Source organism: Mirounga leonina, unplaced genomic scaffold, assembly GCF_011800145.1.
Source record: "Mirounga leonina isolate KUSES-001 unplaced genomic scaffold, KU_Mleo_1.0 Mir_125, whole genome shotgun sequence".
NCBI lineage: Eukaryota > Metazoa > Chordata > Mammalia > Carnivora > Phocidae > Mirounga > Mirounga leonina.
In genome coordinates this window covers 13494107-13619420 of record NW_023270305.1, presented here as the reverse complement: position 1 = coordinate 13619420, position 125314 = coordinate 13494107, and the positions used below count along the sequence as shown (strand labels likewise).

Sequence of the window (125314 nt, the reverse complement as noted above, 5' to 3'; positions counted from 1 at the left end):
GGGCAGAAAATAATCAAACAGATGAGCAGAATAGAGCAATACACTAGATTCTGTGTATCTAGAAAACTAGATCCCAAAATTGTAAAGAAAGAAAAACTTGTATATGTACTAAAACAGAATTAAATACAATGAAGGGATAGAACGTAAATGTAAAAATGGAAATCAAAAGACAAGAAAACAAGAAAAGAGAAAGAAAACAAGACCAGCAACAACAAAAGGAAGGGATATAAACAGGTGAACAGAACTGAGCAATACACTCTCTCCTGAGTGTATTTTGGTCAGTTTGTTAGAGGAACCTATATCTCAAAATTGTAAAGAAAGAAAAACATATATACTATTGAAAGGATATAATGTAACTGTAAAGATGAAAATTTAAAAAAGACTTTAACAAAACAAAAAAAACCCAAAAACAAACAAAAAAAGGAAGAAGAAAAAAAAAAGAGAATATGATCAGGCGGGTGAATAGAACAGAGCCATACAGTAGATTTTTGGGTGTATTTGGTCTTTAGAAGAAACTGCATCCCAAAATTTTAAGGAAAGAAAAACACATATATATGCAAAAATAAGATTAAATACAATGGAAGGATGGAATGTTTCTGTAAAAATGAAAATTGAAATAGATTTTTTAAATCTATTTCAGCTGGTTGAAAAAGGAGAGAAGAAAAAATTTTTTAAAAAATAAAGAAAATTTTAAAAATTTAAGTTGAATAAAGAATCGTAGGGAAAAAGCCATGAATTCTATGTGCAGTGTTCCCCTAGTGCTGGAGTTCTGCCGTTCTCATTGATCGGTAAACTTGGTCTTGGCTGGCTGTTCTCGCTGATCTTCTGGGGGAGGGGCCTGTTGCCGTGGTTCCCAAATGTCTTTGCAGGAGGCGGAATTGCCCCGCCCTTGCCCCCTCCCGGCTAAGTAATCTGCTCAGGTTTGCTCTCCGGAGCTTTTGTTCCCTGCGAGCTTTCCGTACAGCTTTGGAGGCGGAGAGTGAAAATGGCGGCCTCCCAATCTCCGCCCCAGAGGAGCTGAGAACTCGGGGCTCCGCTCCTCAGTGAGCCCCCAGAGAAATGCCATCAGTCACTCCCGGCTCCCCGGTCTCCAGCCGCACTCTGTGCTCACCCGGCCTGTGACCAAGCGTTTCTATCTCTGGCACCCGACCCCAGGTGGTCTCCAAACCCAGCAGATCCCTGCGGTGCACTCCCACGCGGCTCCTCCCGGGGGAGGAAGGTGAGTCTCCCCGGATCTGCCGCTTGTTGGGTCCCTGCTGGAGGAGCAGGGGCCCGACTGTGCCGCGGATCACGGTTTATGGCAACCCCGAGCTGAGAGCCCGCGCCTGGGCTCCGCCTCTGCAGCCCACTTCCCCGCTCCGATACCTGGGAGCTCTGCCGCACTCAGGCACCCTCGGTCTTTCTGTGACCCCGAGGGTCCTGAGACCACACTGTCCCGCAAGAGTTCCACCCCCCGCTTAGCCACCGGAGTGACGTCCCTCAGGGGAGCCGACTTCTCAAAGTTCCGATTTTGTGCTCCGCAGCTCTATCACTTGCCAGAAGCCGCCAACGGAGGCCCCTGCCCCGCCGCCTATCCTCCCGAATATCACCTCGGATTCACTTCTCCGCACGTCCTACCTTCCAGAAAGTGGTCGCTTTTCTGTTCAGAGAGTTGTTGCTATTCTTTTCTTCGATCTCCTGTTGAGTTCATAGGTGTTCAGAATGGTTTGATCCCTATGCAGCTGAATTCCTGGGACCAGATGAAATCCAGGTCTCCTACTCCTCCACCATCTTGGACTCCTCCCTACCCTGTAAAATTTTTCTTACAACCTCTCAAATGGGAGAGTGTGGAGGGGAGGAAATCTACTGATTTATAAGTATTTATTTTTTACAATATAACCAATATGTCAATTTTTAACAGCCACCAGAAATAGAAATGTACCTTAACATCAACTAAAATCTAAATTTTTCTTATTTTGTAATTATAGGATAAAAGGACAAAAGAAAAAGGAAAAAACAAACCCTACTATCTCCAGATCTTACCAGCTTTCCACTAATGTCCCTTTTTTGTTTCAGAGTCCAATCCAGGACACTGTATTACATTTAGTTGTCATAGCTCCTTAGCTTCCTCTGGTCTGAGTTTCTCATGACCTTGATCGTTTTTCATGACCTTGATAGTTTTGAACACGGTCAAGTAGTTATTAGAATGTCCCTGGATTTGTGTTTGTCTTATGTTTTCTCATGATCCAACTGGCTTATGGGCATCTGGAAAGAATACCACTGAAGTGAAGGGCCCCTGTCGTTACATCGTGCCAGGAAGTTATGTGTTATCCATACCACAGGACTGATGGAGTTAACCTGGGTCACTTGGTCAAACTAGTGTTTTGCCAGGTTTCTCCACTGGAAGGTCGCCTTGTTTTCCCTTTTCATAGTCTATTTGCCGGAGCTGAGACACTAAGTCCAGCCCACACTCAAGTGAGGAGGGACATGCTCCACTTCCTGGGTCATGCAGTCTACATATATTATTTGGAATTCTTCTGTATGAAAGACTGCCGTTTTCTCTTCCCTTAAGTGTTTTAGAAAATATTTTTATCTCATATGTAGGCATCCTACAAATATACTTAGTTTTGCTTGTTTCTGAACCTTTCCTGTCAATGAACATTTGTTATCACAATATTTCGCTATTAAAGAGCAATGGTGGGGCACCTGGGTGGCGCAGTCAGCTAAGCGGCCGATTCTTGGTCTCGGCTCAGGTTGTGATCTCAGGGTCATGAGATCAAGCCCTGTGTCTGGCTCACACTCAGCGCAGAGTCCGCTTGAGTTTCTCTCTCTCTCTCTCAAATAGATAAATAAATCTAAAAAAAAAAAAAAAAAGAGCCACAGTGAAATGAACACTCTCGTACATGTCTCCCCAGTACTTGTGTGCTGGGTCACAGACCGTGTCATTTTCAAATGTACCAGATAATGCCAGACTGTTTTCCAAAGTGGTTGTATCAATCTGTATTCTCGCCAGCAGTGTATAATAGTTCCTATTGGTCCACATCCTTAGCAACACCTGGTATTTTGAGTCTCGTTCATTTCTCCTGGTGGGTATAAAATATTATCTCATTATGATCCTAATTTTTCTTTACTAATCAGCATCTTTTCATGTTTATTCTCCATTTCTACATTATTTTCTAAAAAATGCTTAATATCTTTTGCCCCCCCCTTTTTTTATTATCTTCCTATTGATGTATAAATTCTTTATATATCCTGGATCCTTTGAAAGATACATCTACATCATATAGAAAGACAGATATATCTTTATGAGAGAGATACAGATCTCCTTTATAAGATGTATCTTTATTTTTGCCCCTTTTGTGGCTTGTCTTTCAACTCTATCAAAAGTTCTTATTTCAACATAAACAAATCTATAGATCAGTTCCTTTGATTAGAACTTTAAATATCTTAAGAAAGCTCCCTCTCTCCCCAACCTAAGGTCATAGTGGTATTTTTCTTAAAGTATTTTTTCTAAAACTTTTATTTTTTTCTAAAATTTTAAGAAAGTTTTTTACCTTTCATATTTATCTAGAGTTGAATTTTGTGATATCTATGTAAATATGTTGGTTTTGAGTATTAAAAGCTCCCATTATGTTGAAATTACCAATGAAATCATGGGGAAATGATGCTGGGAGTCTCAAATACCCTGTTAAGTGCTTAGTACTACTTCCTCATTTGCCCAATCTGTCCTGATTGCCAGTGACCTTCATAGATGTAAGCAACATCCACAGAAATAACCACAACTGAGAGGCCTGAGCTTCTTCAAAGCATTAGCATATATTTAGTGCATAATAAAAAGTTTTTATTATGTTGATCAAAATTTTAAAATTTCTCAGGGTGCCTGGGTGGCTCAGTCGTTAAGCATCTGCCTTCAGCTCAGGTCATGATCCCAGGGTCCTGGGATCGAGCCCTGCATCAGGCTCCCTGCTCCACGGGAATCCTCCTTCTCCCTCCCCCACTCCCCCTGCTTGTGTCCCTCTCTAGCTGTGTCTCTGTCAAATAAATAAAAAATAAGATCTTTAAAAAAATTTTTTTTCAAATTTCTTTTCACTTCACTTAAATCCTGGCAAACAGAGACATCTCCAAACAGTGAAATAAATTTATTTCCATGGAGCAATGAGGGGAAAAGGTGTTATTCTAAAGTAGGACCCTCTTTATATTCCTAGCAGCCTCACAGTTGACTAGGATGGTGAGAAGTTACAAATGAGTAAAGGCAAATCTCCCCCCATGCCAAGAGAACGACCCTTTACCTCCAGTAAAAAAACAAGGCAAACCGTTCAATACTTTCTCACTTTATTAAGGTTAATGGGGTACTTATACATCTAAACATTTACTGTAAGTTGTCAGGAACATTTAAACTCTGAATTATCTTTCCATAATTAAGTTTCTTTAGGCACATCGGTTTGTATTTTATAGAAAACACTTGGTCTTTAGGTCACAAACAGGAAAAGAGCGTAATCTGCAAATGTTATAAAGATGACTCCAAATCTCAGCTAACCTCTTTCCCAAATTGCAACTCTTAGTATTTAATGAAAACAGAAACCAAAAACAATTGCTTAAACATTGTAACTGTGTGATTCTGGTGACTAAGAAATCCCTGAAAAAGCAGTAAGCCACGATTTCTGGAAAGCTCAGAGCACTAGCAAGGTTTCATTGCAAAGTATTTGACAGAAGGCCACGGGTCGTGTTTTCCTAAGAGGAGCTAGGAACTAAGGATGTCATTTAGTAATGCATTGGAATGGCATTGCCTAGTGCGAGTGTTGCACAGAAACTCCAGGTCACCTCTTCATTATTATTTTGGATAAGCTTCCACAATCATAGCATGGCCCTGTAAGGGGGGAAAAATGCATTCAATTAGAGCAATGGAAGGTGAAGAATCCAGCCAGTCCCAAGGCAAAAGAGAACAATGGGAAAATTACAGGCTACAGAGTTTGATCCCGGCTTCCCCTTTCAAACACCGTGCGATCTTATGCATGTATGGGAAAGTGTTGCTCCTAGCATCTCCTGGATAGAGATCACGCTAAATATCCTACAACAGAGGGCGCCTGGCTGGCTCAGTCGGCTGAGTGTCCGACCCTTGATTTCAGCTCAGGTCATGATCTCAGGGTGGAGAGATGGAGCCCCATGTCGGGCTCCACACTTGGTAGGGTCTCTGCTTCTCTCTCTCTCTCTCTGCCCCTCTCCCTGCTTGCGCTGGCTCTCTAAAAATAAACCAGTAAATTTAAAAACAACAACAAAAAATACCATCCTACAACACAGACTACAACCGCCTCACCATAAAGAATTATCTGGCCCAAAATGTTAACAGAGCCAAAGCTGAGAAACCCTAGTCTAGATCCAAAACGCCGGGTTCCTTCTTTAATCTCCTAGTCGTGTTTGTATCAGGCATTTGGCTCTTGATGAAACAATGCCAAGTTCAATCTACTTTCTAAGGTACATTTCTTCTAGAACAAAGGTACTGGGTGGTATTCTTCACAAAAGCATCCAGGGTTGTGTTATACTTTGTGTCCTAGATGAACTATCAGGGAACACGCACTCAAAACCACAGGACACTAACCCTCATGGACCACCACTTAACTCCCTCAGTTAAGCCTGGCACAGAAAGATGGGAGGGAGGGCTCCAGTCCTGACTATGGTCTTCTGTGGCTGAAGTTACAGACTGAAAAATGCTTTTCATCATGAAGTCCGAAATGCTCCAACCCACAAATAACTGATCTCTTTATTTCTTCAAAGCTTCTGAGGCAAGCCATAAATAAAGGTTTTAAAGTGTAAGATGTTTAAACTTTTACATATCTTATTTATTCATCTTGACTAGCAACAGAAAGTTTCTATAATCTGGAAGAAAACCAAATCTGTTTCCATCAGGGTTAGGGGAAAAAAAAAAAAAAAGATTATAATTAGCCCTCCTTCTGGATTTTATCCCCAGAGTGAAATGGCCGAGGCTGGTAGTACGCTCTGTCTGTAGGGCAAGCAAGGCCAACAAAAAAAATCCACAGAATACAAATTTCCCCCAAATAAATAGCATTACGTCATCCAGAAGTAAATAAATTCTCCAATTAACGTATAGTTCAGTTTTCAAGAAAGATAATTTACTTCTTGGAGAGATTTTATAGATAAGGTCTCACGGTGACTAGATAAATGAGTAAATTTTATTATTAAAGAGGAAAATATCTCAAAATGTTAATAATGATAGTGTCTGCTGAGGGGATTATAGGTGACTCTAATTCTTCTCTATATACTTTTTATACTTTCTATGACGATGTATTCCTTTTAAAAATAAAAAATATAGGGGCACCTAGGTGGCTCAGTTGGTTAAGCAGCTGCCTTCGGCTCAGGTCATGATCCCAGGGTCCTGGGATCGAGCCCCACATCGGGCTCCCTGCTCAGCAGGGAGCCTGTTTCTCCCTCTCCCTCTGCCTGCCTCTCTGCCTACTTGTTCTCTCTCTCTCGGTCAAATAAATAAAATCTTTAAAAAAAATAAAAAATATAGGGGCACCTGGGTGGCTTAGTCGGTTAAGCACCCAACTCGTGATTTTGGCTCAGGGCATGATCTCACGGTCATGAGATCAAGCCCCATGTCAGGCTCGGCTCCACACTGGGCGCAGAGTCTGCTTCCGATTCTCTCTCCCTCTGCTCCTCCACCCCCCCCTCCCGCTCTCTCTCTCTCAAATAAATAAAATCTTAAATAAATAAACATTATTTTAGGAATAGAAGTAGCTTGGGTTTAAAAACCATCTTCTTTCCAAAATATTACCAGAATTAAGTTGTACTCTCTTCCCCTCAAAATAGGCTGTTTTTCTAGTTGTCTGTCATCAGAAATATCGCTCTAAGGATGTTGCAAAGTTAACTAAATGAAACATGCTCGGATGAGCTTGTTTTGTTTCCAAGAAAATGACCTTCCAGAAGCACCTATGAAGCGGCTGCACCGTACCTGCCCACCGGCGGCACAGGCAGCCACTAAGCCGTACTGGCCTCCCTCCTTCCGCAATCTGTTGGCAGCCGCCATGACCAACCGGCAGCCAGTAGCTCCAAACGGGTGTCCCAGGGACAGCGATCCACCCCAGTTGTTGAACTTCTCCAGAGGAGGTGACCCAACCTGGCTCCCACAAAACAGACACAAATATAATTATGAGTTAACTTCACAATCAGGCCAGGCTCTTACCAACAGGAAGGTAACAGAGACTAAGAACATGACTAACTTAAGACCCATCACATATTAATAAGGAAAAAAATTCTAGGTCAATTCTGAAAGCTATGGACCATTTATTTTTCCTCTAACACCAGAACTGGAAGAACAAAAGACAGCCTAGAATTTTACTTTCATTTTTTCTAAAGATTTCCAAGAACTATTTTTCAACTAAGAAATAAGTATATTTAATGAAATAGAAAATTCTTCATAAAGAGCAGCAGCTTTCCCCTTCATATTTTTATTAGCAGCCAACTAAACAAATACTGTAGTGCTTTGGAAATTCAAACATACTTTTAATCAAACACTTACCTTGGTTTTTCTACCCATGTAGTTTTGTGCAAACCAATCAGAATCCATGGCTTTAAAATTAGCCAAAATCTGACCCTACAAGGGAAAGGACCTTGTTATTAATGTCCCCTGCCATTAAAGTTGAGCAAACTTTAAATCAGTTTTTAGTAAAATTTTCCTAAAGAAACATTTTGCTACTTTTCAAGGGCCTCTAAGAGATCGCCTCAAACCGTACCACTGGATTCCTTCCCCTTACGCCTCTTCCAACAGTGTAGGTCAGTACTTCAAATATAAAGCTCTCCTCCTGTTTTGCTCACATCATGAGCCACACCTGGATCTCCCACACAAACACAGACTACACTTTTTATGGTTACAATCCTTTGATATGTATCTTTCAAGTGACTTACTGAGAATGCTTCATGAAATTCAAAAGCATCAATATCACTCATTGTTATTCCTGCCTTTTCCAGAACTTTTGGAGTAGCATATGTTGGTCTAAAAAGAAAAAATAAGTAATATGTTAAGGATTTAATTTTTAATGTAAGAACTCCTTATTCCCCAAGCTGAGTTTTATGTAAGGTATTATAATGTCCTCCACTCATTCACTGGTTCTACTGTACAAATAGTAAGTGGGGGGGGATATAACTGTGAACTAAACAGACAGAGCCTCGGCCCTTACAAAGTCTATGTTCTAGAGTCAGAGATAGAGTTAATAAACAAACTATGGAAGAGAAGGATAAACAATGTGAAGAACCAGAAAAACACAGTGCAAAGGGCAGAGCATAGGGAAGAGCATGGCTAGTTGGAAGGACATGATGGAGGCCAGTGCGGGGAGAGCCACTAAGCCGTACTGGCCTCCCTCCAGTAGGAGGGGGAGGGGGGTACAATCTAAGTATTAGGAGGCTTTTATAAAAGGCTATTACAAAGACTGTGTAGCAACAGGAAGAAATGCTTATGACATCTTAATGAAAAAAAGAATATAAGACTATATATATGTAAGTAGAACTGTAAAAGAAAAAATAAAGAATCCAAAACTAAAATGATACACCAACATAAAGGATTATTTTTAAGAATCCAACACACACACACACCAAAAAAAGAAGGAAAAAAAAAAAAAAGAACCCAACATACAAAACAATTATGAACTCAGAACTCAATGTACTTTATTTTCTTTTATTTAAATTTTGTTAGTTAACATAGAGTGCAATATTGGTTTCTGGAGTAGAATTCAGTGTTTCATCACTTACATACAACCCCTGGTGCTCATCACAACAAGCGCCCTCATTAACCCCCATCGCCCGTCTAGCCCATCCCCTACCCACCTCCCTCCAGCAACCCTCAGTTTGTTCTCTATCAGAACTTAAGGGGCGCCTGGGTGGCTCAGTCGTTAGCGTCTGCCAGGGTCGAGCCCCTGGGATCCTGGGATCGAGCCCCACATCAGGCTCCCTGCTCAGTGGGAAGCCTGCTTCTCCCTCTCCCACTCCCCCTGCTTGTGTTCCCTCTCTCGCTGTCTCTCTCTCTGCCAAATAAATAAATAAAATCTTTAAAAAAAACAAAACAAAACTTAATGTACTTTAAAATCTATATAATAAAGGTGGGTAATCAAGTACTTTTGACTATAGCCCAAGGATATACACTGCTACCTACCCAAGTAAAAGTTGATCTTTTGGATCCTGAGACACATAGACAAAATCCCTAGGTGAAAAACAGAGGGGTTAGCTCTAGTAATAAAACAAAGAAACTGAGGCAATTTATTTGAACATATACCTTACCGCAAATATGCCTTCGGCTTATAACCCATGGCCAGAGCCTTCTCCTCTGCCATAATCAGCATTGCAGATGCACCATCAGTCTGAAATGTTAAGCAGAACAATAATGGTAAATTCTTCAGCTTTTCTGGAAGTCTCTGTACAACCATCTTCTATGTAGTGTTCCTGAATTTCCCAACTAATTACACTTATACAGAGACTTTATAAATGTTTTTTCATTTTATCCATCATTAATTCACAATTCAAACACACACTGACCCATCTTTCAAGAAGAGGGTAGAAGAACCTGTTCAAAAGAACCACAATTATCAAAATGGACAAAGAGAATAGGTAACTTTAGCTAAATATGTATTCATAATACACTTAAGCCAAAAGATTTTTGCTTTTGGAACGGAATATAAGAAACTTTATGAATTAAAACAATCATTTACTTACTTATTTTTACATTTTTATGGACTGTTTCTGAGCTGCCTCCTGCCTGTGGAAGGAAACACAGGCTTCGAGGTGATATGGAAGAAGAAAGAGGTAGGCAGCTGAGAACATCAGAACCATGGTCTTCCCTCCTTGGACACACCCCATATGGTTTTTCCCAACTGACGATCAAGAAGTTCAGAGATAAAGAGCTACCACTGAAAAAAAGCCCTACCATGACTTCAAAAGAAATAGCTCAAAAAAAAAAAAAATCCAAAATTCACTACGTGAGAGTTTGTAATATCAAAACAATTTCTACCACATTCTATAATATTTTTGTAACTTAGTAACCCTGAAGAGACTAAGGAGCTACCACCAACAGAGGGGCCATTAAGCTTGGAAACAGAGAGAACTACACACAATAAATGGTGTAGGGACATTACGTTAATATGATGCGCCACTGTGCCAAAGCTGCAATGAATGTGGTGCGTGAACATATGTCCCGAAACCCATGTATCTGTGATGTGCTGCCTCTGATGATTTGTTTCTGACTTTCAGTGAATAAACCCGCACCTTTAGCACACCCCAGAAGTAGTCAAGGGCACTGAGATCCGGCAAGAGTAGAGCTCACCCCATATGGCCCTATCATGCAGTCTGGTTTTGGAAATGATTATCTAACAAGCCCTTCAGCACTCAGGCTTACTGGGGTGGTGCACCATCCTGCTGGAACCACCCCAGGCACCCTTCCCCTAGCCCAAGAGTGGGCATTAAGTAGTCATTTAACAAAGTCAAATATGTCAACATGTGCCCATGTTTCCAGACTTCGTGTCCAGGTAGGGAAGATATACTGTAAAAGAAACACTGGGCAGCTGGATTACATCTAAAGACTGTATGTACCCCAAGGCGGTAGGAGAAGAGAAACCACATCCTATGAGCAGAAACAGAATCCACAGGGATGTTTAAGGAGGAGCCAAAACAAACAAGAAAGGATATGAAGCTATATGCCGGTAAGCAAAACAACAACGACGACAAAGAATGAGGGTAGATATATGTATTCCATATGTTTATAGGAAAATGCTTATAGAAACTGCTTACAGGAAAATAACTTGGGAGCCAGTAGAAAGCATCATTTTCTTTCTTTTTTTTTTAAAAGATTTAGTTGAGAGTGAGCACACACATGTGTATGAGCACAGGGGAGAGGGGGTAGAGGGAGAGGAAGAGAGAGAATCTCAAGCAGACTCTGTGATGAGCACAGAGCCTGACGCAGGACTCGATCCCATGACCAAGATCAGGACCTGAGCTGAAACCAAGAGTCAGGTGCTTAACCAACTGAGCCACCTAGGCGCCCCGAGAGCATCACTTTCTAACAATCAGAGCTAGAAGAGGTACCTCATCCCTCTCTCTGCCTACTTCGCAGGTCTTATACAACTCCTCAAATTCATATCCTATGTTCTAGCCAAGCTTTTCCCAAAAGAAACCCTTGCTCTCACACCTCCTTGCCATTCCCTTTGCCTAGAATGCATTTAATGAATTCTGGAATTGGCTTGTACCCTCCCTTCAAGATTTGCTGCTCAAATGCCACCTCCTCTGAGGAGCCCCTCGGGCCCCTCCCGTGTGTGTGTCTGCTGTCAGCCTGCTCACAGCCACCACTGTACCTTCTCGCTGCCTTCCGATCACTGGCCTTTCTAACCCTACCGCCTGGCTAACCAGAGTCTTCTGGCTGGTTTAATGCCTGAATGGTGGCTGGATCAGGGGACTGCAAGGGCCTAAAAACTAGGATTCTAGTTTTTTTTAATGATTCCATTTTAATATTTTTTATAACGAGTAACTGTATTTTTATGCCTCCATTCATGACACATGCAAACAGATCAACTTCAGGTTTTTCTACTGAGAGTCCAGAACTGTGAAAGGCACGAGTAAACACACAGAGCACACGCGGTTACCAGGAAAGAAGAATTTGCAGCTGTCACCGTGCCATAGGGCTTGATGAATGCAGGTCTTAGCTTGGCCATCTGCTCCAGAGAGGAAGGACGAATGCCATTATCTTTGGTAACTGTATCTTTTCCTATAAAAACATGAGTTTTTAACTCTAAGGAACTCTGAGTTTTATGTATCTTCGCTACAGAAGTATGTTCTAAAAACTGTGACAAGTGAAATGTAAGCCACACCTATTTACTAAAAGGAAAGTCTGTTATAGTCATCAAGATATTATCAAATTTAAAACTATACTTTTTTTTTCTTTTAGATTTTATTCTTTTTAAGTAATCTCTACGCCCAACAGGGGGCTCGAACCTACAGCCCCGAGATTAAGAGTCGCATGCTCTCCCAACTGAGCCAGCCAGGCGCCCCTACACTCTACTCTTAAGACATCTGGGAAATAATCTAAATGGTCTAAAAAAAGGACACCCTACTTCCTTAAGATATTCATTCACATTTGGCTATTCTACACAGAAATCATATGAATGAAGAGTTTTTAAAACAGGCATATACATAAGAACTAAAATACAGCAGGGAGACCTAAAAGCAGACTCAGAAAAACTTCTTTTTGAAATGTTGACCTACTGTTACAACATAAATTGAAACTTGAGTCCACGTTTAAGAGTGACTATTCTGGAAACAGAACCAACGTACTTATTGAAAAGTCATTTGGGGCTTTTGGAGTTTTAGAAGCAACTCAGAACTCCCTAACAAGTGGCATGAAGCATTCTCCTTTACAATGTTGAGCAAACCATTTTACCTGGTACTTTGAAGGGTACAACATCAGAAAGGAGGCCTTCATCCTGTGCCTTCTTGGCCAGGCTATGCGAACGCAGCGCATACTCATCCTGGTCCAGTCGAGAAACAGCGAAGGCAGCGGCCAGCCGGTCTGCAGAGTGGCCCATGGTCTCACTGGTGGAGAACTCAGCCACTGCAGGGAGCTGGGAAAGGAGCCATGTAGGATTAGGTATGCTGTCAACAGGTGTTATACCACACCTTGGGTTATCTGGGAAAGTTAATCAACACCAAGATGGGAGAAGCTTTCTGTGAGCAGGGCATCTTCAAGGAGGGCTCACAATTTCAAATTTTCTAGCCACAATCTTTTTTTTTTTTTTCATCTTGAGCAGAAAATTACCCCTTCCTTGTAATTAACAGAATCTACAACTGCTAGAGCGAACTCACCCCATGCTGTCTTAACTAATTCTAAATCTCTGCAGTGGGATGCTTTGGAAAAACACAGGTCTTTAATATAAGAGTTCACAATCTTACCTCAGGTGATAGGAAATTCAATCTGAATTTCGAGATTAAAGAAAGTCGCTGACCCAGAGTCTTGGCCTTATTGAGCTCAAGCATCATTTTCCTCATTTTCCTTGAATGACGAATAGGGACGTCAGACATTAACTCTACACCACCTGCCACGACCACATCACACTGCCCAGAAGCGATCAAGCCAATACCTACGGGACACAGGTGACACGGACACGAACATCTTCTGCAGAAATTAACAGACCACTGGTAATTTAAGCTTCTTCATTAAAAAACTGTATCACAGTTATCAGCATTATATAACATCTGTAATTAAGCTTTTCATCTTTTCTCTTTTTTTAAAAAGATTTTATTCATTTTAGAGAGAGAGAGCAAGCACAAGCAGGGGGAGAAGGGGCGGGAGAGAGAGAGAATCTCCAGCAGACTCCCCACTGAGCACAGAGCCTGTCGTGGGGCTCGATCCCACAACCCGAAGATCAGGACCTGAGCCCTGCTTCTCATCTTTTCAAAGGGATTAAGATAATTTTTTTGAATGAGTAAAACTATATTCAATGCACTAGAGAAACACAAGTTTCATTCAGGTCATATGGACACGAGCTTCTGGAAATATCCATTGGACCAACTCTCAAAACAAATCATATTCAAAAAAAAAAAACAACAAATCATATTCTATACTAGAACATTCTGAAGATTTTATAAACTCCCAGCTTCAGTTTTCAGAAAAAAACGTTTCCCCTACAATGGGAATTTCTGCTATAAGCTTGAGAAAGTCTGCCTTTTGAAGATGGAAGGCAGCCCCCCCTTCATCTTTACGGCCATTGGCAAGTACTCTGTTGCTCTATCTAGAAGTCGTCACATGCTTCATAGAATAGTGAATGCCCCCAATCACTGCTTTTAGCATCATTCTCTGCCACTCATGAGGTAGGCTGCCCAAGCTGGCCTTCATGTTATTAAGAGAGCACACGATCATGACCTCTTTCAGGTTTCCTGAATTTTCACAATAAGGACCGATGCTACAAAATGTCCCACAGTTTTGCTAAGGTCTGTTAGGGACATTTGTAACTAATTATAAAAATGCTACAGGTGTGGGGAGAAAGTAGAAGAAAGAGTTGTATTACAGCAGTGATTTATCACTAGGGCCACAATCTTCATGGGGCAGTATCACATTAGAATCACCTAACTTTAAAACCTAGGAGGTTATAAATTATTCATGCCTCAAATTCAGAAGCACCCTCCTAGAGACAAACTTTTCTAGCGGATAATCCCCGCCGTGGCCAGCCACATTACTGATGGAGAAACTATATGAATGGCTGTGTCCCTCAGGTACGGAGAGAAACAAAAAGGTTGAGAACTACTGTCAAAAATGTTAAATGTGACCTTATTTTTTAAAAGAGACACAAATTTAGAGATCTTTGCCAATCATTTACTTCCATTAAGAGTACTTTTTTATGGGACACCTGGGTGGTGCAGTCACTTAGGTGTCCGATTCTTGGGTTTCGGCTCAGGTCATGATCTCCGGCTCTTGGGATCAGGCCCGGCGTCAGGCTCTGTGCTCAGCGTGCAGTCTGCTTGAGACTCACCCTCTCACTCTGCCCCTACCCACCACGTGCTCTCTAAAATAAATCAATCTTAAAAAACAATCGAGAATTAACATGTACCTTCTGTTGTCAAGTAAACATACCTGTGGTCATGGCTTGGTTGGCAGAGATGCAGGCCATGGTGACAGTATGAGCAGGAGTCCTGTCAGAGAAGCCAGCTCCGAGGGCAGCCTTCAGGAAGTACATGAAACGAAACGGTCACTTGTGAAGGAAGTACTACCTGGAAATGATGCTTTGAGCACCACTTCTCTGTGGTGAATCAGGAAACCGTATGAAGTTAATATTCTAGAGTAATATTTAGAATAAAATTAAGTCCATCACAGAAACGGCTTACTCATTTTTCATCTAGCCATTAACTGACAGAACACTCTGCAAAATTCTTGACAGCCAGTGTCTAGTATGGTAAACAGGCTACAACACCCTTCTATGTCACCTAATTTCTTAGCCAAGCTTCGCTCCAAGCCTTCAAGGATATCAATATATAATTTGATTTTAAGTTTTCAAATAAAGTAAATCGGTTAAATACAGTTGATGGAGGAATGATGAAACATATCGTGGAGTAGGATCCTCATGATCTCTGTTCCTACAGTCGAAAGGCTTAGTGGCAAAGCACAGGTCATCAAACCAGAGAGTGATTTCTTTTTTTTTTTTTTAAGATTTATTTATTTATTTGAGAGAGCGAGAATGAGAGAGAGAGAGAGAGAGTACATGAGAGGGGGGAAGGTTAGAGGGAGAAGCAGGCTCCTCGCCGAGCAGGGAGCCCGATGCGGGACTCGATCCAGGGACTCCAGGATCATGACCTGAGCTGAAGGCAGTCGCTTAACTGACTGAGCCACCCAGGCGCCCAGAGAGTGATTTCTAAAGAACTGGCCACTCATAAGCAGAATTCCCAAGCAGGTCCCTCCCTGCTCTCCGCTCATTCCTCTCACTGCCGGCTGGTCTCTCTTCATGATTGCCTCATACTTTACCCCGCACACGGCAGAGCCAACACAAAGGCAAACTGGCAAACTCGCCAATACACAGGAGTTGATGAAGAAACTGTGCAGAAGTGCCTAGGCCCCAAGCGAGCCTCTGACAAGTAAGGGTGAGATCAGGTGAACAACTGGAAAAAGAGAAAACTGTCCAGGATAATGACCTAACAGGTGCTTCAGAAGAGAGTGATTTGATGGGTCTTGACAAGAACTGAGGGGCTCCATTAACCTTGCAAAATGGCCTCCAGCATAATGGCACAGTAAGAGTCATACATAAAATGAAGACATCAATTACTTCATTGTACTATATTTTTTTTAAGATATTTATTTATTTGAGAGAGAGAGAGCACAAGTAGGCAGGGTGGCAGGCAGATGGAGAGGGAAAAGCAGGCTTCCCACTGAGCAGGGAGCCGGATGCGGGGCTCGATCCCAGGACCTTGGGATCATGACCTGAGCCGAAGGCAGCTGCTTAACTGACTGAGCCACCCAGGCGCCCCTTCATTGTACTATTAATTAGGGAAATTATGCTGCTAAAAAAAAAAAAAAATCAATGTCTGATTCCATTTTTGCATATGTAAAGAATTAATGCATAGATACGATAATAAAATATTTTTATAATATTAAAGTTACACTTTAAAAATAATGCTCTCACTGTTCCCCCCACCAACCACCACCACCACTATTTACCATGAGATTCGGGTTCCCATTAGAGGAATTCTTTTTTAGTGACCCTTTTCTGAAATTATTTAACTATCCTCAGAATACAAGATCTCCTGTAATTTGATAAAATAAACATGTTTTTAAAGTCTAGATTAAGGAGGCTCCGTATTTCTTTTTTTTAAAAAAAGATTTTTTATTTATTTGAGAGAGAGATGGAGAGAGTACACGCAGGGGAAGGGGCAGAGGGAGAGGGAGAAGCAGGCTTCCCGAAGAGCAGGGGGTCTGATATAGGCTCGAACCCAGGACCCTGAGATCATGACCTGGGCCGAAGTCAAACGCTTAACCAACTGAGGCACCCAGGCGCCCTAGGCTCCTTGTTTCTTCACTGGTTTTTACTATTATACTTACACGCCCTCTATACCATCATCTGTAGAAAGAAAAGTGTGTCATAGTAGTGTATACGCAACATAACCTTATTCTGGTCTCTCTAGGTAGGCTCGATACTAAGTGCTCCACCTACTTTGCCGGAAACTACACCCTGGCAATGGCATGTCAGCCGCTCAATGTAGACCAAATTCAAAAGGGAACAAAGCAGCAAATCTCCAGAGGGCAGAGGAGGAGAATGCACCAGTGGGGCAAGTGGAAAAGGCACTGAGGTCGTTATGGCCTAATCCTCACAAGGTCCTTTCTAGCATGTGTTACACCCTTGGCCCCAGCTGGCTCTAAGGACTGAAAGAGCCTTAAATAGAAGTGGTTTCTGGTGAATCTTGTCCACCTGCTTCTATTTAAAGCTTGAACAGTTCTCAAGGTCAGCCTAGGCTCTGGATAGTACACTAAGGAAAAAGGAGGGAGATGCCTCTTCGTTAAGTAGGAGAGCAGGGAAATAAACAGAGGTCTTTCAGTAAAGTTAGGTTCATGGGAACTCGGCATCAGAACCTTTAGGATTTCCTTGAACATTATTAATACAGGCAACAGGTCCTTAAAAAGTTCTCTAGCAGGGGCGCCTGGGTTGCTCAGTCGTTAAGCACCGGCCTTTGGCTCGGGTCATGATCCCAGGGTCCTGGGATTGAGCCCCGCATCGGGCTCCCTGCTCGGCGGGAAGCCTGCTTCTCCCACTCCCACTGCTTGTGTTCCCTCTCTTGCTGTGTCTGTCAAATAAATAAATAAAATCTTAAAAAAAAAAAAATTTCTCTAGCTGGTAGTCACATTAGCTTTTAGGTTACAATACAACTATAGAGAGACCTCTTCATAACATCGCCTTTCCCTACAAAGATCATCCAGACCGCAATGCAACTGGTATTAGTATAGGGCAGGGAGAGGGAAGCTACCTACCACTGGTCAATTAATAGCTGAGATATGCATACAGATATAACATTTCCAGACAAAATTTAGGGAAAAACATTATGGCTTTAAGTATTAGGATAGAATAGAAATACTGAGAAAATTGAAACACTCGGTATTTTTTTTTTTTTAAGATTTATTTATTTATTTATTTACTTGTTTCAGAGAGAGAGTGAGCACAAGCAGGGGGAGCAGGAGCGGGAAAAGCAGGCTCCCCGCTAAGCAGGGAGCCCGATGTGGGACTCGATCCCGGGACTCCAGGATCATGACCTGAGCCAAAGGCAGATGCTTAACAGACTGAGCCACCCAGGCACCCCTCGGTATTTACTTTTTAAGTGCTCTTATAAAAGCCTTTTTTTTCTTTCAAAATATAAAATTTGAAAATGTATTGTGAATAGCTTGGTGCAGTCATAAAATTGTCATATTCAACACAGTTAGAAATGTGAAAGCCCAAGAAAAACCAAAAAAATCAGGACGGGGAGAAAAAAACCCTTTCTGTTCTTAATTCTTTCCCGCCTCCCTAACATTATACAGTTGATTCTGTGGGCTTAAGGAATGCCAGGCCTTCAGAAATGTTAACATTTACTGGCAGGTAAAAATGTGGGGCAGAACCACTACTTTCAATCCTGCTCATTTTCCCTCCTCCTGACAGTGATGGAAATCGTTGCCCCTACAACTATATTGAACACGGTAATATGGCAGGCACAAAACTAGCAATAAAGAAAATGCTTAGCACACTGAAATGTGCGTTGGAGTCAACTTTATCCAAATAATCACTTTCAAATTGAAACAAAGCCCAGAAGATGTGTTTGGACTATTCACTATGAAATGCCTGTATGATACGTCACGGAAATTTCAAGGTCTATTATTATCTTGGTTGCCACCAATAAACAGTACCGGGAGCTATGCCAACTAGGGTGAAAGTAAACTCCTGTGAAATCCTTTAAAAAAAACACCACTCGATGTGTCATCTAGTCAATGAGAATAAATGAATAAGCAAGGCTACCTCCAACAAAAACCATGTTAGGAAATCAGTAAAAAAACACCACTCGATGTGTCATCTAGTCAATGAGAATAAATATAAGCAAGGCTCCCTCCAACAAAAACCACGTTAGGAAATCAGTTCTTTGCACAATGTTGAAATTTTAAGTTAATTAGTAGCCACGATAACATTACTGAAAGTCACATTAGCCGTACTTTGCCATAATCTCTATTATCCTAAGAGAGAGAACAAATGAACATATATCCCAAAGCAGCTCAAATAATCGACTTGATTTATAGTATAAATATATACTAGTGTATGTCATTTGATTTGTAACTTTAAATATTAAATAACATTCATTATTCAAATTGTAAAATCACATCTGAAGTCAAATATAGCTTTAATGAGGGGCGCCTGGGTGGCTCAGTCAGTTAAGGGTCTGCCTTCGGCTCAGGCCATGATCCCAGGGTCCTGGGATCGAGCCCCACATCGGGCTCCCTGCTCAGCAAAGAGTCTGCTTCTTCCTCTCCCTCCCCCCCCCAATAAATCAATCAATCAAATATTTAAAATATATAATATATAGCTTTAATGAATTTTACTAATTTTATAGAGCAATTCTGTTAATTGAAATGCAAGTTGATTCTCTTGTCAATCTCTTTGAACAACAACAACAAACTTTGAAAGAGTTTGTTTTACTCACCTCTCTAGCCACATTGCTAGTCTTCACTTCCTGTATCACCGTGCCAAAGATGATATAATCAACAACATCCTTCGGGACACTGGTCCGATGCAGCAAACCCCTGAGAGCAGAAGTCCAAAGCAAAAACACATTGCACACACCAAGACATGCCATAGGTCACCAGATAAAACACTGTACTCCTTTTAAAAGGTTAACTTTGAATTTAAAAGAGCAGAGACTGTATCTTTTCCTTAATCCAACAAGCATGTGGCACCTTATCAAAGAAGAAATGAATAATAAGTGATTTAAAAAGTCAACGTTTAGGGGCACCACGGTGGCTCAGTCGGTTGCAAGTCCACTCTTCATTCTGGCTCAGGTCCTGATCTCAGGGTCGTGAAATCGAGCTTCAGGCTCTGTGATCACCATGGAGTCGAGTCTGCCTAGATTCTTTCTCTCCCTCTGCTTCTGCCCCTACCCTTGCTCATGCACACGTGCACTCTCGTTCTCAAAATAAATAAAATCTTTTTAAAAATAAATAAATAAAAAGTCGACATCTGATGTTCAACTGGTAATGAGAAGTTAAACAGGAAGAATCAAAAATAATTTGGAAAAAGATACATAAACAAAGTAATGTTAGTAGGAACCTAAGTTTCAATCCAAAGAGAAAAGAGAGAGATAAAATCAAAGAGTTGAAGTAAAATACCAGGTATATTAAATTTAAATTTGGAATATCAATATAAACACGATTTATGCGTGTGTGCGTGTGTGTGTGGCGTACACACTTGTCTAGCTCTGCCCACCAACAGAAACTAGAAGCAATAACACTCCAGTCTCCAGTAAGAATAGAATGAGCACATCTTGAACTCAGACCTGGTGGGTTGTTTTTTTTTTGGTGCAAAATGGTTTTATTAAAGCATGGGGACAGTGCCCGTGGGCAGAAAGTAGCGGCTGCCCCAGCAGGATGGCTGATTATTTACGTGGGAGTTGGGGGAGGTAAGGAAAAAGGGAGGTTTCAAAAGAACTTTCATATGCTAAAGAGGACCTAACAAGGTATCAGAGGCCTTGCCCTTGTCAAAAGTTGTTTCCTCTCTAGCAAGGCATTAACATTAAGCTAGTTGGGAGATTCCTGGAAGAAGGTCACACATGTCCCACCCAGGACTGGGGCGGGTAGGGGGAGTTTGCAGGGTGTCAGCTTATGCTTTGTCTTCAGCAAGCCTTCTGCTCCCTCATCATTTCCCCCCTGAACAATTTGGACTCTTAAATCGTTAAGGTTGTTGAAGGTGCGAGGTCTCATCTTCTGTAACTTCTTCCTCCTGAATAGGGGCATAGAGATGTTCCTACCTATGGGTCAATATTGGTCAGCTGGGGAACATACAGGGGAGTTATGGAAGGGGAGGCAGCTGAATCCAACGCGGGCAACATACATGAACCTCCTTGAGTAGGAGGTATCATCTGTCAGCTAGAAGTTCAGGCAGCGAAAGAGCGTTGGCACTAGGCAGGGAGACACCGGAAAAAGACAACAAAGGTTAATAATGAGAAAAAGAAGCCTGATAAAAAGGCCCACTGATAGTTGACCATAATTTTCCTCCAGTGCAGGAGTTTAAAGCAATCACTAAAGGAAAGGGAGATCATTTAAAACACCAATTTGAGTATTCATTTTAGTTAGAAACCCAGAAATATTTGTGGTAATCTGGAATGTATACACAGCATTCTGTTTTTATGATAGCACAAGTTCTAACTTGTGCAACAGTTAAAACATCTAATGCTATTCTATTTTGTAAAACTGCTTCACACATTTGTATTACTTTAGTATTTAATAGAGAAATGCTATTTTCAGTTCAGACTTGGTTTCTAAATGCTATTTCCCATTAAAGGAATCACCTATTTATTTATTTAGATTTTATTTTTAAGTAATCTCTCCACCCAACATGGGTCTCAAACTAACAACCTCAAGATCAGGAGTCACATCTTCTACCAACTGAGCCAGCCAGGCACCCCAGGAAACAGTTTTTTTTTTAAAAATGACTGAGGCCAGATCTAAGGCAAGGCAAGTACAAAGTGAACCTCACTGGTTTTTTTTGTCCCAAAAATAAGACAAGACTCAAAGACTAATGGGATAGATATCAAAAACAGGAACATACACATTTGTCAAACTCATCAAACTACACACTTAAATCTGTGCATTTTATTATATGCAAGTTATACCTCAGAAAATAATATTATACTAAAAAACAAAAGGGACATAACAACTTGGGGGTGCCTGGTTGGCTCAGTTGGCAGATAATGTGACTCTTGATATCAGGGTCCTGAGTTTGAACCCCACAATGGGTGCAGAGCTCACTTAAAAAAAAGAAAACTTGAAGTAGCTCCCACAGATAAAATGTGTGAGCTTCAAAAACAATAATGACTAAGCTTAGCTATAATACAATAAGTAAAATGGGGCACTTGATTGGCTGTTGGTGGAGCATGCAACTCTTGATCTCGGGGTTATGAGTTTGAGACCCATGCTTGTAGAGATTACTTAAAAATAAAATCTTAAAAAACACACAAAAATTCACGTCTTCATCACTAAGAAAGAAAAGAAAAGAGAAAAAAGAAAAGGCTGCTCTTTATAGAAAAATGCCAGCCAGGGGTACCTGGTTGGCTCAGTTGGTTGAGCATCTGCCTTTGGCTCAGGTCATGATCTCAGGATCCTGGGATTGAGACCCATGTCAGGTTCCCTGCTCAGCGGGGAGTCTGCTTCCCCCTTTCCCTCTGTCCCTCCCCCTGCTCGCTCACTCTCTCTCTCTCAAATAAATAAATAAAATCTTTAAAAAAAATACTAGCCAACAAATATAGGAGTTAACGGAGTTAACAGGAGGAGTTAACAGAATTAGAAAAATCACAAAGTTGTAACTTCTAATGTAATAACTGACCCAGGCAAAAACATCAATGAATGCTAAAACCACTTGGAGAAAGACTGTTGGGGAACATGGTGCTACCATATCACTTTACAGATTATTTATTAATTGCAAAAGAAAAAAAATGTACCTTTATAACCAAAAGACCTGGCAGTCTGACCACCATAACTGAGTGGTTAGATTTAGCATCATATATCATGTGCCTCCTGACATGACAGAATACCATGTGCTTTACCCATAAAGCATTCTTACCAAAATATGTTTAACCTGAATCTAATCAAGCCTCTAGAACTAATTTCCAGTTTACAGGAAATTCAAAAGGGAAGTTAAATATCACCAAGAAGAAATATCCAGAATACGGGACATTCTATGGGACAGGTGGCCTAGAGTTTTCAAAAAGTCATTGTCAGGTGGGGTGGGGAAGAGTGGGGGGGGGGGAGAAAGAAAACATTCTAAATCAAAGAGACTCAAGAGTCGTATCCATTTGTAATGTGAACCTCGACTGGGTCCTGATGGGGGGGAAAAACTACTGAAAGAAAAGACACTCTTGGAACAATTATGGGGGATTTGACTATGAACTGAACATCAGAAGTAATGGAATCATCATTATTGTCTTAGCCACAGTAATGACATCCCAGAGAGCAGAGAAGATCCTTATTCTTTTTTTTTTTTTTTTTTTTGAGATTTATTTATTTATTTGACAGAGACACAGCAAGAGAGGGAACACAAGCAGGGGGAGTGGGAGAGGGAGAAGCAGGCTTCCCGCCGAGCAGGAAGCCCGATGCGGGGCTCGATCCCAGGACCCTGGGACCATGACCTGAGCTGAAGGCAGACACTTAATGACTGAGCCCCCAGGTGCCCCAAGAAGATCCTTATTCTTAGGAAATAAACCACTGAAATATTTCAGGCTGAAGTTTCAAGATGTCTGCAACTTACTGTCAAATGCTTCAAACCACACAGATACAACAAATACGGCAAAATGGTTAACGATTAAATCTCAGTAGGAGGTATTTAGGTTTTCACTGTATTATTCTTTCAATTTTATTGTACATTTGACAAGTTTTTAAAACAAAAAGTTGTGGGAAAACTTGCAAAGCACCAGTCTGGGATCATAATCAGAAATGGCGCCAATATCAGAAATAGGAAAACAAGCTGGCTTCAGGGAAAAGATAATTTTTATTTATTTTTTTGAATAAGCTCCACACCCAATATGGGGCTTGAACTCACAACCCTGATATCAAAAGTTGCATGTTCCAGCCAGGAGCCCTGATAATTTTTATTTTTGATATGCTATACTTGAAATGTCTAAGAAAAGAGGTCAAATGCAGAGATTTGGGAGTCCTCCACATAAAAAATTAAATATTAAGTAGATGAGATTTTTTTTTAAGGAAAAGCATGCGTACAAAGAAATGCAATGCTGTAAGAATTAAAATTTGCCAAATACTTTTGAGAAAGAGGAAGAGATTCAATTTTTTAAAAAGTAGAGAAGAGTCATTCAGAAAAGGGAAGGAAAATCATAAAGGCATAATATGAAGAAATCAAAGGAAGACAGGGTCAAGTACAGCTGACAGGTCAATGCTAGAGAACACAAAGAGACCCATGCCAGGTAAAAGATTCGTGCATTTAGTGACCACAAAGCCGTTTTGAAGAGAAGTTTCCAAAGTACGGTTACCGAAGAAATGCAGGTATGGAAGTAATTATTATGAGATTAAGGAGATGGTTAGTAAGAAAAGAGAAGCAATTGCTGCTTTCATTCATTCTTAAAGTCTGGCAGGAAGAGAAGAAAAAGAACCAGATGAGCAGAAAGGTCAAATGAAAGGTTTTTTTCAAACTAAAAAAGACCTGTGGCTGGCTGAAGAGACAGAGGCAAGGCATCAATAAAAAATGAGATAATGCTTTACATGCTATTCCCACCGCAGAAACAGCCACATATTGTATGACTCTCCTCAAATTACTCATCCATCTCAATCTCATGTAACCACATGTAATTTTATATTCTTACTTGCTTTACACATGAATCTTCAGGTCTCATTCAAGGCTTCTTTCTAGATAAATATTAACTGTCTAAAAGAATCATCAGATATATATATTGTATTTACTCTGATCATACTGGCTAGCTAGGTACAGCATTCCTTTTTTTTTTTTAAACATTTATGTATTTGACAGAGAGAGAGAGACACACAGTGAGAGAGGGAACACAGCAGGGGGAGCGGGAGAGGGAGAAGCAGGCTTCCCGCCGAGCAGGGAGCCCGATGTGGGGCTCGATCCCAGGACCCTGGGACCATGACCTGAGCCGAAGGCAGACGCTTAACGACTGAGCCACCCAGGTGCCCCAAGTACAGCATTCCTTAAAGAACACTGTCATGCCAAAAGAACATGTCAAGCCCGCAAAATAAACATTTCTGACACCTACCAGCTGCTTGAATTTGTACTGCACATATGGCCGAAAGGAAGCATAAATAAATCTTGAAAAGGCCAGTAAGTATTTGTTTCTCACCACACAAAAGTTAATATATCCTAGATATGGAAATTCTATGAAACACGTTGTTTCACATGTAAAAAGTAGAGAAAGTGCTTTTAATGAACTAAGAACTAAAATAAAACCGCATTTACTTACGAAAGTGCTGCTCTAGCCAAATCATGTGGCATCAGGTCCTTATACCTGAGGAAAGAAAATAAACAACTTGAACTAAAAGCCTAGAAGTTTAATAAAAACTGTTTTCGTTCTATTTGAAATCCGTAGAGATAACATCTAACACACGCTGCTGCAAAATGCACTTCAATTTTGCTATCAAAGGCAGTCCGTCATTTCAAATGAATCAACGGTGTGATTACTATTTGTCATCCTTAACAATCTGGCAAGCCTTAACTCCTACTGAGCTGGCTAAGAATCTAAGAAAGATGTGGCCCAGTATCTCACTGTTCAGCACGATATATGTTACATACTCTTTAAAACTAAACTCCACCTTTTAGGTTCTCTTTAATTTTTAAAATATATTATTTATTTTGTAATGCCCAAAGGGACATACAGGATGTATTAGGACTTTTTAAGGAACTTTCTGAAGTAATTTGAGATTTACGACAGAATTGGAAAGATGGAACCAGACCTCCTGAATACCCTCTGCCTGGCTTCCCCTAATGCTAATATCTTATGGCACTATGATGTACCAGTCAACACTAAGAAATCAGCACTGGCACAATTCTATTCACTAAGCTGCTAACTTTATCTGGGTCTCACCAGTTTTTCTACAAATTCCCTCTTAGTGGTCTGTTCCAAGACCAAATCCATGCATTTAGTGGCCATGCCTCTGCTTCCTCCAATCTGTGACAGTTTCTTAGCCTTTTCTTGTCTTCTGTGACCTTGACACTTGAAGACTAACGTCATGGATTTGGGGGAAGAATACCACAGAGGTAAAGTGCCCTTCTCATTGCTTCATATCAGAATGTACATGATAGCAACATGACTTATTACTAGTGATGTTACATTGAGCACTTGGTTAAAGCTGTCTGCCAGTTTTCTCCACTATCTTTCCCTTTCTGTACTCAAGTAGTCACTAGTCCTGCCCTCACTCAAGGGGAGGAGAATTAAGCTCCACTTCTTAGTGGAAGGAATAACAAAGGATTTGTGGACATATGTTAAAAGCATCACAGTAATTAATAAATATTTGGGGGGAGAGAGTTTTGAGGCTACACAAATATCTTGTTTCTCAACATTTCTCAACCACTCATTTTAGCATTCATTCGTAGATCTTGCTTGCAGCAATTACTACCATGGTGTTCTAACGGTGATTTATTTATTTTCCTCATTTCTTCTACATTTATTAGCTGAAATTCTTTGGCAAAGACGATGTGTCCGTTCTCTCTCGTATCTATTCAATCATTTATTTATATCAGATTGGACTCATACAAATATTTATTCTTTGGGTTATGATGTAACCCTCTGTAACCACCACTTACAGCATTACTTCTATAAGAAAATGCTCTCTAGATTCTACACCAGATGTTTAAAAAAGAACATTTACTGTTTGTGTGTGTGTGTGTACATGTGTATGCATGTCTCTTCCACAATGGCATTATACACTGCTCTGCACCATGCTCTTTACACTTAACACATCTTCAAGATCTTTCTATATTGGTACATAATGACAGGCCTCACTATTTTTAGCAGATGCCTAACATTCCCCAGTGCATTTTTAAGTTAGTGACTGCTTGTTAAAAATGCAAACATCAAAACAACCTGAACGGAACAGAACTATTGTTTCATTTAGTTTGAACCTAGTTACCAAAGTCCATTATCAGCTTTTGGACAGACTGGGCCTCACTTGGGAACAGAAAAGGAGAAGAGAAGTCTAAGGAGAACAGCAGTTTGGTTCTGGGAAATTTTTGTATGCATCTAGGATCATCTGGTTGCATTTACTTGGGGTTGTGCCATGCTGGGATTTGGGCCAGCCTATCAACCACAATTCTGATCATTTCCAGGAAGCCAAAGCAATGAATTAAAGGCCCTGGTAAATACCGAGGGACCCATAGACTCAGGATTCAAACTTCTGAAGAAGCACAGAAACAATGTCCGTATCTCCAGACACGGAAAGCATATCTCTGCTGGAACCAAGGTATCTAGACGCACACTAGGTTTTCAAAATAGGGCTGGTTCAATCTGAAACTACACTAGGCTTGTTCATGAGAAAGGATGAAAAACAAATTTTGCCATATTATTTTACCACCGGCTTGACTTATTCTATATTAATTTCATAAAAATGCTATCCATACATTAGTCCACTAACAATAGTATTACCTACTGGGTTACATTTACAAAGACCACCTTTCTTTTTTTTGAGACACACAGAGAGAGAAAGAGAGAGAGAGAGAGAGAGAGGGAGCGAGCATGCACGCACGCCCAAGCGGGGAGGAGGGTCAGAGACAGGGAGAAGCAGACTCTCTGCCGAGCAGGGAGCCCAATGCGGGGCTCGATCCCAGGACCCTGAGATCATGAACTGAGCCAAAGGCAGACGCTTAACCACCTGAGCCACCCAAGCGCCCCTACAAAGACCACTTTTGAAAGTGTCTTAAAAGAAGAAGTAAATAAAGTACGTGGGGTGATAGATGTGTTAATTAATCCAATTGTAGTAATTATTTCACAATGTATATGTATATTAAATCATCATGGTTATAAAAACTAAAAAATCATGTTGTACAACCTAAATATATACAATTTTTATTTGCCAATCATACCTGAATAAAGCCGGGGAAAAAAGGAAAAAAACAAGAGCCAATCATTTCATACTTACGAAGTGCCTGACTGCAAAAACGGAATGCGAACACCATCCACCACCACGATATTCCTTATGTTGGGTTTCGCTAAGGTTTTCTTTGATTTGGTCTGGGCGGCTTTAAGATAAAGTTCAAAGAACTGTTAATTCAAATATATGAAGTCAGATGACTTTTTACATTTTTAAAGACAGACATTCTAAGCAGAATTACCTCATTCAACGCCAAGAAGCATTTGCCATTTACCAAACCACTTCAATTAAAAAACAAACAAAAATGCTAAGAAATGGACTAGCATTTACAAGTTTCCAAACAATATTTAAGGTAAATACAGAGATTATACTTAATGATGAGGGTGTTCATGCTATCAAGAAAACGGTTTCTTTTTATCAAATGTTTGACAATCTATCACATTGAAAACAAACAATATGATACACGTCTGTCCTTAGTATTAGAAGTCAAAGGGCACCTGGCTGGCTCGGTCAGCAGAGCATGCGAATCTTGATCTCTGGGTTGTAACTTCGAGCCCCAGGTTGGGTGTAGAGAATACTTAAAAAAATAAAAATCTGGGGCACCTGGGTGGCTCCGTCAATTAAGCGTCTGCCTTCAGCTCAGGTCATGATCCCAGGAGCCCCACATCCTGCTCCCTGCTCAGCGGGGAGCCTGCTTCTCCCTCTCCCTCTGCTGCTCCCCCTGCTTGTGCACGTGCGCTCGCTCTCTCTCAAGCACACGCTCTCTCTCACTCTAAGAGATAAAATCTTTAAAATATAAATTAAAATCTCAAAAAAAGAAGAAATCCCAATAGCTGGTATATGCTCTTCACAAAGCTTAGTATTCTTGCCTTTTTATGTAGAAACAAAGGCCATCTGGTTGGTGACTCTTGCTATTCTGCAAAAACCTAGAATGCTTCCTGATTCTGTTTGGCTCAATTTGCCTACTTTCTAACATGAAAAGAGCAACCTTTGTGCCAGTATAGGACTGGCACAAAAATAGACTCAGATCAATGGAACAGAATAGAGAGCTCAGAAATAAACCCACGCTTATATGGTCAATTAATCTATGACAACAGAGGCAAGAATATACAACGGGGAAAAACAGTCTCTTCAACAAATGGTGCTGGGAAAACTGGACAGTTACATGTAAAAGAATGAAACTGGACCACTTTCTTCCAGCATACACAAAAATAAACTCAAAATGGGTTGTAAGATCTAAATGTGAGACCTGAAACCATAAAGCTCCTAGAAGATAGCACAGGCAGTCACTTCTCTAACATTAGCTATACCAGTATCTTTCTAGATATGCCTCCCGAGGCAAGGGAAACAAAAGCAAAAAGATATGCCTCCCGAGGCAAGGGAAACAAAAGCAAAAATAAACTAATGGGGCTACATCAAAATAAAAAGCTTTTACACAGCAAAGGAAACCATCAACAAAACAACAAGGCAGAGGCTTGGCTTTAGCTCAGGTCATGATCTTGGGGTCGTGAGATTGAGCCCAACGTCAGGCTCCTCCCGTTCAGTGTGGAGTCTGCTTCAGATTCTCTCTCCCTCTCCCTTTGCCCCTTCCCTCTATTTGCACTCTCTCTCAAAAAAAAAAAAAAAAAAAATGCAAAATATATAAAGAACTTATACAACTCAACACCAAAAAAACCCCCAAATAATCTGATTAAAAATGGGCAGAGAACCTGAACAGACATTTTTCCAAAGAAGACATACAAATGGCCAACAGACACATGAAGAGATGCTTAACACCACTAATCAACAGGCAAATGCAAATCAAAACTACAATGTGATTTCACCTTATACCTATAATGGCTAAAATAAAAAAGATAAGAAATAGTAAGTATTGACAAGGATGTGGAGAAAAAGGAGCCTTTATGCACTGTTGGGGGAAATGCAAATTGGTGCAGCCACTGTGGAAGACAGTATGGAGGTTCCTCAAAAAATTAAAAACAGAAAATACCATAACCAGGGTGCCTGGGTGGCTCAGTCGTTAAGCGTCTGCCTTTGGCTCAGGTCATGATCCCAGGGTCCTGGGATCAAGTCCCACATCGGGCTCCCAGCTCGCCAGGAGGCCTGCTTCTCCCTCTCCCACTCCCCCTGCTTGTGTTCCTGCTCTCGCGATCTCTCTGTCAAATAAATAAATAAAATCTTAAAAAAAAAAAGAAAATACCATAACGATCTAGTAATTCCACTACTGGATATTTACCCAAAGAATATGAAAACACTAATTCAAATAGATAACATGCACCCCTATGTTTATTGTAGCAGTATTTACAATAGCCAAGATATGGAAGCAACCCAAGTGCCCACCCATAGATGACTGGAGAAGATGTGTATACACACACATACACACACGCATGCACACATACACACAATGGAGTATAAAAAAAAAATGAGATCTTGGCATCTGCAACATGGATGAACCTAGACGGTATAATGCTAAGTGAAATAAGTCAGAGAAAGACAAATACCATGTGATTTCACTCATATGTGGAATTTAAGAAACAAAACAAATGAACAACGAAAAAAAGACAAGAAAACCCAGACTCTTAAATAAAGAGAACAAACTAGTGGTTGCCAGAGAGATGTGGGGCGGGGTGAAACAGATGAAGTGTTAATTAAGCGCACCCGTATCTTGATGAGCACTCAGTAATGTACAGAACTGTTGAATCATTACATTGTACATCTGAAACTAATAACACTGTGTGTTAATTATACTTCAATAAAAAGAGAGCAACCTTTCTCTGATTTTTTAATAAAAAAAACATGAATATATGCTTGTGGCAAAAAAAATACTAAAATATGGAGAGTAAAAACTAAAGTTCTCTCTTGATGTCCTCCCCTGCCATATTATTTCCTTTGGGTTAGACACTGTTAATTTGGTGTATATTACTTTCAAACTTTTTTTCTTTTAATGGATGTACACGCATATACTTACGTATACTTTTCTGACCTTACCACGCTTACTAATATCATAAAGAATTATTTATGATAAATATCCCCAATCGACTTGAAGAAAGTAATAGTCAAAGGTAGGAGTCATGATAAAATGGGGTACAAAGATTTCCCTGGCAGCTGTAATGGAGATGTTCTGGTGAAGGACATAAAGGCACAGGGGGATAAGCAAGGAGGCTGTGGCAAACCCAAGCATGTGGTGCTAAAAGCCAGGATAAAGGTAGCATCTATGTGTGAATGGAAAGGAACGGACCAATACAAGGGATTTTATAAAGGAAGACGAGGTATCCTGGTAACCAATCAGATATGGAAAGAAAGAAAAACAGGATTATAAAGGAAGCTTTAGAGCTTAAGAAAACCTAACCATTCTACACAGAGTAAGAACTAGTTTGGGAAGAAAGAGGACTTCACTTACAAACATCTAACTTTGAAGTGACAGAGAGATACCCAGGTAGATATGTCCATTCGACAGGTAAAGCTCTGAAGAGAAGTGAGGTACAGACAGGAGAGCCAGGAGATATTTGCAGTTTAGAATGAAGAAGAAAAACAGAGACAGATTTTATAGTGCCTGCTCACCCATTACCCCCACTAAAGGCAGCTGCCCTGCTCAGAGTCCCTGCCAAAGGGGCAGCCACAGGCACCGTGTCCCTAAGCCCACAGCAAAGCTAATTAGATTCCAGGTACGTACTGGACCACAAAAGTCAATCCATAGAATGGCCAACCAGTAACTCATGTCATCTACCTGTAAGCGATACGCTATGCCAGTGAGATTCTCTCTCTTAGGAATCTACACAAAGAAGCATAAAGAAAAACGCTAATTAGTTGAAGCTGAAAGGATGCCATGAGGAAAAACCAGGGTACTGGTAAACTGAGGTTACTTGTAAGCCAGTTATGGGGCAGCAAAAAGCTTGAGTGTGCAAAGAAGCCAGCAGGAAGGGTGGAGGATATAAAGAGAGAAGTCGCAAAGCCAGGAAAGCGACAGACTATCAGCCCACGAGAAAGACAGAGTAGCCAGCCCCTAGGGCTGCTTGGTTCCTAACGCCTCCCCAGCTGCAGTACACTCTGGCCCTCTTATCCTTCACGTGAGCGGGTTCACTGCTCACAATTCAAGACACTTGGCTTTAATTCAGGGGGCAGAGAGAAGATGTAGGACAGGAGGTAAACCTGAGAGGAGAGAACAGTGCATGACAGCAAAAGTAGGAGGGTATCAAGGAGCACAAGATGGTCAAATGCTTCAATCCTCACAGAGAATGAGGACTGCAAAGAGGCCACTGAATTAAAAGATTCTGCAGATTACTCGTGACTGACCTTGGAGGGAATAAAGCAGTAAGGGGAAGTCAGATGACATGCCATCATGTCATTCCACTGACCTCATTTCCCTTTTATACACTTACAGATAAAATTCAAATTCCTGACTCTTCTAATGAATTCCCTGCTTACTAGGCTCCACCTTAACCATCCCAAAGAATTTCCCCCTTCTCAACATGTAATAAGATGAGCAAGCTCCCAGCCCCTCACACTGGTCATTTGCTCATTTCAACGTCGCTGCCTTTTTCACGTACCCTCTCATCTGAGTGGCCTCTTCTGTCCATCTAATTCTTACTCATCCTGCAAGGCCTAGTTCACATTCCACCTCCTAGTAAAGCCTTCTCTGATAACTACGGTTACCTGTAGTTCCTGCCTCTGAACTTCTGTGGCAACCCCTGGGGCAAAAACAGGCTAAACAATTTAGCATATTATAAAGTAATTAAACTAATGCTACAAGCCACATTTAAAAATAATATTCGTTATTCATTATGTACTGAACAGTCACCCAAAGGACTCTCATTCTGTTTCTTGTGCACACTGGCTCCTACCCACATCAGAATTTTCTCAAAGGCTCCTTTTTATGTATTCCACAGCATATGGGCACACAATAACAATATATTATAAGAATCTGAGTTGGGAGTTAAAATATCTGGGTTCTAGTCCCTGCCCCGCCAAAACTTTATTATTTGCTGGACTAGATGACCTCCTCCCAACTCCAAAACCTAGGATTCTATGGCTGATATACATTCTGTATTTTACACATACAATTAGGGTAAAAGCAGATAAAATATGTGTCATGTATTATCCCTGTGTGTGTGTGTGTAGACATAGATACGTAACAAATAGAGATATAACCACTGAATCAGTCAAAATTTTCATCAGACACTTAAGTCCATCTAAAGACTGAAACATCAATAAATTCTGTATCCCTCTATTCTAAATCCTTTATCCTAAGAGTTCTGTCAAGCACGGACATTCACATGAGCTTCAAGAGAAATATGTTATAAAATTACTGCAACCTAAAACCTGTTCAGCATAAGCCTACTCCCTCCCCACCAATCAGTTGGTCACATTCCTTTGTCTTATCATGTGCTTTCTTGTACACGATCTTCAGCAGGACCAACACAAATCACTGTTAGACACCAGGGATATAAAAAGGCTCCAGTCTCACAAGGGCTTGCAATATAGTTGAGGAGACAGAAACAGAAAAACAGTTAAAGAACGGTATAAAGGAAAATGCTCTAAGTGGCCAGATAAATGCTTTCCCTCTGTTGGTATTCAGTTTGACCTCCCAGTTGTCAAGATTCGGGTCCATTTGTGTGACTGCAAAGCAAAAGCACGCAGGCAAACATTTGATTTAGGGAAAAGGTAAATGAGACAAAAAGGAATTATTCTTCATGAAGCTAAGACAAATCCATTTTCTAGCTAGAATTTAGAGGCCAGAAGAAATATAATTGTTACATGACAACATGAAACTAAGCTAGGTGGGATTAGGCAATAGACCTCTGACAATATACTATATGTAAAATATAAAAATATTATCTTACACTCATATTGGGCTTAGTTTTCAAAGTACTTTGAGATATCTTCATAACTTGAGGCTAACAAGCCTAGAATTATTATTCTTTTTTAGACAAAGAAATTAAAGCACAGGGAAGTAAAGTGACCAATTTAAGGCCACAGCGCCCAGAAAGAGACAGAACTGGGAACAGAGTAGAGGTCTTCTGAATTCTGGTAAAGTGCTTTTCTATCAAACTATTGTCCAAGTAGAAATACCATAATAAAACCAAAATCATAAATCATATGTCACTTGAGGACTCGAGCAAAGAGAATAATGGTATGAACATGTCAGAGTGTTTTAAGCTCTGGCCAGTGAAGATACATATCTACACTGGGTTTACCAAGGGTCGGTATTACCATATAAAATCAATGCATTTCCCTAATTTTTCATTTCATATTGACTAAATAACATTTTTATTTTTTCTAAAGATTTTATTCATTTATTTGAGAGAGAGAGAGCAAGCGAGCATGAGCAGGGGGTACGGCGCAGGGAGAGGGAGAAGCAGACTCCTCGCTGAGCAGAGAGCCCGACATGGGGCTCAATCCCAGGACCCCAGGATCATGACCTGAGCCGAAGGCAGACGCTTAACTGACTGAGCCACCCAGGCGTTCCCAACAACATTCTTTTATTTACTAGTTCCCCAGTCACCCACGTTTCAGGAATGGGTCCTCTTGTATATGTTCATCAACAGAGAAGCCTATCAGTAATTGCAAATTAAAAATCTGACTTTGCCTCAAGAATGTCTGTATGGTCATCATCTCCTGGCCTGACAGCTGAGTAAACTGACCAGCAGGGTTCATGGACCCGCCATGATTCCAGCAGCAGCCTCCTGTCAACCCTACACCATGCAACATCATGACTGGTTAGCCCTATATTGTTTTAATTTGAATAGTGATGTTCCTGTTGCTCATAAAAAAGGAAGACTTTGCAAATTAGTCTTGGTTTTTATTCAGAATTCACAGATCTAGAATCTAACATTTAAGCCAGAAATGTTTATTTTATAAATTACTGTACCTGGGGCAGCTCGTAGCTGGGAGGAACAGCTCAGAGGTCTTACAGCTAGAAGATAAAATAAGTTGTTTACAAAAAGCAGTACAATTCAATGCCTGTGTAAGATGCTTATAAATCTAAATCTCATCTTAAAAAAACAAGAAATTAAACTTACAAAATCGGAGGGCCCATTTTGATGTATTGGGGAGATTTTTAAATGTGTAAGTCAAGATGGAAGTCATTCTGAAATCTGAAAAGAGAACAAAAATATATCCTGGGTTATGTGAACAATTTGTGGCTTAATAGTCTATGATCTCTGATAATCTTATCCATGGTAACTATAAAGTACTATAAAATTTAATGTATTACCAACTATCCTTCCTCTAAAAATATTCTCATAGCTACACTGACATGTCTTTCATAGCGTGCAAATGACAATTTTAAGCATTATCATTACACTCTTTGTAAGAGATGAGAAAACTGAAGCCTACAGGGATTGAGTGACTTGCCCAAAGAGCCACAGCTAATAAGAGGCAGAACTGGGATCTGAAGCCAGGCAGTCTAGCTCCAGAGTTTATGTCCTTCTCCAGGGCCAAAGGAGTAGAGAGGTTGCTGGACATGACCATGAAGCCAACAATGTTAATTTGCTGACTTTGAAAGCTGTATTGTGATTAGTGCACTATTCAGGGGTGGTGTAGTGTCCTGTTAGCAACTTACTTCCAAATGCTCTAAGAAAAAAGTTTGTGCATTGCACTTGCTACTTTTTTTTTAAAGATTTTATTTATTTAAGAGAGAGTGTGAGCTGGAGGGAGAGCGAGTGGGAGAGAGAATCTGAAACAGACTCTGCACTGAACAAAGAGCCTGATGGGGGGCTCAATCTCACAATCCCAAGATCATGACCTGAGCTGAAACCAAGAGTTGGCTGCTTAACTGATTGAGCCACCCAGGCTCCCCTCACTTGCTACTTTTTAATAAGTTTGCTACAGTTTCAAAATAATTTAAAACATATTAAAACCCTACATATTAAAAAATATTTAAAAAATATTAGCTGCTCCCCTAAATTCTTAAAAAATGAATTCCTACAAATCAGTAAGAAAAAAAACGGGCAAAGGACATGAACACACCATTCATAGAAATGGAAATAACATATGGCTCTTAGATATATGAAAAGAAGTTCAAACTCATTCCTAAAAGAAATGCAAATAGAAACCACCAGAGAGATACAATATTTGACCTGTGACACTGGCAAAGACTGGAAGGTTTGACTTACTCTGTGTGCTAAGAGTATGCACAAAGATACTGCTGCTGAGAGGCCAACCTGGGGCAATCCCTACGGAGGGCAATTTGCCAATTAACTGTGAAACCTGTAACTGCATTGATCCAGCAATTCCACTTCTACTTCCAGGACGTTACTAATGCACATGGGACATGCATGTCACCACTGTTTATAATAGTAAAATACCAGAAGAACAAAAAATAGGGAATTGATTAAGTAAACCACACTACAACCACCCAAAGAAGTATTATGCAGCTATGAAAGATAAGGAAATGGTTATATACCAACATGGAACCACTGTTAACCTGTATGAAGTGAAAAAAGCTCGGTGTAAAATAGTATACAGCTACCACTGTTCATGTCAAAAAGAGGAAAAATAATATATATATTTCCTTGTATCTATATAAAATATCCCTGAGGTAGAAATAAGACATTAAAAAGGAAGGAAACTGAGTAACTAGAGGACAGGGTGTAAGGAAGACTGGTCATTGTTCATCTTTTATGATTTCTCAATTTTGAAATATGTTTAAACTTAAAAAAAAAAAAAGGTAAGAATAAGCTCGTGAAATTTGCCTATGAAGGCGGTGGTAGCCAGCCTCCAAGATGGCTCCCAAAAATCTCCACCTTTATTTATTTATACCCTTGTATAGTCACCCCCAACAATGTACCACAGTTGGTCTGTGCAAACAAAAGAATAGGGGCCCCTGGGTGGCTCAGTTGGTTAAGCGTCTGCCTTCGGCTCAGGTCATGGTCTCAGGGTCCTGGGATCGAGCCCCACGTTGGGCTCCCTGCTCAGCGGGGAGTCTGCTTTTCCCTCTCACTCTCCCTCTGTGCGCTCTCTCTCTTCTCACTCAAATAAATAAATAAAATCTTTAAAAAAAAAAAAAAGAATATATCAGAAGTGACAGTATGTCACTTCTGAGATTAAGGTATAAGGAATACTGCAGCTTTGCTCTTGTTCTTTCTCTCCAATCACGCACTCATTCTGGGGGAAGCCAGCTGGCACATCTTGAACAGCCCTATGAAGTGACTCACGTGGTGAGGAACTGCCACCTCCTGCTAACAGTCACCTGAGCTTGGAAGTGGATCCTCAAGCACGGGCAAGGTCTCAGATGACGACTGCCCTGGCCAACATTCTGACTGCAACCTTATGAGAAATAAAGTCAGAACAACCCAGCTAAGTCACCCCCAGAAGCTGTATGAGATAAATTTTTATTGTTTTGATCTGCTAAATTTTGGGGTAATCTGTTACACAAATATAATAGATAATATAAAAGCCTTAAAAATATAAAAATATAGGGGCGCCTGGGTGGCTCAGTTGGTTGGGCGTTTGCTTTCAGTTCAGGTCGTGATCTCAGGGTCATGGGATCAAGCTCCACCTCAGCTCTCTGCTCAGCAGGGAGTTCCTTCTCCCTCTCACTCTCTCCCAAATAAATGAATGGAATCTTAAAAAAAAAAAAAATAGATAATATAAAAGCCTTAACTTCTCTTGGGTCTTTATAGACTAAAAAGAGGATGCCCTATGACTTCAAAAAAAAAAAAAATCACATTTTTCCAAATATGTGGTTTGAAAAGAGAAGAAGGAATCCAAACTCTAGGCTCACCGGCCTAGGGATATTCAAAAGACTCTAGCCAGGGAGACACAAACAGGCCCATGAGATAAGCACCCCTGTTTGCAGAAGCTACACATGCCACACCAGTCTTAGATACAAATTCCCTTAAGTAAGGGAGCTTGGGTGGCATAGTCTGTTAAGCGTCTGACTCTTGGTTTCGGCTCCAGTCATGATCTCAGGGTCCTGAGACAGAGCCCAATGGGCTCCACGCTCAGGGTGGAGTCTGCTTAGGACTCTCTCTCTGCCCCTTCCACTGTCCCTCTCTCTAAAATAAATAAATCTTGGGCGCCTGGGTGGCTCAGTTGGTTAAGCGACTGCCTTCGGCTCAGGTCATGATCCCGGAGTCCCTGGATCGAGTCCCGCATCGGGCTCCCTGCTCGGCAGGGAGTCTGCTTCTCTCTCTGACCCTCCCCCCTCTCATGTGCTTGCTCTCTCTCATTCTGTCTCAAATAAATAAATAAAATCTTTAAAAAATCAATCAATCAATCAATCTTAAAAAAAAATTCTCTCCCTCTGTCTCAAAAAAAAGATAACATTTCAAATAAGCGGGGAAAAAGATGAATTTTTCACTGAATTTGTTGGGGAAATGGCTAATCATCCGGAAAAAACTTTAGGTCCATAACTCATACAGGTACAAATCAATTCCAGATGTGATTAATCTAATTTCATATATATATAGATTCAGAGAAAATATTTGTAATGCATAAAACAGACAAAGGATTAATATCCATAACCCATAAAGAACTATTACAAATTATAGACAAAAGAGAATCTATAATGGAATCTGTGGTTTTCACCCAAATATCCATTTGACTCCATTACGCAATTGCCATATGTAGTTTACAGGGGGTTGAATCCAGCCCAACTCCAGGGTTTAAACCAATCAGAATAATTTCATTCTCTTTGCCTAGATCATTGGTTCAGGTAACCAAGGCCTAAAACAATGGTGCATGGTACTGACTTGATTTAGGGATAATAATTTAGTCAGTCTTACATTCCAGTCAGTATTCTGCCTGGAATTCTGGAACATCAATCTTTCCTTCTGAGGCCTGGCACAGCTACCACAGTTTGCAAACATGAAAAAAGCTAGTCTAAGCACAGAGCTGATTGATCCCAAAAGAGGACAGAGCCGAGAATTTCTGGAAAAGGAAACTGAGCCCTAACTGAATCATATCCGAAACCCATCCTCCCTTTGTGCTTTCCAGTTGTTAGACAATAAACCCCTTGAATAAGACAATTTGAGTTGAATTTTGTTATTTGCAGCTGAAAGGTTCCTGACTGATACATGACTAAAGGAAAAAAAGCAAAAGAGCAATTCACAGAAATAAAAATGTCAAACAAAATATTAAATGTTCAACCTAACAATAAAAACATTTTTTCGGGGCGCCTGGGTGGCTCAGTCGGTTAAGCGGCTGTCTTCGGCTCAGGTCATGATCCCAGGATCCTGGGATCGAGCCCCGCATCGGGTTCCCTGCTCAGCGGGAAGCCTGCTTCTCCCTCTCCCTCTGCCACTCCCTCTGCTTGTGCTCTTCTGTCTATCTCTCTGTCAAATAAATAAAATCTTTAAAAAAGAAAAAAAAATTTTTTTTTCAATTAAAACAAGGGATCATTGTGGGGTTGTAAAATTGGCAAAAAATTAACATTGTTAACACATAATTCTAGTAAGAATGGATTTAGGCACTTCCATATACACTTGATAAAAGCATAAACTGCTAAGGTTTTGGAAGGCAATTTTTAATTATCTAACAAAATTTAAATTGTGAATTTCTGAGCCCAATAATTCCTATAATTGTTCTTTAACCTATAGAAATACTCAAGATGTATGTGTAGCATACATAGATCTCTGGCCTACAGAAATATTCAAGATGTTCATTGTAGCACACTGGACACTGGAACTAATCTAAATGACCATCAGTAGGAAATAGTTAAAAAAATTATAGTACAAACATACCATGGGGGCGCCTGGGTGGCTCAGTTGGTTAAGCGACTGCCTTCGGCTCAGGTCATGATCCTGGAGTCCCTGGATCGAGTCCCGCATCGGGCTCCCTGCTCAACAGGGAGTCTGCTTCTCCCTCTGACCCTCCCCCCCTCTCATGTGCTCTCTCTCATTCTCTCTCTCTCAAATAAATTTAAAAAATCTTTAAAAAAAAAAAAAAACATACCATGGAACACTGTGCAGCAGCTTGGAAAGAAAAATAAAAAACATGATATACATGTATATACTAACATAGAAAGATGTCCACAATATATATTAAATGAAAAAACAAACTGCAGAACAATATGTACAGTAAGACACCATTTTTATGACAGAAGAAAAACAAAGTCCGTAAAGCTAAGAGTCTATATACGGAAGGAATAAAGAGGAGCTTTCATTTTATATTCTTCTATCTTCTCAAAAAAATTTTGTAGATTTTATTTATTTGACAGAGAGAGACAGAGAGAGAGAGGGAACACAAGCAAGCCTCCCACTGAGCAAGGAGCCCAACGCGGGGCTCAATCCCAGGACCTCGGGATTATAACCTGAGCCGAAGGCAGATGCTTAACTGCTGAGCCACCCAGGCGCCCCGAACATTTTACTTTTCATGTACAGTATAATTCTAGTTTCATTTAAAATCTACATATATTAATATTTAAATATATAAAAATATACAAGTGCATAAAAAATGTCCAGAAAAATACATAGCAAAATGTTTTGGTTTATGTTTTTTTTAAGCAAAATGTTAATAGTAGTTATCTCTGGGTGGTGGAACTACAGGTGTATTTATTTTCTCTGTAGTTTCTGAAAAATAATATTATTAGTTCAATAATTGATTAAAAATACGTTTCAAAAGACTAAGCAAACTACCCTATGGAAGAGTTGACCTTTATTGTCATTTGTTCTAAGCTTTAGGAAATAGACCTTTTTGACTCAAGGATTTGAGAAGCATGGAAACTGGAGCAGAGTAAGCTGGAGTTGGCTGTGGAACTATGAAAAGATGCATAAAGTTGCAGGCACCTGGGAGTAAGGGAAAGGAAGAAGGTGCTAGGCAAGTAATGAAAGCAAAATGGGGCGGGGGGGGCACCTGGGTGGCTCAGTTAAGCGTCTGCCTTAGGCTCAGGTCATGATCCCAGGAGCTCCCCATGGAGACTGCTTTCTCCCTCTCCCTCTGCCCCCACGTTCACGTTCTCTCTCTCATAAAATCTTAAAAAAAAAAAAAAGCAAAATGGAGTGGCTTAACAGCTCACTGTTAACACTATCATTAAGACACAATATAATGAAAGGGCACAGAGTCTAAAACCAGACTGTCTAAATCCAAATCCTGACTCCACCCTAGTTTTCTGACCTTAAGCAAGTTACTTAATCTTTTTGTCTTAGAGTAAGATGTAGATAATTCATCTGTAAAATGTAGATAATCCCAGTACCTACCTCATATATGGGGTTGCTGTGAGGAGTAACTAAATTAATACACACAAAGCACTTAGAACAGTGCCTGATACATAGCAAGGGTCCTACATGTTTGCTCTATCAATATTACTGGGTAGTGGTATAAATGTACCCAGTTCCCCGCTCTGTAAGCCACAGTAAGAAGCATAACATTTCTGCCCTGATGGAGCTTATGATTTCACTGAGAGTACAAGGAACAAAAAAGTGAGCCAAAGAGGATGGCCTTTAGCTAACAAGAGTTTTTTTCACTTTTAGGGGCGCCTGGGTGGCTCAGTCGTTAAGCGGCTGCCTTCGGCTCAGGTCCTGATCCCAGAGTCCTGGGATGGAGCCTCGCATGGGGCTCCCTGCTCTGCGGGGAGCCTGCTTCTCTCTCTCCCACTCCCCCTGCTTGTGTTTCTTCTCTCACTGTGTCTCTCTCTGTCAAATAAATAAATAAAATATTTTTTAAAAAAAAAGAGTTTTTACACTTTTAAAGAGTTGTAGAAAACAAAACAAAAAATCATACGAGATCAATATGGGTTTTTACTATGTGGCCCTTAACAAAAAAATTTACTACCCCTTATCTAAATAGTAAGCACTAAACAGAATTACATGCATAAGAGAGCATGAGTGCAGAAGACAAGCTTTTAACTGTAAAAATCTTATGAGTTGGGAGGGCCTCTGGAGATCAAGAATCCTTTTTGCAAATTAACGTTATTTCGTTTGGAATCAATCGCATTATTCAAGGACTTGAACTCATCTTTCCAACACAAAACCGCTATTATGCAATGCAGAGCTCGTGACGAGAAGTTAATAGACGTAGGCTCTAGTCCTATTTCCACCACCTGTGGCCCACAGATAAGCCCACTCACGCTGATTCATGGGCTTCACCTATAAAGTGAAAGTGATGAATGACCAGAGGATCGGCAGATCCCTTCCAGGTTAGAAAATGCTCAGGAACATTAGGTCTCCAAGTAGCTCCACTCCTCCCACACGCCAGGCCCGAACGGGTCACGTGACCGGGCCCCAGCCCAGTAGCAGGGATGGAGTAATCCCAACTTCCCATACAAGCAGAACGGGTGAAAAAACACACAGGGCAATACAGCCTAGCGCTTTATGCCGACACACACACAAGCAAACAGTTCGTTAACTTGAGGTGGTAAATTAAAAGACACGGTGACACCGCTGCTCAGAGCTACACACATAAGGCTTGTCCAAGTTACTACTTTAAGTGCATTGGTCCTGGAGACGCTGTCCGATGGGGCCTCTTCCCGCTCCCTTGAACTCCACTCCCCGGGGGGAAGAGAGGTGGCCGCGGGCACTGGCGCAGGAGATCGGAAAGGAACTGCGGCTGTCGCTGCCGGGAAAGGCCAGGCGGAAAGCCAAGCGCATACTCCATCTCACCTTACCTCTGTTCCCTCGAACTCCCGCGGCGGACACGAAAGGTTTGGACTCAAGTGCCGGGACTAGACGTGACCAAGGGGCGGGTCCTGCCCCAAAGGACCCCCTTCCCTCCCGCCCTCGAACTCCGCAGGCTGCCCACCGGCCGCCTGTCTGGAAAACCAGGCACTTCGCCTCCTCCTCTATGGGCCTCCTTGCGTCCAATGGAGAAAGCGACCTGTTGGCCCCGTTATCTGGAAGCCAACGGCAGGGCAAGGAGGCAGCGGCAACTCGGCACCGGGGATTTTAGTCAGGCAGTACGTCGGGCGCCTAGCTGGCGCAAGGCTGAGGTCGAAAAGTCCTCCGCTCGGCAGCCCCTACCGGAGCGCTTTGCATTTTCGTCCTCTTCTGCTCAAGATGGTGGCCTCCCGGGCGATAGGCAGTCTCAGTCGCGCCACTGCCTCCAGGATGCTCCGCTGCCCAGGTGAGGCCTGGCTGGGAGCGCCCCGCAGCCCCAGGCAGAACTTTTGCGGAGCCTGAGGTAGCCCCGAAGCCGCGTCTCCCTTTCCCTGTCGCCTCCCCGCCCCGCTGGAGAACTCAGCCCTTAATGGGGGAGAGGGTGCGCCCCTTGACCCAGTCTCCTGTGTCCTTGCGCAGACTGACACTTCCTCTCTCACTGCTCCTGAGTCCTGCAGCGATTTCAGGCTCCTTAACGCTTAACCTTTCTGAGGCTTGTTCACCGGGTCTGGCACCTTCCGCAAGTCTCCCCGTCGCACTTATGACGTCACGCCCCTCTTATTTTCTTCTGTGATGGCTTCGGACCTGTCCCTGCTAGATCAGGAGTTCAGAAGGACTGGGACACTCCAGTCTGTCACATCTTTGTGGCTCCACAGCACCTTACTCGTAACGAGAGCTGTCTTAAAAGCTTCTTGGGTGGAATTAGCCAGCCTTGCGAATTACTGCTACTCCCAGCTCCTTTCCCTCAGAACCATTTTTGTACCTATTACCACATTTCAATACGGAGCTCGACTTTTGCAGTTCCAGTGATCCCAGTGTGAATGTATCGTATGTTAAATTTCAAGGGGAGGTTCTGCAACTTGCTAGAAGAAATATATTTTTTATTTTTTTTTTAAAGATTTTATTTATTTATTTGAGACAGAATGAGAGACGGCATGAGAGGGAGGAGGGTCAGAGGGAGAAGCAGACTCCCTGCTGAGCAGGGAGCCCGATGCGGGACTCGATCCCGGGACTCCAGGATCATGACCTGAGCCGAAGGCAGTCGCTTAACCAACTGAGCCACCCAGGCGCCCCGAAATATTTTTTTTTTTAAATACACAAATACCGCTTGTCTGTGGACACACTGGGGGAAGGGTGATAGAAAAAAAGATAAGCAAATACCTGTAGCTTAAGGGGTAAAATGTTAAATAATTTTAAAAAGTAATTTTGTTTCTGACGGTACCCGGTTAAGTTTGCATTAGCTGTTAAGTGGGTGATTATGGAAAATCAAGCATTTTCCTCCCGTCTCAAATCTGTTAAGGTGAAATGTCACGTTTTATTGCATGTTAAACTTAATACCGGCTGCTAATTAGAATTTTAATTTGTAATATGTCTTTCTCCTGAAAGAGAGAGCTGGTAGCTGGAGTCTGCTCTAAGGGATTAATTTTGGATTCAGACTTTTTCTGAATCTTGACCAGTGTCTTTGGTTTCCACGTGTGTGTGTGTATACCAATCATAATAGTACAAAAAATTGAAATGTAAAGACTGGGGAAGGGTTAAGAAAAAAGTCACCCATTCGCTTACTAGTCACATATAGTAACTGTTAGCAGTTGGTCAGTTTACCTTATGGTTTTGTTTTCTGTTTTCCACATTTATGGTTTAAGGCTTTATGAAAATCAAATGTATATATTTGAACTTTCCTATGCGTTGGTTTTAAGGTACTTCTTATGGATTAGCAGCTGGTTTAACACTGAGCTGGTAGTCAGGTCATGTGGTTTGTGGTCACTAGCTGTGTAACTTTGGACAAATACCTTAGTCTAACTGATCTTTATTTTCCTCATCTGTAAAATGAATGAAACTTTGGATTTTCTTAGATACAAGAAATAGCATGAAAGAGCAATTCAAAGCATTAAATTTGAAGTCTGACTTTGGGGCTTGAATCTGGCTCCACCTTTTACTCTCTAGTGACCTTGGACAATTAATTTCTTCTGTTTTCTCATTTATGAAATAGCTTTGTGAACTTCAAAGGAGTTATCCTAAGTTTAAAGCAATTTGTCATAGACTAAATGCTCAGTACATGCTGCTATTAACTCTTTCCTGCCCTGAAGAACTGATTCTATATATCTGAGAATTTTTAAAATAATTTTTACATTTTATACGTGTAATAACAAGCTTAGCTTTTCTATATTTTTTGTATAGAAATATATATATACACATGTAAATGTATATATATTGCACTGTTTTCACCAATAAGAAAATATGGCTTGTAGTTATTGTCCCTTTGAATAACAGTTTATGAATTTTGAAAACATGTTTAGAAGGGGAATTCAAAATTACCTGCACACCTGGATTGCCATTTAGATTCAACATGTTGGTCTTTTACCCTGAAAGTCTGGGTGAAGGCCAATGTTTAATGAGATTATGACATTTACTAGTGGATGGGTAAATTTTCTTGAAACTTATTTGTTATCTTCGAAGTTCAAACCCATTCCTCCCCCACAAATGCTATAATTCTGAATATGACTTTCAAATGACAGTCACAACTTGGCCAAGATATCTCGTTTAATTACCACTCCTAAATCTAAATTTCTAATGTGTGAGTGGTAAAATAATTTCACAGGAAATGAATTAGAGGCAAATACTGTAGTAAGTGATGTATACTTAAGTTTGACTCACTTCCTTAATCCTATCTCTTCCCCCAAAGTTGGATATTGAGAAAAATTGTTGATTGTTACAACCAAAGTAACATTTTCATGTTTGAAATTTGTGTCAGCATAATCCAGCTCTCTCCACTGTTATAGTTATGGGTTTTGTAAGTATCTTCTTGAGTTAAATTATCAAGATGATTAAGAAGTAGGCCAAAGGTTTCTCTCTTTTGCCGGCACAGTTGATCTAGGCTAAAGTTCACCTAGCTGCTCTGAACTAAACTGTCCACATTACATAATGGGTAAGGCTAGATTTCTAAAGCAAATCTACCTTGTAGCTACCAACTTGATTTAGTTGACTGTGGTTTGAATTCATTTCAAGATATGTTTGGACACTTACTGATTTTCTCTTCTTTTTTTGTCTCTGTTGGTTTAGAGGAAGTTTTGTGTATGTGAATATGGGTGTGTTTGTGCAGCAAAGGTAGATTAGTGGTAGGAATTTAAAATGGTTTGAACCCTAACCTAACAAACACCAACCTGCTGTCTCAAATAGTTGGTCTTTAAAAGTGCAACCTATGCCCGAGCCCTCTCACCTGCTCTGTTTTCTTTTTCGCTTAGCACTTATCTCCTAACATATTTTTTTACATATTTATGTTTGTTTTTTTGGCTGTCTTTCCACCCCATCCCTCTCACCCTACATTTCCAGTCAGTCCATCCCCACTCTCATCCACTTTACTCTGTTCTAGCTAGAATTGCTTATTCCCTGCTTCCACTCCCACTGGAATTTCCACTTTACAGGCAAACTCCTTTTTATGCCAGGCCTGTTTTCAGCTCTTCAGGTATCTCTACTGAGTAGGAACTGATTCTTCCTACGATATATGTATCATCCCCTGCTGCTGTAAAATAAGCTACACAGAGACAGGGATTTTTGTCTTTTTGTTCACTCCAAGTGCCTAGAACAGTGCATGGCACATGGTAGGCGATTTGTTGTTGTTGAATGAAGGACTGTGAGATGATATTGGAAGAGCTTATGCTTTAGTTGGGGGAAACACCTGCTATAGATGCAGTGATTAGAGAACAGAATAGTAAATAATAAAAATCAAAAGGGATTTTGAAGTGAAGGGAAAGATCATTGTAGATGGAATCTCATGATAAAGCCTTGTAGAAAAGGTTGGAGCCATGATACGATAAAGAAGAGTGATAAATACAGATGATTCAAATTTTAAATGGTGGTAAAGCAGAGAAGGGAAGTATATCATTAGAGAGGTAGAGGCATGGGGATTGAGGAGATGGCTGACTTCTATCTTAATTTACTTGTGTGTAGCATTATGACTTTTGGATGCTTTTATAATCATTACATCAGTTTTATTTCTGTCTTTGTAAGACATGCACTAAGAGACTTGTTCATGGTTATACAGCTAGTAAATGATAAACGTGGTGGTTGAACCTAAGTCTTTCGACTCTCAGGTCCTTTGTCTTTGCACTCAAGAGGGCTGATTTGGATTGCTTAAAGAAAAAAATGCAGACAGAGAACCAGAGATCACCTCACGCTAGTGCTTGTGTCATCTACAGTTTTCTTTTAATATGTTTTTTGCCTTTCAAACCAGTGTCAAGCTGCTATTTTCTGTGACTTCTCTTCCCCTCCCTTAAGGAACTGCAGGATAGGGGCGCCTGGCTGGCTCAGTCGAAGAGAATGAGACTCTTGATCTCAGGGTTGTAAGTTCCAGCCCCACGTTGGGTGTAGAGATTACTTAAATAAATAAAACTTAAAAATAACAGGGGCGCCTGGGTGGCTCAGTTGGTTAAGCGTCCAGCACAATTTCGGCTCAGGTCCATGATCTCAGGGTCATGAGATCCAGCCCTGCATCAGGCTCCATGCTCAGTGGGGAATCTACTTGACATTATTTCTCTCCCTCTGCCCCCCTCCCCCGGCCCCATGCGCACTTTCTCTCTCTCAAATAAAGAAAAAGGGAAAGAAGGAGGAAGCAAGAGCCTTGGCTACTGCTGATGGTCCCTGTCCGAATCCATTGCACCATCAGTGGGTTCTCCAAATCAGTGGCTGCCACATGCCCACTTGTTTGCTGTCTGCTTCAGTTTCCTTTTTAAAAAATATGGACTCTTCCACTCGGGAAGATCCACACGTGCAGTCTCCCTTGGGTTCAGCTGCCTCTGCCTTTTGTAACTCCTATATCTGTATAAGCCCCAACTGACCAATATTGACCCATAGGTAGGGACATCTCTATGCCCCTATTCAGCAGGAAGAAGTCACAAGAAGATGAGACCTTCCACCCTCAACAACCTTAAAGATTTAAGGGTCAAAATTGTTCAGGGGGGAATGATGTGGGAAACAAAGGCAGAAGATAAATTATTAAATTTCCTTACTACCTACAGCCCATTGACAAGTCCTTGAAACAGGCAGAGTGACATTCCTCTAGGGACTCAACTGCCTCAGTGTTAATACTTTGCTAAGGGCAAAAGACAATCCTACCTGACCTCCCCTCCCCAGGATCCTATATGTCTACTTTAACATATGAAAGTTCCTTTGGAAACTTCCTTTAGCTCTACTCCCCAAGATACATGTTAGCGATCCTCCCCCAAGCGTATGACCCACCGATAAACATCTGAAGGGTCTCATGACTGAGTTTCTACTAAATAGTAAAAATGACCTTTCCTATCAATAGCTAGCCCCCTCAGGATCCTGGAAACTTGTTTCCAAAATACCTGGGAGGCTTGCACTATCCTTAACCCCTCCAAACCTGAAAGTATATAATGGGCCGCTCCTCATGACCCCAGTGCAGCTCTTTCTGCCCACGGGTCCTGTCCCTGTGCTTTAAATAAAACCACCTTTTCTCACCCAAAAGAAAAAAAAAAAAGGACTCCGAGGCCCAGCCCCCTTGAATTCTGATTCTGTGGTTCTAGGTTGTATGTTGCCCAGACATTTGTGAGTGTATTTGAGCCTCCCCCACTGATTTCAATGCCTAACCTAGTTCTGGAATCACTTCTCAATACTGCTATGGGAAACCCAATCCGGCTGGATATGTTGGATAGTCTTTTGGGTCCTGCTTTGGCCACGTGTAATAGTTCCCTATCCAGAAGGGTCCGTGCCTCCTGGTCAGATATAGACCATCATCAACTTAGAAATGGGTATGGTTCTAAGGTCTGTTTCTAAATCAAGTAGAGAGTATTTTTGATAGAGTTGATGTTTAAAATTGCATTTAGAATACTACCATGACATAAAATGGCCAATGTGGTTTAATTTTATTGTCCATTACCTTTGATTATCACTGCATGCTAAGGCAGTCTAAGACTCTTGTTTGACATCCCTCAGTTCTGAACCAGATTAAGATAGGGGCTTTGGTGAGTGAGAGACTAGGCAGAAAGAGAGACAGGTGGTCACAGGCTGGTGGAGAGGTTTAGCTGCTGAGAGGTTGCTAGGGATTTTAACCCTTTTTTTTTTTTAATAGCGCTTCCAAATTAGGCAGGCGCACCACTCTTTTAAATTATGTTGTGGATTCCAAGACCATATGCAGCTCTAATGTGGTCCAAATGCAGTATATTTCAATGAAAATTAGATATAAAAAAGTTTTAATACTAATAATTAAGAATGAAATAATGGTGGAATATTATTCAACCATAAAGAATGAAATATTGCCACTTACACCACCATGAATAAAGCTAGAGCATATAATGCTAAGCAAAATAAGTCAGTTAGAGAAAGACAAAGACCATATGAACTCATTCATATGTGCGGTTTAAGAAACAACAAATGAGCAAAGGGAAAAAAAGAGAAACCAAGAAGCAGACTCTTAACTATAGAGAACAAACTGATGGTTACCAAAGGGGAAGTGGGAGGGAGAGATGGGTGAAATAGGTGATGGGGATTAAAGAGTACACTTACCATGATGGAAAATAAAATAAAATAATAAAAGGAAAGAAATTAAATTTGCTAATATTTAGTATATGAATTGATAGAGGTACATGCACATTATTTATTTAAAAAGGAATAAAACAAATACTGAGGGAAAGCTAGTACAAGTAGAGGAGATAATGAAGGAACCACTGGATATTATTAAAGCACTAATTCCTGGGTTCATGTGTACCACTATTACGTTCACTAATTATTAAGGGATGATTTGTTTTTATTTTACTGCTAAAGAAAAAGAAAACTTTTTTCTAAGATATTGGACAAGGTTTGGAAGATGTGGGTAGGGAGGAGTAAGGAATTAAAGAGGTGTGTAGGAGGGGCACCTGGCCCGCTCAGTAGGTAGAACATGCAACTCTTGATCTCTGGGTCATGAGTTCAAGCCCCATGTTGGGCATAGAGCCTACTTTAAAAAAAATTATAAAAAGAAAGAAATACATAGGAGATATGGTTTGAAGTGAGCCATGAATATGAAAGACAAAGGAAGGTGCCTGGGTGGCTCAGTTGGTTGGGCAACTGCCTTCGGCTCAGGTCATGATCCTGGAGTCCCGGGATCGAGTCCCACATCGGGCTCCCTGCTCAGCGGGGAGTCTGCCTCTCCCTCTGACCCTCCCCCCTCTCATGCTCTCTCTCTCTTATTCTCTCTCTCAAATAAATAAATAAAATTTAAAAAAAAAAGACAAAGGAAGAAAGAGCAGGGTGTTGGGACGCCTGGGTGGCTTTGTCGGTTAAGCGTCTGCCTTTGGCTCAGGTCATGATCCCAGGGTCCTGGGATCGAGTCCTGTGTTGGGCTCCCTGCTCACTGGGGAGCCTGCTTCACCCTTTGCCTGCCACTCACCCTGCTTGTGCTCTCTCTCTCTCTCTGACAAATAAATAAATAAAATCTTTAAAAAAAAAAAAAAGAGCAGGGTGTTTTTAAAGAAGATTGGAAGTTGCAACTAAGGGATGTCGACCCTGTGCTGGCCTCCAGAATAACTTGGTTGCTACCTAGAGCCAGATGTTTGGATTAGAGCAAGGCAAGGGTGACCCTTTTATGGTAGAAAGGACGTCAAGTAATTCCCAGAACAAACTTTGAATTTTTGCCTAGGAATTTCCCAATGTTCCCTACCTTCTATCCATAGTCCAAATTGAAAGACTCTCTGTTGGGACTTCTCTTGTGATGACTTGTGCTCAAAATATCATCTCATCATCATTATGCAGGAGAGCCTCAAGTAGTGAAGTGATTAGGAAGGAGGGAGAAGTGTAGCTGGTCTTTGTCATCCCCAGAGTAGGAGTATTCTTGGAGTGCAATAGAGACCTGTTCAGTTAGAAATTCTTAAAATGGCAGTTTGTGACTGGACTATTCAATAAATGGCCACTAGGGCCTGTTGATTTCACCCTTTTTTTAAGTCTTTATTTGAATCTGAACTAACACAGTGTAATATTAGTTTCAGGTATACAATATAGTGATTCAGCACTTCCATACAACACCTGGTGCTCATCACAAGTGCACTCCTTAATCCCCATCACCTGTTTAACCCATTCCCCCCACACACACCTCCCTTCTGGTAACCATCAGTTTGTTCTCTATAATTAAGAGTCTGTTTCTTGGTTTGCTTCTCTTTTTTTCTCTTTGTTTTACTTCTTAAATTCCACATATGAGTGAAATCATGTGGTATTTGTCTTTCTCTGACTTACTTCGCTTAGCATCATACTCTCTAGCTCCATCCATGAGGTTGCAAATGGCAAGAATTCATTCTTTATGGCTAAGTTATATTCCATTCTAAATTATTTTACTTTTGATAACACTGGAAAAGTCCATCTCTCCATAAAAATACAAGAGGATGTGACTAGAGAACATGGTTGAGATATATTTGTCATACATTTGGGACTGACATTATGGATCGCTTTGTAGATAACTCATTTCCTAGTGTGTTCATTTCCTATTGCTGCTTAACAAATTTCCACAAATTTAGTGTCTGAAACAATACAAATTTATTATCTTACAGCTACGGATGTCGAAATGAGTCTCACTGAGCTAAAATCAAAAGTGGTGGCAGGGCTGTGTTCATTCTGGGTGCTCTAAGGGAGAATTCATTTCCTTGCCTTTTCTAGCTTTGAAGGCTAAGGCTGCCTGCTTTTCTTGACTTCTTGAAAGCCAACAAAGTGGGGCTGAGTCCTTATGCCGCCATCCCTCTGGTCCTCCTTGACTCTCTCTTTGGGCCCACCTGGATAATCCAGGCTACACTCTCTTTCTCTCTCTTTCTGTTTAGGTCAGCTAATTAGCAACCTTAATTTCCTTAGCCATATAACCTTACCTAGTCACAGTTTCTGGAGACCTGGACATCTTTGAGGGGGCAGTTCTTCCACCTATCACATCTACTGTTTAAATATAATCTTATAAGCTGATCATTAAAATGAAAAAGATATGGTAGTAGTCATAATAATGGCCTAGAATACATTATTCTCATTTGGGTTTTTTGCTGTTGTTGTTATAAATTCCAGCTTTGTTATATTTAGCAAGTACTACAGCAGTTAAGTTTTACAAAGTAATTAATTTTGAATACCTTTTTCTTGTAGGTTATATTTGCCGCAACTTTTCAGCGTCCTCTGCTTTGCAAAGTAAGTTTAATTTCTTCAGTGTAAATGCTTACACTGCTTTTTAGATTTGTTCAGCAATAAACATGTTTATAAATAAATTATCTTTCTCTTTTTAGCCAGAACCCATATTAACTATGGAGTCAACGGGGATGTGGCTGTTGTTCGAATTAACTCACCCAATTCAAAGGTACCTAATTCAACTTGCAGTCTGTTTCTGCTGATACATTCATGAATCCAGTGCTGAATGGAAGGGAAAGAAATCCACCAATCTGGTAGTAATCTTATATGAATTTGTAGTTTTGATAGTTTAACAAATTGCTCAAGGAATACAACTTTCTGGAGCAGAGGTCCTTGTTTAAGAATTCCTTCTAGCTGACCTTAGGTGTCAGATTAACATCAAGGATTAATGAAATTAGCCTTTTATTGTGTAGCATGCTGAGGTGACTTACTAGATAAGAACCAAAGTGCAAGCTTGGTTTTATAAGAGTCAAAACTCACCTATTCATCTTAACTACCAGGTTGTTACACATGCTTTCTTCATTACCTGCCTGACGTAGTCATTATTCATAGAAAATGGGCTGGGTTAAATGTGGTTCTTAAGCTTCCTGAGGAACTTGAATGAGTGATTCAGTAGTTCACATATTGGAAGTCAAGTTCTGTTCCAAGTGGAGCCTCATTGTTTTTGGCAGCTTCAACAAATTATATGGCATTAATCCAGTCTTTGCCAAGAAGACCTTTTTTGCAGGAGCTCATGCTTTTCCCCCATATAAAATTGGTTTTGGGGCACCTGGGTGGCTTAGTCGGTTAAGTGTCTGACTTGATCTCAGCTCAGGTCTGGATCTCAAGTTGTGAGTTCAAGCCCCACATTGGACTCCACACTGGGTGTGGAGCCTACTTAAAAAAACAAATAGAAATAAAATTGGTGTCAAGTTTTCATATTTCAGAAATCTTGTTACTAGAGGCCTAGATAGAATAGAGGGACATAGGTGGAAGCAATTAACAACTATCACAAATTAAGGAAAATAAGAACCAGTCCCCCGGGCGCCTGGGTGGCTCAGTTGGTTAAGCGAGTGCCTTCGGCTCAGGTCATGATCCTGGAGTCCCGGGATCGAATCCCACATCGGGCTCCCTGCTCAGCGGGGAGTCTGCTTCTCCCTCTGACCCTCCCCCCCTCATGCTCTCTCTCTATCTCATTCTCTCTCTCAAATAAATAAATAAAATCTTTAAAAAAAAAAAAAAAAAAAAGAACCAGTCCCCCTCACTAGGATGAATTTTGGTACCCACTGACCAATGATTCAAACTTAAGATATTTTTCCAGAATTTTCTAAGTTGAGCATTTTTTCTGAACACAGAATCAACACATGCCTATAGTGGGAAGTTTGAAAGCTATACAGAAGAAAATAACAAGTCATTCGTACTACAAACCCAAAGGCAAACACTTCTAATATATATATTTTTTAAGATTTTATTTATTAGAGAGCGAACACACAGAAGTAGGCAGAGGGAAAAGCAGGCTCTCCGCTGAGCAGGGAGCCCGATAGGGGACTCGATCCCAGGACCCCGGGATCATGACCTGAGCTGAAGCAGACACTTAACAGACTGAGCCACCCAGGCGTCCCAGACAAGAATATTTCTTAAAATTGCTTTCAGTTATCTACACTTCACAGAGATTTAACATAATTCCAAAGATACAAAAAAAGATAACACAGAAGGGTGTGCTATAGATAATGCAGTTTCTTTGAAAAACAAAATTTCCCCTATATAAATAATGTTATAGGTGGAAGTTGTCCCCTTAAAATTCATATGTTGAAGCTCTAAGCCCCAATGTGATGGTATTTGGAGGTGGGACTTAGGGAGTTAATTAGGTTTAGATGTGGTCATGAGGGTGGAGCCCTCATGAAGAGATTAGTATCTTTTTTGTGTGTGTCAGTGGTTCTTTTTTTTTATATATTCAATTAATTAACTTATAGTTAATTATTAGTTTCAGAGGTAGAGGTCAGTGATTCATAAGTCTTATATAATACCCAGGGCTCATTATATCACATGCCCTCCTTAATGCCCATTCATGTCAAGAAATGGGCAGAAGACATGAACAGACATTTCTCCAAAAAATGAGTAGACCTAGACCTATTTTTAAAGGGAGGGTGCTTATAGCTGGCTAAAGCTGAAGAGAAGAGCTACTGGGTTTAGGGTTTGTCCCCCCATCCCCCTTCTTTCTTCTAACTGTATATTTCTGTTGGATAAACAAATTTCCTGCAATCAAAATAGCATTTCATGATGATTTGCACATCTCGTACTTCAGATTTAAAGCCTTAAATTTATACGTATTTCCCTTTGGCAGGTAAACACACTAAATAAAGAACTGCAGTCAGAGTTCGTGGAAGTAATGAATGAAATCTGGACTAGTGATCAAATCAGAAGTGCTGTCCTTATCTCATCGAAGCCAGGCTGCTTTATTGCAGGTGCTGACATCGGGTAAGTTTTCAAAAATCGAAGTCACCTTTTATCTTGGCTCATAGTATGTTTCTTAGGCCTAATCATTCCTTCTCTTAAAAGAAAGTAGAAGTAAATTCTCTGAAAGTTTTCTTTTTTTAAGTTATTTTCACAAGTGTAATAAAGTTGATAGAAGAAGAGGGGCTTATTACTTAAACCACTTAAGACTAACCTTCCTTTATTGAAGTCAAAAGCAATTCTAAGAATATTTGAGTAGAATAAAAAATACTATAAAATTAAACTAACAGTGAGGTGCTGCCCCCCCTTTTTTTTTTAACCCAACAGACCAAAAAATATTTTAAAAGTTTGAAAATACCATGTTAGCAAGGACTTGGAGAAATAAGGTTAATATATTACTAGTAGGAATGCCAATTGCTACAGCAACTTCAGAAAACATTTTTGGCAGCCTTTAGCAAAATTGAAAATGCATGTATCATATAATTCAGTGATACCTCGTCTAGCTATTTATATATATATATAGCATATATATATGCTAAAGAAATCCCACCCTTTGTTTTTAAGGATGCATGTATAAGGATGTTCAGCCCTGTGTAGTTTAAAATAATGAAGAATTTGAAGCAATTAAATGTCAGTCATTAGGGAAATGGAAAAGTAAACTGTGGAACTTTCATGTGATAAAATACTACAAAACAGTTCAAAGGAATTAACTAGATCCACAACGTAATGTTAGAGCTCAAAAACATAATGTTAAGTTTAAAAATGAAAAAGCAAGTTGTAGAACATTCTGTACAGTATGTAGTTTATGTAAACATTTTTAAATCCTAGTGAAATGCCTCTTTATTATTTATAGATACAAATATGCAGTTGTTCTGGGAGGATACACTGCAAATATTTGAGAATGGTTGCTTCAGGGTAAATGAAGTGGCTGGTAGGACTCTATGAGGTTGTCAAAGAGAACTTTAGTGATGCAGCTAATATTTTCTTTTTTTAAAATGGTAGGATTTATACATATATAACTTGTTTACAGTTCTTTAAAGCATTTATAAGGAGGTGAAATGCTATCATAGTGTAAGTTTAATGGGCTAAAATGTTAATGGTTGTTAATTCTGTCAAAATACGAGTATTTGTTATATTATTCTTTTCCCTTAGGCAATGATAGCTAGCATTATAGGCTTAGTAATTTGTACTTAAGGTGTTTGTATAGTTTTAAACCTTGCTCCACATTGTGTACTCTTTTTCGCTTATGAATAGTAATTAGGAATTTATAAATATTTAATGTTTATTTTTTAGAAAAAACAAAATTATCTGTATCAAGTGCTTTTTCTTCTAGCTCAGTTATTTGAGCCTAGTGAGACACTGATGTACCTGACAATAGCTTCCTATAACCAGAGGAAAATACTTGCAGCTTCTATGAGGCTAGCTGAGCAACTCCTAGTATGTAAAATGCCAAAAACTAGTTGTCTTTGGTCAAATACGCAAAATCCACAGCTTGAATGTGTTCAAGAACAAAGTAGCAAATGAAACAAACTGAAACTAAAGGACAACATTACTGTAGTGGATCTTTTATACTCATTAGGAGATTTATAAATAACTTGAAAGCTTTTTTTTTTTTTTTTTTTTTTTTTTTACTGTTATTTTGATTGCTGTTCAATCTGGGAGTTACTTGATAGTGAACATGGTTAATGTGATAGTGAAAATATTTACCCGAAGATGATTTTCTCATGTACAGAGAGCTTTGTAAGCTAATGGGTTTTTATAGAAAATAAAATTACACATGTTTTGTTTCATGTTCTCTGGATCCAGAAATCTAACACTCTTTTTTTTTTTTAATTTTTATTTATTTATTGAGAGAGAGAGTGATAGAGAGCATGAGAGGGGGAGAGTCAGAGGGAGAGGCAGACTCCCCACTGAGCAGGGAGCCTAATGCGGGACTCGATCCCGGGACTCCAGGATCATGACCTGAGCCGAAGGCAGTCGCTTAAACAACTGAGCCACCCAGGTGCCCCAGAAATCTAACACTCTTTATGGAGAGATGATGTTGCTGATATTAGTTCTGTCTGAGGCAAAACCATTCTTAAACTTCTGAGTATTTGAAGATTCACTATCAAATATTGGTAGATGGTAGGGTAAGGATATAGTGGATGAGGTATTGAACAAAGTAGGAGATAATTTAATCTTTGTTTTTTATTTTCTCTTCTCTGCTTTCATGTTTACTGCAGCATGTTAGCCTCTTGCAAGACCCCTGAAGAGGCAACACAAGTATCACAGGAAGGACAGAGAATGTTTGAGAAACTTGAGAAGTCCACAAAGCCTATTGTGGCTGCCATCAGTGGAACCTGCTTAGGAGGAGGACTTGAGGTATAGACTTCTTCCAAAGTCATTGAGACACTATCCAGCATATTGATGGGAATTACAGGCTGCAAACCCATAGACTATGGTTTTGCCTGCAAAAAGTTCTTGGAGGAGAATCAGATTTCTTTTTAGTTGTCAAACTTCTGGATAGGTTTCAGTCCTTATTTCATGGCACAGAGCAAGTAAACCAAAGTGTGATGTTTTCATTTTTATAAATTGAGAAGATTTGAACTAGATCTCCAAGGTTTCCTTCAATTCCAAAAACCTGGTTCAGGTTTACAGGGCAAAGATTCAGAAGTGTGATCCATGCTCTTGAGCTACTTAAGTCTAGATGATATGCATTTAAGTGCTTTGTGAGCAGTAAAGATAGTGAATAATGTAAGATTTGAGAGAAGAGATGCTTATTAGACTGGAGCATGTAGGAAAGGAGAAGGGAAAATAAAATAACATTTAATGAGCATTTATCACATGCTGAGCTCTATGTTAGACACTTTCACATATATTAATTAAGGAAACCCATGCCTGGTGCTAAAAGATGGGCAGAAATTGATTAATCAGAAAATAGTGGGAAAAAAATCATTTCACATATGGCATGGTATGGAGCAGACAAGGGTAAGCAAAGCCTATTAGATCACCGTAAGTAGGCCTGCTTGATTGAAAAGGAGGGTCTCTGTAGGGTACAGGACTTCTTAACTTGGCGTGTAATGTACAATGGTGTGTGCATTTTTCTATTTCAAGCTTCCATAGCTTTCAGCAGATTTTTAAGGAGATCCAGAACCGCAAAGGGGTTAATTAGAGGGAAAGTATGAAATAATGCTGGAAAGGTAAATTGTAGAAAGCATCAAATACATTCCTGCTTTATAAGTAATCTTTAGACCCTCACATATCTTAAGATATTATAGAGTTACATTTCCTAACATTCTGGTTTTCTTTCATTTGTTTGAAGCTTGCCATTTCCTGCCAATATAGAATAGCAACCAAAGATAGAAAAACAGTATTAGGTACCCCTGAAGTCTTGCTGGGCATCTTACCAGGAGCAGGAGGCACACAAAGGCTGCCCAAAATGGTAAGTTTAAGCCCCCTGTGACCCTTACAACCTCAGTACCTATAGGCCCCTTTACTTGTTTTTTGTTTTTTTGTTTTTTCTTTGTAGTCTGGTTTATTTAGGTTTGTATCGGGAAAAAAAGCACAAACAGTTTATTTTTAGAGCAAAGATTAAGAGTTAAGTTGTAGTGATGAAGAGAGCTCCTCTTACAATATTTAAAAAGTCTTAAAATTTCAAATGATGGGGAAAGTTGGATAGGAAAGGTGAGTATGCTAAAATTGTTATCCTGTGTAAGAGGAGATAATTGTATTCAAGTTCACAGGGATAACAAATCTCTTCTTCATATATTCTCTAGTTTTGGCTATCATACAATTTTCTAGACTAAGTTGCTATTTTGAGAACACATGAAAATACATGGTATAGGGGCACCTGGGTGGCTCAGTCATTAAGCGTCTGCCTTCGGCTCGGGTCATGATCCCGGGGTCATGGGATCGAGCCCCACATCATGCTCCTTGCTCGGCGGGCGGGAAGCCTGCTTCTCCCTCTCCCACTCCCCCTGCCTGTGTTCCTGCTCTCGCTATCTGCTATCTCTCTCTCTGTCAAATAAATAAATAAAATCTTAAAAAAAAAAAAGAAAATACGTAGTATAGAATTGGAGATTCAAATAGAACACAGACCTATTTGTTAAGCAAGAGAAATGTAACCTTATTTAAATTATGCTCATCTTTACTGAAGACATAATTCTTTTAAGACATCTGATTCCAGGGCGCCTGGGTGGCTCAGTCGTTAAAGCGTCTGCCTTCAGCTCAGGTTCATGATCCCGGGGTCCTGGGATGGAACCCTGCATCGGGCTCCCTGCTCAGCGGGAAGCTTGCTTCTTCCTCTCCCACTCCCCCTGCTTGTGTTCCCTCTTTCACTGTGTCTCTCTCTGTCAAATAAATAAATAAAATCTTAAAAAAAGAAGACATCTGATTCCATCTTATCTTAGATCTTTAGTCTACTAAAACTGTCTTGGGTACTTAACATCATAAAAATATGAATTGCTCTTGTAATTCTTTTTTCTTTTTTTTTTTTAAGAGCATGAGCTGGGGGGAGGTGGCAGGGGGAGAGAGAGAAGCAGACTCCCTGCCGAGCAGGAAGACAAACACAGGGCTCCAACCCAGGACCCTGAGATCATGGCCTGAGCCCAAGGCAGACGCCTAACCAAATGAGCCACCTAGGTGCCCTATGCTCTTGTAATTCTTTATACAATCACAGGACCATTAAGAGTTGAATCAGTATTTCTTTCCTTTTTTTTTTTTTAAGATTTTATTTATTTATTTGACAGAGAGATAGCAAGAGCAGGAACACAAGCAGGGGGAGTGGGAGAGGGAGAGACAGGCTTCCCACAGAGCAGGGAGCCCAGTGTGAAACTCGATCCCAGGACCCCAGGATCATGACCTGAGCCAAAGGCAGACGCTTAACGCCTGAGCCACCAGGCACCCTAAGAGTTGAATCAGTATTTCACAGAAGATGTTTTCCAGGGAGCAGGAACTGAAAAGTCAGTGTGGGAAATGATCCTCACTTTGTATTAAAAGACACAATGACTTTACTTTTCTACAAAGGAGGAAAAAATGTAAATGCAATGTTTCTTTTTTTATTATTTAAATTCAATTAATTAATGCATGATGTATTACTAGTTTCAAAGGTAGAGTTCCGTGGTAATCAGTCTTACATAACACCCAGTGCTCATTACATCACATGCCCCTTTAGATCCATTTCCTCTGATACAAAAGGCATAATATGGGTATTCATTGTAGAATTTAGAAACAAGATAAAATATGGGTATATAGGATCAGTAACAAATTTTATTACTGGTGTTTATTTTCTCAATTCACATTTTTTAATTCATTGATCAAAATTAATTTTTTTAAAGATTTTATTTATTTAAAGAGAGAGAACATGTGCATGAGCAGGGGGGAGGGGCAGAGGAAGAAGGAGAGAGAGAATCTCAAGCAGACTCCATGCTGAGCAGAGCCTGATTCAGGGCTCGATTCCATGACCCTGGGATCATGACCTGAGCTGAAATCAAGAGTTTGATGTTTAACTGACTGAGCCACCCAGGCACCCCAAGTTCTTGATCAGAATTACTGATCAAGGTCCTTTATTAATCCCTGAAGAAGTATAAAGGTAAATAAGGTACATGTTTGCCTTACTGGAACTTATAGTTTACTTTTTTAACTTTTAAGTAATCTCTACACCCACCATTGGGCTTGAACTTACAACCCCAAGATCAAGAGTTGCATGCATTACCAACTGAACCAGTCAGGTGCCCCTTGAACTTATAGTTTAATTTGTTCCTTCTGTGCACAGTACCATCATATCAGTTTTTCAAATCTATGGGTCATATTTCATCATAAATATAAGAGGCAGATCTTTCTCCTGTTTGGATGTTCTCATTGCTGTATTCTGTAGAACCAAAAGAGGCCAATTAGGCCTTTGAGTTCATGAGGAGAGGAGAACAGTCAGACCTGGAGGCTGCAGAGCAGTCTTAATATCCCACTGAACCCTGTAGCTTCAGGCACTATTGATTCCTCAATGAAAACAAGGCTCAGCAGAAACACTCTTTGGAGGGAAGTTGATATAAGCTGGACACAAAAATAGGAAGATTTATGGTGTTAGGTTTCTGATAATAAATAATGTTCATTCCTTCATAGAAATTGTCAAGAGGATTTATTGAAAGAAAAAATAAGCCTATATGGGTGTAGAAAATATTGCTGGGTTTCTTTCATTGTTTTGTAATATTTGGTATTTAAATGTTGTTAGAAACCATTCTTCTAGTGCCTACATAAGAAGCTCTGAGTTCTATTTTTTTAATTAATTATTTATTTGACAGAGAGAGACAGCAAGAGCAGGAACACAAGCAGCGGGGAGTGGGAGAGGGAGAGGCAGGCTTCCCGCCAAACAGGAAGCCAGATGTGGGGCTCGATCCCAGGACCCCGGGATCATGACCTGAGCCGAAGGCAGACACTTAATGACTGAGCCACCCAGGCGCCCCAAGCTGAGTTCCATTTTTCAGCCTAAAATTCTTTTTAAAAACATTGTTGGGCACCTGGGTGGCTGAGTCAGTTAAGTGTCTGGCTCCTCAGGTCATGGTCTCAGGGTCCTCAGATCGAGGCCTACCCCCACCCCCCGCTGCTCCCGCGCCCCTCCCCCCCAGGCTCTCCCTCTCTCTCAAATAAAGAAAGAAATCTTTTTTAAAAATTAAAAATAAATTGGGGCACCTGAGTGGCTCAGTCAGTTAAGTGTCTGCCTTCGGCTTGGGTCATGATCCTGACGTCCTGGGATCGAGCCCCGCATCCGGCTCCGTGCTCAGCAGGAAGCCTGCTTCTCCCTCTCCCTCTCCCTGCCTGTCTGCCTACTTGTGATCTCTCTCTCTCTCTCTCAAATAAAATCTTTAAAAAAAAAATTTTTTTTAAATAAATAAATAAATACATTGTCAAAACTATCAGGTTTCTCAGTCTCCACTAGCTCCACTAAAGGAATTTTAAGTATTATGTAAATGACATAATATATAAATGTACAGCTTTAGGAAACATGAAATTATTTCTCTACCTTATCAATTCCATAAGACAGAAAGCTTACATATTGAGTTAAAAGAAGAGATACAAACATTTTTGCTTCAACTGGAGGTGTCTAATCCCAAAAGTTACCTAAATGTGTATCAGTGTGTAAAATTTAACTGATTGATAAATAGCATAAAAATCTGGTTTGACTTTCCTCATTTAAATATTATTCTCAATTGAATGATTTGTAAACTGTAAACTGTAATTGTTTTGTAAACTGTAATTGTCACTCTGATATTTTTCCCCCTGTACTCTGATCCTTCCTTGCTTGTTAGGTGGGTGTACCTGCTGCTTTTGACATGATGCTGACTGGTAGAAACATTCGTGCAGACAGAGCAAAGAAAATGGGACTGGTTGACCAATTGGTGGAACCCCTGGGTAAGCGGTAGCATGCTTCAGAATTAGGCCTTATGAAGTTATTTTTTTAAAAGTTAATATCTTAAATATTGATTAGAATGAAATTCAAACTCTCAAGAAATGAGTCATTGTGAAGAGTGAAGTTTTCTGAATATAGCTAATACTAAATCATTTCTAACATTAATCACCCCAATTTCTATTTTATTCTGTAAATTGGACATCAAGAGTACAGAATTGTATCAAGTCCTTATTTTTGGTTCTTAAATTACCTGTATTGTTATTCATGATAACCCTCCTTCAGTTTTTTATGTCTGTTTTAATAATACAATGAACATGTAAGAAACAACCTGAGAATGTTAACAATAGTTGACATCTACTGATGTGCTGCTTCCCTCTATACAACTTCTTTGCCTCCCCTCACCCAAGGAAATAGATTTGTGTTCATCACAAATTCCAGATTATGTGTTCATCACCCTCTTGCATTTCTTAAAAATCAACATTATTGAGATGTTAATTATGTGATAACAAATTTACCAATTTTTAATGTACATTTTGAGTTTTGACAAATCTATGTAGCTATGTAAGCACCACCACAATCATATAATAGAACATTTTTAGTGTATAGCTTTTTGTGTTTTCTTTGATTTAGCATAATGATTTTGAGATTCGTCCATGTTGTTTTATATATTAACAATTTGTCCCTTCTTAATGCTGAGTGTTTTTCCATCGTATAGATACACCATAATTTGTTTATCCATTCACCAAATGATGGAAATTTGAGTTGTTTCCAGTTTGGGGCCGTTCAGAATAAAGCTGCTATGAACATTCATCCACAAGTCTTTATGTGGACATAGATTTCATTTCTCTTAGACAAATAACCAAAGAGTACATTGGCTGGATCATATGATAGATTTGTGTGTAGTTTTTAAGAAACTGTCAAACTGTTTTCTCAAAGTGGTTATACCATTTTGCATTCCTACCAGCAGTGTATGAGGGTTCTAGTTACCAGCTGCTTTGCATGGTCAGTCTTTTTAATTTTAGACCTTCTAATAGAAGTGTAGTAATATCTCATTGTGGTTTTAATTTATATTTCCCTAATGACCAGAGATACTAAGTTTCTTTCATGTGTTGATTTGCCTTCTTTATATCTTCTGGTAAAGTGTCTGTTCAGATGTTTTGCCCATTTTGTTTGATTGAGTTTTTCTTACTGAGTTTTCAGAGTTCTTTATATCAGAATACAAGTCCTTTGTGAGATTTGTGATTTGCAAATATTTTCTTCCTGTCTGTGGCTTGTCTTTTCATTATCTAAATGCAGAAATTCTTAATTTTGATGAAGTCCATTGTATCAGGATCTTCTTTTATGGGTCATGCTGTTGTTGTATCTAAGAAATCTTAACAAGACTGCAAAGATTTTTCTCCTATATTTTCTTCTGGAAGTTTTGTGGTTTAGCTCTTCCATTTTTGTCTGTGATCCATTTCAAGTTAACTTTTGTACGTGGTATGAGGTAGATGGAGTTTTTTTGTTTTGTTTTGGGTTTTTGGGGGGTTTTTTGCAAATGAATATCCAATGTCCTAGCACAGTTTGTTGAAAAGCCTCTTCTTTCCCCATTGAACTACCTTGACACCTTGGTCAAAAATCAGTTGACTCCGTATGTTTGAGTCTATATCTGGATTTCCTATCTCCAGGTATTCATATATCTTTACTTAAGCCAATGTCATACTGTCTTGATTATTGTGTTTTAGTAAATCTTGAAATCAGGTAGTATGGCCCCTTTTATTTTGGTTCTCTTTCAAAATTTATTTTGCCTATACTGGTTTATTTGCATTTACATATAAATTTTATAATCATCTCATCCATAACTACAAAAATACATGCTAGGATTCTGATTGGAATTGCACTGAATCAATGTATCAATTTGGGGAGAATTGGTATATTTAACATTGAGTCTTTTCATCATGATAGGGTATAACTGTTTATTTAGGTCATCTTTAATTTCTCTCTGCAGTGTTTTATACTTTTCTTTGAATATATCTTGCACACAATTTGTTAAATTTATACCTTTTACTCCATACTTTTGGGACATAATGCCTTTTTAACTTTAATTTCTCATTATTAACCATATATATATGTATACAGACACACACATTGATTTTTGTACGTGGACCTCGTATTCTGTGGCTTTGCTAAATTTATTTATTCTAGTAACTTTTTCTATAGGTTTCTAAGGAGTTTTATATAAATAGTAATGTCTAGGGCGCCTGGGTGGCTCAGTTGGTTAAGCGACTGCCTTCGGCTCAGGTCATGATCCTGGAGTCCCTGGATCGAGTCCTGCATCGGGCTCCCTGCTCGGCAGGGAGTCTGCTTCTCCTTCTGACCCTCCCCCCTCTCATGTGCTTGCTCTCTCTCATTCTCTCTCTCTCAAATAAATGAAATCTTTAAAAAAAAAATAGTAATGTCTATAAATAAGACATTTTGGCTCTTTCCTTTCCCATCTCGTTGGCATTTATTTTTTTTCTTGACTTACTACAATGGCTAAGATCTTTATTTTTTTTTATTTTATTTTTGGAATTTTTTATTTATTCATTTGAGAGAGAGATACACAGAGAGAGAGTGGGAGCAGTGGGGAGAGGAAGAGGGAGAAGCAGACTCCTTGCTGAGCAGGGAGCCCGACGTGGGGTTCGATCCCAGGACCTGGAGATTATGACCTGAGCTGAAGGCAGACGCTTAACCATCTGAGCCACCCAGGCAGCCCTAAGATCTTTAATACAATATTGGATAGAGGTGGTGAAAGCACATGTTGTTAACTTGTTCCCCATCTTAGGGGAAGGGCATTTACTCTGATGCTGTAGGGTGTATGGTGTTAGCTGTAGCTTTTTTATATATGCCCTTATCAGATTGCAGACATTTCTTTTTATCTATAGTTTGCTGAAAATAGATGTTGAATTTTGTCAAATGTTCTTTCTGCATCTAATGAAGTGATTGTATGATTTTTGTCTTTTTTAGTCTATTAGTAGTATCAGTTACATTGAGTTTTGTCTGTTGAACCAGACTTGCATTCCTGGAATAAACTCCACTTGGTCATAATGTATTATCCTTTGTATAAATTGACTGGATCAGCTAAAATTTTGTAAAGGAACTTTATGTCTGGTCATGAGAGATAATGGTCTCAGGGATAATTATTTTGTGATATCTTTGCTTGGTGTTGGTATCAGAATAATGCTGGCTTCATGAAATGAATTGTAAAGGTTTTTTGTTTTTTGTTTTGTTTTTTTTTCTATTTTCTGGAAGATTGTGTATAGAATTGGTATTATTTCTTCTTGAAATACTTGATAGAATTCACCAGTGAAGTCATATATGGACTTTTCTTTGTTGGGAAGGTTTTTATATATGAATTCAATCTCCTTCATAGATATAGGGCTATTCAGGTTCTCCATTTTTTTTTGAGCAAGCTTATAGTAGTTTGTTTCTCAAAGATTTTGTCCATTTAACTTGCTAAATTTGTTACAATAAAGTTGTTCATAATACAATTTCATTAGTATTCTTTCAATATCTTTATACTCTGTAAAGATATATATCATTTATACTCTTTCATTCCTGATATTGATAATTTGTGTCTTTTTTATTTTGTCCCTGATGAGTCTGGCTAGAAATTTGTCAAGAACCAGCTTTTAGGGGCACCTGGGTGGCTCAGTCGTCAGGCGTCTGCCTTCGGCTCAGGTCATGGTCCCAGGGTCCTGGGATTGAGCCCCGCATCGGGCTTCCTGCTCGGCAGGAAGCCTGCTTCTCCCTCTCCCACTCCCCCTGCTTGTGTTCCTGCTCTCGCTCGCTCTCTGTCAAGTAAATAAATAAATAAATCTTTAAAAAAAAAAAAGAACCAGCTTTTAGTTTCATTGATTTTCCTCTATTGTTTGTTTGTTTGCTGTTTATTGATTTCAGTTATTCATTATTTCTGCTTGCTTTGGGGTTCAATTTGTTCTTTTTCTAGTTTCTCAAGGTAGAAGCTTAGATATTGATTTTAAGGTTTTTTTTCCTAACATAGCATTTAAAGCTGTCAATTTCTCTCTTACCACTGCTTTATGTGCATATTTTAATACTATGTTTTCACTTCCATGAAGGTCAGAATATTTTCAGATTCCCCATGATTTCTTCTTTGACCCATGTGTAATTTAGGAGTGTGTTATTTAATTTATAAATACTTGCAAATGTTTCAAAATCTTTGTTACTGATTTCCAGTTTAATGTGATCAGAGTACAGTTGATCCTTATTTGCAAGCTCCTTATCTGCGAATTCACCTACTCACTTAACTTTGTCGTGACCCCCAAAAATAATACGTATGATGCTTTTGCAGTCATTAATATTCATGTACAGAGTGGTGAAAAATTCACATCTCTCAGTGCACGTGTTCCAGCTGAGGTCAAACAAGGCAACATTCTGCCTTCTTATTTCAGCTCTCATATAGCCAACAAATACCCTTTTCATGGTCTATTTAGTGCCATATTCTTCTCATTTTTTGTGCTTTTTGGTTGTGATTTCACTGTTTAAAATGGTAAAAGCTAGGAGTGGAAAAGTACTGAGTCAGAGTAGAAGTGTCTTTAAGGTTTCTCTTTCTTCCCCCAATAAGGAGGCCTCATCAGAAGCACCTGAATTAGACCTTGGTGGGAGGTCCCAAAAAGACACTTGGGGGCACTTGGGGTAAGAATGCATATATGTGTAAGAGCATAGCTAGCAAGGGATACCCGAATTATTGACTGCAGCTCCTGTTAAAGTCTGTAATACATTGGCTGTGCGCCAAGTCTACTGTGGGAAGGACAGCTTTCCCTGTGAGGCCTGCTGGGTAAAAGCCTTTCTAACTGCCTGTGGTTGGGCCGGAAAAATCACACATAGGTTTTTGGCCAGGGGCTGGGCTCCTCAATTTCTACAGTCATGTGGCCATAGCCATACCTATTTCTGTTTCCCATTCCATGTTTCTTTTGCCCTCAGGAAGTACCTCAGCTGGTCATGGTTCTTTGCTTAGTGGGGTGACCTTCATTCCTAGAAGATCTGGGCCACTAGCAGTCTTGTGTGGATTGAGTTGTTGTAGTTTTCCTTTAACTAATTACAGGTCCTAGTAGCACTAAGGGGACCCCCTAAGAGATCTGTTTTATTCAAGACATACTCTTCCTTACTCCCATTATGTAGTAGTGGCCCAACACCCCTTTGGTAATCATGTTAATAGTCCTGGAAAGGGATTTTGGAGCTTTCAGATGTTTCCTGCATATCCTACAGAACTATCTACAGACCAGGCCTGAGTTTTCTCTTCCCCAATCATCTGGTCATAAGGAACTCCCCATGAGGCAATAGGGGCAAACTGGGACAGAGAAGGAGGAGTAAGGAAAGTTTGTTTCTCTAAGTAAAGTTTCTCATATAACTTGTGCCTTTAAGGTCCGCTCAAGCCCTTTCTCACATATACCAATTCCACTTGGTCATGGAGTGGAGTGCTGTTACAGTGAACTTCATGGTTTAGTGGGCCAGACAACCTCCCTTTCATGATGGGCAGCTCAGGTCACATGGTAATCTGATGGCCCATGGTTAATTAAACTTTGAGTCCCTACCAAGGCCCACTAGCAAGCCAAAAGCTGTTTCTCAGTAGGAGAGTAATTATTCACAGAGAATGGTAGGGCTTTGTTCCAAATTTCTAAGTGTCTGTACTATGATTTGCCTATAGGGTCCTCTCAAGGACTGCAGACAACATCTCTGTCTACCACTGACACTTCATGCACCATCAGATCTGAACATAAGGTCCAGATAGCTTTTCTTCCTGGACCCCACTCAAAACCAGCAGCCTTTGAGTTACTCAGTAAAGGGGCTAGAGTAGCACACCGAAATGAAATGTTGCCTCTAAAATGCAAAGAGGCCCACTATGTGTTGGACCTATTTTTCTGTGGCAGGAGGGGCCAGATGCAACAACTTACCCTTCATCTTGGAAGGGATGTCAACATGCCCCACACCACTGGACCCTTAGAAATTTCACTAAAATGCATGTAGTTGGTACTTCCTGTTCACCAGATTCATCCAGAGTAATATCATCAATGTAACAAACCAGCATGGTATCCTTTGGAAAGGAAAGACAATCAAGGTCCCTGTGGACTAAATTATGACATGGCTGGAGAGTTGGTACTCCTCTGAGGTTACATTGGCAGCTGAAAGCAAACTGTTTCAGGTAGTCCTTACCAAGAGCTGTTGAGGAAAAAAGCGTTTTCTAGATCAGTACGTGCAGAACGGGAAAAAGAAGATATGTTAATTTGTTCAAGCAATGAAACCATATCTGGAACAGCAACAGAAATTGCACTTACTACCTGATTAAGTTTAAGTCCACTGTTGTTCTACCAAGATCCATCTGTTTTATGCACAAACCAAAATAGGCAAGTTGAATGAGTGGGAATCACTGTCTTTCAAATCCCTGATGGTGGCACTAACCTCTGCAACCCTCCGGGAACGCGGTATTACTTTTGGTTTACTGTGCTTCTGAGTAGAGGCAGTTCTGATGGCTTACATTTGGCCTTTCCCATTTTAATAGCCCTCCCTCCACAGGTCAAGGAGCTAATAAGGGGATATTGCTATTTGCTGAGTATGTGTATTCCAACTATGCATTCTGGAAATAACCACAGGATGGGTTCAGGGAACCAGTAGGCCCATTGTGTGATAGAACTGAACTAAAACTCCATGGATTACTTGACCTTAGAAACCCCAACTCTGACTGGTGGACCACAGAGATATTTTGGGTCTCCTGGAATTAGTGTCAGTTCAGAGCCAAGTGTCCAGTAATCCTCCCAAAAGTCTGATTACTCTATTTCCCTTTTCCCAAGGTTAATGATTTTTTATAGGGTCCCTTTGGGGAAGGCTGGGAGAAAGATGAACAGTATAATCCCCTTATGGAGATGCAGCCTCCCCTTAATGCAAGAGGTTCTGGGTCTGTAAACTGGCTCATTTCTGGGAATTGATTGAGGGGCATGACTCTAGCATTCTTCACTTATACAGATCAAGTGAGAATATAGTAGGCTTACCCATCTGTTTCTTTTCTAGGGACACCATGATCAACTAGCCAGTGCTATAGGTCTCTGTAAGTCAGACTATTCTGATTACTACTTTGGTTCCCCTGGCTATTGTGATAATCATACTCAGTTTGCCTTTGGCAGTAAAGTGTTGCTACTTGGCCTTGGCTGCCCTAGGATCCCATTACCCCCATCATATTTAGGGATCCCAGTTGGTGGTAGCGGTTCCCACTGTAATTTCTGACCTACAGAGAAGAGCAATGACCAGAGCCCTTCAAGGATGCCAGACCTCTTCTCCCAAATTGATTTCTTACAGTCATGGTGAAAGATATGTCCTCTAACCCTTCCAGATCGGCTGAGCAGGTCCAACATGATATATACATGTTAACATTGAAACTTCCTTAAACTTTCATTAACTTCCTCTACTGCATACCAACACAGTTCTAGCATTTCAATTTTATTTAACGCTCCTTGTTTTCTGTTTGTCCTCTCTGTTCTTTGTGCCTTTTTTCTTCCTCTTTTCCTTTGGATTAGTCATTTCTTACCCTCACTATTGGGCTTTTACTTCGCTTTACCCTGGGGCGCCTGGGTGGCTCAGTCGTTAAGGGTCTGCCTTTGGCTCAGATCATGATCCCAGGATTCTGGGATCGAGTCTCGCATCAAGCTCCATGCTCGGCAGGGAGCCTGCTTCTCCCTCTCCCTCTGCGTGCCACTCCCCCTGCTTATGCTTGCTCTTTCTCTGTCAAATAAAAAAAAAATAAAAACATTTTACTTTGCTTTACCCTTTTAGAGGTTGCTGTAAGGTTTATAGTATACATCTTTAACATATGATCTATCTGGAAATGATGTATCATTTTACACATAGGGTAAGAACCTTAAGAGTATACAGTTGACCCTTGCACGACATAGGTTTGAACTGTGCGGGTTCACTTACATGCTACTGTAAATGTATTTTCCTTATTTTTTTTAAAGATTTTATTTATTTACTTATTTGAGAGATAGAGTACAAGCAGGACAAGGGGCAGAAGGAGAAGGCATAAACAGGCTCTCTGCTGAGGAGGGAGCCCAGCCAGTGGGGGGCTCGATCCCAGGACCCTGGGATCATGACCTGAGCCAAAGGCAGACGCTTAACTGACTGAGCCACCCAGGCGCTCCTCCTCATTTGCTTAGTAACGTTTTTTTCCTTAGCTTATTTTATTGTAAGAATACAGTGTATAATACATATACAAAATATGTGCTAATCAACTATGTTATTGGTCAGTAGTAGGCTATTAGTAAAGTTTTGGGGTAATCAAAAGTTATACACAGATTTTCTACTGCAAATGGGCATCAGCATCTCTAACCCCTGTGTTTTTTAAGAGTCAGCTGTACTTTTATTTTTCCCCATTCATTGTGCTATTGCTGTTAAACATTTTATTTCTAAATATAGTCTACATTCCTCAGCATATTGCCATTTTTGTTTTAAATGGTTATCTTTAAAGAGATTAAAAACGAGAAAGTCTTTTATGTTTACCCACGTATTTGCCATTTTGTATAGCTCCAAGTTCCCATCTGGTTTAGTTTCCTCCAACCTGAAGAACTTCACTGACGTATTCTGTAGCATAGATCTGGTGGCAATTAATCTCTCACCTTTTGGTTTGTTTCACAAAGTCTTTATTTCCATTTCATTTTTCAGAGATACTCTTGATGGCTATAGAATTCCAGGTTTCTAGTATCTTTCTTGTGGTACTTTATAGATGTCTACATTATGTTGTGGCTTGCATAATTTCTGATAGAAAGTCTGTTCTCATTTTATCTTTGTTCTTCTGTGTGTAATGTGTCTTCCCCTCACCCCCCACCTCCCCAGCTGCTCTCAGATCTTCCCTTTATTACTGGTCTTAGTCATCTTTTTATGACATGCCTTGGTTTGTTGTGGGTGCTGTTGTTTTTTAATGTTCATTGGACATAGGATTCATTGAGTTTCTTGGATAGTGGACTTGTAGTTTATATAAAAATTGGCAACTTTTTGGCCATTTCTTCCAATATTTTCCCATCTCCCCGACCCCTTTTCTGGGGCTCCAACTTCACATATGTTAGATTACTTGATATTGTCCCAAAATGAAGCAATTTTTCTTTTTCAGTTGGTATATTTTCTATTGCCACGTATTTAAGTTTCCTGGTCTTTTCTTCTTTGGTGTATAATCTACTATTAATCCAATCCTGTGTATTTTTCACTTCAGGTGTTGATTTTTTTCATATCTAGAAGTAACATTTGATGCACTTTTATGTATTCAATTTCTCTTTCTTATGTTTCTGTTTTCCTCTACCTTGAACATATGGCATGAATTTACAATAGCCTTTTTTTTTTTTTTTAAGATTTTATTTATTTATTTGAGACAGAGAGAATGAGAGAGAGAGAGCACATGAGAGGGGGGAGGGTCAGAGGCAGAAGTAGGCTCCCTGCCGAGCAGGGAGCCCGATGCGGGACTCGATCCAGGGACTCCAGGATCATGACCTGAGCCGAAGGCAGTCGCTTAACCAACTGAGCCACCCAGGCGCCCTACAATAGCCTTTTTAACATTGTGTCTGCTAATTCTGTCTTCATTTCTGCATCTGTTTCTATCAGTCAATTTGCCTCTTGTCTTTAGGCCATTTTCTTCTTGCTTCTTTTCATGCCTTTATGAAAAGAAGCCTTGGGTAGTTTCATCTCAGGCGCGTGGAAAACAGTTTCAAGGGGGTTTCAGGGGGCCCTCTGTAGGTCTTCTGGAGCTCTCCACTTGTGCAGTGACTACCCTTCAGCATTCTACTCACAAGTTCCAGTGGCATTGGTCTCCCTACAGGCTCATTGTGACTTTTGTGGGCTCCATGCACTTTGACCATTCAGAAATTTGGAGTTCAGTTCTTTCTCATCCTCTTTCACATACTCTCACGGTAGGGCACATGTCTTAAGGGAGAGAGTGGTTTACCTATTTGTTTCAGCCTCCTCCCACTATCGGGATATTGTTTCCTACATACCACCAGACTGCACAAGATTGCCTTTCAACCCCAGCCACCACCTCCTCCAGGCTTTTGATTGAGAGCCTGATAAATGTCTGTTTTCACAACCCTGTAAAAATAGCTTTTGGATTTTTGGAACCTCGCTCTTTAGTTTCTTGTCTCAAGGAAGTTCAGTATAGAGCAGGTGCCTTAAGTAGAAAATGAGTTGCATATTTTTGGCATGTTCCTTTCTCTATAGAAGTACTTTATGTGCTAAACATCATGACACTGTGAGAGACTGCCCTCTAGCTTTTCGACCCAGACCTTCCAACCCCTTATACCACCTTAGAATTCCATGAATGTTCCATGGGAAAGACTAGCTTTGCATTTGGTTTCTTCTAGCTTCTCATCTATTGTATGTGACCTCCAAAACTGATCATTTCACTTGCCCCCAGGAGCATCCTTCTGCTTGGGCCAAGTATTCTAATCTTCAGCCCATGCCCAAAAGCAGTACATACCCTCAGAAAAGAAAATATCCAGCAATCATCAGTTCACCTGAGACAGGCTCTTCCCTCCCTGGAATCTTAGTTCATATGGTCCTCATTGCTTCCACCACTCTCTCATAGCTTTACAAATGTGTGATTTTACAAATTATTCATTTTTGTCCACAGTTTTGCCACAAGAATACAGGTCTCATTAGACCTTCTACATCCTACTCAGAAATAGAAGCCAGACTAATAGGATTTAAGACCTTGTTTTCTCTCTAGAGCACATTGTTGCACCTTTGCTCAGTGTCACTTCTCTTCTTTGAGTCCATAGTTCATGACTTGCTAGCTGCCAGTCTCTAGTCCAACCTGGAAAGCTGTGCTGTAAGTGATTTACACTCCAGTCTGTTGTGTTCATTTTTACAGGACCAGGATTAAAACCTCCAGAGGAGCGGACAATTGAATACTTAGAAGAAGTTGCAGTCACTTTTGCCAAAGGACTATCTGATAAGAAAATCTCTATAAAGAGAGACAAGGGATTAGTAGAAAGTGAGTGTCATTATTAAAGAACAAAAGCAAAGGTTCTCTCCAGAGTGCTTAATTTTATTTGCTGTAAAATAAGAAATGGGAAAGAGGTAAGTGCATGATTTGCTCTTAAGCATAGAATCATCCTTAAGGAGTACAACAACTCTGCTCTAGGATCAAGTCCTAACCCTTACACTGGTTGGTTACAGCCATTTTTTTTTTATTATTTTGGAAACTTTGAAGCATTAATACAAAAGTAGAATAGTATAATAGTGTAGGAGACACCTAAGCACCCACCCCCCAGCTTTAGCATTTATCAACTCATTAAACCATGTGTATAGAAGTGCTTAGGTTGCAATTTGGATTTTGTGTATCATAGTAAGGAAAAGTTCTTTCAGATAGCTACAGTTACTGCATTTTTATGGAGTTTACAGAACAAACTAACAAGGGAGGCTAGGCTTTTTCCAGTAAGTACCTAAAAACGTTTTCTTTTACAGAATTGATGTCATATGCCATGAGTATTCCATTTGTCAGGCAACAGATTTACAAAAAGGTGGAAGAAAAAGTACGAAAACAGACCAAAGGCCTTTATCCTGCACCTCTGAAAATAATTGATGTGAGTCTTCACCCCATATTCCCACATTTCTCATGTTTCCTCTCTTTGTGTAGAGCAGTATTCTTTATTGCCTTTCTGAACCATATCTGCTGGTACTAAGGTTCTTAATTCTGTTGTTACAGTACTCACTAAAAATAAAGCAAGCTATGAGGGCTTATAAAACGATATTTGGGGAATAGTGAGTGCCGGGCATAATGAGTTTAAAACTACCAGGTACAAACCAGGAAAAAAGCTGTGTTATATCAGTATAACAGGCCAGTAAAATATTGGGCATTAATTAAGAGGTAGTTGAAACAAAATTGATGGCCTTAGTTGAAACCATTGTCAGTACCTAAAATGTCTCAATGACTTCCCCATTGCCAGAATTATAAAAAAGGTGTAATGATATGGAGAAGTTCTGAAAAAGATCAAGGAGGATAAATAAAATGATCACAGGGTTAAGAACTTCTGTCTAAAGGTAGACTTTAAAACTTAGAAACTCTTCAGCCTGGAAAGTCTAAGATCAAGAGAACATATAATCTAAGACTTCGAATATGGAGAATAAATCAGCCAACAAATATATTTTGAGGAAAAGACACCAAAATGCATAAAATAGGACATTTGATTCCCTTCCCTCACCCATCTCCCAGTGTGGGCTGGGGAGATTAGACATGTATCTGTAGTGAGACAGGTAACTAGCATGAAGGGCATTAGACTCCAGCATGGGACCACTGCCAGATAATTGGGACAGAGAATGATTGCTAAATGCACAGGGGAGGGAACAGTCACTGTAAGCCAGAGAAATTAGGAAGAACCTCATAGAATTTGACCTTAGCCCTGGAAAGTGGGTAGAGAATAGTTGAAGAGAGAGTAGTACCAGGTAGGGTGGGCATTTTGAGCAAAGCTACAGAAGCTGGAAAGCATGAGGCTCTTCAAGGAACATTTAATGAGATCAGATTTTGTAGGACGGTGAAATGTGTACAAAAAGGCAGAGTGAGCCTAGAGTTTAGAAGACTGACAATAATGAATTTGGAAATTTGACCTTTGTTCTGTATAGATCATAGAGAATGGTTTAGAGGAGAGACAAAGTAGATACTTGAAGTCGGAAGCTATTTTGGTAATTCAGACTTGATGTTTGAGTAAGACCCCGAGATAGGATAGTAAAAAGGTGAAGGTAGTAAGAGACTTGCCAAAGGGAAGAGATTATGAGCTGAGTTTTAGAAGTGCTGAGTTTAGATGTTTCAGGAAATTCAAGCAACAGGATTTTAGACAAACAACAAGAATGTAGATTTGTTTGTGTGTGTGTGTTTTAATCATTTTTGTCATTCCCATAAATTATGGTGACTGAGTACAGGGTCACTTCGTCTTTTATACTTGCCATTGTACTTAGGCTAGGACTTCCCTCGAATGATAGTGAATTTGTAGAGTTCATGAGTAACATGACAGAGTAGATGATGGGCCTGAGGAAGAATGGGAGGAGGGAGAAAGGGGCTGAGGGTAGAGCTCTAGGGATGTGCCTGCGTTAGGAGAGCAGGAGAGAAGCTGGAAGAGCCATTTCAGCAGGAGGGAAGGTAATTAAGAGGGACGGGGAAAACCTTTTCTTGGACTTGGGCAGCACCGGTGGCCACTCTCTTTGACGGGATAGTGGCCTAGAGGTATAAGGAGGTAAGAGTTGGAACCCCTCTCTTCTTTTCCCACTCCCTTTCATTTCCTTCCATTTTATGCTAGCTTTAGCAATGGCCTTGGCGGTGCAGAATGAAGTCAGTCTTAAGCAGCCACTCAGTCCTCTCATCTTTCTTATTCCACTTCCAGACTTTTGACTTACTCTTTAAAGACTGATGAACTAGCAGTTTTATTCAGTGTTAGTCCACCTCTCACCAGTCCCTTGCAACAATGAACAAGTGCCTTATGTGTTTTTTTAGGTGGTAAAGACCGGAATTGAGCAAGGGAATGATGCTGGCTATCTCTCTGAATCTAAGGTAAAGTTCTTTCCTTTCAATTTATTATTATTAGATTCAAGAAAATCAAGATCTAAAATTCTTTGTAAAGCTAAAAAAAGAAAAAATACCCAAAGCCTACCCAAAATGTTTTCCTTCTAGTGATTATCATTTCTTAGGGTTAATCTCAGTGAGTGATGTTAAGAACACCTTAGTGGTCCCAGCTGTTTGAACTTGCTCTCAGTAATGAGGGTTTAACTAGGGAGAGCAGGGCCAGAGTTCTAATCCTTTCAAAATGAATCACTGGGATGTTTATGTTCTGGAGTTGGGCTGGTTTTGTTGTGATAAAATGAATACATTGATAGAAAAATAGGTTTCTTACTCGTTAGGGCCCAGCAATAAGACTTTGAAGGCCAGCCTCTCTTTGGTGAATTAGAGAATGGAAGGAAATGTTGTGTAGCCACTAAAAGGACACAGAGGGCCGTATGAACCAGCCTCACCTCTTCCCACTTTTCCAACCAGTTGGTAGTATTGCGGATTTAAGCGGTTTGGGTTGTTTTTAAATTTTAAGCAATCACTGAAGAATGACTGCTTGTTGATAATAAGACAAGAGGTATCTCAAGAGTTCAGGACGAGTTCCAGAAAAAAACATTTCTTGTACTGGGTTGCGTATTGAAGTGCACTCTGCTTTCGTCTTTGACCTCCCGTCCAGCTACACGTGTACATACATATTTGAAGCATAAGTTTCACAAATCAGTTATTGTCCTCACTGTGTATGTTGTCCTCGGTATTTCCTGTCTGTCCTACTTATCACAACCCACTGAACTCAGGGTGACTGATGGATCCCTACCCATGGTTGGAAAATCACTGGTTTACTGAATAGAATCCACTTACCAAGATTAGTAGAACATTGTTTCATGTTCTATTAGGACATGAAAGCAACTTTATTAGGAGGATTCCTCCTTTGAAATGCTATTTGTAACCATGTAACCATACCAATAAATTCTAGCAGTAGTGATGATGATGATAGCTGACTAGCTTTCTCATCTAATTCCAGCAAAGCTGTAAAATAAGCATGGTTTTTCCCATTTTAAGGATGAAGAAAGACTTGACAACTGGTAAATGGCAGAGCCAGGATTCAAACCCCGTTCTGTCAAACCCAGACTCTAAATCTCAGGTTCTTAACCACTAACCTGAGACTTGCTCTCTGTAAGCATTAGGGTACTTTTCAAAGCGGCAGGTGTGGTGCAGGCAGCCTGCTTTAGCGAAAGTGAACCAGAGTTGGGAGTCCTACCCCCGGGGTGCGAGTTCCATTTCTGCCACTTGAGGTGGTGTGGTGACTTAATTTCTCCAGGCCTCTTCTTCCCAGTCTTCAAAATGAAAGGGTTGATTGAGAGGACTGTAGCCCTGGCACTCTAGTTCCATGGAAGAGGTGAGTCGCCGCCACCGCTGGTGGGGAGAATCCTAGAACTCAGATGTATCCAGACCCTTTGAAAGCGGTAGTGGGAAAGTACTGCGGGCGAGGAACGCCCGGGGCTCCGTGTCTCTGCAGGGAAACCCGACTGAAGGAACCCCCATCCCTGAGACTCGGAAGTGCTACCCTTTCTTCTTCTCCTTTATTTTTCAGAAATTTGGAGAGCTTGCAATGACCAAAGAATCGAAGGCCTTGATGGGACTTTATCATGGGCAGGTCCTGTGTAAGAAGAATAAGTTTGGAGCTCCACAGAAGGAAGTGAAGTAAGCTAAACTCCACCTAGGGAGCCCTTGTAGGTTTCATTACAGAGCTAAATTCATACCTTCCGTCTTACCTATTCCTCTTCTGCCCTGAGCACATTAGATCCCTTTTCTACTAAGAACGTTTCGGCTTTCAAAGTTCTGCCTCTGCTGTTTTCTCCAGACCTCTCTAATGGCTCCTACAGAGGCTTTCTTGTCTTGCTGTTGATGTCCCCTAGAAATCTGGCTTACGTCCCCTATTCCCAAACCAAACACACATACTATGCACTGTTTAATGATCTTGTGTCTCCCTATGACTTAAGATACCATCTCTGGAAACTCACACTTCTTCCTCCTCAAAAAAATAAAGTCTTTTTTTTTTTTTTTTTTTTAAGATTTTATTTATTTATTTGAGAGAGAATGAGAGAGAGAGAACATGAGAGGGGGGAGGGTCAGAGGGAGAAGCAGACTCCCCACCAAGCAGGGAGCCCGATGCGGGACTTGATCCTGGGACTCCAGGATCATGACCTGAGCTGAAGGCAGTCGCTTAACCAACTGAGCCACCCAGGCGCCCCCCAAAAAATAGTCTTATTCTGACTGTTGAAGGCTTGTCCTTCTAGCTTACAGCCTGAACACTTGAGATTCCACTTGCTTGTCTGTTCTTTTCAACAAGCCTTTCAATGCTATGCTGCCCAAAAGCTGTCAGCATTTTAAGTTTCATAATGCCCCTAAATTCACCTTCTAGCTCAGTGGTTCTCAGCCTGGGCCTTGTCTCTCCCCGCCCCACCCCAGCCGCCTGGGATCATTTGATAATGTCTGGAAACATTTTTGGTTGTCACAGGTTCTTCTGGCATCTAGTGAGTAGAGGTTAGGGATGCTGCTAAACATCCTACAGTACATGGGACAGGCCTAAGAATTACAGTAATCAAATCCAAAATGTCAGTAATGCCAAGGTTGAGACACAGTGCTCTATCTGAATTACTGTGAGGGCTTTCAGAGCAGCTAAGGTTACTACCTTCTCCATCCCCTTCACCTTTAATGAGATTACAATCCAAAATAGAAGTAAAACAGGTAAGAAATTTGGGTGAGACAGATACGATGCTAGCCCAGAGGGCTGATTTCCAAATAGACTATGAACTACGACTGTCACCACTTCTCCAGCACACATGGTGGTAAGGGGCGATCAGTACCCATCCGTGGTGCTTGCTCCGCCCAGTGTGGACAGTATCTTGCATTCGGTGGGTGAGGTTAATCACTTCCACGCTGTAGTAGAATAAGATGGCCATCTAAGTCAGCATCTCTGCATACATTCTACAAAAATCAGACATGAGCAAGGACAACAAAGCCACCCATTCCCCACGCATGGCATAAATAGAAGGCAGATACGCTGCTAACTTCTAATTCTGTAAGAGGCAAACTTTATAATAACAGGAAAGAAAAGGAAGCAAGAGAGAAAAATATTGAGTCCTGCAAAATTACAAAACTGTAAAACACACACCAACTTCTACCTCCTTCCCACCCTACTCCTTTACCCCCATCCCTCCACCTACCAAAAAATGCCATCAATTAAAGAGACTACACTTTGCAGCTGAAGAGAGTCCTCTTAAATTACAAAACCTAATGAGCCACTCCAGACTCCTACTCCTGTCTGCATATACTTCTTCCTGTCATATGCAGCTAGCATATAATGCCATTTGGGGAGGGTGTTGTTATACCAAATACATAAAAAAGACAGGCAACATCCACATGAGTCTCATATAAGAAGAAATAAGAAAATGAGAATCAGAATACTTAAGTTTAAGAAAATTCTCCCCTGGGGCGCCTGAGTGGCTCAGTCGTTAAGCGTCTGCCTTTGGCTCAGGTCATGATCCCAGGGTCCTGGGATCGAGCCCCGCATCGGGCTTCCTGCTCAGCGGGAAGCCTGCTTCTCCCTCTCCCGCTCCCCCTGCTTGTGTTCCCTCTCTCACTGTCTCTCTTTCTCTGTCAAATAAATAAATAAAATCTTTTTAAAAAAAGAAAGAAAGAAAATTCTCCCCTCCCCAAAACAGCCACAACAAGAAAACTGTAACGGAACACTTCTAAACTTGAGTGAAATATCCTTAAATAAGCATTTGCAGATAAGAAAGAATCACCTTGAATCAGAAATTCAGAAACTCAGAACTAAATGGACAGGAAAACAGGGTAATGTAAGAGTTGGCCTCACCTGGGAAATTGAGGAAAAAGGGGATGAGGAATTAATTATAAGGTACCCAAGGCAGGACAGGTTGAATGGAAGATTTACTAAAGAACCTTGAAGAATTGGGGTGCCTGGCTGGCTCAGTAGGAAGAGCGTGCGACTCTTGATCTCAGGGTCGTGAGCTTGAGCCCCATGTTGGGTGTACAGATTGCTTAAATAAATAAAGAAAGAAAAAGAACCTTGAAGAATTGAAGAAAGGGTATCCTTTTTCCTGCTTTCCACACTGTCAGTGATGCCTCTGCTTTCTCCACTTCTGTCTCTAGGCTCTTTCCCCTCGGATAATCATTTGAATTCCTTCTCTGGTTTCACTTTTTTTTTTTTTTTTTTAAGATTTTATTTATTTGAGAGAGAGTGAGAAAACGAGTGGTGGGGAGCGGCAGAGGGGGAGCGAGAGAGGCAGACCCCCTGCTGAGCAGAGAGCCCAATGCAGGGCTCAATCCCAGGACCTGGAGATCATGATCTGAGCTGAAGGCAGCTGCTAAACCGACTGAGCCACCCAGGCGCCCCAATAAGTAAATCTTTAAAAAAAAACCCCACTAACCATATAAATGCATGTGTTACTACAAAGCTACATTTGAAAGATAATTCTAGGACTTGAAATTAGGTTTCCTTTTCAGGTCATAAACATGATTTTTGAACATTATCAGAATTGTTAGGAATGAAACTTTATCCTTGTATTAAGTCTAATTTAAGGTCTACGTAGTGCTGTAAACTTAGGCTTCTTTTATGAAGGAAGATATTCTGGAAAAATTTTTTTAGTTATTTACTATGGGAGTATGGCATATTGCTCCAGAACTATGCAAAACTAAAAAGAATAATCAGACAGACATGATCTTTGGCCCACAAAATACTTAGAATTTAACTGAGGAGACAAAAATAATGTACATGAAGCCATTCCAGAATACTGTGGGGTAAGCCAGATGGTCCTGACAAGTTCAAGAGAAGTTGGGGGTGAAAAAGGCAGAAATGTGCATGTATGAAGGTATTTGTGGGGAAGGGGGGGGTAAGGTCTGGAAGCAAAGAAACCATCCAGGAGAATTTTGATCTAATCCAAGTAAGGAATAATAATGGCACAAATTCAGGAGAAATGAAAGCTTATAGGAAAATGGTAAAATCACTAACAGATAAGAGAGATTAGTCTTTGGGCATGTCACTGCAAATTGGCTTTTGTTTGGAAACCAGAAATACTCATGTTGACTTCACCATAAACCAGGTTGTTTTGTTTTCAGTGATCTCGAGGCATGCTTGAAGATTAATATAATTCTGTCTTGGGCGCCTGGGTGGCTCAGTTGGTTAAGCGACTGCCTTCGGCTCAGGTCATGATCCTGGAGTCCCTGGATCGAGTCCCGCATCGGGCTCCCTGCTCGGTGGGGAGTCTGCTTCTCCCTCTGACCCTCCCCCCTCTCATGTGCTCTCTCTCGTTCTCTCTCTCTCTCAGATTGATAAATAAAATCTTTAAAAAAAAAAAAAATATATATATATATATATAATTCTGTCTTCTTGTGTAGGCCAGTTCTTTTAGACCTAATGGATTTTTGTATTTAACTTTGAAACTCTCTCTCCCTCTGCCCTGTTCACTCTCTCTCTAAAGGGGGCGTCTGGGTGGCTCAGTCAGTTAAGCATCAAACTCTTGGTCTCAGCTCAGGTTATGACCTCAGGGTCCTGGGATCCAGCTGGGTGTTGGGCTCTGAGCTAGGCATGGAGCCTGCTTGAGATTCTCCCACCCCCACACTCTTTGAGTGCTCACATGCTCTCTCTTAAAAAATTAAATAAATAAATTTGAAAATCAATTTTTAAAAATAAAAATTATTTAAATTTTTTATAGATTAAAAATTATTTAAAATACCTTACTTATAGATAAAATCTTTAAATAGGTTTTTATAGATAAAATCTATTTATAAATACAGATTTTTATAGATAAAAATTATTTAAAATACCTTATTGTTGTGCCCACTTTCATTGGTTTATTGAATAACTTAGGCGATCTCCCCCTTCTACTGAAATGATTAGTCTACCAAAAGTCATTCATGCTTTCCTTCTAGGCACCTAGCCATTCTTGGTGCAGGGCTGATGGGAGCCGGCATTGCCCAGGTGTCTGTGGATAAGGGCCTGAAGACCATACTTAAAGATGCTACACTAGCCGGGCTGGGCCGAGGACAGCAACAGGTGTTCAAAGGGTAAGCCAGCTCTCTGCCTCTGTCAGCAGAATGCTGTTTGGTTTTTGCCATTACACGTTCCTTTTTCCTGAACATGGTGAGTACTGGGTGCTCCGTAGTTAAGCCCTTTCCTTTGATTTTTAGAAACACCAATTCTTTCCCTTCATTTTATTGCACATATTATAAACCATTAACATCATTGGAATCTGTAATGTCTGACTGCACAAGAAAAAACCATCAGATATTTTTAAATGCCACTTATTTCATGCTTTGGTATCAAGACTAGCTCATGTTTGTGGATTTTGATGGTTTCCATCTCACTGCCATATTGTTATGGAACACTGAAAACAGCACGACTTCGTGGAAAACGAGGCTGTGAGGAAATGTGCCATAATTAATTACACACTGAAGGTGGGGCTGGGATCAAAACTCTTGAACCTTCTATTTCTTGGCTGGCGTTACTGTAGAGAAGCGGAAACAGATCTGGTTCCATAATGTCTGAGGCTTTACAGACTGTGTCTCCATCTTACCTCTGAATTAATAAAAGGTGAATATTACTCTCCCTTCTGCCCACTACCCCTTCCCTCCTCCACGCTGCCTGTTTTGCAGAGGAGGAGAAACTGAGCAGCCGCTTGGCCAGACTAGAAATTGGTTTCAGCTCAGTTCTGTGCTCCACTGTAATGGACAAGCAAACAAAGTCTTAAAACCATGGGTTCAGATCTCTTGGTTTCTGACAACCATGTCAGCAGTTAGCAAACAAGATGCTTGTCAGAGTTCAGAATGTTATTTGTTGCTCTAATGCCTAATGAACTGTTACCAAGAGAGGACAGGAAACATGTAATATGTCACAAGTAAGCAGTATGGTGAGGGACACTCGCCAGGGCCTGATGTTTCTTTTCTTTCTTTTTTTTTTTTTTTTTTAAAGATTTTATTTATTTATTTGACAGAGAAAGAGAGAGAGACAGCGAGAGCAGGAACACAAGTAGGGAGAGAGGGAGAAGCAGACTCCCCGCTGAGCAGGGAGCCCAATGCGGGGCTCGATCCCAGGACCCCGGGATCATGACCTGAGCCGAAGGCAGACGCTTAACGACTGAGCCACCCAGGAGCCCCTTGAATGAGCTTTTTTGTTGTTGTTTCTTAGATGGGTTATGTAGCTTCACCATGTTTGACCTCTTTTCTGCAGACCTCTCTCTGTCAAATAAATAAATAAAATCTTAAAAAAAAAAAAAAAAAGTCTCATTCAAGGGGCACCTGGGTGGCTCAGTTGGTTAAGCCTCTGCCTTCAGCTTGGGTCATGATCCCAGGGCTCTGGGATCAAGCCCCACATTGGGCTCCCTGCTCAGTGGGGGGTCTGCTTCTTCTCCCTCTGCCCCCTCCTCCCTGCTTGTGTTCTCTCTCTCTCTCAAATAAATAAATCTAAGAAAAAAATAAAAGCTCATTCAACTGAAAGTTATATGTAGGACAGTGTATGTGCAGCCAGCTTGTCCATTACACTGGAGCACAGAACTGAGCTGAAACCAATTTCTAGTCTGGCCAAGCGGCTGCTCAGTTTCTCCTCCTCTGCAAAACAGGCAGCGTGGAGGAGGGAAGGGGTAGTGGGCAGAAGGGAGAGTAATATTCACCTTTTATTAATTCAGAGGTAAGATGGAGACACAGTCTGTAAAGCCTCAGACATTATGGAACCAGATCTGTTTCCGCTTCTCTACAGTAACGCCAGCCAAGAAATAGAAGGTACAAGAGTTTTGATCCCAGCCCCACCTTCAGTGTGTAATTACGGCACATTTCCTCACAGCCTCGTTTTCCACGAAGTCGTGCTGTTTTCAGTGTTCCATAACAATATGGCAGTGAGATGGAAACCATCAAAATCCACAAACATGAGAATTTCTAGTCTTGATACCAAAGCATAAAATAAACTTACCTTGTGGCTTTAATTTTTCTTTGGGTTAAGGAAATTAGTAAATGGAATTTAGCTCTATTCTTTCAGAGGAAAATTCTAGGTCAGTTATTCTATAAGTGTGGTCAAATTATAACCTAAGAGAGCCTGTTTTTCTTGGCAGTGAAAAGTAATCAGTTAAATGTCTGAGTGGCAGGAATCCTTTTTATCTCCCTATGGGAAGGAAGAAACCTTGAGTTAATATTGTGTGTAATCAATATAATATGGTACTTACTATGTGCTGACTGGGAAGTAGATTAAGAATGTAAGAAATAATGCTTGGTCTCTCTTTTCCAGAAGATTACAGTTACAGAATAACAAAATGATGTGTAATCAGGTATAAGTCCATGTGGTCTAGGACACATGTTGGGTGTTTCCTCCATTATAGGTAGAGAGGTACCAGAGCTGCTTCTTTGTTTTGCCATTCCAGTATTTGTGTTTATTCCTCTTGGCAAATGTAAATGTTTTATGAGTGTTAGAGTTTATGTAAGTTTCACATTTAGAGGCTTCTTACAGGAGAAAGAATGTGGACTTGGGGGCCAACCTGCCTTTGGCCTAGTACCTAGCCATTTGACCATGAGTCCCTCTGAGCCTATTTGAGCAACTCTTCTCTCTCAAAATGGGAGTAATAGAACTGCCTCACAGAGTTGGTAAAAAAAAAAAAAAAAAAAAAAAGTGGCCCATGGATGCTCAATAAATGTTAAGTTTCCTATTCTTTCCTTCTGACTAGGACTGTGTTTTTTCTAGATTGAATGATAAAGTGAAGAAGAAAGCTCTAACATCATTTGAAAGGGACTCCATTTTCAGCAACTTGACTGGGCAGCTCGATTACCAGGGTTTTGAAAAGGCTGACATGGTGATTGAAGCTGTTTTTGAGGACCTTAGTCTTAAGCACAGAGTGCTAAAGGAAGTAGAAGCGGTAAGTAAGAGGCCTGTTGTACTTGAATCGTAGCCTAGTGAGTGGAGGACACAGAAATAGGTTTTAAAAAAGGAAACTCATGGTTGTTTTTATAGGGTTACTCATGTCCATACTTAGGAGTTTTTATGTGAACCCATGTACAGTATAGAGTTACAAAGGTCAAATCTGAGTCCTGAGGTAAGAAAATCAAGTAACACAGGGTTCATTAGCATTCTGTGGGAGTTCAGTCACCCAGACATACAGTAACCTCATGGAGTGTAGCCAGCTGTCTTAGCATTTTGGGTTAGCTACAAGCCATAATTAAACTTCTTCAGGTCTCGCCAGCACAGGAAGTAGGGGAGAAATTCTCTCTCCAGGCAGGTTTCAGATGCTTACTTTGTGGAAATGCTGCTTCGGTCTTGATCCCGAGCACTCTACATGCCATGAACAAAGCAAGTACCTGTCGTGGGTGGTATAAAGAAGGAGCCCAGAGGAGAACAAATGACAGTAGTCACTAAGCTACAAGATAGAACGGGGGCCTGGAGCAGCACCTACAGTTAAACAGAATGTGGGCTAGTGGATTGTGTACACGAAATGGCACTGGCTCAGCAGCTCTCCAGGTGTCCTGAGGAGTGGTCATACTTGCACAGTGGCCTCTGTGTGAGGGCGGTCCCCGCTCTACCACACACTCAACCTACAGAGGGCTGAGAACCTAAAGACAAGCAACTCTGGGACCGTTCTGCTTTGGAATCCGTGCATTGGAAAGTCTTTCCTTTTGACAAAGGGTCATGTAGATTCAGCTGCGGGGGAAAGTTCAGGAGAGCTGCGTGGATTTGTATTCCATCTGTGCTGAGTGGCATTTCGGCGCAGAGTGGTAGGTGGTGTTCCCAGGCCTTTGAGGGCACTGCTGAGCCAGCGGCAGGCAGGTCCTTGAGGAGCCGCAAAAACAGACACAGGCAGCGTGGAGAGAAGAGCATCGACCATCTGACTAGGTGATGGTCTTTGCTTTTGGAAAATCTGGGTTTGGGACTCCCGGCATGGAGAAGGGAGTTTTAGCAGTTAGCTTTAGCTGTTAGCTTTAGCAGTTGGGAAACTGGTGATCAAGGGAAAGAGAAAGAGGGATCAGATCAAGAGAAGTGCAGACTTGGAGCAAACTACAGCGTTGACCTCTGGCTTCCAAGAGGAAAAAAAAAAACAGGGCTCCTTAAGGGCTGGCCTGGAGCTCAGAGTGTCACTCCTGCTTTCCATTGGTAAAAGCAAGTCATGAGGTTCAGGAGGGCGGAAATAGAGTCTACCTCTGGATGGGAGGAGAGCCCCACGTGAATCAGAAGGGGAGGAATTGGTGCCAGGTGTCTTTGGAGACGTTGGCCTGCTCTTCATAGAGAATGTCCCCACCAGCGTGAGACGCCGTGCCCCTCAGACATGCCACTTGAGACTCTTCACTTCCTTGCAGTCGTGCTCTGCTTTCAACTCACACTTCTGATTAACTAAAATCCTGGGGGTCTTACACAAGCTTAACTGCCGAGCCAGGTTTTGTTCAACAGGTGCCTCTCTAGCTTTTTCCCGTTTTTCTTTTTTTTTTTAAGATTTTATTTATTTATTTGACAGAGAGACACAGAGGGAGAGGGAACACAAGCAGGGGGAGTGGGAGAGGGGGAAGCAGGCTTCCTGCCGAGCGGGGAGCCGGATGTGGGGCTCAATCCCAGGGCCCTGGGACCATGACCTGAGCCGAAGGCAGATGCTTAATGACTGAGCCACCCAGGCGCCCCCCATTTTTCTTTTTAAAAAAATCTTATTGTGGTATTTTACCTTTGTCCCCATTATAATTGATGTTTATTTATACTCAGCTTTTCAGCGTGTTGCATGTATCTTGAACCTTGATTCCCAGCTCCCATGTTAGGATTTTGCCTGTCCCAGGGTGCACAAATTTGACAGGTGTGCCTTCCATGTTTTTTATGCACACAGCTGAATAAAAACATGAATAACTCAGGATCATGAACCGAATGCTGAGACAGTCTACATTAGAGACTGCTCTCCAGGATGGTAAAGATAACAGTTAATAGGATTTGTGTGCCATAGATTAATTACAGCGGCACACGGTTTTCTAATAGCACCCTGTATAAAATGAGCTAGGCATGCATGCTGTGGCTTGTTCTTATCAAGGTAAAGGGTGGGGAGGGGGGGGAATCGTCAGCTTTCGTATTCGAGGGCAGATCCAAACAAGAAGAGGGATTGGTACGCATGCTAGATCTTGAAATGAATGAGATTTGACTCAAGGTTATCTTTTCAGTATTTATCTGAGGTGTCTTATTTACCTAACACTGAGATGCAGTCTCCAGGTTAGGACACTGAGCCAGAACTAGAAGGCTGAATGGGAAAAAGAACAAGGCCAACACACTCCCCATCACAGGAGCCTGGGAGGTTGGAAATGTCAGCCAAATAGTATCTACTGTCTGAGCGGTTGGGGGGGAAGCGGGGCCGGGCCCACGTTTCATGGCTTAGCTCTGCTTTGGACTCCAGTCATCTCCCAGGCCTCCATGACACATTCTTCAATGCTTTTCCCCTGCAGCTGATTCCGGATCACTGTGTCTTTGCCAGTAACACATCTGCTCTCCCAATCCGTGAAATTGCTGCTGTCAGCAAAAGACCCGAGAAGGTAAATTCTGAACAGCGGGAAGACCCTGAAATGTTTATTCCTGCCGTGGGCTCCCTGAGGAAGGCTTAGAGCATGAGAAGGGCCTGGTGTAGATTGTGAGGTGGAGGGGGGGCGGTGATATCTTCCCCCAAAACTGGGCACAGAAAAGCTAATAATACCGTGACCATTGTGAGATGCTGGGATAAGTGAAGTACAACCAAAATATACTTTTATAGGTGATTTGCATCCCTAACAGCTTGTATTTTTTAGGTTCAGACTATAAAACCTACCTTTATTACAATTAGGTATTTAAAGGTAGGCCCAAGGGGCACCTGGCTGGCCCAATTGGTAGAGCATGTGACTCTTGATCTCAGGGTTGTGAATTTGAGCGCCATGTTGGGTATAGAGATTACTTTCAAAACCTAAAATATTTAAAAACATTCTTAATTTTAAAAAATAAAGATAGGCCCTATAAGAGGGGTACTCCAAAATATCACTTAAGTTACAGAGCACACACTGGTGACAATCTAAGACAGGTTTGCTTCCAATTCCACGTCCAGGAATAGAAGATCAGGAGGGGTGGTGAGGTGTGTCCACCTATGGGTTCACTTAGAACTTCTACCCAGGATGTGAAAGGGTAGAAGCACTTTCAGTGAGTATTGGGAATGATGCCTGGAAATTTTATCTTTGGGCTTCTGCTGTCTACCAGGGTAACCCAGGGAAAGTGAAATCACTCAAGGAGAAATAAAATACCTCACCTCTCTGGAGGATAGCAATTAGCCTCAGCTAACCAGAGCCAGCCAAAAGTAGGAAGGAAATATAAGAGACCTTTAAGCAGCTGAAATTGTTAAGACAGAGTCCTTGTATTGAAAACACAAAAGTCTGTTTATTCCTATTCTAATAGCTTGTGACTGCAAGGTAAGCTCGTCTCCTAGCACACCGCAGATTGGAAGCGATACAGGGCCTGACAGGCAGGTTCAGGGATGGCAGGAAAAGGTCACAGGGAGAAGTGTGACACTGAGGGAAGACAAAAAAAACACTATAAAGGCAGGTTGACAGTCTGGCCATGTCACATCACTCAGCACCTCGGCAGCATTTAAGTCAGTGAAGGAGAATCTTTGATGCTAACTTCTCATTTTCCCAGTGGAGTGGAAAAAGCATCATGTTTTGCAGTCCTGGCCTCCAAGTATCTTGGATAGCTTCTGTCCCCTGCTTCCCCTATGTTATATAAAATTAAGGTCACAGGGGCACAGGGAGGGTGACCAGCCAGGACAAGTTGGTCACCTTTGGCACAGCTTTCTTGAGTGATGTAAATAGATTTGCTTGGGGTAGTGATCACATGAGTGTATATACAATTGTCAAAACTCATTGAAATGAACACTTTAAGTTCTGTGCATATTATTGTGTATAAGTTATATGTCATAAGGCTAATTCCTTTTGCTCAGAAGTACTGAGTCTGAATCAGGTCCTGTCTTTTTAAATAGCTTAGACATAAGGAACAGTTTAGGGTTTAGAAGCAACTTTTGGATTGGTAAGTTTATGGAACATTTAAGTGACCTGTGCATTACATAATGGAGAGTAGGCAGGCTTTGGAGACAGACCAGCTGTGATGGAATCCCACTGCCTTTCACTAACTGACCCTGAGCTACCCATTTTAACTTCCTGATGACTTTTTTCTTCATCTAGATAAGACTGACTAGTTCACAGAGTGATGGATTAAATGTAAGGAATAAATGGCAAAGGTATTAAAGAACAGTGGATAGCCAGCAGTCAATAAATGGTAGATATCATTAGTTATATCTTACAGCTAAAGTGAGGGTAGGGGGAGCAAAACTCTTAAGTTTTATGATTAAATTATTCTCTCCCACAGCAATGCAGTTGGGAGACTGTCCAATTGTTAGCTTAAGGAGGAGGTTCTGAACTTCAGCATGTATCAGAATTACCTGGAAGGCTTCTTAAACACAGATCTGGGCCCTGCCCCTAGTCTTTCATTCAGTAGATCTGGGTCTGGGGTGGGCCTGAGAATTTTAGTTCTAAATTTCCCAGGCGATGCTAATGTTGCTGGTCCAATTACTTCACTTCAAGAATCATTGGTTTAATGAATCTTTGGGTGCATTTGAATGTTTTTTGGGGTTTTTTTAAGATTTATTTATTTGAAAGAGAGTGCAGGGGTGGGGGAGAGGAGCAGAGGGAGAGAGGGAATCTCAGACTCCCCGTTGAGCGCAGACCCCGACACAGGGCTTGATCTCATGACCCCAAGACCATGACCTGAGCCGAAATCAGGAGTTGGATGTTCAACCAACTGAGTCAGTTGTCCCTGAATGTTGATAAATCTTATTTAAACCCAGTATCCTGGTAGTGAGACCCATCTGTGTAAAATCCAGGTACATCTCTGACAGTTGAGCATATTGATGGATTCTTCTGCCTGCTTCTGCCTCCCCCACCTCAAAAAAAGTGGACCCTCTGAACCATCAGTATCACTAATACGAGTGAGACCTTCATTCATTCTTCCCTGATAAATCTAATTTGGCCAGTAGCTATGATTTTGGCACTAATTGTTGGTAGGATCTGTTTCCCTAGAAGCAGATGGAAGAAGATTCCAGTGAGCCCTCTGAAACATACTGAACTTTTTTTCAAAGAACCACAGAGCCAAACCGCTCAGACAGATCTCCCTTGCTTTCCTAGCAAAAAAATGAGTGCTATCCAGTTCCTCCTCCGTGTTCTTAGATCTGTTGGCTTTGTACTCCCCTTGCTAGGTGATTGGCATGCACTACTTCTCTCCTGTGGACAAGATGCAGCTGCTGGAGATCATCACAACCGAGAAAACGTCTAAGGACACAACCGCTTCGGCGGTAGCCGTTGGGCTCAAGCAGGGGAAGGTCATCATTGTGGTTAAGGTAAGGAGCTGTGTGACAGAGCGGCAGACGGGGGCAAAGTTCTGTTAAGATTCCTTATACCTTCAGGCTTGTTTATAACTATTCTGGGGGCAAATAGGTCACCTTTTGATAGGATTTCCCCTTAGTTGTGTGCAGTGTGGACAGTGGTGTGGACCGTGCTGCTGAGTCAGGGTCTGAGAGGGGCGTGTCTGGGACGGGGCACGTTCTCCCAGCCATTCTAGACTGTGAAACCCTGTGCTGTGCCGTTTGGTTCAAGCCGTGCTGCCTTGGCTCTGGCTTCCCCCGCAATAAAATTTTAACAATTCTGTTTGCGAATATAAATCGCCTTGAATTTTGGAATGACACGTGGGGGAGAGAGCCTGCTTTCAGCCTCACGTCGTACCTACAGCGGAGGGGCCGGTGAGCTCACATTCTCTCCCTCGGCAGGATGGACCTGGCTTCTACACCACCAGGTGTCTCGCACCCATGATGTCTGAAGTCCTTAGGATCCTCCAGGTCGGTACTGCTCTTGGATTGTTGGAGGCATCTTCCACTCCTTAAACCAGTCCTCCGGATTGGTAGTCAAGATAAGGAACAGGCTTCCCTCTAATACACTTAAGTCCAAGTTCTTCTCCAAGAAGGCTCTTTTGTGCCCAATCCTTCCACACCGTGGTGGGAAATCACGGGCTTCGCTGCCCTACAATGGGCAGAACTTTAGCTCTGCTCCCTTACCCCCCTCCCTGCCCCACTAGGACCAGATGCCTCCTGATGTGCCCTTCTGCACACCTTCTGCCTCCCCGCTTTGAGGCAGGAGCTATCCGGAACAGACAGGCCCACTTGGGCTGGTTGGTGCTGGAGCAGCTTCTGCGCACACCCCTCGGGTGCCTCCTCCTCAGACCCAGGCTCGGGGGGCTCCGCCACACTGCTCTGTGAGGCGGTCTCTTCTCTGTTGGGGGAACTTCGCCCCGTCTGCCGTGGAATCTCATTACTACTGAGATTCAGAATTGCAAACAAGGAGGAAGTGAATAATGTGTTCATCTCTAAATGAAGTTGTTCAGTCCTAAACCTGTGGATTAGGGAAGGCTCAGACTTTCCCCCGGTGGCTCCCAAACCTCCTTTGCTTTCCCTGAGTGGGACAGCCCCAGTCCTGGGCCTGGGCTGGTGGCACCCAGGAGAGAAGTGAGTGGTGGACCGGCCCTGTTTCAGAGGGCCAGCTTGGAGAGCCCTTGTGGGAGGGCCTGGGATGCCTTCCTCCCCTAAGATCCCTGCTTACCTCCCGTTCAGGAAGGAGTTGAGCCTAAGAAGCTGGATTCCCTTACCACAAACTTTGGCTTTCCTGTGGGTGCTGCCACACTGGTGGATGAAGTGGGTGTGGATGTAGCAAAACACGTCGCGGAAGATCTGGGCAAAGCCTTTGGGGAGCGGTTTGGAGGTGGAAGCCTAGAACTGCTGAAGCAGATGGTGTCCAGGGGCTTCCTGGGTGAGTAACCTCAGAGAAACATAACCAACCCCACAAAAACAAAGTTTCCCGAGACACACAGTTACAGAAGGCCCATGTGGGAGAGTTCTTCCTAAACATAGAGCCCACTATCATGGGGAATTTTTTTAATGATTTCATGACAACCTGTTAGGCAGAACCGTGGCCTGAGGCTCTGCCATTGCCCAAGGTATGCAAGCCGGGCGTTTTCATCTGGCCCAAGGCCTCTAACACACCTGTGATCTTGCAGGAGCAAACTCGGCACCCAGACTTGACCATGCTGCCTGGCCACCTATGTGGAGAAAGTAAGGCCTCTAAACACAGAGAATATGGTTGAGGCCCACCAGAGGTGGCTTTCTCTCTTGGCGAAGGAGAAGCAGAATCAGCCCCAGGACCAGGGCATAAACTAGGTCCTGGTGTTGCATATCTGGACATTAAAGCTCACCCAGATGGCCTTTCCCATCCACATACACAGATTTTCAAGCCCCAGGAAACACAAGATCATTTTTCCTTCTTTGCCAACTCTGCGGACAAATACACACTAAATTTCTAGGGTTAGCTAGACAGACACATTCAGGAATACAGTTGAGAGGCTGGAGCTTTACAGCAGATTAGCAGAGAAGAGAATTCGCAGGCCCAGTCTCTGAGATTTGGTAATTCTCCCTTTTCTGGCTTCTTTTAGGTCGCAAATCTGGGAAGGGCTTTTATATCTACCAGGAGGGTGTGAAGAATAAGAATGTGAATTCTGACATGGACAGTATTTTGGCAAGTCTGAAGGTGCCCCCAAAGTCTGACGTGTGAGTTAACTTTAGTAGCTAATATTGTGGAAAGCTGTTTCTCTTCAGCCCAGAGCTTCTCAGCCCTCTTCCATCTTCCCTGTGATAATCCCCTTACCTGACCAGAATACTTTTGCCCTTCCACATGCCATCTCGTGTTCTGCCAGGCATCAGGATAAGGACTGTAGCTGAGCCTTGGAAAGACCCCTGCTCCAGCCTTCCCTCTGAAGGTCTGGAGAGCACCTAGAGAAACTGTCACCCTAGGCCCCTTCACCCCCACCCCCGGGCCCTCTTTATCGTTCGTAACTGACAGCTGATGGTGGCAAGAGATTCCGTCTAGTCTGCCCAGCCCTGCAGAGTGGGTGCCGGTCTCTGGTTGGTTAGGGCAGGAAGCTCTGAGCCATCTTTCGAGGAGCAAGGCTGGCCTCCCGGTGGCCCCTTCTCTACACCACTGCGAGTTCTGTGCGGGCTGGCCCTTGGAACACCAGCAGCAGCAGCCTTCATCCATCCCCGCACCAGCCTCCCGCCCCGTGACACTTCAGCTGCCTGAATGTGTCTCCCTGTTGGCAGCTCCTCTGACGAAGACATCCAGTACCGCCTGCTGACCAGATTCGTGAATGAGGCCGTCCTGTGCCTGCAGGAAGGGATCTTGGCCACACCCGCAGAGGGAGACATCGGAGCCGTCTTCGGGCTCGGCTTTCCGCCATGTCTTGGAGGTTGGTCTTGCAAGTTGGGAAGGTAGCTTGTTTTATCCCAGAGCTCATTTTGTCGTCTCCTGTTCTTCCTTCCAGGGCCCTTCCGCTTCGTGGATCTGCACGGTGCTCAGAAGATAGTGGACCGGCTCAGGAAGTACGAGGCCGCCTACGGAAAACAGTTCACCCCGTGCCAACTGCTCATCGACCACGCTAACAGCCCTGACAGGAAGTTCTGCCAGTGAGCGGGCCCCCGCCCAGCCAGCGGCGCTGGTTCTCCGGCAGAGTGGCATCTAGACGCATCAGAGGAACCGGAAGGCAAACAAACTCTGGCACTGGGTGTGTGCCCTGACCAAAGTGCCTTCAGTTAGGACAGTCTCTCCCTCCCGGTGAAGTGTGGCTGTGAATGAGTTTGCACCTCACGTTAGGAGGAACCCGTAAGTCCCGACACCCCGAGTGCCAGCGTCTCCAGAGCCGACTTGCTGCCTGCTCCGCCGGGGCCGGTGGTGGCCGGTGGCAGCCCGGGCAGTTCTGCACCCAGCCTCCTGTGTGATAACAATAAAAACCAAACTCTAACAGCCTCTGCCTGCCTGCTCCTTTTTCTTCTGTCTTTGCCCTCCTGCTTTAAACCCCTCCCTTCAAGGAGCCAGAATGAAGCCTTGGGCTTTGGGGCTGTGAATGTGTTGGGAGAGTTCTAGGCAGCACCTTGAGAGAGAGACCGTGATGATGATAAAGGGGGACTTGGTGCACTAAAGCCTTCGAAATCTGGCCATGTTGACACGCTCTGGCAGGCCTCTGCTTGCCGTGGGGGAGAGGCCTGGCTGGCCAGAGCAGGTGACGTGCCACACTCTTGGAGGCCAGGTTTTAAGAGACTTCTTTCACCAGACTAATGTCTTGTAGCACAATGGCACCCAGTTCTTTTCATGGTGGGACTCACGTGTTCTCAGGATGTTAACATTGGAGTGAAGCAGAGGAGAGAATATTTTCCTGGTCAATAGATCTGCTCGTCTTGGCTGCCCCAGAGCATGGAAGGATGGATGGATCATCAGAGACCCCGCAGTGAGCCGTTCAAGGAATGCCGAGCCAACCCACCAGCGCCACAGCGCTCAAGAGCCTCCTGTCCGCCCTCCCAGTGCCCTCGGGGCTGGAGAGTCCCTCCGCTCCTGTCCGGGTAGCAGCAACTCCCAGTATGTGTGAACAGCCTTGGGGCTCCTGCCCAGTCCGGCAGAGGGGCCCACACTGCACGTGTGCAGAACCGTAAGTCCCGGCATGCCGTGCCCTGACCCACGGCTGCTGCCTCTGCTGCGGCTGCCGGCCCCTCACAGACCCCTGGTGCCAGCTCTGCGGGGCCCCGCGGGCAGAGCGCGTCGCGCTGGCTCCCTGGACTACTCACGGTTGCTGCAAGGCCAGACCCTAAAACCAAGGCATCTGTGCATTGGGATTTTCAGATAACCAGTACAAAGTAGAGAACAGATCTCACCAGAGCCAGGAACGGGCTTCTAAATGGGGGCTCTGGGAGGGCCTCAGGCGGGCATTTGGTCAGTGCAGGAACTTAAACGTGGGCCCTGGCTGGTGATATGGAGCTTTCCACTCAGCAGCACTAGAAGGTAGGAATTAGGGTGAAACGGTGGTGGGAGCTGGAAGGTTCTTGTAGGGTAGGGACTGAGAAGGGGCTTTCAGAAGGGAACCCAGGAGTGGGCCACAGGTACACCCCATTCCAAAGTCCTCCCCTGCCCGGAGGCCTACACCTTGTACCTGTCGGGGCCCCGGCGCCCTCCAGAGGAAGAGAGCGTCGATGCCCAGAGTCGCACCCCCACTACTGTTGAGTGCTCTAGCATTTATTTCACGAGTCCTTGAGGATTCACAGAGTGATCGGCAAGGAAGCCCAATGCTTTAGCATCACAGTGTGTGTGCTCGACTTCTGACTCCCCCTCCCTGGAGCCGGAGGCGTCTGCTCGGGGCTCGAGCACCAGCATGGCTTCACTACGCTTAAGAGAAAAACGGAGGAAATAAATATCTAGGTAGGCTAGGTAAGGCAGAAGAGAAGGCTGGTCGGTCTGGGGCCTGCCGCCAGTGGCGTGAGGGGAGCTGGTGCGGCTCCGGGCGGACGGGCGGTTGGCCAAGTGGCCAGCCTGCTCCAGGTGCCAGCAGGTCTCCATGCCCACCAGCCAGGCCCCGGAGACCTGACGAGAGGCGACGAACACGCGCAGGAAGCCTGAGCTCCAGGAGCAGGGAGAAAGCCCGTCTTCCCAAACCACGGTGCTTTCTCTTTCCCACCCAACCCACCTGTGCGGTGGCAGACAACCAGAGAAGGCCAGCATGTGTTTGCCACAGTCCAGTGAAGGGGGCAGGAGACGGGCGGAAGTGGGAGTGAGTGAAGGCCACTTGCCTCCAGAATCCAGCAGCTGACCGCAATCTACCTGCTCTTCCACCGAGTGAGAATCTTCTCAGACCGGACCCCACCCGGCAGGACGGGAGGCAGAAGCCGGGCACTGACGACGGCAGGGGAACATCTGCCTCCCCAACTAGACGAGCAGGGCAGCAGCAGAGCTGGGCTCCCCCGGAGTCCTCACCCGCCCGTTGGCACCTGGCTCGTCCTTGAGCTGCCCGTGCTTGGGGCCAGGGCCCGAATTCATAGAAGCAGAAAGGAAGGGCCTCCCAGACATACAGGAACGGCCCCGGACTCTGGGGCAGCTAAGGCCAAAAGCCCACAGAGCACAAGAGGAGAGCGGGGGCACTTGGGGAATTTGTGCTTAAATTACGGACCATCTTCTTCCCTGGTCTCTAACCGGAACCTACAAGCTTGAGAAGTGCCAGATATCTGTGAAGCTCTGCATCAGGACAGGGGATGACAAACACCCCCTCCCCCACCGTGGGAATCACAGCAACGTGTCCCCAGGCCCAGGTGCGCACTGTGCCTTCAGCCCCCTCCCCACTCCCTCGGCACAAAGGCCAGACGTCCCCACTTCCAAGTGTGTCTCCCCTGGATTCACTCGGAGGGGCCGCCTGGCTGCCTCAGTCTCGGCAGATTGTCCTGGCAGGAGGACCTGCTCGGGCGCGCTGCCCCCCCAACAGACGGGGGCTAACCCCCGCGGCCTCCGCGCCAGCGTTCCAGCTGTGCGGCTACAAGCTGGGAACCTCAGATCTTGGGCCGCCAGCCTTTGATGAACTGCATGATCTTCTTGACCTGCAGCTTGGTGAGGTGGAAGTCGTCTGCCAGGATGTCCTCACTGAGTTGCACAAAGATGCTGCCATCAATGCGTTCTCGGGCAAAGAAGCTCACCACATCCTCTGAGAGCCCGATGAAACGCAGACTTCGAGAGACTTCTTCCAGGGAGAGCGCAGACAGGTCAGCAGGAGGCTGCCAGGAGGAGGCCTCCCGGCCTCCCCAGCCTGCAGCCCCCTCCCGGGGACTGGCAGGAGGCCCTTCCAAGCGCCCTTGGGTGAGAAGGAGCCGTCCTCCGCCTGCCTCGGGCCCCTGCAGGGCCACCAGTGACAGCGGGGTGGGGACCTGCCGCAGCACCAAACCTTCGGGTTCAAAGGCCTTGGGGGGTCCAAGTGGCGAGAGGCAGGGTGCCCCCACAGCTCTGGGCTCCTGACAGCGGAGCAGCTCGGGCTCTGGAGAACTGCCCTGGCCCAGCTCAAAGGGATCAAAGGGCTCCAGGGCTGGTTCCTGCCACTCAGAGGAGGAGGAGGAGGAGGTGGGACACGAGGTGGGAGCAGCTGAATAGGCCTGGCCTGGTGAGCCTGGGCCTGGGGGAAAAGCAGGGCTGGAGGTAGCCAGGGGACCCGAGCTGGTGGTGGGCCCAGAAGAGGAGGCCGCTGAAGGGCCGGAGGGGTAGGCAGGCCCCGAAAAGGGGTTGAGAGCTCCGAACGGAGCAAAGCGTTTCTGGGGGTGAGAGGGCTTGAACAGAGGCGGGCAGCTGTGGTAGGCCTTGACAGGGGTGTCCGCTCCCAAGAGGGAGGTGGCTCGACCGCTCAGGGGCTCTGCAAGGGCCCGGGCGGCCTGGCTGGGCTGCGTGGTCGAGGGCAGGGGTCCCGGGGGTGGGCGGCTGGAGGACTCGCCCGCCTTGCAGTCTCCCCAGGTGCATGGGTAGCAATAAAGGGAGTAGGCGTCCGGTGACGGAGAGCCACTGCCACTGCGAGACCCTGTCCTGTGGGCAGAGACACACACACACGGAAGGGTCAGCCAGTGCAAGAGGGAAGCGCCACAGGCTCCCACGCAGGACACAGCAAACCGCTCTGCCAGGCCAGAGACGGCCACTGGGACCTCAGCACCACCCGCTCGCACCCCAGCCCCCGAGGCCCGAGACCCCCTGGGACTGCCCTGGTCTGTCTTCCAGCCTCTCCCACCCCAGGAAATTAAACTAAACTGCATTACATAAAAATTTTAATAGAGCAAGGAGCAGTCCATCCTGTGGCCGATCCCAGCCTGAGGGGACCCTGAGCAGTGTTCCCACCCAATCGTCAGCACTTAGGAACAAGCTGGAGCAGGAAGGTGGAAAGCAAAGCAGTGGGCCCCAGGCCCCGGCACCCTCGAGAACCTGCCCGCTCTGAACGGCAGGCCTGGACTCTTCCTCTCCCTCAGTACTGGCCCCCCTCTCCCCGCCCTTCCCCTCCTCAATCCCCCGCAGGAGGACCCAGCACCAAGAGCAGGCAGGGGCTCACCCGTCCTGGAGGCCAGACGAGTAGTAGGGGAGGCTGGAGCTAGGTGAGCGGCCGGGCTGCAGCTTGGGGAAGCGTGGGGGCACCGGGGGGCTGCCCGAGAGCCGGCCGCTGCCACTGCCACCCCGGGGAGGCACAGGGGGGGCATTGAGCAGGCGGCACTCCTCCTTCACCTGCAAGCAGAGCGCCATGACTCCACGCCCTGTCCCCAAGCAGTGGACACTCCTTACCTTCCCTTTCCCAAGCAGCTGGGCAAGGAGGGTGTCTGGGCCTGACACTTGGCCTTACCTCCAACTACTCACCCACCCCACCCCTTCTAGTCTCTCCAGCCTGTTTCACTCTGAGAGCCCACACACACCAACTCCCACGGCCCTGGAAATCCATCATGAAGGTAAGAGAATACAGAAGTAGATCCAAAGAGAAAGTCAACCTTTTCCTCCAGGAAAAGGAAAGTGGTGTGACAGGGAGAAGAAAGGGAAGGACAAGTATCTGCCATCTGATTCCCTTCTTTACAGGTCGAATACTCAAAGTGGACTCCCTGGGATATTAAAAGCTAGAGTCTATTTCTGTGGACAAGTATGGTTGGGAAATTCTGTGTTAGGTATAGATAGGGCTCCTTAATGCAGGACTTCTCAGAGCTTTTAATAAACCAAAGTTCTATGGCTCCAAAGTGAGGAGGGGGTGAGCTGGGAATCTTCCACTACATTTTTCTAAACTTATTCCATCATGGGACCTTCTTTTCACTGGACAATTTAAAGGACTCCTGGTTCTGTGGGACCTTCAGGGCTCATCCCAAATTCTCTCAAGCTGGAGACCTGCTAGCATCTTTGTCTCCAAAACTCCTAGCACCACTGTCTCTAGTATCCCTTACTACAAATACGCTCCTGTGTCTTTCCCGTTGTTCTCCCGTTCTTCCGCCCCCTCCTCCCAGGCCCCCCCCCCACCCCCCCGTCACACACTCCAGGGGCTGGAGCCCGGGGCTCAGGAGAACTGGCATCTGGCTGGCCACCTCCCTCCCTGGAGGAGAGCGAGCCCCCAGCTCGGCTCCCTGCCTCCCACCCTTCCCACCTCCATCGCAGCCACCCACCGCCTCGGACTTGGGGGGGACAGGAGGCGGCGGGGCCTCGGGCTCCAGGCGGGGCGGCCCAGCGGCCACGAAGGAGATGAGGTCGGGCCCGGGCTGCGGCCGAGCCCGGCCCTCGGCGAGGCCGTCGGCCGCCTGGTGCGTCCACAGCTCCTCGTAGGGGATCTCAGCGGGCGGCGCTGCGGGCTCGGGGGCGCCGGCCCAGTCCGGGCTCACGTACTCCTGGTCGCCGTCGCCGGGCGGGCCGGGGGCGCGGGCGGGGGCGCGCGGGGGCGCGGGCAGGCAGAGGCGCGCGCGGCGCGGGCTGGCGCAGTCGTCGGCCAGCTCGGCGGGGGCCTCGCGCACGGCCGTGGAGTACTCGTCGGGGTCGAAGCGCTCGCGGCAGTAGGAGGCGCTGTCGCGCACCAGGCGCTCCACGCGCGGGTCCCCGGCCAGGAGGCCCTGCGGCAGCGCGAAGCGCGGCGTGTCGGTGAGCAGCAGGAAGTGCAGCGGCGCCGGGCCCTCGCGGCGCAGCGCCAGCCCCAGCACCACGGTCTTGGAGATGATGCTGACCAGCTTGTAGCAGTGGCCCTCCCGCACCGGGTGCAGGTCGTAAGGGTTGCGCGGCGGCCGGCTGGGCACCAGCACGTTCACCGGGAGCCGCACGCGCTCGATGATGGCGCGCACCGTGTGCTCGCCCTCCTGCATCTGCAGCTCCAGCGGGCTGCGCGTGCTGAAGCGGCCCTGGCACTGGAAGGGCAGGCTCAGGCTCTCGTTGGTGCGGTGGTTCATGCAGATGAGGCAGGGCATCTTGCCCTTGATGGGCCTGGCGCCCCCGCCGCTCGCGGCCCCCGCGCCCCCGGGGCCGCCGCCGCCCACCCCGGCCAGCGCCCCGGCCCGGCCCAGCTTGCGCAGCAGCGTGGTGAAGCGCGAGCGCTCCTTGGTGGTCTTGGCGCACAGGATCTCCGCCTGGCCCATGAGAGTGAGCTCGTCGCCCGCGTGCAGCGTGAAGTTGTACACCTCGCTGTCCTCGCTGAATTCGCCCGACACCACCTGCGGAGACCAGGAACACGGCGAGGCCTTAGCCAGAGCCCCAGGGAAAGCCGCCCTTTGAGGCTCCCGGCGGGGGGTGGGGGTGGGGGGGCGCGTTCCCCGGGCTGACACCCGATCAAGACCACTGGACTGGGGGGTCGGGGACCCACCTTCCCTCCTGGAGAGGCCACATGGCAGCTGTGCAACCTTAAATGAGCTGGCTCTGGGGCCTAGTTGCCTCATGTAATAACTCTTAGTTGGAAGAATTGCTGTATGTACAGTGACCTACTTTGAAAATACCCAATAAATGACAATTTTATTATCGTTATCTTTACAATCTGGGCAGGAATAATGCTCCACCCACTCAACAAGGCTACTGTGAAGAGAAATGAATTGATGGATAAGGGTTTGTAAACAGTAAAGAGCGATCTGTACACAAATGGGGCCTATTGGTATTGTGAACCCCAACAACTACCCCTTACCAGTGGACACTAGGACAGGCTGCCCTGAAGGCCTCCAAGTCAGGGCTCCACACTTACTCCTGCCTCACCACCTTTCCAGAAAGGTCTGCAGGCCAGCGGGTCACACACCTAGCTCTTCTGATATGGCCAATCGTGCCAAATGCCGTCGGGGAGCTGCCAGGAGCCACACTGACCTTCTACCTAAGGACAACCCTCCAACCAGCGATGGGGCATCCTGCCTGGTGTGGCAAGGACTGACCTTGACGCTGAAGGTGATGGCTTCCATCACAAAGATGCGGTCAGGGAAGACGCTGGCCACCTCCTCCACGCTGCTGAAGTACCTCACTGGCTCCCGCACATCCCGGGCCTGCTCCAGGAGCTTGAACTTCCCTACAAAGGAGGAACACAGGCTGCTAGGGCAGGCCTGTCTGCTAGTCCCTACTTCCTGCTACCCTCACCTCAGCCAGCCCCGCTGGAACTCCAGCGGGCAGAAAGGCAGGTTTGCACCCACAGGAGGTGGAAGGGGCTGGTCAGCTGGCTCAAGGGCAAAGGAGAGCACAGACCTAGCATCTGGAACCCCACGGAGAGCTTGTGGGTGGGTGAGGAGGTTAGCAGCTGCCTGCCCAGAGAAATCCGAGTGCAAAGAGGCAGCCGAACACTTGCACGCAGAGCTGGCCTCTAACCAAGCATCAGTGTGGCACAGGAGATGCAGGCTCCTAGCTTTGTCCCAGCCCCACTCTGACTTGCTGTGACCCTAGACAAGCCCCTTCCCCTCTCTGGGTGCTCATGTGAGGGTGCTGGAGCAGGGGCTTTGGGGTCCTGTCTAGATCTGGCATCCAACGCGTCGACCTTGGGTGGCTGATCCATAGCGATGCACTGGGCAGGCCGGGGGCTCAGCCCGAGGCCTTGGAGGCCCCAGGAGAGCTGCTCAGACTCCAGCTCTGTTCCCAGACCCTGCCCTGGTCCAACATCCAGCCGCACCGTCCCAGAGACCTCTGACCAGAGCCCAGCAAAATCCCTCAGAGGCGGCCTTCCGAGCCTGCAGTCTAGGGCTGTTTTGGCTGGCTCGGCGGATGCCCCCAGCAGACACGGACTTCCAAAGAAGGAGGCTAATCCATGAAGCTGACACCCTTGTGTAAATGGTCTTACCTCACTGGCCACACACGTGTAATGTGCCCACCTTCAAGAGCACAAAGACAGGCTGCGAAAATCCTGGACATGTGGACGGATACCCTCTTCTCAGGCCTTCCACAGACAGAGGGGAATCTTAGGTGAGGGGACAACAGGCCAAGAGGAGGCAAGGTGGGTCTTTAGCTTCCATAGCCTTCCTGGAGGTGGTTGCTGCAGTCATGGTCCAAGCATTTATTCATTCCCCAGTTATGGAGCACCCTCTGTGTGCCAGATGTTGGGCTAGACCTGACAGAGGGTGCAAACCCAGGGACTCGGACAGAGTGGGTGTGACAGTGAGCGCCCAGTACCGGCGGGTGGGGACCCGGGACTAGAGAGCCAGAGGACCGCGGAGTGAGTGGGAACCTGCCTGGCGGCCTGAGGGGATCCTGAGAATGAGAAGAGTTTTACGGAACAGACCGTCCCACATGGAAGAACTGGTGCAAACCAGAGTCAGGAGAGCAGACTGCCGGCCCTGGGCCCGACAGGGGAGTGCCTGTGCCCAGGCCTTGAGGAAGGGGACGACAGCCGGGGAAGTAGCATCCGGGTGATGAAAGGCTCTGAACGCCAGACTAAGGCGGAAGGATTCTACGCAGGAAGAAATGAGCTTTCGGCTTTTTAGCTTTTCTCCTAAATTCAATCCCAATGAGATCAAAGTCTTATACCTGAGGTGCACTGGTGGGAAAGCTGGGGCCATGTCTGCTGGGCCTCCAAGATTGGCCCCCTGGGTCTGTCTCCAAATAAGGTGAGTGAGGACATCGCCCGAACCAGTGGTGACTGCAAGGGTCTGAGGTGGACAGTGACACTGACCATTCAAGACAGGCCCAGATTGAACTGGTACCTTCTGCCCTCTGCTCTGATCATCAAAGCCCTCAATGAACCACCAAGAGACAGAAAGAAGCAGAAAGACCTGAATCACAGTGGAAACATCACTTTTCAGGAGACTGTCAACACTGCCCCACGGAAGTGGCACGCATCATTAGCTAGAGAACTCTCTGGAACCATTCAAGAGATCCTGGGGACTGCCCAGTCTGTAGGCCGCAATGTTGATGGCCGTCACCTTCGTGACCTCATAGATGGCATCAACAGTGGTGCAGCAGAATGTCCCACTAGTTAAGAACCAAAAAGGAAAGTATTTCAATAAAGGGTCATCCGACCCCCCCCGCCAAAAAAAAAGAAAGAGAAAATAAAAAGAAATGAAAGCAATTACAGTGTGTTTTGAGCAAGGAAATGCCAAGATCCAAGTTGAGCTCTGTAAAGAAAGTGTGGGCGGCCGGCCGGTCAAGTCAATCAGCCAGGGACTGTTCTGCAGCAGAGCCCAGACGGTGGCTGGGGGAAGAGCGAAATGGAACAAAGGGGTACGTGGAAGGAAGCCTGGGGTGGCAGATGAGGAGTAGGCAGGGGAGGAGAGGACTCGGGCCACCACGCCTAGCAGGAATAGAGCTGGCAAAACAGACTCTTAATGCTAGACAACAGGGCACCTGGGTGGCTCAGTTGGTTAAGCGACTGCCTTCGGCTCAGGTCATGATCCTGGAGTCCCTGGATCGAGTCCCTGGATCGAGTCCCGCATCGGGCTCCCTGCTCGGCAGGGAGTCTGCTTCTCCCTCTGACCCTCCCCCCTCTCATGTGCTCTCTCTCATTCTCTCTCAAATAAATAAATAAAATCTTTAAAAAAAAAAAATGCTAGACAACAAACTGAGCGTTGCTAGAGAGAGGTGGGCAGGGGGTGGGCCACATGGGTGATGGGGATTAAGGAAGGCACTTGTGATGAGCACCAGGGGGTGTATGTAAGTGATGAATCCCACACCTGAAATCAATATTACACCGTACGTTAACTGGAATTTAAATAAAAACTTGAAACTATGAGAAAGAAAAAAAGGAGACAAAAAAAGAAAGAAAAAATGGAGCTGGCAGAGCTGCTAAGCGAAACTGGGCACCCGGAAGTAACATGCTGTGGGGCTGGAGCCAGTCCTGAGGAGGCCAACTGAGGGGGTGGGAGGCCAGGAAGGGGTGCTCCTGGGGGGGTCAGGGGCAGGGCTTGGGGATGCCTGGTCAGAAGTTCAGACTGAAGGTCACCAGCCCACGGGTGGAGTCTTCCTAGGGCAGGGAAGACAGCTCAAGGAAAGAAGAACAGAAGATCTTAACGCTCTGGGAACCCTCTTCCCAGAAAAATGCCCACAGCGAACTCCTGGCATGAACACAAACACCATTTTGTATACAGTGTGGGGGGTCCTGGATTCCCCAAAACCCAGCCAGAATCCCAGACTGAGGACCCCCCACCGGGCCTCCCCAGTGCTGGGTAGGAAACACGAAGGGCCAAGGACAGACTCCATGAGCATCTAGAAGCAGGAAAGAAGTGAGAGCGGAGAAAGAGAAGAGCAAGTGCCCCGGAGAAAGCTGGGGAGGGAGTCCTGCCCCCACCACTCTGAGACCCTCGAATGAAGACGTGCCTCAGCCCTCGAGGGCAGCAGGGATGCCGGGGGAGGGGCCCAGCAGGGAACAGCCGTCTGGGGGTCGGGTGGCAGGACTTGCACCTCGGTACCTTCCCACCGGGAGCGCTGCCCCTCCCTCACCCGGTGTCCCCCCCACCCCCCAAGCCCCCCCACCCCAAGCAGCCATGCGGGGCGAAATGCCCGCTGCCTCCTGTGGGGAGAGCCGGAGCCAAGTCAGGGCTGCAGCCGGGGGAGGATGTGGCCCGGGGATCGATGTAACCATGGTAGCCGGCACCACCCCCTCGGCCGCAGCCTGAGCCCGGCACCGGTCATTACTGCAGGAGGAAGGAAGGAAGGGAAGCCTCCCGGGAGTGAGGCGCTAGCCCCTGGAAGCCTTTACTCCCCCCTGCAGCTTCTTCTCCTGCCTTCCCCCGGCCCGAGGCCCCCGCAGGCCCAGGGAGCTGCCCCCCCGCCCCCCGCCTGCCCCTGCTCCCTGCCCTCCCCTCCTAGAACGCATGTGTGCTGCCTGGCGTCCCGTCCAGCCCGAAGCAGCCCTGCTTATCTCCCCTCCTCCCAGCACCCGACCCCGGCAGCCGTTCCCTCAAGAATGATGGGTAAATGTGCACACTTGGGGGTGGACAGACCCGGCTGTAGCCCATCTCTGGCACCAACCAGTTGTGTGACCTTAGGCAACCTATTTACTCTCTGTAGGCTTCAGTTTTCCCATCTGTGAAATGGAAGCATACGGCCTAGCGCCCCGTGTGCCAGCCGCCGCTGACCAGAGCCACCTGGCCCCGCGCTCGGGGCGGTGGGGGCTGCCTCAGAGCAGCCAGGTTCCCCCGGACTCCCCGGGTGCGGGGCTGCACTCCCCACCCCCGCGGCCCTCCGGTCCGCAGCCACTGCCCCCGCCCACCCTATTATTAATTCATTAGGAGGAACTGGGCTGTGCTCTCAGCTTCCTCCTTACCCCGCCCCTCCTACTCCTAAGGGGCCTGGCCTCCCCTCCCCCACCGAGCCACCCACTGGAAAGATGCTGATGGGGATGCTCCTCTCCTACAGGCCAGCTGTCACCTCATGACCACAGGGTCCACATGCACTCAGGGGCACCAAAAGACATAGGGGAAGGGCTAGAAGCCTCCTGCTCTCACTCTTCCCTAGGAGGTTCTGTGCCTTGGTTTCCCGGATTCTTAATCACACAACTGAAATAGGAAAGTAAAGTCACACTTCTGTCAGTGAGGGCTTTTTCCAATTTTTGCTTTTTTATCCCAAGAAGACCTGGGACCTCTGCCTGGACGAACACCAGATAGATACCCAGCCTGGGAAGTTTCTAGCTTCTAAGCAGGCCTTCTCAAGGGCTCAGGGCTCAGGACAGAACCCCAGGTCAGAAAGAACCTGAGAGAGTTTTCTCATCTTTTAAATGCGCTGTGAGGGCTATGGGGGCACCAACTTCGCAGTGTTGTTGTAAAGAGCAGAAGCCTTTGTCTTAGTCCTGTCCCCCCTGGTTGAGGAAGGGCTGGGGGTGGGGGGCAAGCTACTGGAGTTCCTGGAGCCTCACTTTGTGAGTTAAATGGAATTAATAAGACTTTCTCACAGGGTGGCCGTGGGGATAAAATGATGAAATGCTCAGCTCAGTGTCTGGAAGGCAGCCATGGATGGGTTTAACACACAGGAGCTGTGCGGTCGTGGGCTCACATGGGGGCTTCGCTGGGATGGAGCCACCAGATTCCCATCCTTCCCACCCAGGTGACGACAACCCTGCATTGCTGGTGTGGCGCAAGCAAGCACCAGCCCAGGAGTCAGGTTACTGGGGTTCTAGCCCATGCTCTGCTTCTTACTAGCCGTGTGACCCTGGGCAAGTCCCTTCCCTCTTAAACCCTCTGTTTTATCATGTGTAAAATACAAGGGCTGTATTTTCCCTCTCCAGCAGCAGGATCCTTTCTTCAAACAAAATCTGATGTAGATCAACATCATATGTATAAAAGATAAAAGTAGTTCATTAGCATAATCCTATTTAAAAGTCTAAAACATTAACATTCACTTATAAAGTCAATCAATGAAAACAACGAATTTAACACAAAAATTGGGAAGAACAGGGCGACTGGGTGGCTCAGTCATTAAGTGTCTGCCTTCGGCTCGGGTCATGATCCCAGGGTCCTGGGATGAGTCCCACATCGGGCTCCCTGCTCTGCGGGAAGCCTGCTTCTCCCTCTCCCACTCCCCCTGCTTGTGTTCCTGCTCTCGCTGTCTCTCTCTCTGTCAAATAAATAAATAAAATCTTAAAAAAAAAAAAATTGGGAAGAACAGGATTACAGTGGGCAGGGGCAGCCAGATACTCAGCCCAAGCATCCCTTTGCTTCTGAAGGGCTTTGGTTGCACGCCACTGAGAAGATCCTGGCCGTGTTCTCCTTGAGGGTCTGTACCAAGCAGGCTTAATGAGGCAGCTCACGGAACACAGCCCAGGTCTCTCGCTGGGCTTAAGGTTTGACTCCTAGCAATCTGAGAGTGTGGGTATTTTTTTTAATCAGTTGTTCAAAATCTATTTTAAAATAAAATGTGAATCAAAGGTTTTCAACAAGAAAACCAGGACTTCCCAGAGCAGTATGAAAACCACTGGACCCTAACCCTAACCGCCCCCTGCCCGCCAGGCCCTGGCTCAGCCCTGTGGCTCCGGGGAAAGGGTGGTCACCAACAGCTTCTCCCAAGCCCCACCTCCTACCCTCCTGCCTCCACCCCCCAGCGGCTCTATGTCATCTGTCCCTGGCTGGGCACACCTGGGTACTGCAGGGGGATGTCAATCTTGGGTCCGATGACGTAGTGGCCCTCCTCCAGGGTATGGGCTGTCACTGTTGTCCACTGGCGGCAGGAGTGAATGAGCAGGATGTCTCTCTCACTGACACCCTCGGCATACTCCCCTGGGAGGCGAAGGACGGAAGAGGAGGGAAAGGTAAAGCGAACATCAGGAGGGGCAGAGAGAGTAGGGAGGCTGACTACTCTAAGACCCTGCCTAGGGGCAGCTCCCCATGAGCCTGTCCCGGTCAGCAAGGCTCAGGGGATAAGCAGTTTGCCGGCTGTGGCCTCAGGGCTGTGAGTCATGCCCCGTCTCCCAGGGCCAATTCCCGCCCCTGACAGGGCCCCAGCAACCAGCCCAGCCATAGTCCTGAGTCTTTCACCTGCTGTCCCAGGCCCAGTGCTGCTTGGGGCCCTGGGGCTGGGGGGGGCGGGCGCGGGGAGGAGCACCTCCCAGCAGATTTGCCAGCCCTGTCCTCCAGGAGCACTTAGACCCATGGGGAGGTGGAAGAAATGTGAACGGAGAAAACAGACCACCTTTGACGTTGAGTGGAGGTTGTCTGGGCACTCCCAGAGGGGAGCAGCCAACTAGCCGGGGGTGGGGTGAGCAGCAGACCCTAGAGCTGGCCCGCAGGACCACCAGCAGGGTTCTCAGCCCCCAAGTCAGTGCCTGAGCCAGGCAAGGAGGCCTGTCCCAGCCCTATCTGTGTTGGAGGCACAGACAGGGCTGAGACAGGGCTGAGACAGGGCTGTCCGTTGTGAGTCCCAGCTGAGGGCTCCCCCCAGCACCATACATCCCTCGAGTCAGAAGAAGAACAGGGCTTGGAGGAGCTGATTCCTGCCTCTCTCATGGGCAGCCCTTTTACACGCTTTGCCCCAGGAAATTCCTACATTCAGGGGATCGCAAAGGAGAGGGAGGAAAGTCTCAGATACCCCCTAGCCCCTCGCAGAGAGGCTGTTTCTTGGCCCGCCCTTTGTCAGCCCTTCACCCTCCCAGTCTCTGGAACACTGTGATGAGGTTGGGGGGGGTGGCTTTCAGGGGGGGCCTAGTTCTGGGGGAAGCTGCACTGGGGCAGAGGTGTTGGGAGGGGCCTGGGCCCAGGAGTTTCCAATCCCAGCAACGGTTTCCAGGGGAGCCGGAGCGGCCTCCTGGCTGCAGCTGGTGGGCAGGGGTGGGGGGGGACGCCTCCTTCCCAGCCCTCTCAGACACAACTGACTAAATTGCTGCCACCCAACCGAATGGGAAGTGGTTTATCCTGATGCCTGAGGGCCCCATGAAGTGTGTGGGGAGGATGTGTTCAGGTGCTTGGGGGAGGGCCTGGCTCCCACTGTGTTGGAGGGGGTCTGAACCTTCCTCCTGGGGCCCTCCCCTCCGGGGGCAGAGAAAGCTCTCCTAAGCCCCGGCCCACCCTTCCACAGGGACACGGGTCACGGTCCCAACAGTCGAGGCAGCACAGCCACCTGGCCCAGTGACAGACAGGAGCTGGTCACCCCACTGACACAACTCAGTCCCACAGCCCCACTAAGGGGCCTCTCCCAAACGCAGAGGCATACAAGGACCTTTAAGACTTCAAGACATACTTTGTTCGCATAGCCACGCTCATGGTGACCACAGCCACAGCCCCCACGGTCACAGCTAGACCATCACCAGTTGTCCATGCATTCATCCATTGGGTCAGTAAGGCCATAATCTTTATTAAGCAGGATGTCTCCCTTCAAGGAGGATGCAGCCCAGCGTTAAGACAATAAGCTATTACAATGGGTGCACAGGACTCAAGTCAGGGGTGCCAGAGGGGTCCTGGGAGTCCAAAAGAGGCCTGCCCAGACCGGGGAGCTTAGAAAGGACCCCCAGGAGGGAGAGATGCCCAAGAGGATGTGTGGGGGGAAGTGGCCAGGCAGAACCCAGGGCCCGCTCAGCCCATTCACAGGCAGACACATACAGCCTTGAGGCTGACACGGACGGTCTCGGGATCACACGCCGACGACCCGGAGAACAAGACGCTGCGCGGCTGAGCCCCTCTGTCCGACGGCCCGGGCACGGACGCCGCCACGCAGTGCGCTCGCGAAACGCGCGGAGGCTCACGGTGCCCACTCGTCGCCGCGGTCGGAGGAGGGGCCGCGGGCCCCAAGGAGAGGAGAGGAGCCTGTGGCCGCGGGCCCCATTAGCATTCAGGGAAGCGAGTGTGCCAACGCGGGCCAAACCCCTATTCTTCTCACACACAAAACCCCCGGCCTGGCTGCCAGCCCCGGCTCCCGCCCCTCCTCCAGCCGAGCAGCTCCCCTTCCTCCAAACGGTCCCCTCACTCCGTGCAGCCTCCAGGCGTCCCCTTTCGGGCCCCCATGCAGAGTCCCATCGGCAGAGCACCCGCGCCCCTGGGAAGTGGGGCAAGATGTGGGGGAGGGCCGGGGACTTGGGGGCACGCCCGGCGGGAGGGCCAATCATTCGGGTCTCTCCCCGAGGTGGCCTGCCCGCCTGGGGCCGCAGACTGCTCCCCAGGACGCGAAAGGAAGGTGCAAGAAGGGTCCCAAGAGGGGCCAAGCAGGGCTGGGGGGCGGCGGCGGTGGGAAGACAGAGTCGGAGGCCCAAGGGATGCGGGAGGATCGAGGTGAGAGGCGGGAGACAAAGGGACGGAGGGGGCGCGGCCCGGGCGGGGGTCTGAGCGCGGCAGGGAAAGGGATGCACGACGGGGCGGGCGCGGGGCCTCCGCCGCGCTCCGGGTTCTAGCTGGCCCGGAAAACTCTGTCCCGGCCGGGCCTCAGTGCCTGTCCCGGATTTCTGTCCCGGTGCCCGTGCGCAGGGCCCAGGAGGCGGCGGACCCTCGGCTCTCGGGCCCCGGGTCTCCAGGGAAGGCGCACCGGGAGCTGCGCGGGACCGGCGCCGGGAGCGGGAGGGCAGAGGCCACATCCTCACGCCCCCCCATCCCCCAGCACCTGCCCCGAGAGTCCCCGATTTCCCCGCGGACCCCCAGCCGCCCTCCCCCGCACCCCGGTACCTGGCCCGAGGCAGGCGAGCGTGGGCAGGCGGCAGCGGCTGACGATGAGGTCGAGCGGGAAGGCGCCCATGCTCCAGCGCAGGCCGGCCAGCCCGGCCGCCAGCTTCTCCATGGCATGGGCGCCCCCGACGGCCAGCCCCGCGTGGCCCGGGCTCCCGCGCCCGCCGCCACCTCCTGGGGCCGCCGCGGCGCTCCCCGCCTGGCAGCCCGGCCGGGGCTGCGGGCGTCACGTGGCCGGCCTCCCCGCGGGGCGCCGGCCCCCGCCCCCCGGCCCTCGCCCCACCCCCCGGCCCGCGCCCGCAGCCGCCGCCAAGTCCCGCCTCCCCGCCCCGCGGGGCGCGCCGGCCCCCCTCCCCGGGCGTGCAGGTGACAGCCCAGGACCGAGGACCCCGGGCGGGCGCCTGGAACGAAAAGGAAGATGCGCGGCGGCATCTCCGGGTCGGGGCAGAGGGCAGCTTCCTCGACCCCGCCGAGTGCGTCTGGAACCCCTTTCTCCGCCGGGAGCGGCGCCTCTCCTCGGCCCCTTGTGCCACCGCCCACCCCGGGTCCGCTCCGCTTCCCGAAGCTCCGGCGCAGAATTCGGCAGCTGCGGTCGCGGCGGCCATGGCATCTATCACCTCCAGCTTCACAAAGCCCGGCGAGGCCGCCTCATTAACCCCATTTTACCGATGAGCAAACTGAGGCTCAGAGAGGTCAAGTGGCAGCTCGGCTTGTGTCCTGGTTTGACTTCAAAACCCTACTGCCTTCCCCGATACTCGCCGCACCCCCTCCCCCACCCCGAGCCCCCACTAAAGAGCACTTGCCAAGCTCCCAGTGCCCTGGAACCGATTTTCACGGGTCCTGCGGCCGGATAGCTCCAGCACACACACAGCACGCCACGCACAACCGCTCCGACTGAGGCCCAAGCAGGTGACTGGTGGTGGAGTCTCCTCTCTCAGGCGGATTGTCCCGTCTCTCCTTCCCTTAAGTTGCTCTTCCTTTTCTGCTGCCCACACCTCCTCCTTCCAATCCCTTGTGGCTCCAGTGCGGGACCTCCTCTTGGGGAGCCCTTCCAGAAGGTGCGGTGGCTTCGGCGGGGGACGCGCTGCCAGAGGACCCCCGTGGCCCTCGATGTGTCTGCGGTGCCTTCTGCAGGTGAGCAGGGGCGGGTGCAGGCCTGCGGAGGGGCCTGGGCCGCCAAAAGTAGGCCTTAGCCCCAGCTGGTCCTTAAAGGGCTCCATGGACTCTAGTCCTCAGCCTCCCAACCCAGGGAGACTCCCACACAGGTGCATGCAAACCCTCTCTTCGAGGGGACTGACCTCCCACATCGTGTGACCTGAGCCCTATGAGCAGTGGCACCAGAGAAGGTGAACACAACTTCACAGTGGGAAGACATTTCTGATCACTTGTCCCGTCTCCATCTTTTGCAGAGGAAGCAAGGGCAACTCCAAGAGCAGGAATGCCTGGCTCCCAAGATAACAGAACAGGAAAGCAGAGGAGGCCGGCCTCCGCCAGTGCTGACTCCATAACCAGGCCCACGGGCCTGCAGCCCAGCCGAGGCCGCCTCCCTCCATGTCCACTGCCCCGAGGCTGAGCGGCTGGCCCTCGGGCTCGCTCTTCCTTCAGCCACCACAGCTGTGACTTGGGCTAACCCGGATGGTCTGTGGGGTGGGGAGGAGCACGCTCCTGGGGAAGTGGGCAAGAAGAAGGTAGAGCAAGGGGAAAATGCAGGCGTCTAAGGCAGGCATGGAGGGTCAGAGGTAGGAGGATGAGGAGGCCGAGAGAAGCAAGTGGGTGAAAGGAGCCTGACTTAGTCACTTTTCTTTCCCTGCCCTGCAGGCTCTCTTGAGTAGGGTGACCACAGCATTTGTCATCCAGACGAGGACACTTCTGAGTGAAGGAGGTGCCAGGTGGAACAATAGGCATTAACCAGACTCTAGGACAGCGGGTGTAAACCAGGACTGGGCCATGTGGTCGGTCACCCTGTCTCTGAAGGATGCCTCTGAGCCGTGCCTACCGCGGCTTCTCACGCTCGGCAGAGGCTCACCCCGACTCACCCCGGCGCTAGGCCTCAGTTTCCAGCTCTGCACCTCCACCCCGGAAGCAGCATCCACAGGCCTTCCGTTTCAACAATCACGCTTGTGTTTGCTCCTCTTTTACCTTCTATCCCAGCTAAGGAATCACCTTTCACCTGGTGCCCCAACCTGGAAATCTCCTTAACCCTTACTTACATCCACCTGGTCACCAAGTCCTGGTGATTCTGCTTCTAGCATGTGTCCTGTGGAGCCCTTCCTCCTCTCCAGGCCTGCTTGTCCCAGCCTGACTTCTGTTCCTCCCCCAGCCTTCTCTCCCTGAGGCCACCCTTCGTAGTTCATGCCAAAAGCCCTGCATACAGCTCTGAATGGGGACTGAGTCAGGGACTACACACGTGTGAGACATCAGGCAGAACCACGTAACTGGCTGGACCCACTTCCTAACTGTTGTAGAGTTCCAGAACCTCTCCAGGACTTTTTAATGCTTGGCAAAGCTCAGGGACCAGACACACAAGTGCCCCAATACAGAGATCCCTGGATTTGCTTGGGGCTCAGGCGCCGTTTGGGAAGGAACTCAGTGCCACTTAGAGTCCGAACTTCTTAGAGCTTAGGCGGAGGTTTCTGGAAGATGGTTGGCAAGTCGGAGAGCCAGGAAGCGAGGTGAGGTAGGAAGATGGGTCAGTAGAAAAGCCAGTCTGAGCAGCTGGATCTGGAAGTGAGAGAGCCAGGGGGCCTGCGTGGTGTATGAGGCTGTGCCTGAGCTTTCCAGCCCTGGGAGAGTGTGGGTCTGGCTGAGAGGCAGAGGCCTGGGCTGGGTCACTGGGATCCCAGCTGCTCTGCTGACAGGGTTGATGGTGACAGGTAGAAGGTGGCTTCCTACTGGGTGGAGGGGAGGACACGTGAGAGGTCAGTGGTGTGGGGGAGGGGCCGGGGAGGGGGTCGGAGCCCTGGCAGAGGCCCACTTTTGGCCCAGTGGCCAGGGGTTAGCCGAGCAGCCCGTGAGTGGGGCAGAAGCGTCAGTGGAGTAAAAAGATGGCAAAAGGGGCCAGCCCTGGCCGGGGTTGTGTGTGAAACGGCCCCACCCCACCCCATCTAGGGGACAGGTAGCCTTCTCTGAGTCCATGAACTATAGGAGGCCAGAGAACATTTGGGTCAGCACCTCTGAGAATTCTAGGAAATACTGTATCCAACTTTTTATTCTAGAAAATTCGAAATGTACAGAAAAGTAGAGGTAATAGTCTTATGAATCCTCCATGTATTTCTGTGCACTTGTTTACTCCTCTTAATTTTTTTTAAAAGTTTATTGAGATATCATTCACATACTATGCAATTCATCCATTTAAAGTTATACAATGTTTTTAGCATATTCACCATATTGTGCCACCATCACCATGATTTTGCCATAAATATTATTTGTATCTGGACCGGGCAGCTGTACCGTCATTAGGCGTTTCTAAGACTACCACACACCCATTAGAAATAATGCTTACAAAAGAATCGTAATGATTGGGGGAAATCCTCATTGTAAAAGGTTAATGTAAAAAAGTCAGGATAGCATTTCATGAATAAATGAACTATAAAAAAAGAAACAAAGGGAACATGCGCTCATTTTTTTTTAAAGATTTTATTTATTTATTTTTGAGAAAGAGAGAGCGACCCTGCCCATGATCGGAGGGGAGGGGCAGACGGAGAAGCTGACTCCCCAGTGAGCAGGGAACCCAATGAGGGCTGGGCTCAGTGAGGGGCTGGATGCAGGGCTCATTTCGGGTCTCAATTCAGGGCTGGAGGCGGGGCTGGATGCGGGGCTCAATGTGGCCCTTGATCCCAGGGATCATGACCTGAGCTGAAGGCAGATGCTTCACCGACTGAGCCACCCAGGCGCCCTGCTCTAATGTTGAAAGTGTGTCTGGGTCATGGAATAAGTGATACTGTTTCTCTAATTTTAAAATATTATCCAAAGTTTTATATAGTGAAGAGGCATTTATTTGGTAATTAGAAGCCAGTTTAAACTTTACAAATGAGGGTGTAGGACCTGATGGTATCTGAGGCCCTGCCTGCCTCAAAGTTTTTTGTGTTTGAATATTCTCCCCACAGGCATCCCGCTGCCCACCAGAGGGAGGAGCGGGGGGGCCCCCCAGCCAGGCCCCTCCGGGTGGGGGTGGGTGAAGGCCTGCCCGCTGGGAGAGAGGGTTCTGGGCCCAGCAGGTCTTCCACAGCTGGAGACAGCCAGCTTGCCCCCTCATAGGCACCCAGGGAGATCACCATCCTGTGCCTCATTCAACATCAATTTTCTTTGATAAAAGAAATTCTTTCCAAAAAAAAAAAAAAGACATTCTTTCATTACCACTTTATTACAAATTTAGGCATTTATTACTTGCAGTAAACACACATAACTTTTCGACAATTTATTTGGAATTGTCTTTCATTTCATGCACAATCACTAAGTAATTTCCATGGACATATAGTTCCAACATTTTGTTCAACCTCTGCTTACTGTTCTCCTTCAGATTGTCTTTTGCAATATTAAGAATCAGACAACTTATGTGTAAACTAATTAGAATTTAAATAAAAACTTGAAACAAAAAAACAAAGAATATATGGGGCTCCTGGCTGGCTCGGTTGGTAGGGCACACGGTTCTTGATCTTGGGGTATTGAGTTCGAGCCCCACAATGGGTATAGAGATTACTTAAAAAGAAAAAAAAATCTTAAAAAAAAAAATAATATAGCTGTCCCGTGAGCAACTTCAACTATGTCATCATAGAGATTCCAAATTGTGACTGTCCTCAGATGTCTGTCAGCTGACAATTTTTCCAATTGTTCATTGCAACTGTATAGAAATACAGTTGATTTATATATATATTGTCCTTCAAACTTCTTAAATTCACTTACCAGTTTTCATATCTATTTTTGTAGATTCCTGGGAATTTTCTATGTCCATGATCGTTTGTCTATAGAAACAAAGACCGTTTTATTTGATTGTCTTCAATCTGTATGCCTTTTATTTTGTACAGTGGTGAGGACCTCCAGTTCTGTGTTGAATCGGAGAGGTGAAAGCAGACATCTTTGCCTTGTTCCTGATTTTCTAGAGGGAAAATCTTTCATCTTTTACCATTGAGTAGGATGTTAATTGTGGGGGTTTTGTCGGTGACTTTTATCAGGATGAGGAAGTTCCTTCCTATTCCTACCATTTTATTGTTTTCTTTTTGTCTCGATTTTTTGTTCCTCTGGTTCTTCCTTTCCTGCCTCTTTTTTTTTCTTTTTAATCTATTTTATTATTTCTATTGGCTTTTTAGCTATACTTCTTTCCACTGTGCGTGTGTGTGTGGTTGTTCTAGGGATTCCATTATTCACTCATGTTTTCCCAGTACTGCTTCATACTAAATGTAGAAAACTTGCAACATATAAATCCATCTGTCCCCTCTCCAATATACTATAGCATGAAATGGATTCCATCTACATATATCTTATTAACCCCACAAGACAGTATTGTCACTTTTTTTTTAAGATTTTATTTATTTAGGGTGCCTGGGTGGCTCAGTTGGTTAAGCGACTGCCTTCGGCTCAGGTCGTGATCCTGGAGTCCCGGGATCGAGTCCCACATCAGGCTCCCTGCTGAGCAGGGAGTCTGCTTCTCCCTCTGACCCTCTTCCCTCTCGTGCTCTCTCTCTCATTCTCTCTTTCTCAAATAAATAAATAAAATCTAAAAAAAAAATTTATTTATTTATTTATTTGAGAGAGAGAGCGCGCACAAGCAGGGAGAGTGGCAGAGGGAGAGGGAGAAGCAGGCTCCCTGCTGAGCAGGGAGCCCAATGTGGGGCTCAATCCCAGGACCCTGGGATCATGACCTGAGCCAAAGGCAGACGCTTAACGACTGAGCCACCAGGGTGCCCCGACAGTGTCGTCACTTTTAAAGAGTCTTAAAAAGAAATAAAAAATAAAAATAAAGAGTCATACATAAAATAATGAAATTAAGAGGAAAATAACAGACCCTTTACATTTACCCACTGATGGTCTTTATTCCTCTCTGAGGACTTAAGTTTCCATATGGTATTATATCCCTTCAGCCTATAGGACTTTCTTCAGCAATTATTGTAGTGAGAATCTGCTGGTGGTGAATTTTCTTTTATCTGAGAATCCCTATTTTACTTTTATTCTTGAAGGAGGTTTTCAGTGGATATAGAATTCTTAGTTGATACCTTTTTTTTTTTTCCAGCCTTTAAAGAGATCCTTTTACTTTTTTTTTTAAGATTTTATTTATTTATTTGACAGAGAGAGACACAGTGAGAGAGGGAACACAAGCAGGGGGAGTGGGAGAGGGAGAAGCAGGCTTCCCGCTGAGCAGGAAGCCCAATGCGGGGCTCGATCCCAGGCAGACTCTTAACCAACTGAGCCACCCAGGCGCCCAAGATCCTTTTACTTTTATTTGCTATTTATAGTCCACTCTCTAGGGGCTTCCTTTAGCTGTTTTTATGTGTGTGTGTTAAATCCAGAGGGGTTTTTTTGTTTGTTTTTTTTCTGTGTAAAATTGCTCTGGCAGGATCTTACTCAACTATTACCAGAAGCAGATGTGTCACAACTTTATTTTCCAACTAGGCTTTTTCTTTTGAAAAAAGTGAAACCTATAGGAAAGTTGCAAGAATATTACAACAAACTCCCATATGTCCTTTACCTAGATTCACAATATAATACCTATTATTCTTTTTTTTCTGAACCATTTGAAAGCTAGTTCCAGACATCAAGCCCCTTTGCCCATAAATCCTTCATTGTGTGTTTCCTAAGAACTAGGACATTCTCTTACACAGCTAGAATTCAATTCTTAAATTCAGGAAATTTAATATTAATACTAATATTCAGTTCATATTTAATTTTTATTATCCCAATATTGTCCTTTATAGTTTATAGAGTTGTTGTTTTTTTTTTTTCTCCAAGATTAATCTAGGATCTAGGATCATGCATTGCGTTTAGTTGTTATGTCTGTGGTCGAATCTCGAACAGTTTCTCAGCCTTTGTTGAACTTTTAAGAAATTGATAGTTTTGAAGATACAGACCATTTGCTCTGTAGAATGATCAGTTCTGGCTGATGCATCACTGTCAGGAAGACTCAACACATCACATCAGGAGACAGGTGATGCCCGTTTGTCCCATTTTTTGTGATGTCAACTTGGATCACTTGGTTAAGGTGGTGTCTGCCAGTGTCCCCACTGTAATGGCACTTTTTTCCCCCTTTGGGATTAAGAAAGAATTGGTGGGAAGATGTTTGGCTGGGTAAGCATCCTGTTCCCAACACACTTGCATCCCAGGATAGCATCCAATTCTGATTCCTGCCTGAGTCAATTATTACTGTGATGGTTGCCAAATAATTTTTCTACCTCTGTCATTTCCACGCGTATCAGTCAGCATTCCACTGTAAAGAGGCACTTGCCCTCCCCCTCCCTTTATTGATTAACAATTCGCAAGTTCTTCTAAGTTTTTCATTCATTGTGACACTCACATTGTCCTGTATTTGACCAATGGGAGCACCTTTCAGCTAGTTCCTCTGTTCCATTGTCGGGATTCCATAGTTCTTTGGAAGTTTCTGGAACAATAGGATGTTCCAGGGTCATTCTGCACAGTCCCTGCCCAGCCCAAGAATGGAATCAGCCATTTCTTCAAGGACTACTGTTTCCTTATAGTGTTTTGTCAGCTGTACTCCAGGCAGCTTTATCTGTTGGGTCCAGGGGAGAGATGCTCATTAGAGTTAAGGACAAGTAAGAAGCTCGTGTTGTCATCTGAGGGAAATGTGTCCACAATCCGGTCCACCTGCTGCATATCTCTGTGGATAGAACACCATAGTCACTGCCCTCTCTGCTGGCAGGCTGCATAGACCAAAGAACAGTCTGGAAGTCTTTCTTATTGCTGATAGTTGGAGCGCCATATGGGTCCATGTGTTCTTATAAAAAGAAAAATACAAAAAAAAAGAAAAATATAAAAAAAACCCACGTCACCATGTATTCTTATAAAAAGCTGAGCCATGTTGAAGGAGCAGGGGACTCTTGATCTCAGGGTCATGAGTTTGAGCCCCATGTTGGGTATAGAGATTACTTAAATAAATAAAACTTTTTTTAAAAAAAATTTAAAAACTGAGCCGTTCATAATGACATTTAAAAACTGAGTTTAATTTGTTGACTCTTAGCCCTCATTCAAGTCAGGGTGTAACACTGTGGTAGTTTCATTTTTATATGTCCTCTACAGTTAAGAGTAGTTCACTTAAGATTTTCCTTCTTATCTCTGTGGTGTGAATTATGGAATCACTTAGAACGCAGCAAGATGTAAAAGAACCACAATTTGATTGGCTTTTGCAATTTACCGAATGTAGCTTGTTATTGCAAAAGAAAATGTGGAGGGGCACCTGGCTGGCTCAGTTGGTAGAGCATGTGACTCTTGATCCCAGGGTCATGAGTTCAAGCCCCACGATGGACATAGAGCTCACTAAAAAAATAAATAAAAAGGAAAAAGAAGAGAAAATGTGGAAAGGAGTCTATTCAAGGGAATTTCTTGGCATGTTTCTATTTTATCATAAAAAAGAGAGTACTGTAAGGATAAAGAGGAATGGAGGCCTAATCCTCATCTATAGGTTATTCCTGAAATGCTCCTTCCTAAAAATAAATAACTCATGAAATATTTACTTCAGGAAGCTAGAACTTTAAGTTTTGGTCAACAGCGCTGAACACAGTAAATCAAACTATACCTCTTATAAATTGTGTATTTTTTTTTAAGATTTTATTTATTTATTTGACAGAGAGAGACATAGTGAGAGCAGGAACACAAGCAGGGGGAGTGGGAGAAGCAGGCTTCCCACGGAGCAGGGAGCCCGATGTGGGGCTCGATGTGGGGCTCGATCCCAGGACCCTGGGATCATGACCTGAGCCGAAGGCAGACGCTTAACGACTGAGCCACCCAGGCGCCCTGTGTATTTTTTTAAAAAAAGATATTATTTATTTATTTGTCGGAGAGAAAGAGTGTGTACAAGCAGGGGAGTGGCAGGCAGAGGGAGAAGCAGGCTCCCCACTGAGCAAGGAGTCCTTAGTGGGACTTGATCCCAGAACCCTGGGATCATGACCTGAGCCGAAGGCAGACACTTAACCAACTGAGCCACCCAGGCGTCCCAAACTGTATATTTTTTAAATGAATATGTTTTATTTTTAACTAAATAATACATGTTTATCCAAAACAAAATGTTTTGACTCTAAATAGTATTTTAAGCTTAAAAAGGTAAAAAATGATCAACATGTTTCATTATTTTCCTTATCCCCTATTTTTTATTTTGTAAAATTTCTTCTAGTTAAGCTTCACCCTCACTAAGACTTTTTCTTCTTTTAAGTAAGCTCTTCACCCAGCATGGGGTTTGAACTCACAACCCTGGGTCCGCCCTCTACCAACTGAGCCAGCCAAGTGCCCCACAGTAAGGCGTTCTTAAATTTGAAGTTGCATTATCCTTTTCATCTCTTGCTTTTAAATGTTTTCACTTTCACAACATGACAAGTTTCAGAATCCTTTAAAAATGACTTTATTCAAATTGCTTTCTAAAAGTGAGATTTTGTATTATTTGTCTTTCATACCATCCAGAACCACATTTGCCTGAATAGACATTTTGGATGGACTCAGTGTCATTTGGGCCCAAGTGACAGCAAATGATGAAGCAAAACTGTAGAAATTGTCCAACATCTTTTGTGTGAATCAAGTTGATGATCTGCTGAGGATCTAACAGCTTTGCCTTTGTCTGCTGAGACAGATTGTCCAATAATTCTACTGAAATTCCCATCTGAGCAATAAGACAACTAGATCGATGGAAGAGAACAGAGAGCCAGAAATAGGCATATACAAATAGAGTCAGCTGATCTTTGACAAAAGAGCAAAGGCAATTCAATGGTGAAAGAAAGAATAGTCTTTGCAACAAATGGTGCTGGAAAACAGGACATCAACATGCAAAAAAAGAAAGGAATCTAGGGGCACCTGGCTGGCTCAGTCAGTAGAGCATGTGACTCTTGATCTTGGGGTTGTAGGTTCGAGCCCCACGTTAGGTATAGAGATTGCTTTAAAAAAATAAAATCTTTTTAAAAAAAGAATCTAGACATAGACCTTACATCCTCACAAAAATTAATTCAAAATGGATTATAAATCTAAATGTAAAATATAAAACTATAGAATTCATAGAAGTTAACATAGGAGAAAACATAAATGACCTTGGGTTGGGTGATGACTTTTTAGATACAACACCAAAGGCATCATTCATGAAAGAAAAATCGGACTTCGATAAAATTACAAACGTCTGCTCTACCAATCTGAGTAGCAGACAGAGCCTGGACAATATTCATGGCTACCAGGAAGTGTCAGCTTCCTTCCTTCCTCCCTCCCTCTCTCCCTCCCTTCCTTCCTTTTCCTTCCATCCTTCCTTCCTTTTCCTTCTTTTTCCTTCCTTCCTTCCTTTTCCTTTCTCCATTCCTTTTCCTTCCTTCCTTCCCTCCTTCCCTCCTTCCATTTTGAAGAAGGCAACAAATTCTAGGAGATAATATATTGGCTTATATCTGAATCAGGACAGGAAAAGGAGAGCTTCCCCATTTTTGTAGGAAATGAAATTATTCCCATCACAAAAAGAGCACAACATGGCTGTTGTTTTATAATCAGGAAAGCCAGGGCGCCTGGGTGGCTCAGTTGGTTAAGCAACTGCCTTCGGCTCAGGTCATGATCCTGGAGTCCCGGGATCGAGTCCCTGGATCGAGTCCCGCATCGAGTCCCGCATCGAGTCCCGCATCGAGTCCTGCATCGGGCTCCCTGCTCGGCAGGGAGTCTGCTTCTCCCTCTGACCCTCCCCCCTCTCACGTGCTCTCTCTCATTCTCTCTTAAATAAATAAATAAAATCTTTAAAAAAATAATAATAATCAGGAAAGCCAACCACAAATCTACCCTTACCCCTGCTTTGCCCCTGTTTGCACCAGGCTTCTGGTCACCTGGCAGCAGGGAGGGAAGGCAGCAACTGAGAGCCCTGAGCTTACTGATCTAGTCAAGCCAAGAAGTTTCCAGAACTTGTGGGACAGCTCCCACCCAGTCACCTACATAGTGACTGAACAGCCCTCTTGGTAAGTTGAACTGATCCTTTATGTCATGCTCCTGGCCTCACAAGTAGATTCAATGCAGAAACCCAAAACTCACTGTGAAACCATTGGCTGTTACATGGAACATGAGAATTTCGAAGTTTTTAGCAAATTACATATTTCAACTTATTTATAAGTGGACTTCCGAAGAAAGCATTTAATTTACTACTAAACCACTGATAAAATTAAATATGATATAATGCTATCGTTAAAAACTATGGTCACAAAAATTGTAATATATAATTTACCATTTTAAAGACTTTTACCATTTTGTTTTTGGGGCACCTGTGTGGCTCAGTCTATTAAGCATCTGTCTTCAGCTCAGGTCATGATCCCAGGGTCCTGGGATCAGGGTCTGCATCGGGCTCCCTGCTCAGCGGGGAGCCCGCTTCTCCCCCTCTCTCTGCCCCTCACCCCCACCCCCCAGCCCCACTCCCATTCTCACTCCCACTTGTGCTCTCTCTCACTATCTCTTTCTCTCTCAAATAAGTAAATACAATCTTTTAAAAAAAAATTGTTTTTAAGTAATCTCTCTACCCAATGTGGGGCTTAAACTGACAACCCCAAGATCAAGAGTCACACACTCCACTGAGTCAGCCAGGCGCCCCTAAAATTTATCATTTTAAAGTGTGCAATTTGGTAGTATTAGAACATTCACAACATTGTGCAACCATCACCATTATCTAGCTCCAGAACATTTTCATCACCCCAAGAGGAAACTCCACACCCTTTAAGCAGTCACTCCCCAGGCCTTCTAGTCCCCAGCCCTGGCAACGACCAATCTACTTTCTGTCTCTGCGATTTTTCTGTTCTGAACATATCCTATAAATGAATCATACACTATGTGATCTTTTGTGTCTGGCTTCATTCACTTACCACAGTGTTTTCTAGGTTCATCCCTTTTATAGCATGTGTCAACACTTCATTTTTAAGGCTGAACAATATTCCAATGTATAGACATAGCACATTTTGTTTATCTGTTCTTCAGTTGATGGACATGTGGGTTGTTTCTACTTTTTGGCTATTGTGAGCAGGGCTGCTTTGGCCATTCCGGTACACATTTTTTGTTTGAACACCTGTTTTCAATTAGTTTGGTTACATACTTAGGAGTGGATTTGCTGGGTCATATGGTAATTCTGTGTTCAGCAACCACCAAACTGGTTTCCACAGTGGCTGCACCATTTGACATTCCCACCAGCAGTGAACGTGGGTTCCAGTCTCTCCACTTAACCGACACTTGACTTGTGGTGGAGTTTTTTGTGGTTTTTTTGATTGTTTTTGTTAAAATCATTCTAACGCGTGTGAAGTGGTATCTCATTGTAATTTTTAAAAGAGAAGATGCTTTTGATTTTTTTAAGATTTTATTTACTTATTTGAGAGAGGGTGAGCGAGAGAGAGAGTACAAGTGGGGGACGGGGGAGGCAGAGGGAGAAGCAGACTCCCCACTAAGGAGGGATCCCGATGCAGGGCTCGATCCCAGGACCCTGAGATCATGACCTGAGCCAAAGGCAGACCCTTAACCGACTGAGCCACCCAGGCACCCCCAGAAGATGCTTTTTATGATTTCAATCTTTTTAAATTTATTGAGACTTGTTAAATATATATAATGCTGTTTTATAAATAACACGAGTCTATTCTAGTTGCTTTTTTATTTGAATACTTATTACACTATTATGGGAAATTAAATATTAATAAAAATCAGTTTTGAAAAAAGGAATTATAAACTAATCAATTGTATAAATTTACCTCTGTGTGATGCAAACTCCCATTTTTATAATATCATAGTATATACACTTCTTATATTATTTCCTAAGGTACTGCTTTATTTTCATTACAAATATCAAGGAGTGAAAATAGCCCTTCATTAGGGCGTGGACATCAGAGGGAGGTAAACACCCGGGTCTGGGAGTCAGACCCACCGGGGATTGAACCAGTTTTTCTCCCTGCTAGCTGTGTGATCAGGGCGAGTTACATAACTTTGCTGAGCTTGCATTTATTCATGTGCCAAATGGGGATGAGAACACGTAAGTCAAGGAGTATGTCTCCTAAGTCAGGATTAGCTGAAGTCAGATAATAAAAAGGTGGGTTGCTGAACAGGGAATTCCGCATTTGGAGGGGGGAGACAAGCATCTTTGGGGGCGCCAATCCCTCCATGACCCTGAGAAAATGCCTCCAGAATGTCTGCTTTGCTTTTCCCTTTCCTGAGAAGTTCCCAGCTGGAAGTAAGGGCAAGAGATGGGATTCATTCATTCAACAGGCACTTACTGAGCCCGCTCTGTGTGCCGGGGGCCACTCTTGGTGCCCAGAGACACAGCAGCAAACAGGAGAGACAGAGCCCCTGTCTACATGGAGCTTCTATCCCAGTGGGAGACAGGCAGTCACCTACTAAACCGGGAGATTTTAATATGGCAGATGGTGGGAAGAACTGGATGAAAAAAGAAAGCAAGGGGAAAGGATAGGGCCTCCAGGGCAGGGGTGGCATGGCTCCTATCCTATGTGGAGCATCCGGGGAGGGCCTGAGTGATCAGGGGACATCTGGGCAGAGACCAGAAGGAAGCAGCAGTGTGAGTGGTTCTGATATAGGGAGGATGCGGATTTCCAACAGAAGGAACAGCGAATGCAAAAGTCCTAAGGCACAGCGTGGGTTGTTAGGGGTCAGAATGGGAAGGGGGGCAATGGGTGACATTTTAAGGACTTCTGAGTGAGGTGGGAAGCCTCTGAAGTGTTTTCGGAAGAACCATGCATGACCCGATCTAAACGTTCTCGGAGGTCGCTCTGTGTGCTGGGTTGAGAAGAGCCCATGGGCAAGGGAGGAAGGGGACCCGTTGGGGCTTTCCCATTCTCGCTTGCTGGGACTAGACAGAGCTGTCCTGGTGAGATGCAGTGGGGTCTGCGGATATTTTGGAGGTAAATTTACTGACATATTGCTGTGAACTCAGAGAGAAAGAGGGACTCAGGGATGCTTAGAGCCACCGTGAGGACGGTGCTACCTATTTTCTCAGGGGACGGGGGGAGCCTGGTGGAAGCGCAGGGCAAGGGAATCGGTGTGTCTTAGGGCAGTTACCCCGAGGGTGGCTGAGCAGGCAGGGCCTGAGCCTGGAGTTGCGGGGATGCTCCCCTGGGAGCCTTCAGGGCATATGTGGTGTCTAAAGCCAGGCACTTGCAGGACGTTCCCTGGGGCCATGGGTGTAGATGAAGACAAGTGCTCTGAGCACTGAGTTCTGAGCCACTCTGACACTTAGAGGTCAGGAAGATGAAGAGACACCAGCAAGACTGAGGAGGAGGAGAAGGAGGGAGGGAGGGGGCAAGAGGTGTCCTGGACGCCTGGAGAAGGAAGTGTTTCAGGAAGGAAGGAGATGGAGTCAACATCTCAAGAATTAGTGGCCGCTCCGACCTTGGCAAGAGCACTCCTGATGGAGGTGGAGGGGATGAGGCCCCGAGGGAATGCTCTAGAAGGGCTGGAGACCAGTACACACAGCTCTTTCAGGGAGTTCTGCATAAACTGGAGCAGGGAGATGGCGCGGAGCTGGAGGGGGGCTGTGGAGCCTGGCATCAAGGGAGAGTGCTTTTATTTTGGCCAAGTATTAGAGAGATTTCGGCATGTTTCAAGTTGTGTCCCTACTCGTGTGTGAAACAGTGTGGCAGGAGAGATCTCCCCTGTGCTAAATGGTTTGGAGACACTTCTCTAGAAAACATTTGCTTTCTGAGTTCTCCAGTCAATTTTCTCAACACTGAACATTTGCCCCAAGTAACAGCTCCTTCTTTAATTATGGCAGCCAGCTGCAAAAGGGAAACTCCAGGGGCTGGGAATGTTGCCCCTCTGCTTTCTGCCTCTTACCGAGTGTGAGGACTAATCAGCGCCCTGATGGGAAGGTTTAAGGTCACCACACATGTGCATTTAATTCTGCTAGTTCTCAAGTAAGAGCAGAGGCGCCAGGAGAAAGTGGAAAGGGCCCTGGTGGGGAAGAGACAGCGACCTGCCCCCCGCCCTCCCTTCAGTGACCATCAGCTGTGTGACCACAGCATGTCATGGGGCATCTCCGGGCATCTTTAGTGAAAGCACTGCAAGCAGGTCTCTAAGTGACCTATTTGTCCCTCAGACTGTCCTTGCTTTCTTGAGAATTTAGCTATGCATTTACAATTGTATTTATCCTCTATTTCTAGGTGTCTGCAGTGGGAAGGGGAGCAGGTCTGCTTTCTTGCCTGGCTAAAGTGGGCATAGATAGAACTCGCAACCCCGGGATAGAACTCGCAACCCCAAGATCAAGAAGCTGGATCAAGTCACTTCCATGCATTCACTCGCTCGCTCATTTAACAGTATTGACTGAGCACCAACCCTGTGCCAGGAACAGGTAGGCCCTGGGGACCCAGGGGTACACGAGGCATTTTGTATCCCTGCCCTCAGAGAGCCTGCTGCCTAGCTTCCCTAGGTCTTTCACATGGTCCTTTAGCTGTGTGACACACCCACCACTTAGATTTCTCCCTTGTTCTCTGGGAGACCACATCCTCTGGGTCTGCTGGAGGTTGCTTGCTTCCTGGGCCAGCTGCACAGCCCTCAGGGGCTGGCTTCCTGGGACTCAGGGCTCCCTTTCTTGGGGTACTTTTTCATTTTGCTCAAGAATGTCCTCTAATAGGGACACCTGGGGGGCTCAGTCGGTTAAGCGTCTGCCTTCGGCTCAGGTCATGATCTCAGGGTCCTGGGATCGAGCCCCACGCCGGGCTCCTGCTCAGCTTGAAGGCTGCTTCTCCCCCTGTTTATGCTCTCTCTCTCTCTGACAAATAAATAAAATCTTCAAAAAAAAAAAAAAAGAAAGAAAGAAAATGTCCTCTAATAGATTCCTGAGAAGGTGAGCAAGGGAAGAAAAAAATTACCTCTTTGTATATCTGAAGACATCATTTCCTATTTGCCGGAAAGTTGAATAAGTAGAGAACTTTACCTAGAACATCCATTCAAAATTTAGACACTATTGCCCCGTTGTTTCCTAAGTCTCCACATTACTTTAGGAAAATTTCTATCATTCAGGTTCTCAATTCTTTGTGGGTGACCTATCTCTCACCCTTGGATGCTTTTTCTTTTTTTCTCTTAATCTTTTCTTTTATCCTTGGGGTTCTGAAATGCCATGATAACATTCCTTGGTGCAGTAATTTTTCATTCTTTGGGCTAGGCCCTTTCGATCTGGAGACTAATAACCCTCAGTTCTGGGCAGTTTTCTTCTCTTCTCTCTCCCGACAATCACCTTCGTTTTCCTCTTTTTTTTTTTTTTCCCAAAGATTTTATTTATTTATTTGAGAGAGAGGGAATACAAGCAGGGGGAGAGGGAGAAGCAGGCTCCCCGCAGAACAGGGAGCCCGATGAGGGGTTCGATCCCAGGACCCTGGGATCATGACCTGAGCCGAAGGCAGATGCTTAACGACTGAGCCAACCAGGCGCCCCCGTTTTCCTCTTCCTTTTCTTTTTCTGGACCTCCAATTAATCAGATTTTGGCTTTTGGATTGGCCCTCTGAATTCCTTATCATTCCTCTTTTCCATGTCCCTCTCCTTCCCTCTCTCTCTCTGCTGGTTTGTGTGTTTTATTTCTGGGAGATTTCCCTCACTTTCACCTTCTAATTCTTCTCTTGAATCTTTTATTTCAGTTGACTGTTTTTATTTTAATGAATTCTATCTCATTTT

At 44.4% G+C, this 125314-nt stretch overlaps 3 protein-coding genes across 8 annotated transcripts; 1 reads left to right on the top strand and 2 right to left on the bottom strand.

Moving 5' to 3' along the window:
* Positions 1 to 4294: 4294 nt before the first annotated feature.
* Positions 4295 to 41966, bottom strand: HADHB (hydroxyacyl-CoA dehydrogenase trifunctional multienzyme complex subunit beta). 6 transcript variants are annotated; one of them, XM_035000731.1, is made up of 17 exons: positions 41649 to 41796; positions 39182 to 39201; positions 34306 to 34380; positions 34155 to 34199; positions 27338 to 27437; positions 24667 to 24711; positions 19171 to 19270; positions 14600 to 14687; positions 12922 to 13109; positions 12413 to 12593; positions 11619 to 11740; positions 9268 to 9347; positions 9143 to 9190; positions 7903 to 7990; positions 7517 to 7591; positions 6950 to 7114; positions 4295 to 4846 (listed from the first exon to the last, which is right to left on the bottom strand). In XM_035000731.1, exons 1-17 carry the CDS (start codon positions 41657 to 41659, stop codon positions 4811 to 4813), a joined length of 1467 nt encoding a protein of 488 aa, XP_034856622.1. In that variant the 5' UTR covers positions 41660 to 41796; the 3' UTR covers positions 4295 to 4810. The 6 variants fall into 6 exon arrangements, with proteins under 6 accessions (XP_034856622.1, XP_034856623.1, XP_034856624.1 ...); XM_035000732.1 differs by lacking the exons at positions 39182 to 39201; positions 41649 to 41796 and adding an exon at positions 41832 to 41966; XM_035000733.1 differs by lacking the exons at positions 39182 to 39201; positions 41649 to 41796 and adding an exon at positions 41827 to 41910.
* A 141-nt stretch (positions 41967 to 42107) lies between these two features.
* On the top strand, positions 42108 to 92480 carry HADHA (hydroxyacyl-CoA dehydrogenase trifunctional multienzyme complex subunit alpha). Its single transcript, XM_035000730.1, has 20 exons — positions 42108 to 42286; positions 51145 to 51186; positions 51282 to 51352; positions 53507 to 53640; positions 55839 to 55977; positions 56918 to 57037; positions 60897 to 60999; positions 71877 to 71999; positions 72473 to 72591; positions 74493 to 74549; positions 76135 to 76244; positions 80499 to 80633; positions 83293 to 83464; positions 86013 to 86099; positions 88835 to 88975; positions 89402 to 89470; positions 90239 to 90434; positions 91114 to 91228; positions 91778 to 91923; positions 91999 to 92480. Exons 1-20 carry the CDS (start codon positions 42220 to 42222, stop codon positions 92142 to 92144), a joined length of 2292 nt encoding a protein of 763 aa, XP_034856621.1. The 5' UTR covers positions 42108 to 42219; the 3' UTR covers positions 92145 to 92480.
* Positions 92481 to 94677: 2197 nt separating this feature from the next.
* On the bottom strand, positions 94678 to 108611 carry GAREM2 (GRB2 associated regulator of MAPK1 subtype 2). Its single transcript, XM_035000729.1, has 6 exons — positions 108500 to 108611; positions 105491 to 105631; positions 99380 to 99510; positions 97652 to 98680; positions 96568 to 96737; positions 94678 to 96053 (listed from the first exon to the last, which is right to left on the bottom strand). Exons 1-6 carry the CDS (start codon positions 108609 to 108611, stop codon positions 95039 to 95041), a joined length of 2598 nt encoding a protein of 865 aa, XP_034856620.1. The 3' UTR covers positions 94678 to 95038.
* Between the last annotated feature and the right edge of the window lie 16703 nt (positions 108612 to 125314).

Excerpts from the sequence above, each read along its gene's own strand:
- HADHB (XM_035000731.1), bottom strand. Across the intron at positions 9,348-11,618 it reads CTGCAAATTCTTCTTTCCTG|ACTGATGGTGCATCTGCAAT; the intron begins GTAACCGCGTGT and ends TTAACATTTCAG. Across the intron at positions 9,191-9,267 it reads AAGCCGAAGGCATATTTGCG|GGATTTTGTCTATGTGTCTC; the intron begins GTAAGGTATATG and ends TTTTTCACCTAG.
- HADHA (XM_035000730.1), top strand. The coding sequence starts at position 42,220 with ATGGTGGCCTCCCGGGCGATAGGCAGTCTCAGTCGCGCCACTGCCTCC. Across the intron at positions 51,353-53,506 it reads TTAACTCACCCAATTCAAAG|GTAAACACACTAAATAAAGA; the intron begins GTACCTAATTCA and ends TCCCTTTGGCAG. Across the intron at positions 72,592-74,492 it reads CACCTCTGAAAATAATTGAT|GTGGTAAAGACCGGAATTGA; the intron begins GTGAGTCTTCAC and ends GTGTTTTTTTAG.
- GAREM2 (XM_035000729.1), bottom strand. The coding sequence starts at position 108,611 with ATGGAGAAGCTGGCGGCCGGGCTGGCCGGCCTGCGCTGGAGCATGGGC. Across the intron at positions 98,681-99,379 it reads CCATCACCTTCAGCGTCAAG|GTGGTGTCGGGCGAATTCAG; the intron begins GTCAGTCCTTGC and ends TGGTCTCCGCAG. Across the intron at positions 96,054-96,567 it reads TCGTCTGGCCTCCAGGACGG|GACAGGGTCTCGCAGTGGCA; the intron begins GTGAGCCCCTGC and ends CTCTGCCCACAG.